The sequence below is a fragment of the Nematolebias whitei genome, chromosome 8 (assembly GCF_014905685.2).
Source record: "Nematolebias whitei isolate Nwh7 chromosome 8, NemWhi1, whole genome shotgun sequence".
NCBI lineage: Eukaryota > Metazoa > Chordata > Actinopteri > Cyprinodontiformes > Rivulidae > Nematolebias > Nematolebias whitei.
In genome coordinates, this window is record NC_056505.1 from 18112056 (window position 1) to 18228322 (window position 116267).

Sequence of the window (116267 nt, forward strand, 5' to 3'; positions counted from 1 at the left end):
ACTCATGTTCATGTTTGTGCTGATGTTCAATGTTTTATGTTATGAGTGCTTAGTGTATATTTAGTTGATGTTTTTCTTAGTTCATATCTTAGATGTTATTACTGTTCTATGTCATATAAGCTTCGCCCTTTAAGGCCTTCGCTTTAGTGGGTTTATCCCGTTATGCAGAGCATAAGCACTGAAAAAAATTAGTCCACGCCCACCCGCTGTGTGGGCCCTACCCGGTCCGTATAAATTACGTTAAGAGCGGGAAATCGGCTCCCATTTTTTCTTCAGCGAGCTAATATAGCACTGTCAGAAGAACAAAGAAGATAAGTTGTGTAAATGACCAACCTTGTGAAGGATGCTGGGCCCGGCAGTCGACCTCCGGTCGTCCGGTGAGTTCTCCTCCCCGAGGAGAAGATGACAGCAGTCTTATTCCAAGGTAAGCGTCGTGGAACATTTCCCAGTGACAGGTCACTACACGCTGGACAACGCCATCTTGTGTTTTTTCCTCTTATCGCCGACCCTCGGGGCGAACCGGATGGTTCCTCCGGGGCAAGGTGTGCTCAGCTGCAGCCCCCGCTGCTCATTCCCTCCCGGGGAGCGTAGTGTAGGTGGAGGGGGGCTGAGTGAATGCTCACCCCATCCCACCTCGTTTTCGCATCGGCGATCACACCGCTCCCGGCCGACAGCGCCCTCAGGGGTTGCCCGGCGGAACCCGGGAGGAGGCTGACATGAAGGGACCCCCTTTTTCTACGTCCCTCGCCTTTTCCCGCCAGTTCGGATGATCGGCGGAAAGGTTATTTTTCACTGACGTGTTTTTCCAGGCAGCCGCAGTTAGCAACAACGTGCGCTGCTAGCATATAGCATGTCCAAGGGACTGAAGGCCGCAGACCTGCCTTGGAGACAAAGAACTCCTTCTGTAAGGCAACTGACGCTATTCCTCGGTTCCCTCCCCTGGAGCCAAGCCTCGCGGAAGCTTCCGGAGCGAAGCTGTCCAGGTCGGAGCAGCGTCCCGTCCCTCCGGAGGAACCAGACGGCGACCAAAGCTCTCCAATCGAGCCCACCGACGTGTTTTCAGGCAACCGCAGTTAGCAACAACATGCGCTGCTAGCATTTAGCATGTCGAAAAGGCTGAGACCTCAGACCTGCCGGAGGAGACTAAGAGCTCCCTGTGTAGATCGGCAGACGCCATCCTCAACATGTGCGCCGCTCCCTCGGGTTGCCTGTCGAGGATTGTAGCATGGATGACGGTAATCCAACGTTCCATCTGGCTCCGTCACTCTCCATTGCTGCCGGAAAAGCTGCACAAAGACCGGATGGAGGGCCCCATCTCATCGGACGCGCTGTTCGGAAGCAGCTTGACGTCCATGCTGACGAATTCGAAGCAGTCGGAGGAGACGTCGGAAGCTGTACGCCATCTCATCTAGCCGCGCGGCTCATTCCGTCCTCCAGCCCGCTGGAGAGATCGTCAAAAGCAGAGGCAGAGACATCGACGCTCCACGGCAGCAGCAGCTTCGTCTCGCCCAGCTCCACCACCAGCCCCGCCCGCCAGAGACCACCCCTCCTCAGTCCGGCAGCCTGCACTTCAGCGTTTTCCCCAGAGATCGCCTGCAGACGGCGCTCGGAGCAAACAAACCGCAGAGCTCACGGGGGAGAAGTTTTAAGAAATGACGGTCTGCGGAGGATGTGTGTATAAATGACACAGGAATTGAATAAATGATTTTTCAAAGATCAAAACGCCTGTTTTTAGCCAGTCTGTAAGCTCGGATGAGCTCACAGCCGCTACACACCCTCCACTCATAAAGAGCCGGTGTCCTTAAATAAAGGTTTTTTAAATCCACCGCCGCTCCCTCACATGCCCAGACGCTCACGTGACACCACGGTAAGCGAAATAACTTGTTGTCAATCAGGCCCGCACGATCACCTCCCAACGGTGTTTACGCGCTCCCGAGCGAGACAAGCAGCCTCCATCCAACGGCACTGTGTCGATGATGCACGCACAGCTGCCCGGCGCTCACCGGCCCACATCGGGATAAATGTGGGACCGCAGGCCGGGTCCGGTGGAGGTCCCTGCTCTCAGCGAAAACAACACACGCCTCTCCTGTATGAACGCGAGTGGCCGTCATCCACCGCGTCCCAGCGATCAGCAGCTCACGGCGGCATAAGCGTGAGACAGCTGAATGAATCCAATGACGGGCCCCGCCCTCAGCGAGAGCGGCGCGCGTCCCTCCAGAGGAAACGTGCGCTCCCGCGAGGCTCACAACCTTCACTTCATCAGCTGACACACGCCTCGCCTCAGCACACACCGCCCCGCCCGGACATGAAGGTTGGTCCGCGATCCAGTCACAGCGCGCGGGCGCGCGCAGAACAGCCCTTTCGAGAAAGCCTCGCCTTGGGTCACGCGGAAAACATTTCCGCGACGCATGACGGCGGTCGAGGCGGAGGTTTGGATGACATCCGTTCAAAACACGGCACATCATTTAAACGCACGTCCACTCCACGAACGTCACGCAGAGTGGTTAAAAACATGCTCACCGGACAGATGGAGGGACAGAGTGTTATGCAAGGGTTACACGCTGCAGTTTGCAACCCGACCCCCTCCGTTCGGAGGAGTTATAGAGACGGTCCTGTCATCACCAGACCAAGTCTCAGCCTTAAATGCAGAAATCCAAGAGCTTCTGATAAAAGGTGTAATCTCAAGAGTTCCCAACGAGGAGGAAAACACAGGGTTTTACTCAAGCTACTTCCTGGTCCCCGAAAGGACCGGAGGGATGAGACCGATTCTGGATCTGTCAGCTTTCATCAAAGCGATCATGAACAGATTTTTTCACATGTTGATGAACAGACAGCTGTTGGACAACATCCAGGAAAACGACTGGTTTGTCTCCATCGTTTTAAAAGATGCCTATTTTCACACACCAATCATCCCAAAACACAGAAAATTTCTGCGTTTCGCCTTTCAAGGGATGAAGTACCAGTACAACAGGTTGCCTTTTTTGGGTACTCCCTCGCGCCTCGTACGTTCTCAAGTGTGTGGAGACAGCCCTGCATCCACTGCACAAGCAGGGATGAGGGTTTTGTTTTTACCTGGACGACCTGCTGCCCCTGTCTCACTCCAGACAGGAAGCATTGATACAGGCTCAGGTGTTAGCATCACACCTGCTAAATCTGGTTTTCGCCATACTGGAAGAAAAGCTCGATTTTCCCGGCCCAGATAATTGTTATCTGGGAGTGGAATTAAACTCAATTACCATGACGGCTCGTTTATCACAAACAAGAATCGACACTCTAAAAACCAATTACGCCACGTAAGACCTGGCAAAGTGGTAACAGCTGTCTCCGTCATGAAGCTGTTGGGAATGACGTCATCAGCTCACACAGTGGTCCCGCTGGGTTTGTTACACATGAGGCGCCTCCAGAGGTGGTTTACGCGTCTGCGTGTGGATCCAGTAAAACAAAAGAGACGGATGATCACTGTCCCTCCCTCCATGGGAGCAGACCTCCGACACTGGGGAAACACCCTGGCTCTGTCAGAGGGAGTCCCCGTCAGCAGATCCACGTCACGTGTCAGTCTTCACGGACGCGTCTCTGTCAGGTTGGGGTGGGGAACATGCCTATCTCAAGCAGTAGGGGCGCTGTGGCCCCACCGCACATCAGCCCACATCAATGTTTTGGAGTGTCGCACAGTGCTGAATGTGATTCAACTTTTTGCTCCCGTGCTACAGAATCAACACGTGTTGATTCACACAGACAACATGGTGACTGCTGCGTACATAAACCGCCAGGGGGGTGTGCGTTCAGCCCAGATGTTACACATTGCGCGGAAGCTACTGAGTTGGGTTCATCAAACCTGCTTTTATTAGAGCAGTTTACATATCCGATGTTCTGAACAGAGGGGCTGATGTGACGTCCAAGGGCGGCCCACGTTATGTGGACCGGATCCTCCATCCGGATCTGATGTTTTTCAGACGCAGCAGAAGTTGGCAAAGCAGCTGTGGACCTGTTTGCGATGCGAGAAGAACGCTCAATGTCAACTACGGTTTTCCCTGAGCCCGCGAGACGATCCATCGCTGGGGGGGGGACGCATTTGCTCACAGTCGGTGGCCCAAAACGCTTTTTACGCGTTTCTTTCCCCCCCACCTCCTCTGTTTTTTACGGTCCATGAACCGAGTTCAAGAGGAGGGATTGACAGCCCTCCTTGGTGGCTCCCGGCGTGTGAACGCACTATGGTTCCCAGGCCTGCAACGTCTGTTGTTGGGTCGCCGTGGAACTGTCATGGAGGAAGGATGCTCTCCTTCAGGCAGGAGGAGCGACCAAGAGTTACCCAGAAATAGGTCAACACCGGTGGGTCTGACCGCTGAGCGGTTCCACTTAGAGGATGGGTCTCCCTCAGGAGATAGTGTGCACAATTCAAGATTCACGTGCTGCATCTACCACAGTTCTGTACACATCAAGGGGACGGCTTTTCAGCGCTGGTGCACAGAGAAGGTTTAGAGACCACCTCATGCCTTTTAAGCGGCGTGTTGTTTTTCTACAACAGCTGATGGATAGGGAGTTGGCTTTCAGTACGCTTTAACGTACGATTGCAGCCATCTCTTCCTGCCACAAAGGGTTTGGAGTCAGAACAGCTTTTATCACCCGCTGATGAAGCGGTTTCTAAAAGGTGTACAGGGATGTAGGCCTGTTTTCACGCCCACTTGTTTTCCACAGTGGGTTTAACGCTGGTCCTGCGAGCCCTGATCAAAGCTTCAATTGAGCCTCTGGATCAGGTTTCATTTAAATTCTTGTCTCTTTTAACAGCCCTGTTGCTGGTTTTAACACCCGCTAAGAGGGTAAGTAATTATCTGCCCTCTCTGTTGCTTCGTCATGCCTTAGAATTAGGCTGACGGGCAGCTCAGCTGATTTAAGACCAACCCAGCTTTTATGCCTAAAACATCACGAGCTCTTTTAAATCAAGAGTGATATCGTTGGAGGGGTTTTTTCCCCCCCACAGATCAGAAGAGGAAGCATCTTTTCATCTTCTCTGCCCGGTGCGGGCGTTTGACGTGTTACATAACGCACACAGCTGCAATGCGTTTCAAACTCAACAATGGTTTGTGCATTATAGAGATGTTTCTACAGGTCGCCGTTATCCATCCAGCGCTTATCACACTGGCTGTGTGAGGCCTTTTCTGAAGCCTACAGAGCATCAGATTTAGAGCCTCCTGTCAACCTCTAAGCACACTCGACCAGGGGTATCGCATCTTCGACTGCTCTGCATAATGGTTTGTCAATGCAGGACATTTGCACTGCGGCTGCATGGTCAACACCCTGCTCATTTATTCGCTTTTACCTACGTGATGTAACGGCTCGTTCCATGACACATTCTGTCCTTAGTGCTCTAACAGAATGAATATTGTTGTTCTCATGGAACTCTGTTTAAGCTCACTTCTGTCTGCATGCATTACAGTGTGAGATGTTGTTATCAGTCACAAGTCGTGTCTGTGATTTTGGTTATATTGTCACTAATCAGTTCATGATTATTGTTACCAATCAGTTCAATTGATTTATAATCAATTTATGGACATTAATCTGTTTATACTGTTCAGCCATGAACCAGTTGGTTCATGCCCCCCCCCCCCCCCTCTTTTCAACTTCTTCTTCCCGTTGAAAGTTTTCCGGGGTATTCATGCTTTGTCAGAACGCATAGCTACACAACATGCGTCTGTGCATGGCACATAATTACGCGATGCGTAGTTATGCACATGGGGAGCTGAGTGACAAGACGTTTTTTGGGCAAGCTTCCGCTTCTTACTGTGTTCGAATGGACCCAGTGAGGCGAGGACCACATCGGCTTCGCCCTTTACCCACTAAAGCGAAGGCCTTAAAGGGCGAAGCTTATATGACATAGAACGTTGGTTACGTACTGTAACCCCAGATTCTATGAATATAAGCGTAGCCCTTTAAGCGTCGGGCCTCACTGGCTCCTAAATGGCTGAAGAAAAAAGCTATTTTGGGAGCCGATTTCCCGCTCTTAACGTAATTTATACGGACCGGGTAGGGCCCACACAGCGGGTGGGCGTGGACTAATTTTTTTCAGTGCTTATGCTCTGCATAACGGGATAAACCCACTAAAGCGAAGGCCTTAAAGGGCTACGCTTATATTCATAGAATCTGGGGTTACAGTACGTAACCAACGTTTTTCTTAGACATTTTATTGTTGGATGTAACTGGGACCCCGTGTACATAATTTCGCTCCACCACATGTACCACATGAGGTGCGAATGACAATAAAGAAACTCTGACTCTGACTCTGTTCAGTGTCAGCCAGGAGGGCTGTAATTAGTTATACATCAGGGAAACTAAACAGCTACTGGCCAAAAGGATGGCCCAGCACAGAAGAGCAACATCATTAGGCCAGGACTCTGCGGCCTACACTCATCTCCAGGCCAGAGGTCACTCTTTCAAGGATGAAGATGTTCACATCCTTGATAGAGAAGAACATTGGTTTGAGAGAGGAGTGAAGGAGGTCATCTTTGTGAAGATAACTTGTACATCTTTAAACGGGAGCGGTGGCCTTTGTGTTCAACCGTCCCCCTCTTACAATGCTGTTATTGTGAATATCACTCAGCCCTCTGTGAATAGTAAGTGGCCATCAGGGCACTAACAGTAGATCATTAGGATGATGGTCCTCCTTTTGCATGTGAACAACTAGTTTTGGCTGTCACCAGCAAACTGGATGATCCACAATGAAAATGTACTGGTTATAAAACCGAGTTTGTTGCAGCTTCTCAGACTGAAGAAGTCTTTTGTTTAAAAGATGAAATGTTTCAACAAAAAAGATTCTGTCCAGAGGACCTGACCCAACCTTGTAAGAGTTAATCATTTATTTTCATTTAAGCAATTGGACTTCACTGATTCAGTAGCTGGTGTTTGGTAATGGGTGTACAAGATAAATAATATGAATAACCTTTTCAGTAAGCTACTTCTTGGGTTTATTTCCATTCAAAAATAAAATAAAAATATTAAAATAAGGGTTACGCGAACACGATGATTATATTTAAAAGAACCAATCAGCTGGTGCACAACTATAAAATAAAAATAGATTGATTTAAACAAAAAGAGGCAAGGTGTGCTAACCTAGACTGCAAAATAGCTAAAATGCTTGTTTGTCGCAGTGTCAGGTTAAAGGTGAAACAGCACAGTAGGTTAGTCATAAACAGGAACATCTTTTAGTTTATAACGGTGTCATGGTTAAAAATTAAATGTTTCCAATGTGACATCATTCGATCAATCCAAGAGTACAATTGAGAACTGTACCAGTACAGATTATTTATAAAAGGTTTGGAAATCTTTAAAAACATCAGGTATTAAACGTTTGACAGCCTGACCAAGATAACTAAACACAACTGACGATTTTTATTTCTCATACTGGAGAGCTAAGCTAACATGCTAGCAACGAACCTTGATTCTAATTAGAAAAGCAACCAAACCATCAACTTACCCGATAACAACAAGACCAAATATGTTCACCTATATAGTCAGATATAGGGAATAACACGTAGCAGTATTTCTGTATAAAAAACAGACCGTATTTCTCACAAAATAAACAACGCGACGGCAAGTTAGCTGATATCCATTACTTCCGTACAACCAGAAGTCTCTGAAGAATGCTACTGGTAGCTAGCGGTTTACACGATTTCTATTCCGGCGCACGTCACTTCGTGCTGAGTAGGCGGAGTCTGTCAAAATATGCCAAAATGCGCCTTTTACATTCAGAAGGCAAGTCCGGTTTTTGTATAATCATGCGTTGACTTAAAAAGGAACGGAGTCAGTGTCTTAAGCAAGCAGGCGATGCATTTGCTTGCTGTACGAAAATTAATGGTTAGATTGAAATTCACCTTTCAAAAAATGTACAAACTCTTACTTTTATCCTTGATTTTTTTTTACAACAGATATATACGTTATAGAATCAATATCAACACGGAAGCAACTTTGGTTGTACATTTAGTTTTTAATCGTCCAATTTGCAGTTTGTGAGCTACAATTGACAAAATAACGTACTCTATAATAGCACAGTAAAGCAGCACAATCAAAGCTTTGGAACTGGATTTTTAATGCACTCAAATTAATTTTAATAAAATACAAATAATTGGATAGTCTTTTATTCACAATGATCTAGCTTCTATTTTACCCTCTTGATTAGTAGCTAGTATTAATGTTAGGAGCAGTGCAGCTACAAAAATTTTCTATATTTGTATTGTTTCAATTTAAACGATAATGAACATGTACACAAATATAAAAACAATTAACAAGTCTTTTCAGATGATTTTTTTAAATAGGAGATGTGTATCTTGTAAACCATCATTCAGTCATTTATAAAGTACAGCAAATATATTTTTGGAAGCAAAAAGAGTACGGTATATAAAATGAAAACAGCTTCTTATGTGCAAGTAGTTTACATTTTACATCATTCAGTATAAACAGGAGATACAGTAAATGCATTTCATTATTTCATTTGTTATAAAATTACACAATATTAAAGAAAATAATTTTTTTTTGATGTTCAACTGATAAAATATAATACAATAAAAATACATCCTCAAAATGAAACAAGTTAAAGGTTTTTACATTGGCTTGAATTTAATGAAGCAGGCACAAAAAGCTTGTAATTAAAAAAGAAATGTATAAATAGCACTTAATGAGTGATAAATTTCTATCCTGTATAAAGTGCAATCTTTCATCTAAAACAAAACCTGCAAGCAAAACAGTTTGGAGATATCTAAAGAAATAAATTGTAAACTACAAAATGGTTGATTATTTCAGACTTTAAGAAATCTTTACTGTTCCTGAGATCTTTATATAATCTAATAACACTTATTTAAAACCTTTTGTTAATCCCTTTGTTTCCACTTTCATCTAATGCAAAAAGAAGATGTAATAAATACTAAATGGTTTTGGTTTGTGTTTCCCTGAAACAATTTGTTGCAGCCAAACCTACTTAAAAAAATAGAAATTCTTAATGATTTGTCTTATTTTGAGTATATATTTTATTTAACGTTCTGCTTTCATATTCTCCGTCTATCAAACATCACCAAAGAGGTTTGTTAGCGAGGGGGACAGTGATCGGTACCGTCCACCAGTGGATCTGTGGAGGCAAACACAGAGTGAGAGTAAATAACAGAGAGACTGCTGGGTGTATCAGGGCTAAACATTTTCTATTTAGTAAAGAGCTTACCTTCTGCTTGATAAACCTTCATCACTGAAGTCGTCTTGCAGTAAACGTGTGTGCTGTTCTTCTGCACTTCCATCTCTTCTGTTGACTGTAATCACAGAAGCAGAGATGAATAAAAACAAAAAGAGACTTTTCAATGAATGCGAACACGAACATTAGAACTTAGAGAGTAAATAACACTTAGAACTTTGTGTAAAGGTAGCAGTATTTTAAATATTCAAACCATCTGTGTGGCTCTCAGGTTTGTTCTGATCCTCCTTCAGTTCTGCATAACCAGCTTTGGTCTGTCCTGTGGCTGCTTGGGTTGCATATCGTTCCCTCCAGGCCTAAAGCAGGAAAACAAAACATACACAAAAAAATCAAACAGAAACAAGAAAACAAATTGAGCCAAAAGATTAGGGGGGGCATGGTGGCTCAGTTGGTAGAGCTGTTGTTTTTCAGCTTCTCAAAACGTTGCTGGATTGAATTCCGGCTGGGGACTTTTCTGGGTGGAGTTTGCATGTTCTCGCCGTGCATGCGTGGGTTTTCTCCGAGTATTCTGGTTTCTTCCCACAAACCAAAAACATGCATGTTAGACTAATGAGTGTAAATGGTTGTTTGTCTCCGTGTGTCCCTGTGATGGACTTGCGACCTGTCCAGGGTGTCCCCTGCCTCTCGCAGTGACTACTGGATTTGGGCACCAGCGACCCGTTGAGGGAATGCGTATATATGCATGCACCATGCTCTATATATCTTATAGTAATATAGACTTTATACTGTTACTGGGAATGATATTAAAGGTTTCCTTGATCTTTCCTCTATATTATAATCAATGTTGATGCATTGTCAGAAAAGAGACAGCGAAGAGGTCATCTTTATTATGGTTAAGGTTTGATTGCTATCAGATTGAGATCAGAATTTTATATTTTTTATCTGATTTCAATCAGTTGATTGAGGTCAGATGACTCTGCGGTCGTCAGGTGTATCAGAGATGGACAAGAAGCTGAGTACAGGGAACTGGTGGACCGCTTTGTGGCATGGTGTGGAAACAATCATCTCATCTTGAATGTGAACAAAACAAAGGAGATGATTGTAGATTTCAGGAGAATCAGGAACAGGTCCAACCCTATTTTCATCATGGGAGAAGAAGTGGAGGTGGTGGAGAAGTATAAATACCTTGGAGTTCACCTGGACAATAGACTGGACTGGACATGCAACAGTGAAGCCGTCTACAAGAAGGGACAGAGCAGACTGTACTTCTTGAGGAAGCTGAAGTCCTTCAATGTTTGCAGCAAGATGCTGCATATCTTCTATAAGTCTGTTGTAGAGAGCGCTATCTCTTCTGCCATCATCTGCTGGGGGAGCAACACCAGAGCAAGTGACTTAAAAAAGATCAACAAGCTCATAAAGAAGGCTGGCTCAGTTCTGGGGACTCCTCTAGAACTTTTGGAGATGATCGTTCAAAGAAGGATTCTTCATAAAATGAAGAACATTATAGAGAACCCTCAGCATCCTCTTCATCAGACTGTCATACAACAGAGTCAGAGGCTTCTTCAGATCTGCTGCAAGACAGACTTCTACAAGAGATCCTTCCTGCCCACAGCCATCAGCATCTACAACAGCTCTTTAAAGAAACCAGGATGATGAGTTACAACAACATGAAATTTCCCTCTGGGATTAATAAAGTAGTTTTGAATTGAATTTGAATACGGTAGACACAGCGATGTGTTCCTAGAGGGCCCTTGTGAGGTTCTTTAGTCTTCCACGACACCACTATGTTTTCTGTGTGCAGCTGCTTTGATAACAGCTTGACGGGGAGTTGGGGGGGGGGGGGGGGGGGGACTGGCACCTAGGAGTTTTTATAAACTAAAATTTACTACAGGAAGCCAGAACGGGTCAGAACCTCAGAGAGGTGAAGGTATTGAGAAGTGTGCACTTGTAAATGCATTGAATTCCTGTGATTGCCAACTCTTCTCCAAAGTTTTGAAATAAATAAGAAGTCTACACCTGATCTCTTTTTTCCACGACAACCCCCATGACACGAAAAGGAATAGGCGAGTAAAGATAATGAATGGATGAATGGAATGCATGCATGAAAGAAAATTCTAACCCATCTTCGATTTTCTCCGTCCTCTGCTCTCTGTCTTTTTCTTCTTTCTACAAAAAGAGCAGATTGTTAAGCAGATGGTTTAAAGTGTGTACAAAAATATTAACATCAAAGCACATCTTACTGCCAGCCATCGATCTGAGATTCTATTTTTAGCTACTGTCTTTTTAATGAGCCTCTTTTCCTGAAAGGCACAGTTCAAGCTGACAGTCTGATGATTGGTCAAAAGTAAAATGGAAAAACATTTGAACCACAAATGAAGCATTTCATACACGAGCGTCTTCTTTGGGAATTAATATTTTGGTTTGGATTTTGGTTTAACATTTTAAATTTGCTTTTTTTTTTTCAGTACATATCTTACAAGCTTAATAAAAAGTAAAAAACATTGAACAAAGTCCTCTTTGCCCTGTTATTGTTGTAAAGACTAATATAATGATCTTGCAGTATATAAATTAGTCAAACTAAAAATGTGCCTATGGTTATTTAATGGTAAATAAAATTTTATATTATGCTAATTTTATTACAAATAGGAGAAATTTATAATCAGTCAAGTTTACATACCATTCTTCATGCTAAGGCCAATCAAATCTAGATTTTCTGAGCATCAATATGAAAACAATATGAGCTCCTAACTTTATGGAAACATCTTTTAACCAAAAACAACCACAGTATGTTAACGAACTTGGACTAAATTTACCTCTTCTGATGAGTTCTTTGCCTTCCTCCACCAGGTCAGAGGTCAAGTCATCATCAGTAATGTACTGATGGAAGCCCAGGAGGTTCAAACAGCGGGAGCCCAGACTACAAAGTAATCCAAAATCACATAAATTACAAACCACTGCAAAGAAAACGATGGTCCTGATGTGCAGTGTAAAAACTAAATTTCAGCCAATAGCATCTTTCTGTCAGTAGCCCAAAGATGTGTCTTTCTTGTTGGGGGAAAAAATAAGTAATAGTTTTTTGTATTTTTTTCTTAACTATATTGTAACAAAAAAAAAAGTAGAACAATATGTTATTTTATGCTTATTTTTCATTAATATTATATTATACTTTAATTATCACAGCCAGGATTTCAGAACTGAATACAGATGTTGCTGTTTGGAAGCTTAACATTTGATAAAAGCATATGTTTTATAACAAATTATTCCACAAACTCTATAATGGTAATCATTTTTAAATTATATCAATAATTTTGGTCAAAGACATTTGCATTGACATACTAACAGCTCATTTTGCAAACCCAAAGTTTGATATAGACAGAACCATGTTTGAATGTAGCCTTCACAATGTATAAATGTTATTGTTGTTTAGTTGTTTACTTGAAAAATGTGGCAATGCAGAGCAGCAGCACCAGCATGGGGTAGTAGATGTAGAACCCATCAGATATGACAGGCAGCAGCCGCATGGAGCCCATAATCTGGCATGGAAACAAAACAAGAGACTGTCTTACTATGTTTAGTTTTAACACAAAGACATATTTTATCAAATATATTCTTTAAAGAAGTTCTGTTTGTTGGTATGTACAGCTGTGTATGTGAACCCACAAAGGTGTAAGATGTCTGGATTCTGTCTTGGTGTGAGATGGCAGAATCCATATGAATCAGGCCAAGGAAGTTTAGACACAGTGGAGGAGTCAGACGACAAAACAGCCTGAATGAAAAAAAAAAGAAACTTAATATGTGAACTGAACACAATGTGAGGATACCAGTATCACATCTGCTTCCTCTTCTGATTTTTATTTCGAACTCTTTTTCCCCAGTAGGATCAAATTTACGGTATATAAACTTAATAAGCTCAAAAAGATGTAAAACTTAACCTAACCACTCTGTACAACATAATGTTTAAACTAAAATAAACATTTTAAATGATTAAACTAGCAGTGCATTTTAAAGCAACATTCCATTTATAATGTGACATTTTTCATTCGATCTGTGTGACGGACATACATGCCACTGAACTGCAGGCTGTAAGCATCGGTCTGGTGGTGTGGCACCAGGTGATAGTAGTTAAAAAATCGTATCCTGAACACTGTGGAGTACACACACACGCACATGAAGAGGATGCTAATGAAGCACACCATCTAGTGGGGAGGAAGAACAACAAAGGGTAAAGCAAAGACAACACAAAAGCTTGATGGAAATTATATCAAAATTCTAAAAAGTTTTCAAAAAGTATGTTTACCTCAATACAAAGGTAATTGTGATGCTGTTCAGCTTTCTGAACAAAGACAGCAAACAGTGAGAGGACAGGGTGTGTGCTGAAGAAGGTGCATTCAGACCAGACAACTGCTGCAGAGAGGAGAGCCAGGAGCACCGACAGAAGCCTACAGATGACCCGTCTGAACACACACTCCCAGTACCACTCTGAGCAGGACAAGCACACACAAACACTGGTGACTCATGAGGTTTCATGCTCCTTTGTTTAAGTTTTAACCTTATTTACAAAAACTGAAAGAGACAGCATTAAAGTGGACTGAACTCACCTACAGTTGGAGTGTAGACAAACCTCCTGATCCAGCCGCTGTGGGCTGAAGGGAAGCTGTGGGTGAAGATTCTGAGTAGGCTGGTCTGGCTTTTTGCTACATCTTCTAGATGAAAGATCTGATCTACCAGGATGGACCATTGAACCTGAGTCTGACTGTGTCTCTGCACTGCAGAGATGACCTAAAACAAACACAAGTACATCTGTTCTCCACATGATTGCAATACGTTACGTTTCTTTTTAAAGATCCTTGTTTAGCAAATCATTACTTTTTTATGAAGTTTAATTAAGCCACTTTTAGTGGGAAGTGAAATGTGTTCACGTTGAGAGCTGTCCACATTTCTCCCCATCTCTTCCTGGTACTTGACAGGACACTGAAAGAAAATTACATATAAACAAAGACTTGTTAATGTAGCATTAAAAATGTAGATGGAAAGTCAGGATGAGCAATAAAGACCAGCATGTTTGTCAACAAATGTCCTTGTGCAGTTCTCACCTTTGTCAAAATGGTGTCTATGTGTTTCTTGAAGATATGGTTGAATCTGACTGACTCGTGGACATCAGCAACTTCCTAAAAAATTGACATATTTCTGTTTAAAGCAAAAACTAAAAGCCATATCAAGCCAAGTTAGGGGTGATACAGCAGTCATTGGTGCATGTATTCTCTGTTCTGTCATGCATTTTCTGCAGAGTACACCTATCTAACATCTCACCTCCATAACATCAGCAAGATTCTCCTCAGCCGATGCCTTCTCAGTTGCCAGTTTTGCTACTTTAAAGTAAGTCTTGGCCAGTAAGAATTCATGGGAAGATGAGAGCCAATAAGAACGTGGTATCTCCACTAGGCCGTATCCTAGCAACAGCACCAAAAGGAACAAACCCCAGGTATTGGCAGCTGTGATACAGATGGTCTGGATCTCTGTCCTGTATGAGTTTTAAAAGATGATCAACACACTGGCACAATTACAGCTTAGAAAACATAACTGCAAAGCTACACATACAGAAATAAACATTTAATCTTTTTTTTAAATATTTCTCATACTCTTGACATACCATCTGAGTTTCCACTTTGGGTGAGCAGCCACATAGATCAGCAGGAAGATGAAGATGAGGAGGTAGGTGCCATAATAAATAGCATTTTCAATGAGAGCTGTTTTAATTTTTCCGACCCTAGAAAAAGCTCCTGACTGCGCGTAAGATTGCATAAATGGCAACAGCAGCCTGGACGTTCACACAGAGAGGAGAGAGGAGTCAACACACCACAACTTTTACTAAAAGTCAACGTACTGCAGCTACGGTAAAAGTTTAAGTGTCACGGCGTGTTCATGAGTTAATGGCATGTGAGGTCCTGACCATGTGAGAAACTGGGAAGTCCAGTAAACTACTCTCCAAAAGATGGGCAGCACATCATCTGGAATATAACTCCAGGGCTTTTCACACGTCTTTGTTGCACTGCAGACACACACAAGACAAAGCTCCATCAAATGGCTCACAGCAGCTTTAAATCCTCCAATTATCATTCACACTGTGTATACATACAGTAAAAAAAAAACGGTTTGTTTTCACATCACTGGATTGCGACATCACAACTTTTACCGCAGCTAAGAAGCAATAACCCACACTCTAAATCAAAGCCATGCCTTTCACAGCTTTGCTTTGAATGACATAATTTAGAGCCATGAAATTTAGATTTTAGTGCTTGAACATTTGTGGCTTAAGGATAACATCCACTGAAAAACACATTTTTACTGTATCAGGGCTACTAATGACTCAATTTTAAGCTGTTGTGAATGGAAACACAAATTGCAGACATCATGGTCAAATAGTAGCATTTAATAAAGCAAGTATATTTTTGAGTCTGCATGGAGGACTCATTCAGTACATACGCAGTAGTTTGGCATCCTCAGTACAATGTTATCCATCAAAAAATATCCTTGCAACAACTTTGCACATTGCTAAGTGTTGTGCTTTGTGCGTCTGCTTCCTGAAATGCCAGTGATCTCCTACACATGAATGAAGTCCTCCACCAAATGGTTAATTCAAACATCTAGACAGCTTATGTGTTTGTAGTTCTTCATGTCCATGTACAACATTAATTACTTCTTGTTCTTTTGGTCATTAATAAAACAATGTAGTCATTTCTAACTCTCAAAAGAATTAAATGTCATTTAATAAACTTATTTAAATTTGATTAATCTCATGTTTAATAGATTATAAGCCCTTCAAGGATAGCTCAGTGGGAAAAAAATAATAATTTTGGCCTGATGATAACACATTCATCCGTCCATTATCTTTACTCGCTTCTTCCTTTCTGGGTCACTGGTGCCCATATCCAGCAGTCACTGTGCGAGAGGTGGGATACACCATGGACAGGTCTCCATTTCATCACAGGAACTCATAGAGACAATCAAGACAAACAACCATTCACTCTCTCACTCACATCTAGAAACAAATTAAAGTTACCAATCAGCCTAACATGCATGTTTTTGATCTGTGGGAGGAAACTGGAGTACCCGGAGAAAACCCATGCATGCAGAGAGAACATGCAAATTCTACCCAGAAGGGCCCCTGGCTGGGATTCGATCCAGCAACCTTCTCGCTGAGAGGCAACAGTTCTACCAACTGAACCACTGTGCCCCCCCTTATACATGTCTAAATAAAAATAATCAGGCCTGTACACATTTATTGTTTTTTGTAATTTATTCATTTTATTTTTGTGTCTAGCCTCCAAAATAATCAACACTGCTACTATAAGTCTCAAATAACAGATAACTGACTGTCTTTAAGCCTAATTTTAGATAAAAGTCCCAACTGGAGATGAAGTTGAACGTAAAAAGAAAACAAGCAACATGTCACCTTCAAATGATAGCTAATAACACACATTCTCATTTACCTTAGTGATGAATGAGACAATGAACTGGTTTTGGGCTGATCAATCTGTCCAGCTTGAGAAAAAGAAGGAGTGTGGTTCGAACTGTCATAAATGCACTGATTGTAAACGGTCTAAGAAGAGAGCAAAGTCAACACCATCAGAAAAACACAATCAGCGACACAAAAAAACCAACGTTAGTTACAGGCCTAATAAACCTGCTGCTTACTCCCATTAACACTTAACTTTACAAACATTCAGAAACTAAGTTCATACCGTGCTGACATCAAGTGGCAGGATGAATACGATGAGGAAGCAGAGGTACCAGGACAGAAGCGTCCCAAACAAAACCATTCGCTGCTGCTTCCACAAATCCCCATAGCGCTGAAGGAGGTACAGGGCCAGGAAGAAAACAACCACCACCACTACAGACAACGCCGCAGCACTCATGGTGATGATCAGGCGTGATGTCAGGAGGTCATGACGCCAACCAGCCTGGAAAAGATAAACACAGAGGAGCTCATTACAGCAGGATGAGGATCAGCAGGACAAAAAAAAGTTGTAAGCTCAACATAGTCTGACCTGAAGGGTTTTGGATCAAGCCTGAAGATGAGGACAGGACTATAAATAATCCAAAAAATATATATATTATACAATTAATTAATGAATGATTGATTAAGGCACTGACCATACAAGGAAAGACTACTTTTACCAACTACCTCAACAACATAAGCGAGCACTGTGGTTCACTTGATGCAAGTCACATGAAATACTAGAAAAAAAAACAGAACAAACGTTGTTTTTTTTTGTATGTTTAACAAATGAGCAAAATTACAATAATACACATTAACTCGATTTTATGCTCAACACAAGTCCATATTTTTATTGTTGGGGATACGTGTTCCAAGGTTCTGCTCACAAGCCACGCCTACTGACGTCACTCTGACTACCGACCGATACTAGCAAAACAGTTACTGTACCCTGTGTTGAGTTGAAGTTTGACTTTTAAAAACATTAGTCAATACAATAAAAAATAGCCAAGAACATTATCAAATTAATAAGTGAACAGAAACGATATTTTACCTCTGGCAGGCTGGAGACGGTTCACAACCAAACTTTCCGATTTCACCGTAGCTTCTGAACTACGCAACCATTGAAACTACGTTACGTAATACGTGTTCAAAGCACGTTACCCGGCGCTCCTAAGAATTGTGGGTATTGTAGGCGGACTTCAGCACGAAGCAAGAAATTAAATAGCTACTAACGGAAGTGCAGCCTTTACACACTTGAATTATTTCTTTTACACTACAATTATTTCTTTTTCACTCAAGGATGGATAAGGTTAAAAGTAACACATTATATGAGAGGGGAAATATTAGGCAACCAAATGTAAAAAGACCTAAAGTAAAACAAACAAACAAAAATAAATAAAAAGAAATGGATGCAGTCTTGGAGCATTTGTAGCAAATCTTGTCAATGTGAAAATATAAAAAACAAGGAAATTCTGAGGAGTCATAGCACAATTTAAATGCCACTTAAGTCCAACTGGCAGCTAGTCCTGTATATCCAGAAGGGTTAGAAGACCAAAAAAAAACAAAAAAACCCACAAGACTCACAAGCTGTTGCAACTTTGATACATTGTGAAGATTTATTGCAGCAAAATATGACATAAAACAATGTTTTATTTCTAGTGCAATCACACACACGTGCACATTCATTCTTGGGAAAAAATAGTGCTTTTAGATACTTTTCATTATTGATCAGGTTTTTTCACCTTGACTCTGATAAGTTGCCATACAATACAATTTTTTAAATATTACTTTATACATTTTAGTTGATTGTGTAAAAGAGTAAGTCAGTAAATTTTACCATGAATGAACAAAGCAATTTCCACAATCAATTCTTGGAGATGTATCACTCATATGACCCTGGTGTTATGAATAATTCACTTTATAGACAAAAGGCTTTAGCGGTAGTAATGTTTAAAAATAGCAGTAAAGAGGAGAAAATGTAAATAAACATCTTCAGTCCATTTCAGGTGTAAAGGAAAAGCCACATGTATGGGTCGTCAGCATATAGTGGACCCAGAAAGTTCAAGTAGACTGCAGGGTGCTCCAGCAAAAAATCCATATGAGCGCACACATCCAGGCACAGATGCTCAACCAGGTTGAGACAAAGAGTCCAGTCATCAAATGCTCTGAGTGCATCCAGTCCATCCATCCAAACGGCCCAAAAATGTCCAGAAATTCTGGCCAGTCTTCTAAAAGGTTGTCCGTTAGCTCCATGCGCTCCATGAAACCCAGTCTTCTGTGTTTCTTTGCTGATTTGTGTCTGTCTTCTTGTAGCTTTGTTGGCCTGATCCGAACAGTTACAGCCCAGATAAAACCAATTGACAGGTGCTTAGTGAAGCCATCTGTCAGCATGCAGCCTATCCACTGTCCTCAGATGGATTAAAGACAGTAGGTGCATGACTACTCAAGTCTACAAACGATGTTCTTGGTGTTCTCCTTTATAAATCTGTCTAAAAGAGACCAATACTTTGTGAATCATCCAAATTCTTTTCCCTTTTTCCTTTTTTTTTTTTTTTTGTATGTTTACACACTACTCACATAGACATAATCCAATTAAATTTCCAACTTAGTGAATCCTTGCTTAAGTTCGTAAACTATTAAAATATCACAAAATTGTGCACTGGCAGCCATTTGTATAATGTTTTTAAAGACCAACAACAACTGCATTTTTTGAGTGTCTTGCAGAGAAAAACATACCAGACTGAAAATAATCTCTTTGTGGTATTATATAGTCAGGTATATGAATTGCATGTAAGGACCGTTTGTAAATATTTTTTTTATTTTTTATTTTCCTGTACATTTTTTGCCAGCAGAGGGAGGTAGTGATTTTGTTTTTAACACATTTTTCACAGTTTATCAAGAAGTCTCATGGCATCAGCGATTATTTTAACTTATTTGTCCACAACTTCAAAAAACTACTGACAAAACTGCTCGGTATTTTTCTATTACTGTAATTTAGAAAAATATTTATATGTTAATATTTGAATTTATTTAGAAAAGCCATCCATCCATCCATTATCTTTACCCGCTTCTTCCATTTTGGGTCACCGGGGTCGCAGGTGCCCATGTCCAGCAATCACAGTGTGAGGGGCGGGGTACACCCTGGACGGGTCGCAAGTCCATCACAGGGACACATAGAGACAAATAACCATTCACTCTCAGCCTAACATGCATGTTTTTGGTCTGTAGGAGGAAACCGGAGTACCTGGAGAAAACCCACCCAGAGGGGCCCCTGGACTGGGGTTTGAGCCAGGGACCTGCTCGCTGAGAGGCAGCGGCTCTACCAGTTGCGCCACCGTGCTGTCCCTATTTAGAAAATATATTACGATAATAAATATAAATACAGTACAGCAAATCAAATTCACAATTCAGATTATTCGCCATTGTATGGAAACATACAGTGCTGACATTGTGATGACATTATTATTATTATTATTATTCAGATCCACAATATATAATCTATAATTGTCATTCATTAGAAAAAAGAGTCCCTACACGAATGCAACAAATGTCCAATAGCCTAAAAGTCAGTTTGGATACATTAAAAACTAGGGAATTCTTTTTGTGTGTGTGTGTTTGTGAGAAAATAAGTAAGCATTGAATAAAATGATGATCCTGTTTATGAGCATGACTTTGCAGAAATATTCAAACAACTGTAATTTAGGCCTAAAAGCATTTGAAACAAGAAACAGGAGTCATAGCATCATCTGGGAGTCAGCCTCCCCACCATCACAGACATCTACACCTCTAGACATAAGAAGAGGTCCACCTGCATCATGAAGGACCCCATTCACCCAGCACAAACTTTTTGCCCCACTCCCCTCAGGAAGGAGGTTGCGGAGCATTAAGTGTAGAACCACTAGACTGAGGAACAGCTTCTACCCTGAAGCTGTTAGACTCATGAGTCTCTAATCAGGATTATCACTGTGAAAAAAATCACTGTAACGCCATTTTGACTGTTATGTGCTGCTGATTATCCATGCTGCTGATCTCATCCTGCTGATTATTTCATGCTGCTGTATTCATTCATTTGTTCTCATCCACCCACAAAGACTTATGTTCGTGCCGCTGTTGTTCGGTGTATTGGATTAGCGTATATCTTAGATCTAGTGTATCGTTTGGCGTTCGTTTAGCATATATCTTAGTTTATATCTTAGATCCTTATGTACTGTTTCCTTTTACAATTCATATGTTTGCTATTGTTGGATGTTACTGGGACCCTGTGTACACAGTTTCATTCCACCACATGTACCACATGTGATGCGAATGACAATAAAGAACCTTGACCTTGATCTCCTGAAGGCAATGAACAATTAGACATTTAAATGGCTGTAACAGGATAAAGTAATCTTCAAAAATGGTGGAAGACAAAATATTAATGCTTATATTTTAAGATGTAGTACATTTTTCAAGCACTTTCTCCATTCAACATTTTCCGTGTTTGACCTGACAGAGATGGTATTATGAACCACGGGTTGTATGATTTGTGAAAACTGATTATGTGTGCCATACCTAAAAGACTGCAGTTGGGGTTGGGTACTTTTTGTATGTAAGGCCTGCACATCCCTGTTAGTTCACTTCATACATAGTCAAAACCCTGACTGAGGTGGCCAAAGATAGAGGAGACCTTCATTGAACCATGTGCTAATCAATTCAATTCAATAAAAAAAAATAAAATAAATAACTTTATCAATCCCAAAGAGAAATTCAATATATTGTCATAGCTCATCGTCCTGCTTCATTCAATAGTTGTTAGATGCTGATAGCTGTGGGTAGGAAGGATCTCTTGCCATCCATAGAATCTGGCCAAAGATACCGATTCGTTCACCTGGATCCAGCTTACTGTGGGTGGGCCTCTCGGTCCTCCTGGGCAGAGGGGCTGCCTGAATGCCTGACAGAATTCCTCCCTGAGCAATGGTCATTCCTCCCAGCAGTCTGTCGAGCTCCTCATCACAACCCGCCAGGTTGACGGGAATTCGTTCACAGCGCCTCCTTTTCAACTCATTTGGGATTTGGGGCTGTAGCTGAGGTATTTGAGCTTTTGAGATGTTAATCAGCAGCTCCTGTTGTTAAAAAAAACAAAACATTGTGTTGCCATGGTAATGCATCATAACAAATGCCCAAATGTAATAAGGTTTCAGTAAAAATCCTTCCAGCTGCACAGCATCCGATACCAGAGGAAATAATAATCTGAAAAAAGTTATTTACATCCAGAAAAAAAGAGGAATTAACGTTTTCAAAAGCTGTAACTCAGAATGAATGTAACAGAGCTACTCCAACATGCAGCCACCCCGAGCGGCGCAATTCTAGAACAATTATCAGTGTGCCAAGCAGAGCCTGAAGATGCTTCAAGAGTTGCTTAGTAACAAAAGCTTGATTCACATTTGTACCTAATCCTGCTCGGTCAGTCAAAAAGACTGAGAATTGTCTTTGCTTGGATAAATCTAGGTGAAATAGAGTTGAGGCCGAAGATGAAGAAATGGTTAGGATGGGTAGGTGAAGCTTTTCTGAAGCACAGAAGCTTATTTCAGAAAAGCGTTCATTATTCGAAATGTGGTTTTTGGCGCCATCTGATGGCTACAAGTATAAAGAGAAGCTTGAAACCATAAAGGATAAAAATAAAAATAAAGCTCAAAAAGCATAAACAACTGATACTATTCTGAAGCTGAAGATGTTTCAAACAGAGAGGCTTTGTCAATTCTTTTTTTTTTCCGTTTTTTATTATTATTATTTTTTGTATATATAAAACCTGTATGGGAATGTAACAGTGGTGGAACAAAGGTTAGAGAAGGTAAACCTGTGATTGGAAGGTCGCTGGTTCAACTCCCTGGACTGACAACTTCAAAATTTGAGTAGGAAAGGTGAAACACCCACACCTGCCTCCAACCTCACTTGATCCACCCTGGACCCTTGAGCAAGCCCCCCAACCGCACCATCTGATCCCTCGGGCACCCTGATTGGCAGCTCTCTGCTCCACACAGGGCTGTGATAGCTTGGTGGTCTGTGGTTACATCAGGAAGGGCATCCGGTGTAAAAACAATTGCCAAATGTCCAGGCAAGTTAGTTTGCTGTGGTGACCCCTGAAGAGGGAGCAGCCAAAAGAAAAAAAAACCTTTTAATTTTATTTTTATAAAGCTTCCTGCATGGATGGGGAGGAAAATGTCTCCAGCTTCAGAATAGAAGTCCAGTTGTTTCTGTTTTTTAACTTTTTTTTTTTTTTTTTTTGATTGATCATGACCTGGATGACTGAGAATGTTCACCAGCAGCACCCAGCATGAATTGAATCTCTTCATCTTGGCTGTCCAGCTGACAGAGCCGACAGCTTTTGTTTAACCTGCAACATTTCTGTCTGATGTCGGGCTGCCATTTGTACGTGCTTTTAACATTTATTATTTGTAGTTGAAATAATAAAGTTATGTCTATCTTGTGAATGAATAATTTCATGAACAAACATGCTAAACATTTGTCATGGCATGATGCTATGGGCACAAAAACTTTTATAATCAGATCTGTTTCACAACATAATAACAGTCTGGAATGATGCTTGTGCTGCAGGTTTCCAGTCTCATGACTTTATGTAATGAACCAGTTTAAGTTTAGATCAGATTGGACGTTACGCACACATGGTGTTTTGCAAAACGTTTTTTTTTTCTTTTCTTTCTTGTGTTAACCGTTCTTATGAACTGTTAAACTAAACACATAAAACACATAAGGCTTGCTGGCTCCATGTCTCACTTAATGTGGCTCTTTGGTTTGTTGCATTTTGCACAAATTGCACCAACACACCACAGATCTGCCCATTACTTCATTAAGCTTTGAATCAAGTACCAGAGAAGTGACTTAACTTCAGCACTTTTGAAGCTTCAGACATCATTGATCATGTGATTTTTGCAAAACGAAGCTCCGTCACAGAGCTCCAGAAACACTTGTTGTGTTTATACATGCCCCACAGCTTCAGCTTCAAATGGCCCATCACTAGTAAATGGCAACAAAAAGTGGCAACACTGGATTAAAATTAAAACTAAACTAGGAAGGTAATAAAAGAGCACATAGTTTGGCTGTAAGATTTTGAAGTATTTTTCAAGCACGTAGTGTGGAATGAATCTGTCCTACTTTACCTGCTCCACATTAACCTGACAGGTAAATTATGCTGGGTGGAATCCAAAATAAATAAATAAATAAATAAAAACAAAGCGTTTCTAGTTTTTTCTTACTATTTAAGTATTCTTTTCTAATTATTAATAACACTTGTTTACACAGAGGTTTTTTTTTCTTCCCATCAAATAAGGTCAATTTCATGTATTGTCCATTTTTTCAGTTTTTGACCTTTTTTCTTTTTTGACCGTTTTTCATGGTTTTTCAAAACCATGACTATGGTCACCAGAGACTGAGATACTGAGTTTATCATGCTCACTTTGATTGAACTGTGTCAAAAGAACAAATGAACGAGCAGTAAACAATAAAACAGAGAGGAAATTAAATATTGTTTTTATTCTTACTTGTACTAAGAGAAACGGTGTCTTTGAGTTTACAGTTTTCACAGTTTGTCCTTGTTCATAGGTGTGAACTCATGGTAAGGCTGCTCCACTGGTGGTGACTTCAGTCTGGCCCATTAATAATTATAAAACAATACTGTATTGGGTAAAATAAAAAATCCATAATGGTAATTTTCAAAAATTCACTGTTATTTTCATTGAGGTGAATGGAGGCTCAACTGGTGAGGTCATTCTCACCATTTTCACATGTACAGAGACACCGTTCATGAGCTGATTCCCATCTATTTTATTGTCCTCCATCACACAGTCTTGCACAATTCTGGTGTGGTTTACTAATTAAACACAAGCAACACTACAGTATGAATGTTGATACGATTTATCCCTTATACATACTTGGAACAACAAACTCTGACTCATGATGTCACATTACAGTCAACAGTCTGGCTACCCAGAATCCTTTGCAGCTCACACAACTCATTATAAGTTTTTGGGAAAATTAATAATGTTTTATTATACAAACTAAATTAGCAGAAATATGAGTCAAAAGGCTGCACACTCTTTCTCTCTCTCTCTCTTTACTACTGGGGGAATGTTGATAATGGTGCACAGCAGCTTTGTAGGTTTAAAAAAATAGTTATAGTCAACAACAGTTGACCACAAATAGGATCCCTTTAGTGAGTTAATTGATCATAGTACATGACACAAAGGAAACTTTCCACACTCATGCGTCATGCTCGGTTCACCCCAGCAGAGTTCTGCTCTGCCTCATGCATATGAGCAGAAGGTGGACGCTTCACCTGTGATTCGTGAACCGTTTCAGGAAGAACTGCTCTGGGAAACAGACAAAACGTTTCAACAAAGAATCCGTCCAGAAGACCTGACTCAAACGTTAGATTTATATACCTGGGATATTGAGCATGCATCAGGACACCCTGAGCATTTTAGTTGAAAAGCCCTGTCATGCACCCCCCACCCCCCGACACACACACACACACACACACACACACACACACACACACACACACTTTATGTTGTGGGAATGTGCCATTAGAGGCTGTAAAGTGTGTGTTTGGAGTCACACCTTTGCATGGAGCTTTGTTTTATACACGTATAAATAAGTTATTTTTTTGTCTATATGAATAAAAATATTTAATCTTTGTTAAACGGATGTAACACACCTGAATACTGTAACCAGTGGACCATAGTGACCTTTTCTTAAAGTCTGCTGCACTTTAAGCTGCAGTAGTACGGGGGCAGTGTTTCACCACATCAAAGCTGCTGACACATCTCCATTAAATCTCTCTGCAGACGAGCTGAATTCAAGTTTAATATTTCAAACACCATTCATAGCACAAGCACCACAAGTCATAGCAAGCATCACATAAATAAGCTTTGCAAATTAGAAAAAGTTCAACGTATGCAACACTTTTTTCGTTGTAAAAAATCAGCAAAAAAAAAAAAAATATAATAATAATAAAGTGCTTTGATCATGTCAGATGCTGGTCACCTTTTCTTTGTGCAGTTGTCTTCTCTTGTATACTATTGTTACTTGAATCTATTATAGAGTTTGGCTTTATCAGTAAGGTGTTTATGTTGGGAAAAAAGGCTATTATATTACAATCTTTCAGAACCTCAAACATATCTTCAAAAAAATCTGGTCAGGTTTCTGGCCACTCCCGTCGGCACCTCATTTAGAGAAACTTAAACCTTGAACACAAGCTTGATGTTTCTAATATAGTGAAAGTGTACCTCTGTTCCTTTGACGGGGGACTCATGTACACTTCTTTCCAGTCAAAAGTCAACAATGCATTATGATACAGTAAATGTCATCATATTTTATCATGTTTTCTGGTTGAATTTTTTTTTCAAGTTATTGCCACTCTTCTGATGGAGTCCTTTTCCAACAAAAAACAAAAACAATAAGCTAAGGAAGATGGGGAGAGTGCAACTGTTGTGGACGCTCACTGTCTGACTGACTCGAACAGCTGTACACTTCACACAAACTTTATTTTTAGTTTTGGCTTGCTTCTCCCTTTGACCACTGACGACATCAAAAGTTTCTTATAATTATCTCATGACAAGGGCAGTTTAGGTTGATTACCTCAATGTCCTGTTATAAAAAAAATATCTATATTAATATTACATTTCACTATTTCATCACAAGTGATGACAAAACAGGGCAACTCCTTTCTGAACAAGCATTATTGCATCTTTTTGAATCAGTAATTTATGATTACAAAGTTAAAGCCACACAACAACATATTTAAACTATAACTATGGTTCTCATCCAGCCTTCAGTAGCCTTTTGCAATAACTTGTCACACAACCTGTGTAGTATATGTTAGTTATGTGCAATAAATATCATGTACATTTAAGCTTATATTACTACTGTGAAATACTTATTCATACAAATTCATTCTGCTTGCAGTGTTAAAATTCAACTTTTTTTTCTGGCCCTGCACCCTTATATCTCTTTGACCTTCTTCGTCCTTGTGCTCCTTCTTGGGCTTTGAGATCATCAGACCAGCTGCTTTTGGTGGTACCAAAAACCAGGTGGAAGCTCAGAGGAGATCACGAGTTTCCAGTTGTGGACCCAAAACTCCAGAACGATCTGCCCATCATCATTCAACAGGACACTTCAGTCTCTGCTTTTAAATCTCTCCTGAAAACACACCTGTATTCATTCACGTTTAACAAAGGGTGATCTGTTTTACTAGTTCATTGTTTCTGATAATGTTTTGTGTTTTTATTCTGTTTGCTGTAATTATATCTTGTTATTTTTTATTTGATGCTGTGATCTTTTTGTTAAGCACTTTGGTTACAGTTTCTGTTTTAAATGTGCTATACAAATAAATTTGACTTTGACTTTTGAATTTGACTTTCTAACCAAAGTTAGTCATAGAGTTCCTCAAGGTTCAGTGCTTGGACCAATACTCTTTACCTTATATATGCTTCCATTATGTAATGCTATTAAACAGCCTGGGATACATTTTCATTGTTATGCTGATGACACACAGTTATATATGTCAATGAAACCCAATGAATCCAGTCAGCTACTTAGACTACAAGCATGTCTTAAAGACATAAAAAACCTGGATGACCCTAAATTTTCTGCTTTTGAATACAGACAAGACTGAGCTTTCAGTTTTTGGACCTGAGCATCTTACAAAAACATTTTTCTGTCTTTCACCCTCCTTGGATGGCATTAATCTGGCCTCCAGCTCTAATGTTAAAAATGGTGTTATTTTTTATCAAGACATGTTTTTTATACCCCACACTAAAAACATTATGAGAACCGCCTTCTTCCACCTGCGTAATATCGCTAAAATTAGAAACATCTAAAAATGATGCAGAAAAACGGGTTTGTCACGTCTAGACTGGACTATTGTAATGGTTTGTTATCTGGGTGTCCAAACACTTATTTAAAAGTCTTCATATCCAAAATGCTGCTGCCAGAGTCTTAACTGGAGTTAGTAGGAGAGATCATATCTCTCCAGTTTTAGCTTCTCTCTACTGGCTCCCTGTCAAGTCCAGAATTTAATCCAAAAACTTACTTCTAACTTATAAAGCCCTCAACAACCTAGCTCCATCTTATATTCGAGGTCTTATTGTTCCATATTTTCTTAACAGAGCACTTCGCTCTCAGACTGCAGGCTTACTCACAGTCCCTAGAGTTTCCAAAAGCAGAATTGGAGGAAGATCTTTCAGTTCTCAGGCTCCTCTCTTGTGGAACCAACTTCCAGTTTCTGTCTGTGAGGCTGACACATTGTTCAGTTTTAAGGCTGGACTTAAGACTTTCCTTTTTGATAAATTTTATAATTAGGGTTGATTTGTCATGCTGCCTTAAGCTTAGACTACTGGAGGACAAATTGACCTCATTTCCTTAAATGATTTGCTAAAATTGAATAGTTTTCATTTGATACTATTTCTATCTTAACATGTGCCACTGTATGGAAACATACAGTGATGACAATGTGATTACATTATTATTATTATTATTATTATTATTATTGGCCTGCCATTGTGTATCTGTTCCTCTCAAACCCAGCCGGTCGAAGCAGATGGTCGCTTGTCCTGAGCCTGGTTCTGCCAAAGGTTTCTTCCTCATGAGGGAGTTTTTTCTTTCCACTGTCGCCTTCATGCTTGTTCAAGATGAGAGTTCTGTGATGGAGTTAAACTCAAAGCAGTCTGCTCCTCAGATAAATAGTATTAAATTATTATTTTTATATATGAATGTTTTTGTTCAGTGCCCTGAGACGACTTCTGTTGTGACTTGGAGCTATATAAAAAAAACCTGAATTTTCTCTTCAGGACCTTGTAAATGCAGTATCATAATTACTTTTTTCACTTTTTGGTACTTTATTTTTGTACCCTTATTGCATGCGTTAGTATTTCTGGTTTGTTTGTTCTTTGTTTTTAGCGAGTCAAATTGGTTCTTCTCATCCTAAGCATTTCATTGTACAGTTAACCTTGTGTTAATTTGGCAAATGACAAATAAACACAACTTGAATGTTCATCACTTTATTACTCAATCTATGCTTAAGCCTAATTAATCATTTAACATTTCAGTTACAAAGAAGATTGGCATCTTTGAACTTTTGCTGATCTTATAGGTTGTAAAAAATAGAAAAGTTGCCGCCTGTACAGGCAGATGAAGTTTGTTTTCTGCTTCCAAATCACAGCTGTACTTATATTACTTAGTGTGTTGATTTTGTCTGGTTGTGTTGTTGTTTACTGACTTTCCCTTTGTAATCCTATTTAAGTGTCTCCTTTCCTACCCACTCCTCATCACCATCATTTCTCTCTGTACTCTCTGTATCCAGACGATGAACCACTTGGATCTCATTCAAATCAGTGAGAAACTGTGTGTGAACGACTTTGTCTCCCATCGTGCTCATAAAGAAGCTATGAGGGCGCTGAGACCTCTGAGTTTGAAGTCTGTAACATTTGATCCATGGGAAACCATTGAGCACAATGATGCTGGGGAACAATGTGGCCCCAGTTCTGTGTGCCCCTGGGGGGCCCTGCAGGCTGCAGATCTTATGACTTGTCCTGGATACATCTCCCCGTTGGGAGTAGACCACTCCCTTCTGAAACTACAGGCTTGGTACAGTAAAGAACCGAGTAGAGTTACACATGCTGAGACTGTGGGCATCGTATGCTTTTTGTGCATGTGTACAAGTGTGTATAAGTGTGTTTGTTTGTTACTTTAGGTCCTATATAGTCAGCAACTTAATGGCTGATGACATAATGTCTCCCTAAGCCACCAAATCGTGAGTTTCTTCAAAAACTCCTGAGAATAAATGTGAAGATCATGTAATTTTATTTAGGGTCATAAATTATTGTTTTGTCTTCAGGGCTAAATACAAATTTTTAATTTGTTTTGGCATTTTATCAGTGCATACATGTAACAACATAAAAAAATTAATAATGAATAAACAAATTGTTTTTTCAGGACTTAGCGCAAAACCGTTTGGTTCCACATTCCACGTGTAATCAGTTTAACTTAAGTGAGACCAGACTTAGAAGCTCTGCACTCACTTACAATTTGGTCCACAGTAAGACTGCTTAGAGGAGCATGATGATAAAGTAAACATCATTTAAAAAATATATATTTTAAACTAAACCATGCTTTTAACGCATCGTGCATAATCAAGGTGATGTGAACTTCACTCAGGCAAAATGTGTCCTGGTCTTTATATCAAACAGATTTTAACCAAAGAAGCTTCACTGCAGAGAAAGAAAATGTGTCGGTGCTGGAGAATTGGTGTAGATGAAACTCATTCCCTTTGGACATACCCAGATGTTTCCCTGTGTTTTACTTCAGTGTCTGAAAATAAGATAAACTACAGAACTAGACCAAGCTAACCAAAGATAGACTGAACTGAAAAAGAAAAAGAAAATTCAAATGAACTAATATGGACTAACTCTTATGGGATGTGATGAAACTTAATAGGGTTCATCCACCTATCCATCTTTTATTCCATCCCTCCATCTGCCTGTCTGTATGTCCATCCACACATATGTACATATATTTTCTGTTTCCCCTTTGTCCTGTTTATGGTTGCAGGTATATAATACAATACAAACACAATCCATTAGTAGTACACAATACACAGTTCAAAAATGTATGTAAATATATGTTGCACAAGAAGAACATGCAATCCTCAAACAAAAAGGCCCCAGCTGAGCCAGGATTGCCTTTTAGTGAGGCAACAGCACCAACCACTGTTGCACCGAACCACCCACTAAAATGTCACGTTTAATGAGTATTTTAGATAGTGCACGATCAGTGTTTACGAATGATTTCACAGTATTCATTCAACCATTATTTATATAGATTAGTCTCATTGAGCCTCGAGGACTCATTTACAAAGAATGATGACAACAGTAGACAATCGTAAAAGAAAGCATACAAACTGGGAAAAATAAATGAAAGAAAATGATGCTATAAAACAAACAAAAAAATATATGTGTAAAGTGTTTGTATAAAGTATTTCAATGTATTATCTCAGGACTCATTCTGCATGTAGCCGAAATATAAAAAAAAATAACAAAACAAAACAAACACTCATATGAGCATGAAACATGTTACCACTGAGCAGCTAATGATGGATGACTTGTACACAAGGCTAAACAAGTTAGCAGTTCAGTAGAATGAATGTGAACTTGTAACAAAATAACTACACAAGCTGTGATACAGGGCTGAACATACAACCATATGTGTTAATTACATATATTAGAAGACATTTCAATAAATAAAACACTGCTGGTCCATCATTGCTTTACTTCACTGGTGTATTTTTCTATCCAAACAAATGTCATAACAGCAAAGATAAACTGGGACCATCAACATTAGATAACCTCAGACAATGGATTCTGTGCATCATGTGATCCAAGTGTTGAAAGAGACCGTTTAGTGTTTCTGAGACCCATCATTGACAAAAAAGAGATAATTTCCACTTGGTTTTGTCTTGGCATTTAAAGACATTATTGCTTTTAGGCATGAACTAATATAGAAAACTACTAAAGAAAAACAATTTCATTAAGGTATTTGCTCCAACGTTTGTGATTCCACACAGCAAATATCTGGTCTGATCTGCATTGTGTGCCGACAAGCTTGTGTCTGGCTGTTAACTATTTGCTAATCTCAGCACACACTCAGATTAGGAATGTCGCTCAGGGTCTGATCCGTAAATGGCTGCTCAAATTCCAAGTTCCACGTCTCTACCATCATCGAACTGTCTGCATGGACTCCCCCCAACACACACTCTTTATGAGACATTCTAAAGGTGTCAAGCATTCACCTAGATCATGTGTCAAACTCAAGGCCCGAGGGCCAAATGTGGCCCTCGTGGACATCTTATCTGGCCCCCAAGATATGTGAAACGTAAAATACTTCTATCTCTTTGATTATGATGTCAAAAGCACAACAGAGAACATCAAATGAGACCAATCAAACTCTTGTTGAGGAACCTGTGACAAAGAAAAAATGTTGGGTATCTGATTTGGGTTCATGAAGATTCTGAAATCGGTCCTTAGTTTGAAAAAGGGTTTGATTTTGGCCCCCTTTTGTAAGTGAGTTTGACACCCCTGACCTAGATTCATTCAACCTTTATTTAGACAGGTAAATCCCATTGAGCCTTGAGGACTCATTTACAAGAGAGACCTGATTTCAACAAAAAATTATGACAACAATGGACAACAGCGACAACAATAAACAGTTATAAAAAGTCATACCGATTTTATTTTATTTTTTTAACAAACAGGATGGCTAAAATAAAAGAAAAGTAAAAAGAAAAGAAAAGAAAAGTAACAAAAAAAACAGCTAGATTCTAAGGCGAATGTAGAAAACTAAAAACAGGAACATGTCTGCATTGGTCCCTGCCAGGAGTCCAACAGATTCTTAAAGCCACTTAGAGAGGTCAAGGTCGAGAGCTTCAGGTCTTTTTGTAAGGTAATCCAGGAAACACAAACAAAGTAGGAGAAGGCCCTTTTGCCAAGTTCGGTCCGCACTGAAGGAACACTGCAGGTAATAATGTCCTGAGAGCGCACGCTGTAGCTGCACTCACGCAGAGACATGAAGGAGGAGATGTATGAAGGCAGCAGACCAAGAAGTGATTTCAAAATGAAAATGTACCAGTGGGAGAGTCTGCGTGAAGTTAATGATGTCCAGTTAACCAGTGAATACAGGGTGCAGTGGTGGGTACGATAAATGAATGTACGATAGATGAATGAATAACAACATTGATTTATGGTGGATTTATATATTAGAGAATTTTAACCAAAATTGGGTTATACGACTCAAATCTGGAGTCAAACCTCTTATCGTCTCTCGTTGATGAAGTGATGAGGAAAAAGACTTAAAGCAACAGTTTCGATGTTTTGAAGTTGGGTTCTGTTGAAATGTTGTAAACAAGTATCTTGCCTGTTGAGTTCACTGCCAACCTCGATCTGGAGAAAGAAAGAAAAAATTTCAAACCAATGATGAGCTAATGGATAGAGTAGTTTATTGCCACAATAAAACAATTCTAATTTTACTAACTTCTTCGCGCTTCATGTGAACTCTATTTTATAAACATTTCTAATGCCTCCAAATTCACATTCCCTGGTTATTCTTATCCAGAATATTTTTGATAGAAGTATTACAGCTTGCCACTGATGCTGCTACTTTTCTCTTTCAAATAATCATAAAATTATTTGCATAATGTTGCAAAAGTTAAAGCTTGGGGCATTCCACCAGTTTTTCACAGGGTGTTGAGGCCTGAACAAATGAAGAGGTCTTAGCATCCTCAAAGCAATTAGGATCCTGTTTAAGAATAAACTCTAAATCTGATGCTTGTAAGTATTTTCAAACATAAACACAAGTGAGGCCACAAGCTTCAGAATAAGTGCTGTCAAATAAAATAATAAAAATATTGTTGAAGTTTTTGTGCCACTGCCTCTGAGTTATGGTTTCTGTACTTTTCTACATTCTGACTCAGTAAACAGACTGATTTTGATCTCAGTGGTTAATTTAGTTTAATTTTAGGTATGGGAGGATGTGATCAAAAACACATGTTCTCATATGACCGCTTGCAAATGAACTTTTTTAAACCGACGTGCACATTTTCTGTGGTAATAGTCCTCCCGTCCTGATTAAAGTTTATATCTGACCACAGAGAAATCAAAGGTTTGCAGCAAACATCGCATCATCATTTAAAACATCAGCTGTCTTTGGATTTATTTAAATACCTCAAACCACATAAACCACATAATAATGTGCTGATCTTGTTGTTGTTGTTATTTCTCTGCAAACCACAGCAAGAAGGAAAACTGTTCACTAATCTGAGTGAACTCTGCTCTACATTTTCACAAGTGTAGCTACCGGTACATGTTCGAAACATTGCAAATGTTATCGTTGATTCCTAGAAATACAAAGAGATGATAAAACAGACTCAGGGTCACATTATGCACAAGACACAGTGTGCAGGTGAGCATTTGTGGATTTAAAGATGGAATTTCTCACAGCATCTCTGCCATAAATGAGACTCTCAATTTCAGACTCATTCACAAACATTTCTTGTAAAAATCATCACACAGGCCAAACTGTGATTTGCTGATCTTTGCAAACAAAACAAATTCCAGCTCATTACGTCCTAACAGCTGTGGCTCCTGTGGCTGAGTCAAGCAGCTGTTGAGCTAAATACTGTCAAACTTTTCAGTCAGCGTCTTTAAAAAAAAAAAAAAAATACTAAAAATAAAAAAAATTAAAAGCATGTGAAATGCAGTGAATGTTTCTTTTATGGAAGGTTAGAACCAGTTGCAAATATTTACCATCGCAGTTACTAAACTCTCCACAGTACAGAAAAGACAGCCAAGTGGACTTTGCTTGGTGCAGATGTAATGAAAGACAGGGGAAAAAAAGCAAATATGGGCTGATTTTATTGTGTTTGTTGGAGAATTGCCAACAATAAAGGTATGAATCAATCCTCTGTGATAGATGAGGCTTGTTTTTCTGTTGTCTGCAGGATCCTGCAGTCAGGCTGAATGTTAAGCATGAAAAAAGCACGTCAAAGGATGGCTGAGAGGAAAGGAAGAAAACAACAAGGTCCTTATTCTTTTTTGAAAAGCTTTTTTCTTCTTCAAGCTCCCCTCAGTCTGAAAAGCAGCCCCTCCTCTACCTTGTTTTACTTGTTGGCCCCCTGCCTTCACTTCCCCACAAACCAACATTGAATATTTTATTATTTATTTTTTCTACTACCGGGGGCCGCCTCTGGTTTCTAACTGGTTCTTTGGTTCCCTCCTTTCCTTTCTCCTCCCCTCATATTTTTTTCTCTCTCCTCTCTTCATTGCTGGTATTGCACCAGTCAGCGCAGAACCAAAGAGACCCCTCGTTACTCCTCACACAGCTCGAGCTTTAAGCCGGATCTTTCCCCTAACATCACTGCAGAGGACGTTGTTGCTCAAGCCTAAAGGTAAAGCAGACTTCTGTCTTAACATTTTCCCTTTTGATGTGTTTGGACATGCATTGAACCAGTGTATGAGAAGCTGAGCTTGTGTGTGGGACTGGATCTGTCAGTTGAGCATGAACTCAGAAGTGTACACGTGGGCTTTAGTTAGTGTACGTGAGCCAAAGCTTCTGACGCTTCTGAAAGAAAAACGTAATCTACTCTCAAAACCAACAAAGTCCATGCTCAATAATCCAGGTATACAATCCAACATTTTTCAGTCGGGTCATCTGGACAGTTTTTTTTTTGTTTTTGTGCTGAAAAAAATTTGAGAGTAAAAAATTTGAGAGTAAAAATTTTGCTCTCAAAACCCCACTTTTCATGTCCTAAATGCTGAAGTATCTGTTGAGTCAGTTCTGTCTTTGATTACAGCACATATAAGTGACAATTTAATTTAAATCACACATTTTTTTCCTCGAACAACAAAAATGAATATTTCACTTATCTGGCAATATTTATTACATCATGTCAATTTCTTATGCAGACAGCTTTAACCAAACAGGAGGATCAGTAGGACAGTCACCAGCACCTTCACTGGTCTTCCTTATATCCAGTGGGTCACAGCTATGACACAAAGCAATGGCGAAAACCCTCAGCGGAACCAGAGTGGTCTTCACCAGATCCGAGCTGGCATCCAAAACCGATCCCTTCAAGCCAAGAAGAGAGTGGAAAACATCACGAAGCGCGACATGAAGAGGTTCTTCTTCAAAAATGCTTTTGTCATTCTAACCGTAGCTGCTGTCATCACAGGTTAGTAACGCTTTGTGATACAATTGTTTTGGCTGTTTGGTTTAACTCATTTACAACCGAGAGCGGATTATGTCTCTCCGTGTTTTCTGTATCACCAATGATTCATTATTCTAACATGAGCAGCTGCTCTGTGACAGCACAGAAGAATGAAACGAGTAGAAACAAAGTCACTGGATGAGTTCTGATGCTTTTAGCAGACTGATCTTTACTGGGGCTGACTTTTGACCTGCCACTTCTAACCTCTGCCTCCTACCTTCAGGAAGTGGGCCAGACCCATCCAAAGCATGCACATGTGTGCTCTGCTAAAAATACATCATGTCATGGTGGATCTGTTTGACTGATTGTCACATTTAGGATATTTCTAAGGTCAGGCTGCTGGTCAGCCACCTTAGCTTTTCTGTAAGTGTTGGACCAAAAGAGAAGACTTCAAGGGCAAAAGAAAAAAAAAATAGCTTAATAGTTAAATAGTTTTAGGGCGGCTGTGGCTGAGTGGTTAGAGCAGTCGTCCTCCAATGCAAGCGTTGGGGTTCGATTCCACCTGCCGAAGTGTCCATGGGCAAGACACGGAACCCCTCATTTCCTCCAATGTGTGTCCCATTGGTGTATGAATGCGATTTAAAGCACTATTAGTCTCTACAGATTCAGACTATCTTTGTAGAGATCTAGTAGAGTGCTGTAGGAATGGGTAACTGAGGGCACAGATTGTAGTGTAAAGAGCTTTGATTATGCTGATAAGATAGAAAGGCGCTATATAAGTACAGTCCCTTTACCATTTAAAACTAACTTAAAGTATCAGTGGAGGTCATTTCAATAGTTTAATAATTGGTACTTTTGACACATTTTAATTTTTCTCAGCACCAGATGAGCTCTTCAGAACTTTATCAACATTTTTTTAAAACCTACTTTCCTTCCTTACCTGTTGCAGGTATAATCCTGGGTTTCGCTGTGCGTCCATATAAAATGTCTTACCGTGAAGTGAAGTACTTCTCTTTCCCTGGAGAGCTGCTGATGAGAATGCTTCAGATGCTGGTGCTGCCGCTGCTGGTCTCCAGTCTTATCACAGGTTTGAACTCCATTGCAAGACACCAGTAGAAACCTTAATTGTGACTTATAAGTGCAAGCTTGTTATTGACCATATCTGTGCCATGAGGCACATCATAATGTTAACTATTATGTCAAGTTTGTACACGAATAAACACCTTCTGTCACCTTACCATCATTACAGTAAATTAAGTGTTACTGTCATCATTTAGTTCAAAAGTAAAGTTACCTCAGATTGTTGAAATCTGCTTTGTAGACACAAAGCTGCTCTTCTTTCTTTCAGCTATTATCTCCAATATTTTCTCTCGCTCACACAGCTGCCTGTGTGACTCCTCAGCATGGCTCCAGTTCACTTCGCATTCTGTAGTCCTTGTTTTGGGATCAATGTCTGGCACAAAGCCTGTGTTTTCTTTGAACAAGAGCAACACCGACTAAGTAGTTTGGCGCCCCGTGGCTTCACTAACCAGCGTGTGTCTCAGAGTGAGCCGTCTGTTTGCTCAGCCGACTGTCTGTTGGTGGACGGGTTTAGGGTGAACCATTGAGCAAGATGGTGACTTGCAGTTCTGCACTGAATCACCTGTATAATAATGAGTTTGATCTGAAAACAACGACACAAAAACTGTGTGAGTTCATTTTGTGGTTTATCTTTCGATTTAGTTCCTCTCTGGTCATTTTTAGGCACATAAATCATGTTTCCAACGACACTACTCAGCTGTAACCTGATGGTTTGTTATATAAACCTGACAGAAGTCCGAATAGTGTCTGCAGTGATTGACAGGGAAAGAGGCCGGTCTCCTGAAGGGACGGATAAGTCACGTTGTCTGACAATAGTCTGCTTTGTGCTAAAGTCGAGAATAACATCAGTGTTCTCTGACATCATGTCACATGACCACAGCTTCAACATGAGGCAATCATAGAATCAGAATCATTATTGATTTCAGCTGGATTTGAAGAATCTGTGTTGGTCAACACAAAATCACATTTAACATTTATGTATTTTTTTTGTTAAATAACACTGTGATCAACCACAATAAGAACATCTTCCAGTAAAATGTTATTCCAGTCATCATACGTTTATAAAAATTCATGTCTATTACAACTCTAAATTCACAAAGTGATATAAAAAAACAACACATATTGTTCTGTTACTGTCAAAGACTCACAATTTCAGGTGAAATTATAATCTGTGGCTTTTACTGTGACACAAGCTGTTAATGAAAGAAGTATTCTGTTTTATGGTTCTAAACACAAAAAGCTGCAACATAATCTGAAAATCTTTATTATCACATATTATTTATACTTTGATATTTACATATATACTTTATAATATTCTTAAATAAATGGGGGAAAAAAAGAGCTAAACACGTTTAAGTGTAAAATAAGCTTTTGTTAGGCCAAATCAATTTATTCTGTTAGGATTTTGAAATCTTCCTGATAAATAAGCATAAACATTTATACTCAAACCTGTTGAAACATAACCAGAGAGCAACAAAAAGCCAACAAGAAATTCAAGAATGTCACTAAAATGTAAATTATATTACAGGGAGTAATATATTATATTATATTATATTATTACTATTATATTGGGGGAGTGGTGGCGCAAAGGTTAGAGAGGTGGGCTTGTGATCCGAACATCGCCGGTTCACGCCCCGGCCCCGACAACATCAAAATTGTGGGTGGGGTAGGTGAAACACCCACACTTGCCCCCACCCTCATTCGCCCCACTCTGGGCCCATGAGCAAGGCCCTTAACCCCCACCATGTGCTCCCTAAAAAACAGGTCTCTCTTGCAAATGAGTTCTCGTGGCTCAAAGAGACTAACCTGGATAAATAAAGGCTAAATGAAAATATTGAATGAAAATTGTGTGCACTCACGCTAAAAAACAAGGTATTGTTTTATAGTTTATTTTTTTCTTTTATCGCTACATCACTTCTCTATATGTTTTTAAGATTTTTGCTGAAAACCACAAAAATGTGCAAAAGTAATACTAGACACTTTTTTTTTTTTTTGATCTTGCAAAGTTAATTTCTCAAACGAAAATCTTTTTGGTTAACTGTGTGTCTTATCTTACCTTTGTGGATTAGAATAATTAAGAACAGCCAGCAGTTTATACCAGCAGAATACCAGAACAGAGTTTCTACAAATATGTGGAAAAATGATGATTCTGAGCCTGAAAGCTTATTTTGTATGAAACGTTGTCCCATGTGAGGACTTGGCTTCTATAGCTGGTCTAAAAGTTAATTTGGACTTGGGGCCCTGTGAGGTTTGAGATGAATTTAGTGAGGCCTCCTAAAGTAAAACAAGAAAGAGAAGAGGGCAAACTTTAGGCTGAATGACCTGGAAAACCATGAATAAATGCTTATAGGAAAGAGGATTCATGTTTCACAGATTAAATTAAAAATAGGAAAATCTAAGATCGGTTACTCAATCACTTTTTTGCCTTTCTGTTATTCTATATCCTATTTTAAACAAAGTTCCTTACTCACACTGACAAGCAACCTTCAACATGCCCTTATAGCTCAACACATAGGTCCTCAGGCTTTACATTGTGAGAGTCCAAATCTGAGTTTTGAAGAAGATGTTGGACAAACAAGACTGAAGAGAGCAGCAATAAGAGAAAATGTAGGAAGACGAAAGAGAAGAAAATGTGCTTGTAAGGTTCAAACTTTTAGAATATTTTCTTACATCCACAGTGGATGTCAAATCGTTTCTGGAAAACTCTCTTACAGTCGCCATGTCCTGTGTTTCACCCCCGCGTTCCTCAAACTCGGATGACTTTTGTGTTTGATGAACGTCCCCTTAAATTACAAAGAAAGTCATTCAACTTGTGCTCCTTCAATCTTGGCTCTTTTGAAAAGATTGAATTGGTAAGGCTGCATCTGTTGTTGCCCTGACAACCAGCTGGAGATCATTGTGCGTACATGTTGGACTGACTTAGTCAACAGGTTTTCCCAGAGCTGTCAGACAAGGGGGCAATAGGAAGGAAGCGAGAGACAGAGGGGGGTTAGATGAGAAGAAAAGAGTGGATAATGAAAAAGAACAGTGGCAATAAGACCAGTAGAAGAGGGATTTGGCTATAGAGATGGAAGTGAGGCAGGCAAGAAACAATGATGGAGGGAAGGGAAAGAGAGGAGGTATAGAAATTTCAGGAGGTTCCAAGCATAAGAGCCTCCTATGATGAGACAAAGTTAAGGCAAGAGATATACGCCACCCAGACATGCTTAGCCTTTGTATGGATACTCTTTGGTGCTAATAATCCATTTGTTAACCCCTCACATTAATCCTTATCCCAAATAAACCACATCCCTACCTTCACTTCATTCGAATCTGAACTCTGAAATCAAGCAGTGACCCTTAAAACACCCTCTTAAGTACCAAAGTGTTTCTCACAATTTCCACAGATGCACATACATTGGTATTAAAGTGCCACATGTCAAAGAAGCACATAAATCAAATAAAGATAAAAGTCACAATAGGAGCTCACATCAGTTTTTAAAGCAGATCCTCTGTCTCTTGTTCTCCAAATGACTTTTTCCGTTCTACTTTTGTCTCGTTAGAATGAGCTTTAACTTCCTCGTGTAAGTGAAAAAATACAAAAGAAGCAACTCACTGCCAGCAACACGTCAGCTAAGTTATGCTCAAAATATTAATTTAAAACTGTTTTTATTTTATCTCCTTCCTGCAGCTTTATGTGAATGTGCAATATGAAGGCAGATTTTTTTCTTACCTTTTTCCCAGGTGTTGTGCAAAAGGTGTTGTTTTTCCCCTCTGTGAAGGTCACAGTCAGATTGGGTTTCTCGCAACTCTTTGTTATAACAGATAGTGATATTCTGATAATCCAGATGGGTGTATTCCACAGATAATTGCTGCAACCTTTTCCCAGGGAAACTGCACATCGGGACTGAAATTAGCCGCACGTCCATTAATTCTCCACAGGATGGATATCCCCCCCAAAATTTGGAAAAAATTCTCATAACTCTAGAAAGAACATCAGTAGGAACATACTGTACTTGAAAAAAAAAGGGTTAAATATGTTGTTTAAAGTTTGTTAATTTATGCTAATTTGTGCTATTTCTCAACATTAGTCTGAAACTTTGACCTGAAAGGTATAAGGCAATTATTTAAAAAACTGCTTTGTCTTTGATTATTTAAAATAAACATAATTAATACTACAATAATACTGATGTGGGTTTAAATTGTTTACTTTTTCTAGGTATTGCTGCTCTGGACAGTCGTGCCTCTGGTAAAATGGGAATGAGGGCGGTGGTCTACTACACCACCACAACCGTCATTGCTGTTTTCATCGGGATTGTCATGGTGCTCATTATTCACCCCGGGAAAGGATCAAAGGACGAGTTCACCAAGCATCAGCAGATAGAGCAGGTCAGCGCTGCTGATGCCTTTCTGGACCTAATCAGGTACCTAATTGTAATAGAATTGCACAAGTGCACTCCAGTGCACTGAGTCTGCAAAGTTTCAAATTAACATTCTTTCTGGATTTCCCCCATTGACACTGATCACTCACATGGAGGTGCTCAAAGTAGGAAAATGATCTTTAAGTTTGAGACTTTCAAAATGTTTTACAAAAATAGGCTTCAGATTGCAAATATGACAAAAGCTGAACAATTTTAGAACATTTTGTTCCAAAAGAGAAGTCCAGTTATACTTACCTGGCCTTTTATTCTTATTTTCCAGAAACATGTTTCCTCCTAACCTCATTGAAGCTTGCACCAAACAGGTACTTTCTCCAGCATCTTTTTTACAGTATAGTCACACAAGTTTTATCCCCATCAGCACCTCACTGTTAAGCTGCTGTTAAAAATCTCTACATGTCTCACTTTTTATGCTAATATAATATTTTATGTTCCTGTGGAGATCTCCAAAGTGAAAATGAATTTCATAGCAGCGCATGTCAAAGAAAACATAAAAATGTTCCAAAAGTTTTCTGAATTGACGTGTCACCTTGAAGAGAAATGATAGTTGCTGAAAAAACAGTTAAATCTTATACTTAAATAAACATTTCATAGTTTTTTTGTTTTTTTTTACTGAACCTGAAATAATCTTCTGATCATATTTTCCTTCTTGTGGATATCCAGTTCAAGACGCATTATGCAACGAGAATAATTCAAGTGACCGTTACGGTGAATGACACAATATTGCTGCAGAATGGAACTCAACAAATAGACAAGGAGGAGATGATCCCTGTGCCGGGGGCAGTAAACGGCATCAACGCACTGGGTTTGGTGGTGTTCTCCATCTGTTTTGGTCTGATCATTGGAAGCATGAGAGAACAGGGAAAACCCCTCAAAGACTTCTTTGACTGCCTTAATGAAGCCATCATGAGGCTGGTTGCCATAATAATGTGGTAAGTATTAAAACTCCTAAATGATTGGACAGATGTCAACAAATTCAATGTTTATAATACAAATTTGTGAACCCTATCATTCCTCAGGTATGCCCCCATTGGTATCTTGTTTCTGATCGCTGGTAAAATTGTAGAAATGGACGATATCTCAACTATGGGAGGCCAACTAGGAATGTACACAGTGACGGTTATTTGTGGCCTGCTCATCCACGCCATCATAGTCCTGCCAACACTTTACTTCGTCATCACCAGAAAGAACCCATTCGTATTCATCGGAGGGCTGCTGCAGGCACTCATAACTGCCCTTGGTACTTCTTCTAGGTAAACGACTGGAGCAATAAAATGTTACACACGGAACACTCCAACGTCATTTAAAATAGCCTCTTGTTGCTTTCTCAGTTCTGCCACGTTGCCCATCACCTTTAAATGCCTGGAGGAGAACAACAACGTGGACAAGCGTGTGACCCGTTTCGTGCTTCCTGTTGGTGCCACCATAAACATGGATGGCACCGCTTTATATGAAGCTCTGGCAGCCATCTTTATTGCCCAGGTCAACGCTTATGACCTCAATTTTGGACAGATTCTCACCATCAGGTATTACACTTGGATTTCAACGTTTGCTTCATTTAGTAATTTGAGTCATTCAAAGGTTTTTGTGTCACTTAAACAAACTCAAATGGAATTCTGTCAGTTGAACCAATACTTGTCTGAAGTGAGGCTCTGTGGAAAAGTTAAGAACCATAATATCATATTTGTTGATAACTTTATAAATGTTTTCAATTTGGAGAAATGGAATATATTTCTGTCCAGACTGATGGGCTAATGGCTATAGTCCAAAAAGGGCCAAGACCAAAGTAGATTACTGTTGTCTTCAAACATCTCTGATCAAAACAAAGGCTATTTCAAAAAGTCAATGCAAAATCACGTAGTTTTCTACAAAAAAAGGTATACGAGTATTTGCAAGTCCAATTAGCAGCAGCTAGCTGTAGCACTTCTGGTACAGCCTGGGACATTTCTGGCAGAATATCATAATATATGTGGCAAAATAACAGTACAGTCCAAAACTGACAGCAACGATTTATTTCAATATTTTTAAAATGCCATACGATTTTCGTTAGATTGGAGTTTCTTTAAGACAGCAGCGATTTACTCTGCTCTTGGCCTTGTTCGGATTAGTTGTTAGCTCATCCATTCAGTCAGGACTAATTTATATTCTTCCAAACCAAGGTTGCATAAAGAGCTATCTACAACAGGTAAGATACTGATTGCTCACAAGCTTTCCCCAGGATCTAAACTATCCTTTTAACTTAGCTTCTTTGTCAAGTTTAAGTTTGTGATGCACAGAAACATATCAGTTTTGACCAAAGTGAAACACCTCAAAGGCACAGAATCACTATTTCACTTTTTTTCTTCTTCCTAACCACCATTCTGCTATTTGACAAGAGATAACTAGTACTGGAGCTAACGGAGTAAATTTAGGTGATCTTCTTAAGTGCTATTATCAATGAATTCTCAGAAAGGTTCAGCAATGGGACGTGCATAATTAAACTATTTTCTTTTCAGTATTACAGCCACAGCAGCGAGTATCGGAGCAGCTGGAATACCTCAAGCTGGACTCGTCACCATGGTGATTGTACTAACATCTGTTGGGCTTCCCACTGATGACATCACCCTGATCATTGCTGTTGACTGGTTCCTGTAAGTATGCATGAAATGGAGAAACTTCACTTTATCAATGAAACACAGTCAAGCTGGGTTTTTTTTCTTGTCCAAATTGTTTCGCTTCACCTTCATGCTTCAACAGCACTTTTTTTTAATTTTTTGAGCAGATTACTAAAGAGCTTCCAGAACCAACAGTTTCATTCTTTGTTTTGTCCACCTAGACTTACAGTCAAATTCTGGCTCATTTTCTATTGTTTAAATTTAATCCTTTTTATCCAATGATTTTTTTTTTTAATGTTCAGACAATAATAATAATAATAAGAGACAATCAACAATGAAACATTGTTTTGGCTTGTGTTTTTCTGCCTTCTCTTTCTGCTCTCTCAGGGATCGGTTGCGCACCACCACCAACGTCCTCGGTGACTCCATCGGAGCTGGTATAGTGGAACATCTGTCTCGCCACGAGTTGCTAAAGAAGGACCCAGAGGTGGGCAACTCTGTGGCGGTGGAGGAAGCAGACAAGAGGCCGTACCAGCTCATTTCCCAGGAGAACGAGTACGAAAACGAGAGGCCCGCGGACAGCGAAACCAAGATGTAAGGGGCGAGATTTGTCGGGTGTATTCCTGTGGGAAGATCACTGCACCGACAAAGACAGACATCCTCTGTTAAGCCTGGTTTCAAATCCCACAAAACTGGAGGATTTAAATGAAATGAAAAATACTGCTAGAACGTATCTCAGCCATATGAGTCCCCCCCTTCCACCCCTACCCCCCCGGCCTTCCACAATGCAGACTTAATACAGTCTGTGGTTGAACTGCTTTTTAAGGGTTTATGCTGTGATGCTTCCTGAGATGCATAGCTGCCATATGGGGGGTGGCAGGGGGGTTGGGGGGAGGGGGGCAGCTGTTTACCATTAGGATTGTGTTACAGGGTCCAGTTGTCTATTTGGCATGCATTCCCCACTCAAACTGTTCTGACCATCATGGGTCGTCCACCAGAGGCCAGTGTTGCTGTGAGTCATCACAGCATCTTGGTTCGCTTTAAGGTTGCTGCTTTGACTTAGTGTTTTATATGAGAAAAAAACAACAACTGTAGTTTACATTAATTTGGAGACTAGTGAAATGTGTCATATACCAAACACAGAAAAACTGACTGACCAAAATCTTTAATGAGATTAAAAAAATACAATTTTGAACCTCTGCACAGACGTCTGGGGCTTTAATTTCTACAGTTTGTTGTACAGATTGAAGGTGAATTAGGAATGATGTGCTTATTTTTCAACATTCATTCTTGTATTCGTTAAAAGTCTGAAGATGTAAATACTAGATAAAGCTGACAGGATGTATTATTCTGCATTTTGTCCTGATGCATGCTCAATAATCCAGGTAGAAACATCTAACAAGGTCCTCTGGATGGTAGGACCTGACTTAACCTTGTTAGATGTTCTGAGTTTTATTTCTAAAACTGATTACACTAATTATCATAGATAATTTAAATCACTCGGTCACTTTGGTTCATGTAAATTTATTTGTTTAAGAATATGACAGATCATAAGGGCAACAAATTTAACAAAAATAATAGATACATATTTTGGACATTTAAATTAATTTTACCCTAAGTCAAATCATTATATTAAAAAAGTACAACTTAAGTTAACTTTGGTGCTGATTTTGAGTTCCATATGTGAGGCCTAAACAAACAAACAAATAAAAAAATGAATAATAAAACAGATTAAATATCTATAGGCATTATGCACTATTTTCTTAGCACACTTAGACCCAGAAATTAGTTTTTAAAATCCTCACTTCTGAAACATTTATAGAAAATTTAAACGTGTCCGCTATCCTGGATATTCCTAAAATAAAAAATAAACAAGTACAAAACAAAGTTGGCACAATTTTTTGCATTCAAATGAAAACGTCATTGTGTTTTAAATTGTGTTAAAAATGATGGGAGAGTCACATTTCGACACACAAAAGAAATTATTGTATGAGAAGGCTGGATAACTTTTAATCTTTATACTGCATCCTTTTTTTCAGTTGTAGTTTTTATCTCACGGTTTAATATGTATAAAGGTATTAGATTTCATTGAGGTTCCATCATTTACTTCAGCTAACTTGCTGTTTTGGACTTAACTAATTCAATGTAAAAAGGGTTTTGTTTTTAAATAGCTCTTGTTTTGTATAAACGATCCATCTGAATATAGAATATAAAAATAACTGTATAGAGAAATGTCGATAGCATTGTATACTAACTGTAGATAAACTAGAAAAGGAAATGTTTTTTGATTGTTGTATAGTTAAAGACAGCTATAATATTACAAAACCTCATGACCAAATATATATATATATATATATATATATATATATATACATAACTTTATGATTTATAGAATTTTGTAAATGGATCGTTCCTTTGTTTACGTTTTTTGGTACATATGTGACACATTCATGTGCACATGAACACCACTGAGCTGTTCTAGTTTTGTCTTGCATGTAAGTTTTTAATTAAAAGATAAAAACCATTGACTGTATGTTTATTGTTTCATTTAACACAAGAAGGGCGGCACGATGGCACAGTTGGTAGAACTGATGCCTCTCAGCGAGATGGTTGCCAGATCAAATCCTGGCCAGGGGCCGTCTTGGGTGGAGTTTGCATGTTCTCTCCGTGCACGTGTGTGTTTTCTCCAGGTACTCTGGTTTCCTCCCACAGATCAAAACATGTTTGACTGATTGGTAACTCTAAATTGTCCCTATGTGTGAGTGAGAGAGTGAATGCTTGTTTGTCTATGTGTCCTTGTGTTGGACTGGAGACCTGTCCAGGGTGTCCCCCGCCTCTCGCACAGTGACTGCTGGATATGGACACCAGCGACCCCTGCAATCTGAAAAGGAAGAAGCAGTTAAAGATAACGGATGGATGGATTTACACAAGAACGAATTATAATAAAAGTCCTGAAGAAAGGGTTAAGATGTTAAAATTCTGCTGCTGGGAACCTACTTCCTTGTATAAATTTTGAATCTTCTTACAAAATGAATTTTCTAATTCTGGTGAGTTATTCATGAGAGAAGCTGCAACTTAATTGAGATAAATAAAGGAGAATTTCAGAGTTTAGTATGGACACTTCTGAGATGCTACCTCTGACACCTTGAGACTACGTGTGATCTCCAAAATTGATGAGATCAGTATAATAAAAATATCAATATTTTTTCTAATAGCATTTAACTTCAGTTTACTTTTTATTTAAAACATTAAAAAAACTAGGAAAACTGCAACAACATGGGTCTTTCACTAACCCTCCCAGATCCTCTGAAATATTTTGTTATAGCTCCTTAAAAACAGGCGTCGATTAATACTGGGTATCATGAATCACAAAGTTTTTTGTGCCAAGATCGGTGTTGAAGCTAAAACTTGTTGTTCTAATCGTAAATCTATAATAAACAATAATCTGTAATATCCTGATGCATGCTCAATAATCTATAATAATATATAATGTAAGCTTGTCCTGAGCCTGGTTCTGCTAAATGTTTCTTCCTCATGAGAGAGTTTTTCCTTTCCACGGTCACCTTAAAAATCTGCAATGGAATTAAATTCCAAGCAGTCTGCTCCTCAGATAAATAGTGTTAACTTATTATTTTTATATATTAATGTTTCTGTTCAGTGCCCTGAGATAACTTCTGTTGTGACTTGGTGCTATATAAATAAACTGAACTGAATTGAAATCTAAAGATTAAGCGTAAAATATATTACAGTTTATTTTGGTTACAAATTATGCAAACATTTTTGTTAAAAGGAGTTTTTACACCAGTTTTTTTTTGTTTGTTTTTTGAATAATCACAATTGTAAGTAAACTAAGCTAAAGTAAACTTTCCTATAATTTTTTTTTTCACTAAACTAGCACCAAAAATAATTACCTTTAAAAAAAAAGTTGACAATATAACTGATCATAATATGCAAATTAATGTTTTTGTCGTAAAAGGGCACACTAATTATTTTTAATTAATAACTAATAAGTAACAACGAAAGCTACTTATGGGACAGATCTGGTTGGCAGGCCGCAGACTGATGAAGTCTTCTGGATGGATGACGAAACTTTTCTCCCTTAAAGAAACTGGTCCAGACGACATGATTCAACTTTTTTGGTTATTTTTAATTAAGTTGTGTTACACCGCCACCTAGCGGCTGGAACCTGTAATGTTGCATGGCATTTTGTTTGGCGCCGATGGAGGGAGTCACTCCTGAGATCTTTGGTCAGTCAGACGACAGAACTTCCGGTCGGCATTTTGTTCTACGAGAGGAGAGCCTCTTGATGATCGCAAAATTCGTCATATTTATCATTTACGCTCGAAATTGACTGCAAAACATTGCTTATGTCGGTACGGACCGGCTGAAACTCCGAAGAACGAATGTTTTCCCACGAATTTACGTTGAAACATTCACCCTTGAGTAACGGAAGAAGAACGAATCAGTCCGACCCGGATTATTGTTGATAGCTATTAGCAGGCTAGCTCATCGGCTAGCAGGGGAGCCTAGTCGAGTTCCTTCTGTAGGAGCTGCGAGAGAGAAGAAAGGGGGAGCTAGAGATACGGACACAAACCAAGCTAAAACATTCCCCTCCCTTTCAGCGCAACATCCTAAGGTAAATATGTTCACGTAGCTGCTTTTTTGTTTATATTTCTCTAAAATTAAAATTATTATAATTATCGCTAATGGGTGTTTTATTGCAAGAACACCTACGGCGTCGTTGATCGTTGACCGGGAGGTAACGGAAGCTAGTGAACTAGCAAGCCAGGCTAGCTCGGTGTGTTTTTGCTCTGCTCGGCCTCAACTGGATGTCATTTGTCGAGCTCGAGGATTGGGCCGTTGCCACGGAATTGAAATCCCCGCAGTTTCTCGTACATGTAGGCTCTCTCAAACCCTCTACTTTTTTGTTGTTGTTGTTGCGAGCCTGTTGTAAATATGTGCTAGCACTATTCATTAACCCCGGTTAGCGCTTCCTTGTGTTATTAGAATAGGCTTCCGTTTATTTGAACTGAGGGACAACGTTAGAAGCCAACTAAAAACAGTTAGAGCTAGTTAGCATAACTAGCTAGCTATTAAAACACGACTATTGTTGTTAGCAAATGTCTGGCTGCTGTTTGGAGTTATTTAGTTGCTCGTTTAGTTTCGGGGGTTAGCTCGAAGCATCCAAGCAGTCGGGAACTTCGCGGCAGATCGTTTTTGAGCTGCGTCTCGGCAGTTCCGCGGAGAAACATGGAAATAGATGCTAAGTAGCTGCTGCACATTAGGATTGTCATGAGCATTTTTTTTTTTTTTACAATTTATCCGAGTGTTTTGATTCCGGAGCTTTTTTCTTTTTGCAAAATGTATTATTTTTCTAAATGTTTTGGCTTAGCGGAGCGTACTTTAGCTTTAGTCACTTTGGCAGCTTGATTTTTGAAGGACGGGTTATTGTTATGAATAGGGATTGTGTAGTTGACGTTGTAGCTACTCTGTTTGCAAGAGGCGTACGGCGGCTGTTTGCTTCTGGAGGATGCAGCCCCCCCACCACCACTGCCGCCACCATCACAGTGCATCTGTTCCTTTGTGCTGCCTCCTGCCTGTCAGTCTCACAGCTGTCAGCCAAGCCCCTGCGTAGAGGAAATCCACACAGGCTAGGCATGCTAACGACACTCGCTGATATACTGTTTACATTTTCCATCTGTTGATCGTCAGTAACAGGATGCGCAGAATAAGTTTCTTTATCAAGTAAACAAGTGCACCGTCAGAAACTGCATGCTAAGCGATTATATGAAGGAACTATTGTCGTTTTCTTTAAGTGGTTACCAAAAGTGGCTGAAGTCTGTTGCAGAAAAGACTTGCACGTGAGAGTGCATGACATGCTACTCTATCTGGGATTGTTATTTACATTTTTTTGCTCTGTGGTGTTCTTGAATGCATCCTACTGCTCCCATAAAGTATGAAAGGCACTTCGATGCTGCAAAGTCTGACACAGAACCATGTTCTCTTTTTAGCAGAGTGGAGGTGTAGGACTTTTTATCTGAAATGTCAGTGAGTCCACCGGAGACTGCACAAAGTTTTTCGAAAAGGTACTGCCATGACGACGTGTGGTTGTTAAAACTGCTGATTGTGAATGGGGTTTACTTTGTGTTGTTACTATTTTTCAGTATAGTACCTAAATAAAAAAAAAAATAGCATTGCTTTTTAAGACTGCTTGAAAGTGTGAGGCATGCTTTTAAGTTTCCCAACGTGCCTTCTGTCTTTTGCATGCTCTTGCTTGACCTCTTGCTTACCTGATAGGTCAAGGGCATCTGTCAAGTAAAAACAATTTAAAAAGTGTGGCAAAGACCCTTCATTTATGCCTATCTGTCAAAGTACTTCATAACCTAAGCATCTTAGAGTTTTAATATTGAATTATGTTTATTACATGTACACAAAGATAAAATGAAATGATTGCCAGTGTTATAAAGGTAATGCCATTGAAAGTGTTGAAAAATGTGACATTCTTTAGGGCAGTATGTGGAATATATTAACAGATTGTGTAGCTTTATCATTTTATTAGGTGAAATAGACTACAGAGGGTTATTCAGAAGAGTACATTATTAAATAGGCACTGTGCACTATTTAAAACACTTTATGTACCTATTATTGCAGATCAGTTCATTTCTTTTGATGAACCTTATTAGCCAGATATTTGCTGTTGTGTTTACACCTGTGAAGCAATACATTATTTATGCTGAGAATGCATATTTTCATGGCAGCCATATATAAAATGCTTGGACAAAATGTATATGTGCTTTAAAGGAAAGATCTTGTTAATCTAAAATGATTTTTAAGTGAGTCGTGATTGCCACTAAAGCTTCAAACTAAATGTTGTTTCAAATGGAAAGGCTCAGAAGAAGCACGCAAATATGCTAATAAAGATCCACATAAGTACTGAGGTGAAATATTATAAATTCTGTCTCAGTTTCCTCTACTTTTTGAACTGGTGATTATTAAGTTAGACATCTTTATAACGTTTGACTGAACAAAAAATTACAAAAGTTTACTAAGAAATTAATACACTTTGAGTACTAACATACAACTGCAAAATAATCTCATAATTTCTACTAAAAAATAAGGCATGAAGGCAATATATTAATAAAATAATTTAGGATATATCTTTTTCCTGTTGTAAGGTTCCCAAAGTTGTTGATAGTAAAAACTTTTCAATTTCTCCCAGTTTTTTTAATTCTACTTTTTCCTCATTTTGAAATCAGTGTTTTTGACTGAAATGCTCCTTTCTGTTTTTGTCTTTTAATGTTCATCACTCGTCTTATTTTTCTTTCCTCACTAATCATGTTTTCTCTAAGGTGCTGGGAGATGTGAGGACGGGTGGCGTTCGACCCCCTGATCTACCTGTGTATCAACACACTCCCCCACCCTCACCTTCAGCATGAATGGGGATATGCCTCATGTTCCCATCACCACTCTTGCTGGGATCGCTAGCCTCACTGACTGTGAGTGTCGCACGGTTGTATTTCAAACATATCTCCTTTTTGCCATCTTCAAAAATATCCAGTTCAAGCAAATGTAAAATTGTTTTGTTTTCATCTTCTTCTTTTTTTTTTTTACTACGTCAAAACTTTTTTCCCCACCTTATTTTTTTTTACTATTTAAATGTGTTATTTTGTAAATTATTTTCTTAGTGTTGAACCAGCTGCCCCTCCCTTCCCCTCTACCTGCCACCACCACTAAAAGCCTCCTGTTCAATGGGAGGATTGCAGAGGATGTTAGCCGTCTGTTGGACTGTCGAGATGAGAATCTGGCCTCCCAGTTAGCCCATGGCCTCAACCAGGTCTCCACAGAGCACATGTAAGTTTAAAATGATGTCTCTTTCTGGCAGAATGGTTCTTGATTGACAGGGTGGCATGTTCATTATGAACACTGTTGTCTTGTAGAGCCTGATGCAAAAATCTCTTAAAAATAATTGTGTCACTGTCACTACAAAACACTTCATAGTTTTTTTTTAATTTACTTTGCATTTAAAAAAAATCTATTTGCATTACTGACCCAGATTTAAAACAATCAATACAACTAATTTAGTTAAAAATCTGTAGCTTCGTACTTTATACTTCTCATGACAAAATGTGTACTGCTAAATCTCTCAACTGGGAATCATAGACATTTATTTTTACAATGATCTTACAATACATGTTTGCACTGATAATAAATTACTGGTTAACATTATTTATTACATTTCTTTTCATAATTCACCTCTCTTTACTCCATTTTTAATTTTTTTTTAATATAACATATCTGTGTTTTTGTGTCTTCAGAGAACTGAAGGACAACCTGGGAAGCGATGAACCTGAAGGCGATGCACCACTGTTGCTGCGGACCATGCTGGCCAGGAACCCTGGCATCTTCAGGGAGAAAAGTATGGACACAAAGTCATGCATTATAATTTGTGTCATTATTAAAGTTTAATAATTATATTATATTTGTTTATTTATATAAAAATTGTCCTCTTTTAAAGATGTTATGCAGCAGTCAATGGTACCATCATTCAAGGTCACCCAAAACTCCATGCATAGTCCTGCCCAGTCAGCAAACTTTCAGCCTTCTGCAATGTCTCCCAATCCATCAAGGTGTGTTTGGCCACATGAATGAGCTCAATGGAAAATTGCTAAAGCTGTAAAAATTAGTATTAATTTGATTGTTGCAGTAGTTATGTCAATTTGCAGTATTTTCTCGCTTACTTAACTTCTCCTTTATTGTTTTTCCTCTAATCTCTTCAGTCGGTTTGTGGCACCGCAGACCGGGTCCGGGGGTCGGTACATGGGCCAACAGAACAGTCCAGTGCCCAGCCCTTACACTCCTCAGAGCCCCGCACCTGGTTACATACAGCAGTATCCCCACCAGCAACCACCCAGTTACAACCAGACCCAACAGATACAAGGTGAGACCCTACATGCATGTGCACGAGGAGAGTGGGCGTGTGCATCTTTGCATAGTACATAGTCTGGGTAAGCCAATGAAAAAGCACATTACAATCAAATTATAGTATAATATGTTTTATGTGTTTATTGTTGCTACATTTTAAGCCCCCTCAAAGTTGTACAACAAAAATCTTGTATATGTGCTCTTGTGAATATCCCTAATCTGCAGAGGTCTGCTCCTAAAAATGTATTCACTCAAATTTTAAACTTTCAATTTTCAGACAGAGCTATTTTTGTTCGTCTTGATAAGATCAGTCTTATTTGTAATTAAATGAGCATTTATACTTGTAATGTCAGGTATGTTAGCATGTTTTAAAGAATTTTGCTTGTTGGTGTTGTACCTTTTAGTTGTATGCATTAAGGTGATGAGATTTTGTAGTGAAGAAATCTTTTTTAGTTCCTAACAATATAAAGTTAATGACTTCAGCTGAAAGCCTACTAACGTTGTTTTTGCCACTTGATTGACCAATTTTGTATTAAAAATTCAGTAGAAGTTTCTTTAACTTTTAAGAATTAAATAATTGAAAATAGCAATAGTAACGGTGTTTCCCTTACCATTATACAAATGGGGCGCCCCGTCAACAGAACTGAGTGCCCCGCGTACCGAACCAAATTGCCTCTGCCCCATAGTTCTAAGCTAGCAGCGCGGCAATACAGTACAGGCACACTAGCTAAAAAAAGCAATAACACTGAGACACACACACACACACAAATTCACGGATGAGATGAGCACCCCGCCATGGCAAGTTATCTAGTGGAAACACTGAATAAAGTGTTAAGAAGAACTATGTTGCATTAGTCAAAATAGTTGAGAACTGGACATTGAAATTATTAAAATGCAAAAATGATAGAATGATAACTATTGAATTCAATAAAATTTATCAATGAGCTGATTTCATGTGTATTTTGTGCTGTCAAAGTCCTTAAAAACAATCATAGCATTTGTTAAAAAACTTTTTGTTTATTTTATTCTTTAGCATCTGTGGCGAGCCCGATGGTGTCTGGCGGCATACGAAATATCCACGAAGACAAAGTTTCTGGGCAGTTGTCCAGTGCTCCCAATCACTACCCAGACAGACTCGGTACTGAGGACTACATGAATATGGTGCAACGTCGGAGCATTGAGGTATGGCTGACAAACTATAAACAAAATTTATAGACTTAAAAAAATAAAATGACTTTTATTTAAATAAAAAAAAAAGATATAATCAAAAGTACAGATTTTTTCCCCCAAATTTTAATATTTTTCCCTCAAAAAAATTTAGACCTTGTTATAGATTGACTAATACAATGTAACACTTACAGGGTTTATAATATCCCTATGATTAGAAAGGAGCCAAAACTTTCAGATCAAGAAAGAAAATAAATAAATTAGTACTAAACAGAGCACGCACCAGATTATAAGTTATTTATTTCATTAGAAAATGTTTGCATCTTCTCAAAGTAATGTGAAAACAAGCTGAAAATCCAGTGTAATTTTTTTTAATCCTCTGTATTGTCCAGGAGGGTGACCCCGCCATGAGGAATCCTTCTTTCCCTCTGAGGTCTCCACAGTCCGGCTGTTCTCCAGCATCAAGTGAAGGAACACCAAAACGTAAGCACACTTGAAGAGTACTTTACTTTGTCTAACTTATCCTCGTCAAGAATGAAGCCACTTCAAGCTTAAACATATCAACATATGGAGAGTTCTGTGTGTTTTCCTCTGTAGTATTGTCAAGAGTCATTGTAGTATCTTATATACACTGCCTTTTCAAAAGACATTTATTTATGTTATAACATTCATTCTCTTCTTTGTGTTGTTTGATAGCGGGTTCTCGCCCACCCCTTATTCTACAGTCCCCACCTCCTTATGCAGCCTCACCCAGAGAAGGAGGCCCTGACACAAAGCAGCATCTCCAGCAAAGGAAGAAAGCTCCTACAGTAAAAGAGGAAAAAGATATGTATGACATCGTTAGCTCTCCAAACAAGGACTCTACAAAACTTACCCTAAAGCTGTCCAGGGTTAAGTCAAATGAATCTGATCCAGCATGTAAGTTTGCTTTTTCTACTTTTTTATATTTTGATAAGCCCAGTTATACCTGAATTCTCAGATAAAAAAAAAAAAAGTATATATATATATTTATTGAAACGGTTTCTGAGCAACTTACTCAATTACCGGAACTAAGACAGATTTGCTTGATGGGAATATTTTAAAGAATATATTGTTCTTTGTAAATAATAGAATGGAAACAATTTTAAGCATTTTGTCTATTTTTCAGGTGATGTTCCTGGTATGGAACAGAACTCAGACCTAATGGAGACAGAGTTGGCCTTTCAGCACGTTCCGGTTCTCCAGCAAAATCTAGCAGCCCGGCATCAACAGCAGCAGGTCTTCCAGCAAGCAGTTGGTGCCAGTGGTCTTCAACCTCCAAGTTCACCTTACGATGAGGCAGAGCTTGATGCTCTTGCTGAAATTGAAAGGATAGAACGAGAGGCAGCTAGTGAGAAGTGTTCCAAGGAGGTGCAAGATAAAGGTTTGCAGAATATCCAGTGTTGTGCACTTTAATAAATACGATAGTGCTCTAAGCGTGAGCAGCAGTTGTAAACTAAAATACTTTAGGACAAACTTTTGTTACTCCAGGCAGAAGAGACTCTTGAATATTTTCTGTAAAGGGCAGGATTGAGCTGTCTAAGTGCACATTTTAAGTCGTGCTGTTGCACATCTGCGTACTTATGTTGTTGTGAGAACCTGATAAGGATAAGTTGTATGGTTTTTTCAGTTGCTTTAAACTTTATAAAATTTGAAAACTTATCCTAATGAGTGGATTTCAGATTACTGTAGAGTTCTTCCTGCATGTCAGCGTTAGGGGTTGTTGGACAGCTGATGCGGTTGAAATTGATTTAACACTGTTTTGCTTTTGAGTCAGCAACAGTGGTAGTTACAGAGCTGAGTTGGCAGGTATGTAGGTGTGGGGGTGGAGCGTGCAGCGCTTCATTGTAGCCAACGGGACAGATGTCAGTACTGATTTTACGTTGCCAGTTTTGTGTGTGGAAATGCATGTTTTGTGCAGAACATGATTAGGTTGATTAATTTGCGTGATGACCAGAAGTGTCTTTAAAAGCTGCCACGTGTTTGATGCCAAATTGTGACATTATAGCGTGAAAGTGCTTTTGTCTTGCACAAATCAAAGTTTTGTTTGATGACAAGAGACCTTAAAATAAAATCAATATTTTCTACATGTGACAGGTATAAAAATACAAGTACACAGAAATTTACATGTACTATTGAATATTTTACTTTCTTTCTTTCTTTTTCAGACAAGCCACTGAAGAAGAGGAAACAGGATTCTTTTCCCCTTGAGCCAGGTGCTGGGGGACCGGGTGGTCCTACTGGTGCCCCAGGCAGTGGATCAACAGGAGGTGGCAATGCTGGCAAACTGACACCACAGGAGGCCACCGCAGCTGGAAATGGTGCCAGTCGCCCTCCCCTCATGGTGAGCATCGATCTCCAGCAGGCAGGCAGAGCTGATGGCCAGCTTGACCCCTGCCTGGCTGCTCCTATTCCTGCCCTTGAGGCCCAACGCTGGCCTGAAGAACCAGCTAGTGGGCCTGCAGCCGTGGAGGGTTCTGACACAGCTTTACGGTTGAAACCAGATGGACGACCCGAAGTCATTAAGAACAGTGTTGATAAACATGATAGCAGGAGAGAAGGCCGGGACTCATCCAAGCACCGACATCATGAAAAGTCATCAGACAGACGCGGAGAGATTCCTAAGTCAACGAGTCGAGGGGATCATGGACGAGATAGAGACCGTGAATCTGAAAGAGATCGGAGGCATCGGAGTGAGACTGGCAGTCGAGATAGACGGTCTCCTGATGCTCGCTCTCGAAATGATCGAGATAGGTCTGGCTTCCAGGCCTCTTCCACCGGAGAGCCTGGTCGGAGCAACAGTAGACAAGATGGATCCAAACTGGCTTCTTCTGCTGCTGGTGCTAAAATTCCAGATTCCTTCCCTGCTCAGCTCCTTGGAGGACATACTGGAGCTCTGAAGAACTTCCAGATCCCTAAGGTGATCTGGACTGATCAAACCAAATGTCTACCCACCTACCAATCATTCAACTGTCATTGCCTGCAAGCTCACAAAACCAAATCACCCTCCTGTTCACTTTTGATTTTGTTCTTCCATTTTAAACCTGTATTTATTCTTGACTTTATTTTAAAATTCTGTTAACACATTAACTTTCACCTAACCATCTGTTGAAGTACCCTAGTTTTTTTGTAGTTGATGTGCAAACAAACAAACACAAACCTTAAAGAAATCTTCCACTGTGTTTTATATACTTTTTTTTTACACCTCGGCTAAATTGTTAAATTTCTGCTTATGTTTAACCTTTTTACCAGTTGTCAACATCAATGTGCTATCCTACAACATGTGCGGTGCATAATGGGCCCCACATTCTAGTGCAGTGACTTTATAATTTTTATTAGATAACTTGTGCTCACTTGCATTCTATTTATTATATTTTTACATGATTTGCATAGACCGTTTTGTTTTTCCATATAAGTTAAATTTTAAAAAGGATAAAAACAAAATCACTATCCTAATAAACCCAAACTGAGGAAAGCTTTTAATACATTTTAAGTTTTACTAGCATTTTACGTTTTATGATGACATTGACGTAGTTTCTAACAGCATTAAGTCAGTTGTGTACACTGGAAACATGTTTTATTCATTTTTTTACTGCAGTATTGCCTTCACTGTCTCCGTTTAGCCACAAAGATGAAAATCATCTTGTCAGTTTCAGCAGTAATAAAACTTTTTTAATTGACACTGCATGTCTGTGGTAGTCAACAGGACAATCTGATATGACAAGTTATTACTACTATTGCCTGGAATTGATCAGATTGAGTCATATTCTGACAAATCAGTGGATTAAGTCACTTGAACAGAATATGATAGACTTTAAACCAGTCTGGTTACTTTACACCCATTATTATCTATAGAAGATAAATTGTTTTTGTAGCTTGTTAGTCAGCTTCAGTGGAAATTTCTTCCAGGCTTTCAATATATTTTTTTAATTAGATTTGTCTATTCTAGCTATTATCAAACTATTCTATAGAACGAAACTGCTCTGTTATTGCTCTTGACATCACTGGCACAACAAATTTGATACATTGAACATAATGCTGTAACTTTATGCTTTACAGATAATCAGTTCTAATCATTTTTACTGTGTCTTGACAACTGCCTGTTAAACGTTTGTATTTTTTTCCTAAACTTCACCTTTTGTTGCAAGATTTTTTTTTCTATCTTTGTGCAGTGTCACTTAAGAAACTGAGGCATTGGAAACACAGTGGAATTTATCTTTATGTCTTTGCTCTTGGGCTCTTGGAAATTGACATCAAAATCATAAATTTTGTCATTTTGAATCATTTTTTTTAATTGCCATTTATTCATTGTATTTTTTGTCTCCAGAGTTCATATTTTCTGCCTAAAATCATGCAAAATTAATTTACATAGATTTTTAAACTTGACTTAACTCTTCTTTTTAATGTATTCTTTCCTGCAGATTAACCGTGACAGGGACATCAGTGGGTCAAGTGAAGGTCAAATGTGGGGGCAGCCAAAGGTTAAACTGGAGAGACTGGGTTTGGTGAAGGATTTTGAGAAGCGGCCCAAGCCAGTGGTGGTTCTAAAAAAGCTCTCAGTTGACCAGATTCAGAGGATAATTCGACACAGCAAAACTGGGAAAAACAGGTTCTCCTCAGGAAGGTCTGGCAAAGGTAAGACTTGCAGATTTTAAATTGCTGCTTTGCTAAAATCTTTCAGTTACTTTAATATTTTCCAACTTATTTTTATACACTCCTCTAATATAAGAAATGGTCACTTCATTAACAGTTTGAACATTTTATTGTCCAATATTTAGGTGAGATGGACCCAGCGATTCTGAAAGAACTCCCCCCAGAGTTGCTGGCGGAGATAGAGTCAACCATGCCTTTGTGCGAAAGGGTCAAGATGAACAAGAGGAAGCGAAGCACTATAAATGAAAAGCCCAAATATGCTGAAGTCAGCTCAGATGAAGACTTTGAGGCAAATGGAGAGTGTGAGTAAATTGATTTACAGCTTGTCTTTAAAAAAAATATTTTTTTTTAAGGATCTCTGACTACTTGCACCTACTTGCACATCTTACTGTCTCTTACTGCTTACTGTCTTTTTATTTCTCCATTCTACTAAAAGTTGTTTGTGATACATGAAAACTCCTAATTAATTAAAAATACAAATGTTCATTACAGTTTTCGGGGGCTGCTGTAGCTTGGTGGTCAGTGTCGCGGTCTTATTATCCTGGGGTTGCAGGGTTGAGCATAGGCTGCATCAGGAAGAGCATCCGGCGTAAAACAAATAGACAAATCTTTCATGCAAGTTTGCTCGCTGTGGTAACCCCTGAAGAATGGAGCAGCCGAAAGAAACTTACTATATGTTCATAAAATTTTTTTAAGGACATCAACATTATTTTACCGGCACAGTGCATTTTGGGGCAATGACATACATACCTGTAGGTTGCTGTGGAGACTAAGACGCAAGGAGACATGGCTTAAAAGATATCGCTGTACAGCTAACTATGGGAGCCGAGATGGTGTAGAGGCAGGGCAGCCGGCTTGGGACCCGAAAGTCCCAGGTTCGATCCCCAGTCACTGCACATCACGTGGCGTCTACTGGGCAGCATGCCTCACCCCCAAAATGCCCCCCGGTTGCCCTCAATAGCTGCCCACTGCACCACCTGGTGGTGGATGGGTTAAATGCAGAGACTAATTTCGCCATTGTATGGAAACATACAGTGTTGACATTGTGATGACATTATTATTATTATTATTATACATAAGCTCTGGATTGGAACAAATGGTATTACCTCTGAAGCTAATTTAAAGATTAAATTTTTTAATCGTGAATAATCTCCAAATATTTTTGAGATTAATCGCATTATTATGCACAAAATTAAGTTATGACTCAAAGACATTTAGAGCATTTTAAGTTACTGTTTTATATAAAAATAAAAGGTTCAGTACATTTAAAAAGGCACTTTTTAACAGCAGCGTTCCCTTAGCTAATAAAGTATTTCTAGTAACATAAACAAGAACATCATATCAAATATGAAACCTAAGCTATTTGCCAGGGCAATAATGTAATTAGTTTATTTTAGAAAGAGAAAAAAGATACCTTCAAAACCATAATCATAACAGATTAACAACAAATTCAAAAACGTGTTATTTCTGAAGAGTTACAAGAAGAAATGTTTTTCAGTCAATGAGCATCATGAACGGTTTATGTCCTGATGCTGCTCAATAATCCAGGTCGAAAAATCTAACAAGGTTAAGTCAGGTCTTCTGAACAGATTCTTCTTTGTTAAAATGTTTCATCTTTTATCCTAAAGACCCTCAGTCTGAGGAGCCGCAAAAAACTCAGTCAAATGGCACCTTCTCACAGTGGACCAACCAGTTGCTGTTGACTGCCAGAACTAGCTATTCACATGTAAAAGGAAGACCATCAACCTAACACTTGATCGTCAGAGCCCTAACAGTAGGTCGTAAGAGCCCTGATGGCTGCTTGCTATTCACTGGGGACTGAGTGATACTCTTAATATTCTTACATACATATTCCTGATGGAGAGGAAAGCTGAATTCAACTATCACACACTTACAATGCTTTTATTGCAAGTGTCACTTAGCCCTCTGTGAATAACAAGCATCCATCAGGGCATTAACGACCAGTTGTTTGGCTGATGGTCCTCCTTTCTATGTTAATGGCTGTTTCTCACCAAATATCAATGGGCAGATTGCTCTCGAGTCTGAGGGCTGCCGCAGCAAAAGCCCAATCCCCTCTGTGTTTTAATTTTGCCCTTGGCTATGCTAAAAGCATCTGACTGGAGGATTTTGTGCCCCTTTTGCACTGCCCCTAATAAGTTCCAACTCTGCTCAGCCCTGCACACCCCTACTCAGCCTGGCTCAGCTCAGCCTGGATTTGCACCTGCACTTTAGGACCGATTCTGGAGGCGTGTCCAGAATCCAAGTCCTGCTAATGAGAGTTCTGCGATGAGTAACTCAAAGCGGTCTGCTCCTCAGATAAATAATATTAAATAATTATTTTTATATATGAATATTTCTGTTCAGTGCCCTGACACGACTTCTGTTGTGACTTGGCGCTGTATAAATAAACTGAACTGAATTAAATCTGATGAACCAGATTCTACAAAAACATTTATATTTAAATCTAAAAAAGTTAAGTCTGGTCCTCTGGACGTTCAAAAAACAAAACAAACAACAAAAAAAGGTAGAAATGTTTTGTCGTTCATCCGAAAGACTTCAGTCTGAGGAGCTGTATTCAGCTCATAGCTATTTATATAAGACTGAGCTGAATACAGCACCTCAGACTGAAGAAGTCTTTTGGATGAAAGAAGAAACATTTCTACTTTTTTTTTTTTTTGTTTGTTTTTTGAATGTCCAGAGGACCAGACTTAACTTTTTTAGATTTTTTTTACCTGGGTTATTGAGCATGCATCAGGATATCGATATTTAAAATTCTATATTTTTCTTCATCATTTGATGTATTTGCACTCATAGTGGTTTTGTTTCTTGTATACAAATTACTATTTCTTGTATACAGATCATTTTTAGCTTTGAATTAAAATTTAGCTTTGATTTAAAGCTTTAATTTAAAGTGTAATGCTTGTTTTGTGATTTGTACATCTGTGGGTTAGAATAATGTTGAACCAAAGGCTGTATCTCTTCTTTAAACATGTTGGAGGGAAATATGAGATTCAATAATTTTGTCTTTTTATAATTTTTCAGTTGAATTAACTTTAATTAACAGATTATTTAATAAAGTCAAAGGAAAACAGGATTTCACGATAAAGCCGGCACCGTTTATTTATTTTTAGTCTTCACTGATAAAAAAAGCTTATATTTTATACGTAAAATGTTAAAAAAAAAAAACGTTTCCACCCCCCGTCCCTCCATCCCAGTCCTCCCGCCTGCCAGGGCTCGAATCCGGCCTTTGTGAGCTGGCGAGGCCAGGGCTCGGGGTTCGGCCTCGCGGGGTTCAACAGCTCGTCAGCTCATATGATCCTCTGCGGTGACACCGCTCGCTCAAATTTTATAGTTGGTCACCAAACACAAAATGCACCTGGACTTCAGAATTAAAAACGGTGTTGTCATTATTGTTTTTAAAATCTTAAAAATAGATCCAGCCGCTGCTCCACATCCAGAGAAATTGCAAATGGCGGCTCAGTGAAAAGTTTCTGAGATTAAGTGACTCCTCCCCCTGACCAATCAGAGTCCTGCATTCACGTTTCGGTCCGGACTCGGCTCGGCTGAGCTCGCTCGGTCCCACCAGCAAAGCAGGGACGAAAAGATGTCCTGAATCAGCCTCAAATCAGCTCAAAATACTAGCTAAAGGGCTGGTGCAAAAGGGTTCTTTATGTGGCGGGCTGCCCAGAATTGGGGCTTATTAGGGGCGGTGCAAAAGGGGCATTAGTGTTTTGTTTGGATTATAAAAATGCAAAAGATCCATTAAGTAACTGGGGGCCAAGCCATTTACAACTTTGAAAGTCAGTAAAATAATCTTAAAATCAATACAAAAAAACAGATAGCCAGTGTAAGTCAGCTACAAGAGGACTGATGTGGTCATGCCTTTTAGGGGCCGTTTACACAACGCGTATTTTGAGTGCATCCGCAGCTTTCTCTCTGCGGTTCTGCTGATTATTAAACGCTCCAGTATACTGCCGCGTACATACGCGTGTACTGTACGCAGAGGGTACAGACATGATACTCCAGCGTACACCCCGATCAGCTGCAGAGCAGCTTCACAGACAAGGGGCGTTTACCTTCGGGACAAATTGAGGTCGCCGATTGGTAATTTGCTGACACGCCTACTGGATTGATTGACAGGTCAGAAAAAAGAAAAAAAGTGAGTGCTGGCAGCCTCAACCTCAGCAGTGTTCTGTGTTTATATGTTGTTAATAAAAAGCTCTAAAAAAATTAAAAAAACAGGGAGAGCTGGCTCTACAGCCCACACATCAGACCAGCCCACCAGGAAATCTCCAGACCCTCCCGCAGCCACGCTGGACCTGAGTTTAATTTGCTCGTGACAAATTCCTTCATTTCTCACCATTTCAGTCATGGCATCAACGGAGGAGGAAGAGATCACTGCCTCTTGGCAAAAAAACAAAAGAAAAGGCCAGATCAGGGATGAAGAAGGAGAATTTAATGCATTGGTGTCGCATACAAAACAGTCCGTCGCTGGGCAGTTTATTGTGCGACACCGCGTACACGTATGCGGTCGTAAAAATTTGAGCTTTGCACAGACATGCCCTGGGGGGTACGCACGTACCTCTGCGTACGTACCTCTGCATATGGATGTACGCGGCAGTATACTGGGGGCTTTACACGACACCAGTGGCCCCCCTCTTTGAATCCGGAGGTTTCTGAATCCACCTTCCAGAGTGGAGGTTTTTCGCTGACCCCCCGCTGATAATGTAAACATCTCACACTGAGGCTTTGTGTTAAACCACATGCGAACACGCACGTGCGGACCGACGCTATATTTATATCAACATGGCGGCGGATACACTGCTTTCTGAACTATGACTGATGGAATATATTTATAATCTCGTAGTTAATTTATGTCAGTTTCCAGGTGCTGTGACCAACATCTGTGTTGGAAGAGACAGTCTGATCCAGTTCTAATGTCGCTGTTTATAGAACGAGGCACGCGCACACGTCGCGCTGCACTATAACATGCTAAATGTGCTAAATAATAACAGTTTAATAATAATAAACAGTGTTTATCTTAAGTTTGAGATATATAATGAAGCTATCTGGACATTACATAATTCAAATTATGTGATTAAAATGATGCTAAACATATCGCAAGTTATTAAAGTTGAAAATGAAGACAGCAGGTTTAATTTTTATTTTATTTATTTATTCAACACCACAAACTGTATGTCACACAAACACTGATAATTTAACTGAACACACTATTAAAAACAAGTTAACTGTAACCTGCATTAATGAACTGGACTCTTGTTTTCATCCTGGAATCTGGTTCCACGTTGTCCATCTGGCTCGTTCAGGAAGTCACTCCTTTGATTAATGCAGCTTAAAACATTAAATGGATTGAATAAAAGAACTGATGGGAATTGATGGGAACACAAGCAAACATTATTAAGAACATTTGATTTACCTGCAGTAAATCAGCTACTGATTATCATGGAGTAAAGTCCGACATCATCGACTCAGTTCTGGTCCACTCAGCGACCGGTGTGGAGCTGTTAGACGAAGCGGTCCCGCTTGGCGTCAAATCCGTCGACTCTTATCCAAAATCCAGCCAAAAACCAGATTTAACTTGTTGTTAAGATATTGTCAGCTGAGCTTTTAGCCCAGAGAAAAAGAGTGTGCCGAGGCAGCACACATGTGCATTAGGTGAAGGTACAAAATTCACAGCGCCATCTAATGACCCGGCATGGTAACTTCAGCGGATTCGGGAGGGCTGGGGGTGGATTCTTGCGGATGCATGTAAACCCAAAATCCGACTGTGTCAACGCAAATCTTTTCCTCTAATTAACATACGAAAAAACCTAAGTTTCCCCCCCATCGTGTCCGTGTAAATAGGGCCTTAGTTCCTGTTAAAAGACGTGCAGCATCGTTCTAGACTAACTGGAGGTGATAGAGAGACGATGATTCTGATCCAACAGAGCCGTTCGCCAAGGGGGACGAAAGGCTCGGTTCGGGTCACCCTTGATTAATTAAAATAAATAATGCTGCTCATGTGGCATGGATTGTTTATTTAAACTATTAAAGTATTTAAATAAAAATTGTATATTTACACAGAGCAGTGTTTCCCCTATATAACCTGCCATGGTGGGATGTGCATCTTGTCCGTGATTGTTGTCGATGGGCGGCAGGGGGACATGTCTGTTGGAACATGTCAGTGAGCTGTTGATGTCAACATACAGTTTTGGGGGGGTGGGGGGAGACGGACGCAGCTGAGCTGCACGCTGTTAGGGCCGACGGTTTTCAAAGCGGGGGTGGGGGTTCAGCGTGAGGGAAGAGGCAGCGTGAGCACTACCTTTCCGTTTTTAGCTAGCATGCCTGTATTGTGTGTCGCTAGCTTAGTCACTACTGACAGGTGGGGAGGTTCGTGCAGTTTGGTTCGGTAAGCGGGCTGCTCGGTTCTGTTGACGGGGTGGGGTGCCCCGCATGTTTAATGGAAGGGGGAAAACTGTAGAAGGAGGGCGACTGGGAGTGACACAGGTGATGAGCACGAGTGTGATTGCAGCGAAGAAATGGGCGTGGCAGGTGGCAAAGAGCGGCGATCATGACATGCTGCAGGAGGGAGGTTCTCTCCACAGGTGCAGCAGGTGCTAAATCATTTACAACAATTTATTTTAAATAAACAATTCATGCCACTCGTGCAGCTCATCCATCAATCAGCCAGTTTTTCATGTCAAATCTTACTTTGAAAAACCACAAAAGAGCAAGTCTGCAAAAGTCAAACCACCAAGTAGGGAGGGACTACTGTCAGACATGGTCCAAAATTAACATTTAAGCTAAATGAAGCTTGGGCTGGAGCAACCTATCTACATCATTTACTCAGAATGCGTTAGGACATATACAAAATGGTGACATCTACGTGTCATTAAAAAAAATAAATAAATAAACAGCCCACAGCATTTTTACTATTTCATTTTTTTAGTTGAAGTAATTGTTTATCAAATAATGTCAATTTTTCCAATTGTTTGAAGGTCCCTGTCATATGAAAACTGCATTACAGTGTTTTAACCTGCATGTCATATACGTTACATGAGTAAAACCTAAATTGACATTACTGGTGTTTGCTGGTTTTTAGCGCTAAGGATCTGATTTTGTTGTTAAATCTTTACAGCGGCAAGGAAGCGTCACAGACGAGACAAAGACAGAACCTGGGAATTTGAAGAAAGAGAGCGACGAGGTTCAGGGGACCACCGGAAAAGTGGGCACCGAGACAGCCGGCGAGGCTCAGGGAGTCGCTACCGCGATTCCTCTGATGAAGACTCACCACCACCCAGCATGAGCGAACGTATGAATTCTACCATTTAAAGTTGTTGTTTTTTTTTTGGTAGTGGTCATGTTTTGGAATTCTACATAAAAATTGTAATATGCTTTCTTTTAAAGCAAATTTATCAGTATTTTGCCGTCAATCAGAAGTCAAGCAACAAATTTAGACCTTTTAATGTGTCACGTAAATAGAACCTTGAGATCTATAATAAAGTATTCTCTCATTCAGTTGCCAGAAAAATGAAGATGAAGGAGAAGCAGAAGAAAAGGAAAGCATATGAGCCCAAACTAACCCAAGAAGAGCTAATGGACTCGTTCACATTCAAGAGGTTCTCAGCAAGCATTGACAACATACTAGAAAATCTGGAGGATGTGGACTTCACTACCATGGGTGATTATCAGAGTTTATAACTTTTAAACTAGCTTTGCATGTACATTTAGGCCTCATTCTATATTTTGCCTAATGCTTTTATGGTTTCCTACAGCAGATGATGATGAGATACCTCAGGAATTGCTGCTCGGTAAACACCAGTTGAATGAGCTGGGCAGTGAGTCAGCCAAAATTAAAGCCATGGGCATCACAAGCAGGGTATAGTTTATTAATGTGATGGTTAAACTTGGTGTGATTATATTTCAGATGTGGGCTTAAATAATATTGTTCTTGTAGATCCCCTCAGACAAGTTAGTGAAGCTCTTGAACATCCTAGAAAAGAACATCCAGGATGGATCCAAGCTCTCTACCTTGATGAATCATGTGAGTTCCTTCTCTGATTCACATAATTCTCCGTTATAAGATGTTAAAAATGGTAACAGCAGATTATTATTAAGTTACACTAAAGATTTTTTGGTGGCAAGGATAAAACTGTCTGTCCTTTAATGTTGTTTTTTTCCCTCTTCTACTTTCTCAGGATCAAGATGCTGAAGATGAGGAAAGACTTTGGAGAGATCTAATAATGGAGAGAGTCACAAAATCAGCAGATGCCTGTCTGACAGCTCTTAATGTCATGACTTCAATGCACATGCCTAAGGCTGTCTACATTGAAGATGTGATTGAGCGGGTTCTACAGTACACCAAGTTCCACCTTCAGAACACCTTGTACCCACAGTATGATCCTGTCTACAGGGTGGACCCACATGGAGGTAATACCATTATTATTATTTTTTCCCATGACTTTTAAACACTCTTAATTTTATTATTACATTTTTAAAACCTTCTGCCCTGACAACTGAATCTCATCTGGCTTTCTGGTGTTGAAATATTGGATTTTTGTGCAGTTTTTGGATGTTGTAGGTTGCAGGATTTTTTTTCCACTATAAATTCAGTTAATGCACAATTGAATTAATTTATGATGTGTAAAGATGGGTGGCACGGTGACTCAGTTGGTAGAGGTGCCACCTCTCATTGGGAAGGTTGATGGATCAAATCCCGGCTGGGGGCCTTTCTGGGGAGAGTTTGCATGTTCTCTCTGTGCATGTGTGGGTTTTCTCCGGGTACTCTGGTTTCCTCCCACAGACCAAAAACATGCATGTTAGGCTGATTGGGAACTCTAAATTGTCCCTAGATGTGAGTGAGGGTGTGAATGGTTGTTTGTCTCTATGTGTCCCTGTGATGGACTGGAGACCTGTCCAGGGTGTCCCCCGCCTGTTGGCACAGTGACTGCTGGGTATGGGCACCAGTGAACCCTGCGCTCCAGAAAGGAAGAAGCGGGTACATATAATGGGTGGATGGATGTGTTAAGATATCAGGCCATAATTTTGAGTTGTTTTCATTGAGCGATCTTTGAAGAGTTTATAATCTATTAAATGTGAGATTAATTAAATTCATTTTAAGTTTGTTAAATAACTTTTAATCCTTGAGAGATGCTATTAACTACAGTCATCCCTCACTATATGGCGGTTCAGTTCTTGAGACTTCACTGTATCACGAGTTATTTAAACCCCGTTTTTATACTGTGTGTATTGTACATGCTGTGCAGTGCTGTACATTCATCTCATCATCACCATCTTCATCGCCAAAGTGTTTAAGAGCACATGAAGTGTTTGTAAGAGAGTAGGAATGTCATGATTCATGACTGTCTGCTCACCACGCCCACCTGCTACGCTGTGAGCAGCATAACTCTTCTCACCTGGTGGTCATAGCATTAAGCACTCCCCTGTTCTCTGTCGGCACCAGATTATTGAAAGCTTTGCACAAATAAATGTCCAGTGATTATCTCATACTCTTCATTGATACCCTCATCCTGACCAAGTTTTGTGTTTTGTGTCTGGGTTCTCCACTAAATTTATTACAAGGAAAGGTTAGTAAGAGAGTCGGAAAGGTTTGTAGGAGTGTGGGAAGGGTTTATAAAGCCTTAAATATATATAAATAATAAAATAAATATAATGCTGCTACTTCGTGGATTTTTGCCTATCGTGGGGTCTCTGGAATGTTACATAGGTGAAAGATCACTGTACATTGTTTTACTCATGACCAAAAGAAGCAAGTAATATTGCTTTTAACTTTGCTATCCTTATTTGTCTAGGTGGCATGTTGAGCTCCAGGGCAAAGCGTGCAAAATGCTCCACACACAAGCAACGTGTCATTGTAATGTTGTACAACAAAATTTGTGACATTGTCAGCAACATTTCAGAGCTCCTAGAAATCCAGCTGCTTACAGACACCACCATCCTCCAGGTAAAAACAAAACACATTTACAAACATTTAGACAATTTAGAATGTCGGAAACAATTTTTTCCTCCTCTTTTTTGAACTTACAGGTTTCTTCTATGGGAATCACTCCGTTTTTTGTGGAGAATGTCAGTGAGCTGCAGTTATGTGCCATTAAACTTGTCACAGCGGTGAGTCCTTTCTGCTCTAAAGACTCTTTATTGAATCAAGCTGTTGGGTCATGGTTTAAACTATTACATTAGTTTTATTGTTAAATTTTCCTTTCCAACTATAAACTAATAGATAATTTCCTGTCCCCTCAGGTTTTCTCACGTTATGAGAAGCATCGGCAGCTTATCTTGGAGGAAATCTTTACCTCTTTGGCAAGATTGCCCACCAGCAAACGCTCTCTTAGGAACTTCAGGTACTTTGTTAAAACATCTGTTTACACTGATTTATGTTTGATGTTTTATGGATAATGTACTTTTTTGAGGCATGTCTACTGTAGAAGACTTCAGTGAGAAAAATATTCATGGTGGGAGGGGGAATTTTTCAGTGTCTTGAGTTTCAAATTACATTTTTTTCCGATGTATTTAGACCGGCAGAATGACCACATGCCCATTATCCTATCCTTTTATGTCTTAAGGCTAAACAGCTCGGACCAGGATGGAGAACCGATGTACATTCAGATGGTAACAGCTCTAGTGCTGCAGTTGATCCAATGTGTGGTCCATCTTCCCAGTGACAAGGATGTTTTTGAAGAGTATGACAAAGTAAGAGGGAGTCTAGTTTGTTCTTTAGTGCATCAGCTTTAGAAACAGTTTTTTTTTAAGGAAATCTTTTCTCTTTTAGGTGGATCAGGACGTCTTGATAACCAACTCTTATGAGACAGCAATGAGAACAGCACAAAATTTCCTCTCAGTCTTCCTCAAAAAGTAATTACTATTTCATCCTATATATTTTTTATATTAACTGTGAAACTTTTGATTATGTTAGTGGGTCATCTAATCAACTTTAGAATTTCTCTACGATAAAGACTCATGAATAATTAAAACTTTTTTGTTAAAGTTTTGAGTGTTTTCTTCATTTTTTATGGCACCCACTTTTTATAAATAATCTAATAAATATTTATTGCCTTTATAATGTTTGGATTTCTTAAACATTTTGTTGAACTGGTTTAATTTTCTCTCAGTTTTTGCCTCTTTGGAGTTTATTATAGTCCCAACAAGGGCATTCTCATCAGACCTTTTTTAAATTTCTATTGTCGTTGTCTCCCTACTCCTCCTGCTTTCTACCACTTTCCTTGCCTTCAGATGTGGCAGCAAACAGGGGGAAGAAGATTATCGGCCGTTGTTTGAGAACTTTGTCCAGGACCTGTTGTCAACAGTAAACAAACCTGAGTGGCCTGCTGCAGAGTTGTTGCTCAGTCTGCTTGGTAGACTACTGGTTAGTACGAATGCTTCCTGTCTTTATACTTGAAGTGTGACCATTTGTGCAGCAATATTTTGTAAGTATTGTTAAGAGTAGTTTGTATCAAGTTGTAACTTAAATGAAACTTGCTGTAAAATAATAGTGCATTTCCTTTTTATCTGTTCATAAAATCCTGTCTATCTTTCTCTCTGTTCTTGCTTCAATTAGGTGCACCAGTTCAGTAATAAACAGACAGAAATGGCTCTGAGAGTAGCATCTCTAGACTACCTTGGCACAGTAGCTGCTCGTCTAAGGAAGGACGCTGTTACAAGCAAGATGGACCAGAGATCCATTGATCGAATCCTAGAAGAGGTGGGGAATGTTCATTTAGCAGATACAATATTCAAACTGATTGTGAAGTGAATTACTCAGAAAATCAAGATAAACTTTTTCTGTAAAAGGTGGGATATTTTGGGCATAAGAGGGGAAAAAACAGTTTATGAAGCATAGACTGCATGACGCTGGTGAATTTCATTCTATCTATGAACACGTGTCTAAAATAAATTATTTATTTATTATGCATTTGCACACCATTTTTTTTCATACAGAAGATGGACTTGTGTGTAATCTATATCTGTGATTATTTAGTCTCAAGGCAGTGATGAGACCCAGCAGCTGCAGAAAGCTTTACTGGACTATATGGAAGAGAACGCCGAGACAGATCCTTCACTTGTGGTGAGTTTATATCAGACTGTGCAAGTGCACAGTCGGTCAGTCAACCCTTCAATTAATTATATTACACTTATTCTGGAGTCGGGTCGCTTGGGCTGCAGCTTAAGTAGGGAGGCCCAGACATATCTTTCCCCAGCCACCTCTTCTGTCTCTTCAGAGAGAATTCCAAGATGTTCCCAGGCCATCCGAGAGACATACTGTAGTCTCTCCAGCTTGTCCTGGGTCTTTCTTGTGGACTCCTCCTAGTCGTTACCAGATGCCTGAACCACCTCAACTGGCTCCTCTTGATGTTGAGGAGCAGTGGCTCTACTTTGAGTCCCTGAACTTCTCACTTTATCTCTAAGGGAGGCCAGCTACCCTGCAGAGAAAACTCATTTCGACCACCTGTATCTACATTCTCATTCTTTTGGTCACTACCCAGAATTCGTGAGGATATGGACACAGGCCTACTGGTAAACAGAAAGTTTTGCCTTGTAGCTCAGCTCCCTCTTCACCACAACAAACCAGCACGGAGTCCACAATACTGCAGAAGCTGCACCGATCTGTCTTGTCGATCTCCCACTCCTTTCTTCCCTCACTCGTGAGCAAAACCCTGAGATACCTGAAGTCCTCCACTTGAGGCAGAACCTCATTCCCACCTGGAGAGGGAAATTACCCTTTTCTGATCATGCCCTCAGGTTTGAAGGTGCTCATCCCATCCTCTTTACATTCATCTGCAAACTGCTGATATGCGAGGGCAGATATCTGAAATTTGTTTGCATGCTGACTATCAAAGAATGGTACCTGTTAGTTCACGTTATATTCGTCTTATTTTTCTCATTTTATCCGGTTTCGTTGATTTCATTATTTGAAGAAAATTTTCACATCACTTACTCTGATATATTTTTTTGTCTTGTAGTTTTCCAGAAAATTTTATGTAGCTCAGTGGTTTCGTGATGCTACAACAGAAGCCGAGAAGTCCATGCGGAACCAGAATCCAAAAGATGAGGACTCGTCAGATGGACCACAGCATGCGAAAGAGATAGAAACTACTGGTGAAATCATGCAGCGTGCAGAGAAACGGAAAAAGTTTCTACGCAACATCATAAAAACTACGCCGACTCATTTTACCACACTCAAGTAAGGATTGTTAGACGTCGTTCTGTTGTACTCCACATGTCAAAGTTTGACTAATCTGTTTTTTGAAATGTTCAGTTTCAACTGTTTAGACACTTTTTATTACAACTTACAGTTTTACTTCATAGACATGTTTTGGCTGAATAGGGTTTCTTTCTAAAAACTCTTAATTTAGAAAATATTTTACACTTTTTTTTTTAATTAGGTGTTTGTTCATGTATGAACATTTCTGTAATTGTCAACATGCCATACCAGGTTACAAACCCTTCTTATTCTCTCGTTGTAGAGTCAAAAAAAAAAGTTATCGTGTTGTTACAATTGAAAAATGTAAGCTTTATGCTCATTCATTTTAAAGGTTTGTGGCATGGACAGAAATCAGATGTAGGAATTTAAAACCTGGGATGTATATTTCACAAACTTCCTGTCCATGTTTCGGCTTTTGACTTTTACAACAAAAGTGTAGAAAACCTTTTTTTAATGTTCATGTGGAAAAAAAACCCAAAAAACGCTTATAGTCCAGAAATTACGGTAATTTGTTCTCCGAACTTTCAGTTTATGATATGGCTAGTTTTAAGATGTAAACTTTACCACATTTTTGCTTTTTTCTTCAGAATGAACTCTGACACTGTGGACTATGATGATTCCTGTCTGATTGTGCGTTATTTGGCCTCTATGAGGCCCTTCGCCCAGAGCTTTGATATTTATTTAACACAGGTAAGTTTTGAATGTTTCTATGTATATTTTTATATTTGCTTGCCAGTCATAAAATAATCTATCAGTTTTTACAAAAATATAATTGGTAAAAACAGTTGAGTGATTTGATCTGAATGATCTGAAGTGTTGAAGTTTGTTTGATCATAGGCAGCTGTATTTAAAAAAAAATGTTTTCATAGATCTTGCGAGTTCTTGGGGAAAGTGCCATTGCTGTAAGGACTAAAGCCATGAAATGTCTGTCTGAGGTTGTGGCTGTGGACCCCAGCATACTGGCAAGGGTAAGTTAGGATTTGTGTTGGTTAAGAATTATACATTTCAGTGATCCATGTTCACAAACTACACAAGGTTAGAGTTTAATATACAAACCGGATTCCAAAAAAGTTGGGACACTAAACAAATTGTGAATAAAAACTGAATGCAATGATGTGGAGGTGGCAACATCTAATATTTTATTCAGAATAGAACACAAATCACAGATCAAAAGTTTAAACAGAGATTGTATCATTTTAAGGGAAAAATCTGTTGTTTCCAAATTTCATGGAGTCAACAAATCCCAAAAAAGTTGGGACAAGTCCATTTTTACCACTGTGTAGCATCCCCCCTTCTTCTTACAACACTCAACAGATGTCTGGGGACAGAGGAGACCAGTTTCTCAAGTTTAGAAATAGGAATGCTCTCCCATTCATGTCTAATACAGGCCTCTAACTGTTCAATCGTCTTGGGCCTTCTTTGTCGCACCTTCCTCTTTATGATGCGCCAAATGTTCTCTATAGGTGAAAGATCTGGACTGCAGGCTGGCCATTTCAGTATCCGGCTCCTTCTCCTACGTAGCCATGATGTTGTGATTGCTGCAGAATGTGGTCTGGCATTATCGTGTTGAAAAATGCAGGGTCTTCCCTGAAAGAGATGACGTCTAGATGGGAGCATATGTTGTTCTAGAACCTGAACATAGTTTTCTGCATTAATGGTGCCTTTCCAGACATGCAAGCTGCCCATGCCACAAGCGCTCGTGCAACCCCATACCATCAGTGATGCAGGCTTCTGAACGGAGCGTTGATAACAACTTGGGCTATCCTTGTCCTCTCTGGTCCGGATGACATGGCATCCCAGTGTTCCATAAAGAACTTCAAATCGTGACTCATCTGACCACAGAACAGTCTTCCATTTTGCCACACTCCAATTTAAATGACCCCTGGCCCAGTGCAAACGTCTGAGCTTGTGGAGCTTGCTTAGAAATGGCTTCCTCTTTGCACTGTAGAGTTTCAGCTGGCAACGGCGGATGGCACGGTGGATTGTGTTCACTGACAATGCTTTCTGGAAGTATTCCTGAGCCCATTCTGTTATTTCCTTGACAGTGGCATTCCTGTTTGAGGTGCAGTGACGTTTAAGGGCCCAGAGATCACGAGCATCCAGTAGAGTTTTATGGCCTTGACCCTTACGCACAGCGATTGTTCCAGATTCTCTGAATCTTTTGATAATGTTATGCACAGTTGATGATGATAACTTACAAGTCTTTGCTATTTTATGCTGGGTAATACCATTCTGGTATTGCTGCACTATCTTTCTGGCAACAATGGTGGAATTGGTGATCCTCTTACCATATTGGCTTCTGAGAGACACTGACACTCTGAGAAGCTCTTTTTATACCCAATCATGTTGTCAATTGACCTAATTAGTGTTAATTGGTCTTCCAGCTGTTCGTTATATGCTCACTTTCTTTTTTCCAGCCACTTATTGCTACTTGTCCCAATTTTGGGGGGATTTGTTGACACTGCAATTTGAATCAACATATTTTTCCTTTAAAATGTTACATTTACTCAGATTAAACTTTTGATCTGTCATCTATGTTATATTACGAATAAATTATTGACATTTGCCATCTCCACATCATTGCATTCAGTTTTTATTCACAATTTGTTTAGTGTCCCAACTTTTTTTGGAATCCGGTTTGTATATGTTTATGTTATATATATATATATATATATATATATATATATATATATATATATATATATTTACATCCTAATTCCACGTTTATATCACATTTGCTGCAGTTATGTCTTTAAGATGTTTTACAGTGTTTATTCTCTGTTTGACACTTACTCTCTGATATTCTCTACTTGTGTAGTCTGACATGCAGCGAGGTGTTCATGGTCGTTTGATGGACAACTCCACCAGTGTGAGAGAGGCAGCTGTGGAGCTGCTGGGCAGGTTTGTGCTCAGCAGACCCCAGCTCACTGAGCAATACTACGACATGCTCATAGAGAGGATTCTGGTAAGGAATCTTTTTACACCTTTATTTGCTCTGATGCTACTGGTCATTAGAATTTTAATTCTTTATCACTAGAGAAGATACTGAAAACTTGTCAAACTATGCATTCATTTTAAATGTTCATTTATCAACAAAAAAAAAGAAGTGAAATTTTACCCTACAAAGACACTGCAAGATTCAAAAGCAAAGCAACTGAATTATTTTATTTTTTAGCTTTTTATGATTTACATCAGTAGTCATCAGTAGTGGTAGTGTTTAAAGGCTGATGTTACAAAAGCTGTCTGTACTGGGTGGTTTTAAAGTATTTTTTATGCTAGCATCTGGTACTTAGTCACATTATTGTTGCTGTTGTCATGGAAATGTGAAGCAGGGTTCATGTGAAGTTCACTCTTCTTTACAGTCTTATGCTGCCATCTATTGGCCATCCAATGCTATTGCTCCTTATCCAGGCAATTAAAAAAAGTGTCTTTTTTTTATTTAAAGCTTCACCGAGCAGTGTATTGTTATGTTTTAAGGTTGATTTGTGATTTTATATTTAGGACACTGGTATAAGTGTGAGAAAGCGTGTGATCAAGATTCTCAGAGATATCTGTCTGGAGCAACCAACCTTCAGTAAGATTACTGAGATGTGCGTGAAGATGATCCGCAGGGTCAATGATGAGGAAGGCATCAAGGTATGGTTCAGATACCTCTCTGTTTTTTTCCCCCCATTATTCTATAAATTTGGTGTGACATTTTAAATAAATATGACTAGTGCAATATTTATTTATATTTACATTTACACACCCTAGAGCTGGAAATGATTATAATTGACTTGTTCCAGAAACTGGTGAATGAGACATTCCAGAAGTTGTGGTTTACTCCAACACCGGCACATGACAAAGAGACCATGACCAGAAAGATTCTCAACATTACTGATGTTGTAAGTTTGGCTGAGTCATACGTTTGTTGTGTATGCCAAATTAAAAAAATATTTAGTGAATAGGCTCTTATTGTTATTAATTAATGATGAACTTTGTCACGCATAGTTTATTCACCTGTCACCTACCTCAGGTTGCAGCATGTCGAGACACTGGTTACGACTGGTTTGAACAACTTCTCCAAAATGTACGTATTTAATTTTGTATTTGAGCATAGTAAGCACAATATCCTTTCAAATCTAAAAAAACCCTAATGTTATTGCTCCTGTTGTAGCTTCTTAAATCCGAAGAGGATGCGTCGTATAAACCAGCTAAAAAGGCATGTGTTCAGCTCGTTGACAATCTGGTGGAGCACATCCTTAAATACGAAGAGTCTCTTGCAGGTAAACGTTTTAAACTGATTTATCTTCATTTACTCACTTTGTTTTGATCTGTTTTTATCCTATAGTAGACTTGATAATATTGTATTGAATACGTGTTTTGCATGTACATAGCAAAGACTGAAAATTTTAATGGTTTTCTCTAATGTTCTTTCTTTATTTTTTTAGAAAGCAAAGGGGTAAACTCAACGCGATTGGTGGCGTGCATCACCACGTTGTACTTGTTCAGCAAGATTAGAGCCCAGCTAATGGTCAAACATGCCATGACCATGCAGCCCTATCTGACCACAAAGTGTAATGTAAGTGTTAATTATGTAGCTTGACTATTTCTGTGTGCTTTACTTATTCTCAGATGGGTGGTAAAAAAGTCACTACTAACAGATTTGAAAGGGAAAAGGAGTTTTGCAAATGACATTTATGCCTGACAACTGAACTTGGTCCACATGAAAGGCCGTATCTAGCAGAAACATAGCTAATCAGATCAAATGCAGGTTTTTGCATTTTCTGCTAAGAAAAAAGTGTTTTCATTTAACAAAAATTGTTGATGAGCCCAGTGTATTCTGGATTTCTGTTGGTAAACCAGTTTAGCTGCATACTTTTTTTTCTTCCATTTAGTAAAGTAATAATCTCACTGTTGTAAGTAAATGCAATTTTAGCTACAATTGGTGTTTAAATATGCATCAGTTATTTTAGCAGCATGCATGAATGCCTGTTGGTGGTTAATTGAAAAAAAAAACTTTTATAAATACACTTAACGCAGCCAGACTTTTAGCAGTTGTTAAGGTTAAATTCATTCTAGTTAGTATCCTCTAAGCATCACTTTGGACAATGTTCAAAATTTGAACTGAAACAACGAATCCAGCAATTTTGGGAAGATGAGTGAAACATTGAGTTTATATTTTTACAATGCATTTTGGACATCACATTGATGTAAAATTCGTTTTGTGTATGTTCTGACAGCTACTTTTTAAAATCCTTTCTATAAATGTGAATATGTTTTTTCTGCTCATTACTTTTGCATTTTGGCTAAGATTTTTTTTAAATAAATAACTAATGCATTGTTGTTTATATGAGTAGTATTTTTCTAGCTGTAAGCCCTTTTTGTTGTTTATTTATGTAAACCTTTAACAAAGTACTATTGTCTTAAGGTTGTATGATGCCTTTTGAAATCACTGTTGATGGTTGTATCGACTGTGGTTCTTCAGTAACGATTGTTCTTTTTCTGCAGACTGCCAATGACTTCATGGTTATTTGTAATGTAGCGAAGATCTTGGAGCTCGTGGTGCCTCTGATGGAGCATCCAAGTGAAACTTTTCTTGCCACCATTGAGGAAGACCTCATGAAGCTCATAATTAAATATGGCATGACGGTACGTGACGGTCATTTTTGTGATTATAAAGTATTTTAATTTATCCTGTGAAATGACCTGTTTTCCTGCTTTTCTTTAGGTGGTTCAGCACTGTGTAAGCTGTCTTGGAGCTGTTGTAAACAAAGTCACACATAACTACAAGTTTGTCTTGGCTTGCTTCAACAAATTTTATGGTGAGAAATATATTTAGGACCTTCATGATATATGAAAATTCAAACAAAACATTTTGACGGACCAACATTTTTTTAATTTCAAAGGTTTGTTTTTATTTTATCCTCAGGTGCACTTAACAAACTTAAGATCCAACATCAAGAGGACCCCAATAGCACAACATTAGCAGCAAACAAGCCTTTTCTTCTGCGATCTCTGTTCACTGTGGGTGCATTGGCTCGACACTTTGACTTTGATCTGGAGGAGTTTAAAGGCCCCAACAAGGTAAAAAAAAAAAAAGAAGCAGATTTGATCATCATTCTAAAATAGACAAAGCTATGCATTGTTGCCATGTTAATTTCTATTAGTATTTTTATGCCAACATTTAACGCAAATGTCTGCATCTCAATTGCTAACCTGACAGTTATGAGGATTTTGTATCTTGCCTGCAGGTTATTATCAAGGAAAAAGTTCTTGAGCTGCTGCTATACTTCACCAAACATGAGGATGAGGAAGTCAAGACCAAAGCCATCATTGGCTTAGGTAAAAGACTAAGAAAGCTGTTCTTACGCCATAAGATAGAATTATATTAATTATTTTTGTTTTCATGTCATAAATTCTTCTATTCTCTTCTTGCAGGTTTCCTTGTCATCATGCATCCCAGCCAGATGTTTGTGCCTGAGGTGAAGTCCTTGTACAATGGGATTTTGGCAGACAGCTTGTCCTCCATCAATCTCAAAATCCAGATCCTTAAAAACCTGCAGACGTACCTTCAAGAAGAGGACACACGAATGCAGGAAGCGGACAGAGAATGTAAGCAGTCTGTGCTACAACAGCTTTTTATTTCTGTACATGCACCGTTACAATCTAGAGCTGCATTTTTCTATTAGTATCAGGACATAAAACAAATATTATACTGTTCTACTGAGTTATTTGGTTAATATTACATAGTGGTACTTTAGTTTAATTGAAGAAAATTTGATTTTATAAGCTGAGTTAACTTTTTTTTGTTGTTACATTTTTAGGGAAGAAACTGTCAAAACAAGAGGATCTGAAAGAGATGGGAGACATTTCTTCAGGGATGAGCAGCTCCATTATGCAGCTTTATCTAAAACAAGTGTTGGAGGCGTTCTTTCACACCCAGTCCAGCGTACGGCACTTTGCTCTCAGCGTCATAGCTCTCACACTCAATCAGGGCCTCATCCATCCTGTACAGGTAAAAAAAGAAAATTGGTAAATCCACAAAAAAATTGCCTGATAAAAAAAGAGTAATGTTCTCTGGTGTCGTGAGAAGACACCGTTTCATACATGGGAGTATCAGCATATGCACGTAAACCAAAATTTTTCCATTTGTCTGTGCAGTGCGTACCCTACCTCATCGCAATGGGAACAGACCCAGAGCCCAGCATGAGGAACAAAGCTGACCAACAGCTGGTGGAGATTGACAAGAAATACACAGGATTCATCCATGTGAGTTTAAGCTCAGTAGTATTAAGATTCAATATTAAAGGTTGTCTTTACTGTGTTTTAAAAGTATTTTAGTGCTTCAGATTTACAGAACATTATTAAGCAGACCTACCTAGAATCATTTAGTTCAGGGGTGCCCACACTTTTTCAGCATGAGACCTACTTTTAAAATGACCAAGTCCAAGTGATCTACCTACTATAAAAATACAAAACGTATACCGGTACTTATTTATAAACATATTAAGTATGCTTTTTATGTTTTATGTTCTTGTTTTACGTTCTTGTTTTACGTTCTTGTTTTTAGTATTTTACCATGTTTTATATGGCACCTTGATTTACTGTTTTATAAAATACTTTTATTTTAATTGCATTTTACTGTACTTTATATGTTGTTTGTCTAAAACAGGTCTGTCTTGTAAATGAGTCCTCGTAACTCACTGAGACTAACCTGGATAAATAAAGCTTGAATGAATGAATACGTCCCAGCTCACTTTGGACGCAACATAAATGACAAAACGCAAAAGTATTGGTAGGTTTAATAAATAAAAGTGAATTTATTTTGTACTGTCCGCGTACAAAATCATAAATAAAACCCAACAATAACTTCTGTTCTCCACACAAAGGAACAGAAAACAACAAGAATAACTTCATGTGTGAAAATAACCTGAGAACTTGAGAACAAAAGTTCAAATTCAGCCCTGACTGTAGGAATGGCTTTTAACTGTAACCATATGTCTTGATACCTGGAGAGCTTTGATGAAGATAATATTTCTGGTTTGTTTTTAAAGTCCCGGAATAACGAGTCAGCTGTTTTAACGAATACCTCTTTTACCATCTCTCCATCTTGAAAAGACTTCTTGCGCTTAACAATTATTAAAGTGACTCACCTGGACTGATGCTTCACTGCTGTGGTCAGCTGTAAGAAAAATGACTGCTGTCCAGATAACTGGGATTTTAGTTCCTTCATCGTTTTCTTTATCAGCTCGCTTTTCAGAAGGAAGGGAAGTCAGTGCCGTAGTATTTATAGTCCAAAAATGCCGCTCCGGTTAAACGCACCTCAAATTGTGAGAAAAAAAAAGTCCTCCCCCCATTCCGTATGAAAATGGTAGATTTTTTTTGCATACTTGGTCCAGCTCCCCAACTCATTTTACACACTTTCATGAGTTTAGATATAAATTGGACGCTATTACGAGTCAACTCGTTTGTTTTTATCGCGGTTTAATGTTTATGTGTGGTGACCTATGCGTCAGAAAAAAATCCGGCCTTTGGCTGCCCTGTGTGTCAATCATGGGCGCCATTGTTTGTGCATGCGTGGTGACCTGTGTGTCAGAAAAGGTCGGTCTCAGATTGGCTAACCTGTATGTCAATCAAGTAACGATTTGCATAGTGAAGATAGATTGATGACTGACGTCTATTACATTTTTTATAGAAATAAAAAAAGGTTTGACATCTATTTTGCTGTGCGATCTACTGATATTATCTTAGACCGCGATCTACTGGTAGATTGCGATCGCTGTATTGGGCACCCCTGATTTAGTCACTCTGCTGCCTCTAAACACCCTGTGATGAAAACTTAAGCGTAAATTAAAGTGTTTACATATTCACACGAGAACTGTCAACAGCTGTTTGAAATGCCAACCTTACATTTCTCTTTCATCACATACACAGATGAAGGCAGTTGCTGGGATGAAGATGTCATACAATTTGCAGCAGGCCATCGTTACGTCTCGCAAATCTGTAATAAGAGGTTTCAGACAAGACGAGACCCACTCGGCGCTCTGTTCCCACCTCTATTCTATGATCCGGGGGAACCGGCACCATCGGCGGGCTTTTCTCATCTCGTTACTAAACCTCTTTGACGACAGCGCCGTAAGTCAACCACAACCATAAGCTTATTCCAGAAAAAACACAGGCCAAGTGAAAATGTCTTTGTGCTATAAATTGGTTTTGTTTTATTTTTATAGGAGTTGTGATCAGTGTTTTTGTTGTTCTTGTAGTTTGTTTTTACCTAGACTAATGCAGTTCTTATAATTTATCCTAATACTGTAGATTTTAAAAGGTTAGCAATGCATTGTGGGTTTTTGCACTGACCGACTTTATCTTGTTCTTCCCTTCTTTTCTGTCTGCAGAAGACAGAAGTAAATATGCTGCTGTTTATCACAGACAACCTGGCTTATTTTCCATACCAGAGCCAGGAAGAGCCTCTCTTCATCATGCACCACATAGACATCACACTGTCTGTTTCTGGCAGCAATCTGTTGCAAACATTCAGAGAGGTATGAGACAGGATATCATTTGAAATCATTCTTATTATGTGCCTCCCAAAAAACAATATTAAGATTTTACGGGAAATTTTCACATATGATGTTTAGTAGGTATAAGCTTGATTGGAATTAATTTATTGACTGTTTCTTCAGCTTCTTCTAAAGGAGCCGAGGCGTAAGGTAAAGAAAGTGAAGGAGTGGAAAAACACGTCTGATGGGGAAGACGAAGAGGAAAAGATGAACTGTTACTCTTCCAGGAGTGATGAAGAAAACAGCAACAGCGAGGACAATGACAACGATGACGAAGATGCTGTGGTACGACGGCCAAAGAAGACAAGAAAACCTGTTCGAAACTCGGACAGCTCGGACTCTGAGTCTGATCTGGATGATTTAGATGTGGAGGACGCAGACAAAGTAATGAGACTTCTTCCAGACAATCCCACAGGGCTCTTGGACTTTGCCAATGCTGTTCAGGGCATCTTACTTCTGCTCGTGCTCAAACAACATCTAAAGAACCAGTATGGATTCTCTGACAGGTGAGATTGCTGTAAACCGCTTTCAAACGACAGTGGTGTCAGATTGTTGAGTTTTTCCATAACTGTGAGCTTCACTTTACTGATCCTAAACTCACTTTGTTCACTTTACACAAGCGGTATTCAGCAGTCACACACTTCACGGCGACTTGACCCCAGCTTATTGACTTATTCATATCACTTACAAGTGTCACACAAGTGTCTTGCTGGTCAATGTTGGGCTTCAGCTCCCCTATAGTAAATCAGTGTTACTGACCTACTTCTTGAAGAGCAGTGCTAGTACTCCTTCTATATACTACAGTACTGAATCATACTGTTTCTGTGATTTAAAACCAAACAAAAATGTCTAATGATATCAGTGTTCAAACAAAACAGTTTGCTCTCTACCATGCCCTAAAACAAGACGTAATTTGTGTTCATATACTGCAGACAATAAGCCCAAATCTCTTTTTTTTTTTTATTTAATTTTGTCGGGGAGGCTTTTTCTGAGTCTTGACAGTTTGATTGTGACAAATCTGATTTATTTATTTCATTCACTCTTGGTCTTTTTGATGTGTGTTACTAAATCCAATACACATCCAATGTTTTCAAAGTGACCTCAGTCTGAAAGGCCATGTTGTATTTATCCACCTTTTATGTCAGTGAGATAATCTAATCAGATCGAATCAAATATGAATAATATTGATACTAATGTCATGCAGTGTAAGTTTGGAACACATGTTTTCAGCTAGAGAATAGAAGACAGTTTGCTTAGTCTTTTTTTATTTGTCATGTCCTGGATGACTGAGAGTCTACTCAACAATGCTGGCGTTAAATCCTATCGATATTAGCATGATGGGATTGATACTTTAGTTTGTTTCAGTTTGTTGCTCCCATTCCAGAAGTGCAATTCTGCATCCGAGTAGCCAGGAACAGGCCATATCAAATGTAAACGGGACCAAACAAGAGTGACAGATAATAATTTTGATGATTCTGATACAGTTCTGAAACACACAAGCATATATAGCATCCGCATTTCCGTAAGCACAGTGTGCTGCGTGTGACGTTATGTCTTGTTCTGGGTATGCGAGTCACTTTAGTTCACACTGGAATCTGATGGCGGTCCCTTTTAAATTATAATGACCACGCAAAAGCCACCACTAAAGACAGAAACACAAGAAACTTGTTTCACTTTTCAAAGTAAAAGAACATTTCATAGGAACCATTAAATATTATGAGTGAGAAACAGGCAACTGGTTGTATGTGGTGTAAAGATAAATGCATCACTGGGCCAACTGCTCGTTGCTCTCTGCAAGAGCAAATGATGTGCTGATGTTAAACATTGTGCCAAGGATAAGATGCAAATCCTGTTGGAGTTTGCATGTATTTCAAATTTGAGATTAGTTTTCATCAAGTGAGAGTGAATTGTGCCGAGACTCCTGAAGAGTTGCATGTTTAGATTTTTTCTAGCAAAGTCCAAACAAGAAAGCATCTCCTTAACCAAGTTCTCCACCATAATTGTATTTCACATTGCCCCCTCCTTGTCCAGTCTCTTACTAGCTTTAGCTCAGTTTGAGTCTTGTAGTTAACAACTCCTCTTCTGTCAACAGTTTTAGAATATAAATCATGCTAGATGTTCTCACTAATTGTATCTTTTACACACTCTCAAACGAGAAATGGTGATTGTTGATCATTCTGCCACTTTGTCTAAATTTAGACTCTGATCTGAAAATTGGGTTCAAACCAAGTAGAGCAAGTCTTAAGTTATTCTCTTCTAAAGTTTATCTGGTGTATTATACATTGATACTTTAAAATCATTTGATTAGTTGAATTTGTAGTTTAATTGAATTGAAATAGTTACGAATTTAACACAGTTGAATCCCAAAAGTCTTGAGTTTATTTTTTTCTTTCTTTCAACAGTAAAATTCAGAAGTACTCTCCAACCGAGTCAGCCAAGGTGTACGATAAGACAGTGAACAGAAAAAGCAATATTCACTTCAACCCTCGACAAACCATGGACTTCATCTCCAACAACTTGGCTAGCGCCACACTGACAGAGGATGTAAAAAGGAGGATAGTCAAACAGTACCTAGATGTAAGTAATAAAGCTTCCTCAGGGCATGTGCAACTATTGTTAGTCAATTTTCAGCACAATTTCTGTAGGTTTTGTTTTTATTATTCATTTGTATTAGTAACTTAACAATTAGATCATTTTCTCTTTTCTAAATTTCCTGCTTTTAATTTGCTAGTTATCCTAACTGTATTTTCTCACATTTTTTTAGGTGTCACTTAACTGCTGTTGTCTCTTTTTTATGACATAGTTTAAGGTCCTGATGGAACATCTGGATCCAGATGAAGAGGATGAGGAGGGAGAAGCATCTGCCAGCGCCAACATCAGAAACAAAGCCATAAACGCTCTGTTAGGAGGCTCCGGCCCCATGTCAGGACCTAGTCCGCGCAATCAGGCGGGACCAGAGACTGACGATGACGACAGTGATAGCGATGAAAGGATTCCAGGGGTGAGATGAATAGATGAAGGCATGGTTTCAAAACTGCAGTTTAAAATGTGAGGAAAATCAACGTTGACTGTGTTTCACTCTTTTTGCCAGTCCTCTCGAAAGTCGAGGAGATCGGGTGATCCAGGCCGCATGAGCGAGACAGTAGAGACGATGGATGTGATCGCCCTCTGCTGCCCCAAATACAAAGACCGGCCGCAGATAGCTCGAGTCATCCAGAAAACTTCCAACGGATACAGCATCCACTGGATGGCAGGCTCCTATTCGGGGCCCTGGGCAGAAGCCAAGAAACGGGATGGACGCAAACAGGTGCCTTGGGTGGACACTATTAAAGAGTCGGACATCATTTACAAGAAGATTGCCTTGACCAGCAACCACAAACTGAGCAACAAAGTTGTACAGACTTTACGCTCACTATATGCAGCGCGGGAAGGAGGGGCTAGCTAATGGCTCCTGTTTTTTTGTTTTGTTTTGTTTTGTTTTTATTTGCTCCATTTCTACTTTATGAAAATCCTCCTCTTCCCTGCTCCTACTCCTCCTTCTCAACCTGTCACCTCCAACAACACAGCCAAACTTCACTGGATTCCTACCTAGCCCCTCTTCCTCATTTTTGTAAGAACACAGAGGGCAAGAATATTTGACACTACATACTTTTACATGAGTTATTCTTGCAAAAACGATACAAAACCCAAGACTTATATTCGAGGGACTGCTGATGTTTTTGTGTACATGTTCAGCGGAAAGAATCCTGAAGGCATTAAAGGAGTAATTCCCCCAAATTATTCTTTAAAAGGCTATCAGAGAAGAGACCTGGAGGGAAATGTTTTGTCAACATTGTTGTGGGAGCTCCTTCGCTGTTGTGCAGCAGATTCTAGTCGCTCATTTCTACTCCCACTGTATTATAGTTTAACATGACAAAAACTAAAATGTTTATATCTCTGAATACAAAAAAAGCTGTAAAAAAAGAATAAAACCTTAAGTGAATGTTGGAAATTAGTCTTTTTGATGTTCTTATTAAAAGTGTTTTTTGGAATTTATTATACTAGCACCCTGATGGATTTTTTTCTTTTAGCTTTTAGATATTTGAGAAACAAAAAAGATTTTTTATTTTTGTTCACGTTTTATTTGTTCATTCTGTAAAATGGCAGAGTCCTCTGAATATAATTTATTCTATTTCAAACTACACATGCAGTATATGTGGCCTATTGCAGGAGGATATTTTGTAAATGTAGATTTTGTTGTATTAGGTCACCCTAGTAATAAGAGGAAAAGGGATTTATACCCTTTTGGTGGAACAAATACTGCAATAAATTTTCTACTTCTCTTTGTCACTTGTCTGCTCCAAGTGTTAATCTGAACTTCTCATTTTTACAAATGGAGAAATAATAAATCAGTAATGACTGAAAATGAAGAATCAGTTCAGGAGAAGGAACAAACAATACTTCTTGTATCATTTCAGATTAAATTCAGAGTATCCATGTTAGAACAAACAAAAATAAGATTATGTGTTAGTAGGTTAACCATAATGGTTCATAATCAACACTCCTTTTTATATTTTGCTTCTAATGTGAAAGGTTTTCAAAAAAAAAATTAGACTGCTTTTTCATTGATTTTCTGTCAAGTTTTTGTTCCTGCCCATGATGGCACAACATGGGTTGTGTGTGCTTAAAATGTATTTAAAAGTGATGCGTGGCGGACGAAAGCAGTGTGAGGTCTGAAGAATTTATCAGCAAAAATGCATGAGATAATATTTCTGAGTCACATTTTGAAGAAATGGAAAGAATCCAGAAAAGGTCTTACGGATGACCTAGTGCTTAAACATTCAATTTAAAATGAGTTATTTGCTAAATTGTTGTCAACGCTGGTTCGTCCTTTGAGTTTTAGAATCTTGATAAGCCTGAGAGATTTACAGGCCGAAATGAAGTGACCTAACAACAAAATATCCTTCTGAAAATTAGTGAAAAAACTGTTAAATTCTAAAGAAAAAAATCAAAGACCTTCAGAAAGCTTGAAACACTGATCAAGTCAAGACCATGAAAAGATCACAAAAGGTCATGTGAGGTACTACAGATCAGCACTTAAGAATTTTATTTTATTTTTATAATTAAAAATCAGATAATACAAAGAAATAAAAATAATCACGATTTAAAATATCCATTTTGAGTCGTTTTGCGTGAGATAACGAACACATTTTCATGGGCAACTTTACGAAAAATATAAATCAAATGTAGACATGCAAATTAATTTGAGCTTTTCATGGTTTTTACTCACGGCGAAGCATTTTTGGACCATGGGGCTCACCGTAGAACGTCGACGTCACGATTACTGTTTAAATTATTTGGGCGGGCCGCGGGCTTGGAGAAGCGCAGTTCGGATCATTTTGTAAACATTTACGGTCACAGAACACGGAATATGGAGCGGTACGTATAGGCACAGTCAGAAAAGCATGTATACTTGTTATTTTTCATAGTAGAGCTAATTTCACCTGCGTTATATGGACTCGATTAGAGCATATTTTACTTGTCTGTTAATTTAGCAAACGCGCTAGCTACAGCAAACGTTTATGTAAATGCACCGTTAACTGTCGCAGCAGGCTGAACATCTATTAAAGTTCATATGGCCTGTTTATTTTCCCACATTTATACAAAGGTGTATTGGTCATGTTGAGTTTTACTCGAATTGTATATAATTGGTAATGATTGTTTGCTGCCAGCTGTAGCCTGTAGCTCACGAACTTAAACCTATCCAGCTTCTTGTATGAAAATGCGCTGTAGGAATAATAGACCAACATTAAAAATAACTTTCTTTTTTTATGTTTGTGTCCAGTGGAAGGTTGAGCCGAGCAGGATGCAGACCAGATCTGCCCATGCGAGTGCAGGACAACAGCAGGGCCAGCAGCTTGTACGCAACACCACAGAGGTCTGTTGTTTAGCAGACACGCGCGCGCACACACACCACATAAGATCTGGTTTTGAGTCATTTGTTGTCAGTAAAATATCATTATCCACTTGACCGATTTTAATTTCTGGAATCAGTTCAAGATGTATGGAAGTCTATTTCCGCCATGAAAGAACAAATAAAAAGCCCAACAGGAAGTCATAATTACGAGAATAAAAGTCATAATTATGAGTTTTAAAGTCATAATTACGAGAATAAAAATCATAATTATGAGTTTTAAAGTCATAACTATGACTTTTATTCTCGTAATTATTACTTTTAAAAGTTGTAATTATGACTTTAAAACTCAATTATGACTTCCTGTTGGGCTTTTATTTCATAGCGGAAATGGGCTTCGATACTAAATGCTATATAAAGTGGCGATGAAAAGATGTCTACATTACATACCTTTTATTTAAAAGAATTGATGTTTGAAGGCAGAGGGACATGCATTGAATGAATGAATCCATGTGCTATGCAGGAAAACTACCAATGTATGACAGGAAGTTGCATCCCTCTAGAGTCATGGTGTCAGGCAAGGGACAAACTTTGAAATTAAATTAGAAAAGTTGCAATTATGATTTTCATCCATCCATCCATTTTCTTTACCCGTTTATTCCATTTTGGTCACGGGGGTCGCTGGTGCCCATGTCCAGCAATCACTGTGCGAGGGGCGGGGTACACCCTGGACGGGTCGCAAGTCCATCACAGGGCCACATAGAGACAAACGAGACAAACAACCATTCACTCTCTCACTCACACCTAGGGACAATTCAGAGTTACCAATCAGCCTAACATGCATGTTTTTGGTCTGTGGGAGGAAACCGGAGTACCCGGAGAAAACCCACGCATGCACGGAGAGAACATGCAAACTCCACCCAGAGGGACCCCCGGACCGGGATTTGAACCAGGGACCTGCTCGCTGAGAGGCAGCAGCTCTACCAGTTGCGCCACCGTGCTGCCCAAATTATGATTTTAAAAGTTGAAATTATGACTTTTATTCTCATAATTATGACTTTAAAGGTCAAAATTTTGACTTCCTGTTGGGCTTTGGAAAATGGGCTTCCATAAAGATGGCTGCTACAGCAAAGTGTCAAAAATTGCACTAACTCAGTGACTTTTACAGATACTGAGCTAAAACGTGATGTGCTATTAATAGTTCTGCATGTGATCATGCATCGTTATTTTCAAGCTTTGAGTAAAACAGCTACAACTCCATCATGATGATCTCGGACTAAACTGGTATGAAAAGCTGGTGGGTGATATGCATTCCTTCAAGTAATTCTAGACCAGGGGTCTGCAACAAGTTACATAAACAGAATTTTATGGGATGTTATACCCACAACAAAAAAATGACTAGTTTTACGAGTTTTCCTGTCATTTTCTTTTCAAATATTCGGATACTAGTACTAATACACAGAGTAAATTATAATCACTTTTACTTTATGCTTTATTTTTTCAAGGATGCTCAATTTCCTCCAAAATTAAAAAAAAAAAAAAAAAAACCATGCCTGCACAGTTTTTTTTTTTTTTTTTTTTTTTTTTTTTTTAATTGGCAAAATAATCTATATTTTTCTTTACAAGAATCCAGTCTTCTGTGATAGACTTGTGACCTGGACATGGGCACCAGTGACCCCCAGCAACCTGAAAAGAAAGAAGCGAGTAAAGAGGATGGATGGATGGAATTCAGTATTTTCTTTTGCCTTAAAATGTAAAAATATCGATAAACGTTAACAATCATTGGATGTTTTTTGTTTTAAAATTTCACGCCTACTGGCCAGAAAAGCTCCCTCTAACAAACTTAAAGTGGCCCATGGGCCACCAGTTGATAATGACAATTGTAGCAGGTTTTGCGGCTCTGGACACATTTAATTTAGCAAACAAAGGGGCAGAATTGAAATAGCTCTTTTGACCCTAAAGGTTGCAGACCACTGTTCTATCTAGACCATAAATTAGATAATTAGATACTTATACTAGACAGCTAATCACAACGTTTCCAATTCCATTTTTGTTTTATTAGATTTTGTGCCATGTCCCACTTTACTTTGCTTTTGAACATTTCAAATTGTTACTTATGTGTTATGGGCTTGTGTGCTAAAATAAATGAACTCTGCTCCGTTAGGATAGCCTGGGCTCAAAGTGATGTGTGGAAAACATGTTTGTTTGTGAATGTTTTAATAGAGCAGCATAAATTTTGATTAGTAGATTAGCAAGTGGAACACATGGGTCTGTTTACAAGTTAGTGTTTTATTTTTTGCAGTAAACTTCCATCTTTTGGAAAGCTCAGCATGTCGAGACCAGCATCTGTGACCTCTGAAAAGCGAACCAGCTTCTTTGGTGCACGGTAAGTGAACAATATTTAGTTACTGACAAAAATAGTAAGGCTTTCATTTTTTTATATGTAGATATTGAACATCAAATGAGCTAAACAACACAAATTAAATCACCCATAGATTGTACACCTTTAAAATGTTTAATACTATAGTATGAGCTTTTTAAACTTTAGTTTCCCACCACTACCACATTTTTTTATATTTGCCGTGCTTGAAAGTATCAGTGCTAAAAATGATAGGTTTGGGAAAATGTAATGATTCATTTCGTTTGTCCTTTTTAATTGTCGAGGGATTCTGAGTTTAACCAAAATCTTTTACCAATTAGCAAAAGTGGATGTATGTTTTGAATTTTAACCACAGAACTAGTGGAGCTGGCATGCCTCGGAGCAGCATCATGGCAGGGTTTGGAGGAACTGAGAAAATCAAAGATGCCCGACCTCTCCACGATAAGGCGTTTGTTCAGCAATGTATCCGACAGCTGCATGAGGTAAGACATTTGATAGAATTTGACGTTTTTTAATGACACAAAAATGAACCATGTGTACATATTTTTTTGGATTATCTCTTGAAATATTTATATCATAAAGTGGATAATTAAAGTTGCAGTTACAACTACCAGTACATGATCTACCAGATGAGCTTTTTCAATATTCTTAACTTAAGTACTACTTTCAGTGGCACAGTTACTGTATTGGCTTGTTTAAATGTACTGTTTTGTGTGCCTTTTCTCTTTTAAATCATCTTTTTTTTTTATTTTTTTTTTTTCAACTTCTTCTGAATAAATGCTAATCTTGCTGCTTTCTCGCCAAGAGTGGGACAAATGTTGCTCGTTTTGTCCAACTTGATTTTGTTTAAATTTATTTTTCAGTTCCTAACTGAACAGGGTTACCCAGGCACTTTGTCACCCAAAACTCTCCAGTCGCCCTCCACTAAGGAATTTGTGAAGATTTTTGAGTTCATTTACCGCCTGTTTGATCGAACCTTTGAGATGCCTAACTCCAAAGTTGAGGAGGAGGTTCCAGCTCTCCTAAAAGACTTAAGGTAAGAAGACTGTTTCTCCCTAAAATAAACTTGTCCAGATGACATGATTTAAACTTGTATGTTTTTATCTACCTGGATGGCTGGCCTAAAACAGCTGATTGTTATGCATGATGTGGTTACATGTAAACTCCAAAACAGTTATGTAAACAAGGATTTTATTTTTTTTTACTTCGACTTAACATCTGAAAAACTCTGCGTTTCCCCAGCTGACCATGTTTGTGTAAAGGGGCCTAAGGGGCCATTTACACTAGGGGTGTAAATCACCAGCTTTACCACAATACAATATTACATTGATTTGTTTGTATGACAATACGGTTTTTCTCGTTATTACAAAGTCTGTCACGATACAATTTCAATTTTATTCCATTCACAAGTCTACGACAGATATTTTGCGATATCAAATGCCCATCTCATTTACATATAAATAAATTTACAACAACAACAATTCAAATAGGATTTAACCATTTTATTTGTTATTACAGGCATTTAAATAAAAATAAAAAATCATTTTTTTCTTAATTAATGACAAAATAAAAATATATGACCTGTTCAGAACAGTCTCATATTTCTCATGTTTAAGTGCATTTTTTAAACCAGTTAACCTGAAAGTGTCCTGATTACCTTTCAGTTATAAATAAACTAAAATAGATATCGAGCTTGCATAACATGGCTATCAATGCTGTGTTTCTTCTGCAGGTGAACGTCCAAATTTGTTGTTTCCCGAGTATTTTAACTCACACCGGCACCTGTTGCACACGACATGAGTTTTATCTGTTGAGCCGTCCTTCTGTTGGAATCAAAAATATTTGTGAATTTCATTTTCTGTGTTTTCTGCCTCGTCTGCCATGTTGTTGAAGCGGCCGCAGAGCGCAGCGGCGCACAGAAATGGTGACACAGACATGCCTTGGGAATTTCAAAATAAAAGCGTATTTTAAAGGTGACGATATGAATCGATATTTTAGTTTTGCCACAATAATCGATATGTCGATTTTAAATTGATGTATTGTTACACCCCTAGTTTACACACTGCATATTTTGAGTGAAACCGCAGCTTTTCCTCTGTGGTTCGGCTGTTCATTTACACAACACCAGCCCCTGCCCTCTCTGAATCTGGAGGTTTTTGAACCCAGGTCTCAGGAGTGGAGATTTTCGGCAAAACCCCCGTTTAGGTGTGGAAGCACATGCGCACTACAAGTGTATATTTCACGCATGTGCGCACCAACGGCATATTTCTATCAACAGCAATGGAGCCAGAGTATAACAATCTGCTTTCTGTGCTACAACTGATGGAATATATTTTGGGTCTCGTAGTTAATCTACGCTGGAATGTAGCTGCTGCGACCGACATCTGTGTTGGAAGAGACGCCAGTCGGACCGGGTTCGAAATTGCTGTGTTGAACGAGCTGTCGAGGCACACGTATATTTCACGCGTCGTGCTGGAGTATAACATACTACATGTGCTAAATAATAACAGTAACAATAAACAGTATTTCTGTTAGTGTTGAGAAATTTAATGAAGCTATCTGAGCTAAATGAAGCTACCTGGACATTATGTGATTCAAGTTATGTGATTTAAACGACGCAAAACATATTGTGTGTTATTAAAGTTGAAAATGAAGACAGCAGGTTAAATTTTTATTTATTTATTCAACACCACAAACTGTTGGTCACAAAAACACTGATAAGAAAACTGAAAACTATTATTATTTTTTTTTATTCTCATCCCCAAAATGTCCCCCGGGCGCTTTCAATAGCTGCCCACTGCACCACCTGGTGGTGGATGGGTTAAATGCAGAGACTAATTTCGCCATTGTATGGAAACATACAGTGCTGACATTGTGATGACATTATTATTATTATTATTATTTAACCAGGCAAATCCCTTTTGAGATCACAGATCTCTTATGCAAGGGAGGCCTGAACCTGACGGCAGTTTAACATGCATGTTTTTGGTCCTCCCAAAACGGGAGTACTGCAGAGGTGTGAAATGCTCCGCAAGTGTGAAGTCGCACATGTGCACTACAGGTGGCTGCAGTCAGTTTTTCTGCACTAACAGTTATAATAAATGGCAGAGAGCAGTGTTTTTTTTTTTTTTTTTTGTGCTACTCACTCTTTTTCATCATGTAGGAACAAAACTACCGTAATAAAATCCAGGGTCCAAAGAGACGTTGGTGTATACGTAACTGTGATCATACAGACACTGTATGTGCGATGAATGCAGCTGAGCCCGGCATCAGGGTAACCAGATCAATTTAAAAAGTCTTATTTACCCCCTCCTTTTTTATGCACGTTCACCGAACACAGCGGACACCTCATCTTACAAGACGCCTTCTCAAAAATCGTTATTTTTACCTTAACTGTTATGTGAGTTAAAGCAACTACTTATTTGGCAACCCGACTGACATGGAAACTGCAGCATTTTCGTGTAAACCCGCTCTTTTTTTGTTTATTATTCTCGATAAACACTGAAAAAACATCAACGAGGTTCTTCTTGTGTAAACAGAGCCTGAGTATGTTTCAGTGTCTCAGACTGAAGAAGACTTTTGGCTATGTTTACATGCGCAAAATTCTTTGACCAAATTGAAATGTTTTCAGATAAAATAATCCAAATGTATCGTTTACATGGACACAATTCATTCACAACGAGTATTTACATGCAGCTGACTTTTATTCATAGAAGTACTGACATGCACAGAGTGGTAAACTCCTTTAAAAAAAAAAAAACACAGAAGAAGTTCTACTTCCGTTTTACTTCTGGGATCATGAACGCACCGGTAAACAAACCTAAGAGCCTAAAATGGACCCACGCCAGGTTTTAATGACGGTGGAGACGTTACTGCACTCCCCGATTGAGCTCCAGGTAATACAGATAATTTTGAACTCTTTCAAAGTTTCTAGTAGAAATGTGTCGCTCACTGACAAGTTTTGCTTCCTCAACATATTAGCATCTAGCCAGGCAGAAATACGTGAGGTTGACAAGTCGCACATGCGCAGCCTGATCAGTTTTCCACGATCTGAAAAAAATGAACAGATTAAGTGTTTACATGCACACCGTTCGGATTATGAATCGGCATAAACCACCCCTCTCATTCAGATTACAAATTCATTCGGATCGAGCTGAATCAACAAAGAATAATCGAGTGGGGTGTTTACATGACTCTTTTTTTATTCCAAATGGCCGTCTGGTTACTTATGTCCATGTAAACCTAGCTAAAGACGAAACGTTTCAACAAAGAAGAATCCGTTCAGAGGACCTGACTTAACCTTGTTAAATAACTTCACGGAGTACATTTTGTTTCTTGTGAGCCTTTGACTGTTTCTCTTCAGTTAAATAGCATTGCTAATTCTTCCCCTCTCCTGTGTCTTATTAAAGGTATCCGTTTGTGCTCTCCAAGTGTTCCATGTATTCTGTTGGAGCTCCTCACACATGGCCTCAGGCCCTTGGTGCGCTCATGTGGCTAATTGATACTTTCAAGGTGAGACGCAGAGAAAATGATCTGAAAGAGGGTAGGATGAATCAAAGTTCATTAAAGTGAATGTTTTCAGTCTAATCGTTAGTCTGACTGTGTTTTAGATATGGAGTTTTTCTAAGCAGGAGCTGCCGTTTTCGGACTCCTGTGAAGATGGCAACAATATTGACGTGCCCGAGTATAGCAAGGTATTCTAAAGTTAAGAGAGAGAGTGTGTGTGTGTGTGTTCCTGAAAGCAAACACAAGGATATCGTCTTGCATAATTACGCTTTGTGTTTCAGTCTATTTCTATTTTAAAACCAATGCCTACAATAGACCTTGTAGTCCCTTTTTATTAAAAATCGATGTTTAGTGTTTTAATTTTTATTTTATATTCAGCTGTTCCTAGAATGCACATATGAGACGTATGCCAAGTTCATGCAGGGGCAGGATACGTTTGAGCAGGACGACGAGGCATTCCTTTCCAAACTGAGTAAGCTTCACATTTTATTCATTTTTATTATTTCTTTTGTTAACGTGTTTTAACCTAAGTTTGCGTTTTGAACTTGTTTCCACAGAGAAGCTGTACAATGTTGACGAGGCCCTGCTGCTGTCCATGGAGGAAAAGAACAGAATCCTCAGTGAAGAGGTCAGTCGTCTGGAAAAAGAGAGTCAGACGGTAAGATGTTTCACTATAAACACATTCCTGTGCACACTTTATTTTCACATGAATATATTTGTGTTAAGGTATACAGCAAGGATTATTTATTCAAGTTATTTGAAAGTGTAAACGTAAACAGCCTAATGTTCAAAATGCGCCTCGTTTAAAAATGAGACATTTATGGACAAAAGATGGAAGATTTTACTGGTTTGAAGCTTAACGTTGCCGAGTTCAGACTTTCTCTCTCTCGCTCCGTCCACAGGACCGTCTAATGACAAAGAGGATGGAGAAGATGAAGCTGCAGTCCGACTTGAAGAAACTTCAGAGTTATCGAAGCAGCCTCGACGCGTTTAAAGCCAACCTGGAGATCAAGGCTTCAAACCTGAACGATGAATTGGGGATGACTGGTAAATATGGACGACCGTTTTTCTTGCGTAGTTGAGTATTTATTTTGTCTTTGAGCACATCCTGAAGTCTGGATCAGCACCTGTGTGGTCCTGTATTACCAACTCAGTGCTGAAGAGTCCACAGCAACTTTTACATCCATTCAATCTCCCGGCTGCAGTAACACAGTCAATTTATCCTTCACTAAAAATGCTTCTGTATCCCATCCTGATTTATTATTTTAATTCAGTCAGTCTTCTGGAATCCCTGAAACGTGAGAAGGATAATCTTCAACAACAACTGGAGAATCAAAAGTTTACTCCAGCTGACGTCGAGAGGATTAACGCTGAGAAACGGGAACTTCAGCAGACCATTGCTGGTCTCAGCAAGTCTCTTGAGGAAGCTGAGCAGCATAAATGGAATGAAGAAATTGCCCTTTCAAGGGTGCAAGAAAAGGTACTTCGTTTGTGGAGTTAAAGCAGGCCAGTATATGAATGGGTTGTTCGCTAAAACTTTGTTGCAAGATTCTTCGGCGTATGTTGAGTATCAAATATTCCCAGCAGTCGTGCACATACAGGACTTTTTTTTTTTTTTTTGTCTTTCCTCTTTGCTCCTCTTTTGCTATTTACCTGTATTTATTTTTACTTTTGTCATTTCCTTTGATTCCAGGCAGAGCTGAAGCTGACAGAGTACCACAAGTTGGCACGAAAACTCAAGCTGATACCTCAGTCTGCAGAAAACGCCTGTGGTCACAATTTTGAGATTAGTTCCTTCAAAGGTGCACCCGGCAGTATCATTCAACATAATGCACAGACACAGGTACTTCCGTCTGATGATCCCCTTCACAGAACCATGATTTGATCTGGGTCAGTTTTAAGAAAACTGAACACCTTCTATGTCATTGATTACTAGTTGTAACGTTGAAGATGAAACTCTGTAGAAATCATATTTTGGATCACTAAAGTTTTTTTGGGTTGTATGTACGTAGATGCTTCTGAGAAAGCTGGTCAGTGACGTAGAGGAGGAGAATAGTCGGTTAGCCAACGTGAAACTCAGCCTGGAGGAGTCCATTGAACAGGTAACGAGATTTTTATTACTCCAGTTTACTTGTTTCAGTACGTACTGCATTTAGCACGAACAGCCGCATCTTTGTTAGATTTTATTGTGGCTCTAAAATGCAATTTTTTGTCTTTCAGGTAACTTCCAACATCACAGAGAAGTCCAATGAACTCGAGCAGCTCAGAGAGCAGATCCGTAAGTTGGATGAACGACTGGAAGCTAACATGCAGGTAAAGTTCATTTGAACTTTTCACTAAATTAAAACGTCTTTAATTTTCTTTTTTTTTTATGTACTTTTGCTGCTAACATCCACCATATGTGTGCCTTTATTTATCTATGCCTTCTTTTAAGATTGTCTACTCTTGTCATCATTCTTCGTTCAAAACAGGTCTCTCTTGTAAACGAGTCCTCGAGGCTCAATGAGACTAACCTGTATAAATAAAGGTTGACTGAATATTTATTTGCACAGGAGCTAGCCCGGGAAGAGCAGAACTGGGCAAAAGAGATGGAGTCAGTGGAAAACCACCGCAAACATCTTGAGGAGAAAGTTAATTATGGTTATCATGAGGCTGTGCGTCAGCTGACGGCAACACAGCAGAAGTAAGTGAATTTATCAGCAACACGTTTGCATAGTGTGCACATTAGAGAGGAGTAAAGGAAGACATATTTGTGAAGAGAACTCATCCATCGTTATACAGGGGCTCCATGTTCCACTATCACCCTCTTAAAATGTGGTTATTACAAGCATCACTCAGCCCTCTGTGAATAACAAGCGGCCGTCAGGGCACTAACGATCAATTGTTAGTCTGATGGTTCTTTTACATGTGAATGTCGCTGTTTTTGTTTCGTTTTTTTTTTACATCATTTCTTTTATTTACTTTTCATTTTATATGCTTTTATGATTGTTGTTGTCTGAACCTCATCTGTGTTCTTTGCTTAAAACAGGTCTCTTGTAAAAGAGTTTTTACATCTCCAGTGAGACTAATCTGTATAAATAAAGGATGAATGAATGAAAAATAGCTAGTTCTGGCTGTTTCAACAAAGAATCCATCCAGAGGACCTGACCTGTTAGATGTTTGCATACAGATTTTCTTGTCCCCCCCGGCTGGTTTCACTCAGAATGTTGACTCGGTGTCTTGAAAGTGCACGGTTTTATCTTAGTCCTGTTCTTTTTTTTTAGTCTTGTTAGGAGTTGGTTTGTGTGTGAACTACCACTGGTTTTATGATTGCCTGATTATTTTTTTAACAAGTCAGGTTAACAAACAAAAAATAGAAACCTTTTCTGAACCTAACGCTCATACTGTGTTAAGTCGCCTGTTGTTTTATTGACATCTTCATATTTTTCTTATTTTTGATTACTCTGGGAGTACAGTTACACACCTTCCTAGTCATGTCCTGATGCATGCTCAATAATCCAGGTAGATGGGCTGCATGGTGGCTCAGTTGGTAGAGCTGTTGCATCTCAGCGAGAAAATCGACAATTCCAATCTCAGCAGGGGGCCTTTCTGGGTGGAGTTTGCATGTTCTCTCTGTGCAGCATCCGTGTTTATTCCAGGTACTCCGGTTTCCTCCTACAGACTAAAAACATGCATGTTAGGCTGATTGGTAACTCTAAATTGTCCCTAGGTGTGAGTGAACGAGTTGTTTGACCCCCATGACCCAAACAGGTAAAGATAATAGATGGATGAATGAATCTAACAAGGTTGAGTCAAGTCTTCTGGATGGATTCTTCTTTCTGAAATGTTTCACCTTTTGTCCAAACGACTTCAGTCCAAGTCGGTTTTCTTCAGTCTTAAAAGACAAAACATTTCAACAAAGAATCCGTCCAGAGGACCTGACTCAACCTCGTTATATTCCTAGTCGTGGTTTATCCTTAATGTTTTTTCTTTATTTTAAGCCTTTTTTAACAGGACAATAAAGAAGCTTTGCACTCTTAATAACTTGTGATTGTCTTCTCTCAAGGTATCATTTGGTGCTGCAAGAGACAATAGAAGAAAAACGAATAGTTGCCAACAATCTCACTTCCATATTTACCACCGCTGCCAACCACCTGTCAGTTACTGAGGTACAGTTCAACAATTTCTTTCCTTGAAGCTAAACCTAACAGAACGAATGAAGGAAAACTGTGGAGCCCCTAAGTGGATATTCAAGAGAAATATTAATTTTTTTTTTTTTTTTTGTGCACACAAGACTTTATTTTCCTCCCTCCAGTTTTTCCTCTGGGCCTCTGTATAAAAGTACACATTTTTCTAAACGCAAATATTGAATTGAACTTGAAAACAAAGACACGGTTTTGTAGATTCAGCATTATTTTAGTTCATGGCTGTTTGCTCACTGTGTCTTGTTGGTTTTGTCTCACAGAAGTGCATGGAGGAGCTGCACAGCAAGGTGCAGCGCATCACCTCCAAGGCTGTGGAGGAGGACAAGGCTGCTGTTCAGCAGCTGAAGGAAACATTGAGGAGCTTCAAGGCAAAAGCAAATATTTTATAGAGGGAAGCAGCAAGATGAAGACCTGCTGGTCTTCAAAACAGTGGATTTTCCTCCAGCTTTTGTTTTTAGATTGTTCTTTTTTTGTTACAATAAATGATTTATTTTACATTGTTGGTATTTACACGTGAAATTAAACTTGTTTTAGAAACATTTTTCCTGCTAAACTGTCTAGTTATTGAACTGCATTATTCAGTTTCTTTTGGGAGCTCTTCCGAACTTCTACAGTGATTAAAACAAACAACCCAGTACCACCTGCTTTATAGCAACAAATGTTAATGTTTCTGTTCATAATTTGCATGTTTTTGTCAGTCGTCTGCATACTTAGTGCTATTTTAGCTATTTTATCAAAACATTCAGCTCATTCAAAACGTACTATTAAAACATCCCAACATTTTTCAGTCAGGTCATCTGGACAATTTCTTCTTTTTTTTTTTCTGAAACGTTTCACCTTCTATCCAGAAGGCTTCATCAGTCAAGGAAACACACAACACAAAACTGATTATTCCCCCAACAGATTACTCCAAAGTGGAACAAATCAGTTATGTTGGTGCTAAGATGGTGTCTTATTTTTTTTTTTGGTTTTGAACCAGTTTGACATGACTGTCGACGAGGAAGAGGGCCAGCACAAGAGGAGTGGGCGTGCCAAAGACACCATCTTAGCACTGTGTTAAAATGTTTTGTCTTTAATCCAAAGGACTAAATCAGTCTAAGGAGCCACAACAAACTGTCCCATAAAGTTGGATTTTTTTACCTGGATTATTGAGAATGAACTTTGATATTTTAAGCCACTTTGGCCATGGCTGCTTCCGACGAGTCAACGGGGGAGAGAGTGGACTCTAGAAACCATCTTATCAAACTGGTGAATGTGAGCATGCTACTTGTGGGACTGAGTTTGTTGTGGCTCTTCGGACTGATGAAGTCCTTTGGATGAAAGATGAAACTGTTTTTAACACAAACCGTCCAAAGGACCTGACTTAACTGTTGGAAACAAGTGTAGACCACATTTGAGATGCCGAACACGTTTAAAGTTTTTCAAGCAGAAGTGTCGTCTAAATTTAAATCCTAAAACTACACATCATCCCAGTACAGTAGCATTGGTCACTTCGAACATTTGCAAAGTGCACTGTGGTTGTAAGAAATGTTTTGGCTGATGTGAGGAGAGGAGGTACATTTTCATCTTTAAATCACTTTTTGGTCTGCTGCCTTCATGCATCTCCTACATGTCTTTGTGAGTGCAGCTACAGCGTGCGCTCTCAGGACATTATTACCTGCAGTGTTCCCTCTGTGAGAACTGAACTAGGCAGAAGGGCCTTCTCCTACTCCGCTCCTGTTTCTTGGAATATCTTACAAAAATATCTGAAGCTCTTGACCTCGAAGTGGTTTCAAACATCTGTTAAGTTCCTGGCAAAACCAATGAAGACGTGTTCCAGTTTTTAGTTTCCTACATCGCTTTATAATTAGCTATTTTTTTTTGTTGCTACTTTTCCTTTTAATCATCCTTTTAATTACCATTTTATTTTCACTTGTTAAAAAAAGCATCCTTTATGATTGTCGTCGTCACTGTTAAAATTCAGGTCTCTTGTAAATGAGTCCCTGAGGCTCAATGGGATTAACCTGTATAAATAAAGATTGAATGAGGTGACCATGAGTAGCTCCACACAGGGGGAATGAAACTGATGGATAACTTCCAACACTGGACTGTGTGGACATGAGGAGAGGCTGCGTTAAGCCACAAGTTAACAGCTTCAGAGACCTAACTCGCCTAAACAGATCAGTGTTTATCAGGTTTAGTAAGCATTTTAAAATGACTGAATGAATATTTGAGTATCTCTTGGAGATGCATAAATGTGCTTCTTTACATTTCATTCTTTTCCTCTGACCCTCGTTCTGTGTGGACCGTTTGCCTCATGGTTTGTTTTTCACAGCGCTCCCATGAATCCTTAACACGCCGTGTGTTCCTGATCTGATGCAGAGGAAGCCAACATGACCTGGCTGAGGAGAAAAGCTTATCTCTTAAAGGGTTTGTGTGTTTCTGTGTCTGATTGAAGAAAGCTGGAAAACGATGATGGCGTGGAGGATCTGAGCACAAGAACTTTAAATCAGAGGCTGTTTTGTTCTGTAACAAGAGACAGACAGACGCAGCAGGTCACCGAGGTGTGGATGTGTTAATCCCATGTATCCACTAAATTCATCAGTTCTACACGTGAAAACATAATGGGTGATGACAAATGGAGACATCTAGCTCCCTTATGGTTTTTCTCGTCACAACACACCATCGTGTTGCAGGAATCTTCCTTAGACTTTCACCCTCACTGGCTCTGGCATTTTGCTTTCTGTTCCAAGCTCTAATTGCCTCCAGATTTGGAAGACAAGTCAACTTCTCTAAATGCTGTGTGGTAAACATACACACAGAGAAATGGTGCAACTCTTGTAAAACTATGCTTTCTGTTTTCTCAACACTAAAAACAGTCACTAAAAAAAAAAAAAAAATCAGAAATTTCAAATTAGTCATCTATGTGCAACATAAAGATATTTGTTTAAGACAATTTGTACAACCCCTATGCCAAAAAAAAAAAAAAGGTTAATGTAATGTAAGAGTAAATAAAAACAATGCAATGATACACAAATCTCATTTTATTCACTATAGAACTAAACACATTAAATATTGACATGATCATTTAGAATTTTCTGGCAGTAAAACGTCTAAAAAACTTGGACACAACCATTTTTATCACTGAAACGTTGCCTTTTCTTTTGACAACCCTCTGTAAACATGAAGAGACCAGTATGAAATGTCTCTTGTCTGGTGTAGCATTCTAGCTCTTCAAGAGTCCTGGGTCTTTGCTGGATTTTTCATTTCATGATGGATAAAATGTTTTCTAATGCTGAGAGGTCTGATCTACAGATAGGCTAGTCTAGCACCCAGACTGTTTTTTTTTTTTTTACTAGGAGGCCATGCTGTTGTATAATGGATTCAGTATGTGGTTAGGATAGTCTTGCCAAATATGCAAGACCTTCCTTAAAAGAAGTTGACAACTGGATGGGAGCTTATGTTGTTCTAAAACCTTCTGCCTTGGCTTTTCCAGATGTGTAAGCTACCCATGCCATCCACTAATGCACCCCTATACTATCAGAGAGGCAGACTTTTGGATGGTGCAATAATTACAGAATGGCTGGAACTTCTTCTCTTTAGTACAAAACAAAAATAAGCATGTCGTTTGAACAGTTTCCACTGTGAGTCAGTTAATTTTAAACAATTTTTGCTCCAGAGAAGATAACATTTCTATATGGTGTTCACATTTGACCTCTTCTTTGCGTGCTACAGCTTTAAGCTGCATTTATGGAAGGCACATCAAATCGTGTTTACAGACAATGATTTGCAGAAGTGTTCCTGAGCCCAAGCAGTGATGTCTATATCAGAATCAGACCTGTTTTTAATGCAGTCCCACCTGAGGGCTCTGACTGGTCAATCACAATAAAGCTAAAATATATTTGGAGAGTGCAAAACATTTTTCTGACAATAATCCCAACAGCAACAAAGGTAAATGTTTATTTCCTGTTCGAAGTGAGATCTAGTGAAAAATGTGCTCTCTTCTCCATGATAAAGATGTTTTGATCTGATGACAAAAGAAAACATGTATTTATCACCTTCTTCTATTTGCAACAAGAAGCTTTTGTCATTATTAATGTCTGTGCTTACAAGCAGATTGCATCTGAATGTTCGTTTTTCTCACAGTTGGATAATGTGTGTGAGTGAAGGGGAGTGCAGGTGATAGTGCTGTATCAGATTTCCCTCAGTTTGTCTCACTTTGTTACGACTGGATCGGGGTTATTAAGGCACCACAAGAGGTCCTGAGAAGGCTGTACTAGAAGACGGAAGGTCATGAAGAGGTTGCAAACTAGCTCTGAGTCAGAGGTTTGAACTGTGACTCATTTTCTGGTTTTGGAGGATTTATTACAGAGTTTGTTCACCTCAAAGAGGAAGCAGATGTTTGTCATGGAATCAAACACTTGTCTGCAAATGTTGGGAATGTTTGGGATTTTACACACTTTATCCAGCGGCAGGCGAGAATAATTAGACACACTGATCTTTTACCCTTTTACAAACCTGCTTTTTTTATTTTGCTAGCTGATGAGCTCTGTAGAGTGAGTGATGTTAAGTGTATTTAGGAAAAAACACACTTAACATGGGTTTGCGCTCAGTAAATGGAGGTCTTTGCTTTTATAAATTAAAGAAAAGTAGAGAAATTGCATTTCCTATGAAAATACAGTGTGAATGCTTATTGCAGAAGAACTTGCTGAAAAACAGCTGAAATGGGCTAAGAAACATGCTGAAACATAGCTGAAAAGGTAGAACAAGTGTAAATCAGCAGGTGTAAGAAAGAACCCAAAAGTTGAAATGAGTGCAAAAAATATGGAATTGGTCGAAAAAGCTAATATTAGCATAAAAACAGCTAATTAGGAGCTGAAATAACTGAAACTAGCTGAAATAAGCTGAAAGGAACAAGCTGAAAGCAGCAGAAATAATTTAATTAGGCTGAAAGTAGCAGAAATTACCATGAAAAACTTGAATTTATCTGAAAACAGCTGAAATGAGCTAAAATATGCTAAAAAAAAAATAAAAAAAAAAAAAGCTAGACAAAAAGGTAGAACAGGCGTAAATTAGCATAAGACGATGGAAAGAACACGTTTGACCAATTAGGCTGAAAGAAGCAGAAATGAGCACAAAAAAGTAGAAATTTCTTGAAAAGAGTTGAAATTTGCATAAAACCAGTTGAGAAGTAGCTAAAAATGCAGAAAAAAGCTTAAATTACCAGAAGGAAGTATAGAGAGAACACATTTTTGCTGAATTGGGCTGAAAAAAGTTTAAATGAGTGCAAAAAAAAGTGGAATTAGCCAAAAAAGCTAAAATAAATAGCATAAAAATTGTTAAATAGTAGCTGAAATAGCAGAAAAAAAGCTTAAACTTGCAGAAATAAACTGAAAGAATCATCACAAGCTGAAATTAGCATTAGAATTACAAAAATTTTGTATTTAGCAGAAAGAATCGGAGAGGAGCGCAAAACCACTGAAAAAACAGCCGAACGTAGCTGAAAAACTGTTTGTTTTCACAAAGAAGCTGAAAGAAGCTGAACCAGAACAAAATGTGAAAGGAGCAGTAAAAGGTTTTAAAAAGATCTAAAGATTTAAAGGATTTGTCTATGAAGAAAAATGGTAGAAAAAGCTAAATATGTCAAAAAGCCAAAGTTGCACCAATATCTATATCAAAGCACCCTTCTCCTGAATGAGCTGAACGTTTTGATATATGATTTGTTGAAATGGCACAAACATTGTGGAAAGATGCTGAAAAACATATGGAAGAAAAATGGATCAGTGTGAATGCTTCATAAACATTCACACTATTAATGTTAAGTCCCCCATGAACTAAGTCTTTTTAAATCAGAGAAATTCTGTTATACTTTCTAGCAATCCATGTTGAAAACATTAATAAGTTTGACAATAAACAGTTATATTCGTTTGTGTTTGATCACACTTTGCTTCACAACAGCTTCTGAGCCACATTGTCACTGACTGAAGAGAAGTTGGTAAATTATGACCCCAAAATATTGCATTTTTAGTCCTCTGATTATTTCAGCTCTGTTCTTCTGTTTTTTCCTCATCAAGTATTTGTTTAAGACAAAAGGTCTTGAATGATGTCTTCTTTAACACATTCTGCTCTCTTGTATCCGCTGAGGGTTAAGGAGTTCAAAGGCCTCACTGTGCATTTTTTACACACCACTGGGGTGTTTATAGAAGGAGCAGGAGGCTCCTCTCTGCAGCACCCAGAAACACATGAACACGAGCGTAATGTGCATTTACAGTCCCAAACACAAGAGATACAGACTTGCCAAGCTGTCTGTTTCTTCTCAGGAAGAGAACGCAGAGTAAGAAAACAGAAGCTGGGAAGACATTAATGTGTGAAGCGACGGGACGACTGGGGGATGTGAGGAAGAGGAGGCAGGGGGTGTAAAGATGGAGGACGGATAGAGCATCAGGGAGGGATAGAGGATAAATAATGGGTTTACTTCCTGGGGTTACCCACACAAACCAGTTCTGTGTTTACAGAGGAGACTGGAGCAGTTCCACTCTGTACCTTAGCAGAGCTTCTTGACAGTGGCACGAGTAAACAACGAGAGATTAAACCCTGGCATGTTGTCGATGTATGCCCTGCACATTTTGTAACACTCGTCACCTTTATAACCCCACAAACAGCTGCAGTGTGATGTCAGAACTGACAAATTCACACTGAAATAAAACTGCTATACAACGGTACATAAGTGGAAAAAAGTCATTAAAGTTCAGATTTTTTTTTATTTCAGCCGACAATGTAGCTGTTGCACAACTTTGCACTAGTGTTTAATGTTTAACGTTTTTCTGATTTAAAGTCTTTAGTTTAACCAAAGCAACATCCGAGTCAGATTTATACACGTTTTTCTCTCTGTCCACAATTCTACAAATTTTCCAGAAAAACCAAATTGCAGTCAAACACATTAAAACTAAATGTTAATACTTTAAGAAACAATTTGCATAAAGGCTACTGAGGATTTCAACAAAACAAAACAAAAAAGCAGAGACTATTTAAATGCTGCTTTGCCTGGTTCCTCGTTCCAGTTGTCTGTTGGTTCAGAGATTTTGAAGTGGGGTTCTGTAAAAAAGATGTAAATATCTTACCTGTTGTAGATAGCCCTTTGTTTGCTTTAATTCTAGCTGGATCAGCAAGGTCATGGCTAGTTGAGACCAAGGTTGGATACAGGTAATGTAACATGTTTGTGTTCATACTGGGGAGTTTCTTTGATGATGTCATTCAGGATCAGTCATCTCAGCAGCTTGTGTTTAACGTGCTGTCTCCATAAAGTGGACGGTTTGAGCAGAAGAAGCACAGTTTGCTCTGTCTGTGTCTTGACATCACACTTTAACAGTGACAGAAACAAACAAGAAATACCGCCTTCAATCAGTCTGTCAGTATTAAGCTGCTCCTTTGCGTGGAGTACCGGTAGTTTTTTTTTTTAGAAGAATCAAAGATTGTTCAGATCTCCTATAGACACTTCTGACAAAACTGAACTGCCAAGGTTAAAATATTAACAATATGTTTTGAACGCTATTTAACTACCGGTAATAGGAACACTGATGTTCAATAAATTGTGTCAGACGTAGTAAGTACTCAAATTTCATCACAAATTTAAAGTTTATTGCCTTATTTTCATTGCTATAAAGAGCAAGCAAACATGAATAAAACCATGCAGGTGTAAATTACAGAGCCTGCAGACGTTCCTCTTAAATGAAAAGACAACAATGCAGCGCAGGCGTGATGCAGAGCCACAATGATGCAAAGCCTGTTCTCTTGTTTCACATGAATATTTGAACCACCTGACACCTTTCACACAGCAACATGCTGCTGATAATGTCATGGTCACGCCTGCAACTAGTTGGGTTAAATAAATTACAAACTATGGTTAGTTTAATCAAAGCATAATAGATGTTGGAGAGATAGAAAGTTGTGCTGTCTCCTGTCTAAATCATATTCCATCTGTAGTCAGGTTGTTAGTCTAATATTGTGTTTTTTGTGGTAATAGGGATGAGTGGGGAGCCTCCAGTCAATGGTCCAGACTCAGACTTTAGTGAAGGTATCAGTTGATGATCAGCAGGGTGTTTACAGGGTCGTAGTAATCCCTCCTGGTTCTGCTGTGTTGCAGAAAATGTTTTTCTGCACAGGCCAGGCCTCTGTTTTTGGGTCGATGCTGTATGAATCTTTAGTCAAGGAGCAAATTTCATCAGCTCTGATTTGAAGATGTTAGCACTTGGAGCTTCTTTTGATCTGTAAACAAGATAAGACTGGGTTTATATTGGGCCCTTATTGAACTTTTTTCGTCTTTGATGTCTTTTTTCACCTTCTTCAGATGTCTCTGCAACTCTTCTTCTTCTGTAGCTTCAATAAGTTGCCTGCAAATTCCTCACGAAGACACAAATTTGTATTTGAGTTTCTATTATTGTTCTTTCCAACACAACACAAGAATTGTGCCGCTCAAGGTGGCTGCATTTTGGAGTAGCTCTCTTACATTCATTCTGAGATTTTGCTTATGAAAACTTTAATTACTCATTTTTCTGGATGTAAATCATTTTTTTTCCAATGATTACTTCCTCTGGTATCAGATGTTCAGCCGGTGGAAGAATTTTTACTGAAACCTTTTTACTTTTAGACAATTGTTATGATGCGTAACCATAATAACAAGGTGGTTTTCTACAACTGGGAGCAGCTGATTAACATCTAAAAAGCTCAAGTAAGGCCTCAACTACAGCCCCAAATCCCAAATGAGTTGAAAAGGAGGTGCCATGGATGCATTCCCGTCTTCCTGGAGGCTGTGTTAAAGTGCCTGACTGCCAAGATCTTGGAGGTAGCGGAAAACACGGCTCGTGACAGCAGGAAGACTGAGATCGTCCCCCGGCACCTGCAGTTAAGTCTGCGGCTACGAGAGGCTCGGCAGCCCCTGGGAGAAATGGCCATTGCTCGGGGAGGAGTTCTGCCCGGCATTCAGGCAGTCCTGCTGCTCAAGAGGACCAAGAGGTCTGCTGGGTCTGAGTGGACTGATCAGCATCTGCATCCACTTTCTTCAGATCTGCTGTGGGATGGACTGCTACAAGAGATCCTTATTGCCCAAAGCCATCAGCATCTAGAACAACGCTAATGAAACCAGGATGAGCTACAACAACAAGTAATTTCCCTTTGGGATTAATAAAGTATTTCTGAAATTGAATTTGAATTGAAGCTGGCAGAAATTTTCAACTTTATTGGGATTACTGACTATTGATATCTTACCTGTTGTAGATTAGCAGTTTTTTGAATGACCTGAGTTGATTTCTGTCTAGATTAGTGAGTTTACATAAGTTTTCTAGCACAAATATGATATTCTTACAGGAAGTGTCCTGGGCTGAACCAGAAGTGCTATGGCTAGCTGCTGTTGCTGCTGTTTGTGCAAACAGCCTTTTAATGTTTATAAAACCATATTGTTTTTAAAATTGGATTTGAGTAGTTGTAGAAAAGCTGAACTTCACTTTAATCTTGGCCCCATCTGAACTAGCTGTCAACTCATCAGTTTATCAGATTTAAACTCTATTTCTCCAAACTTGGCCGTTCAAAGAACTATCTACAACAGGTAAGATAATTATTGTTCGTGCCCTTACACAAAACCCCAGTTCAAACAAATCTGAGCTGTTTTTTTAAGGGCCTCATAATTTTTCCTTTGTTAACATAAAAAAGAAAGCAATGCAGGACAAATTATGACAGTTATTATTGGATAAGAACAAATGAAAAATCCGATCAAAGATTTCTAAAGAGCTAATGATTATGTAATGATTACTTAATTATTTCTGCGTACAGCACACAGAGCCTGATGATAAATCCACTTAAAGTGTGTCTGTCTGGGTCCGGACCGGTGACAGAGACGATAATTATGATTCTGTTCTTCAGGGCAACTCATCTCTTAAAAAACATAAATGTGTCGACAGCTTTCCCAGCACCAGTTTGAGCACCACCACAGAAACCACTAACACTTGTGTTGAATTACACCTCAGAGGAACAATATCCTTCATTACAAGCTCGTCTGTCACACCTAACAAAGGAACAGAAAACAACACTGTCTTTAGGCTGACGGTCAGCTCTAATGGCTTCCTCTGTTGTCCACATGCTACAGCTGACAGCCTTGTGATTTACATTGTCTAAAATAGCCCAGGTAATAGTTAATTAGGCTTTTGCCTGCTCATAGTTTCATTTTTGTGAAGTGTTTAGGAAAGCACAAAGTGGTTGTTTTACTTTTATCTAATAATCTGACTCTGGTTCTGCAGTATACCTGCCGTCTGACATTTCTAACCCAAAGCACCACAGTTTGAGCTGTTTCCAGTTAACAAAGGTTCTGGAGACCGTCCTCTCCAGCTACATATCTTGTTAGAAAACAGCTGCGACATTGCTGGATGAGTCTTTTCTGACGCCTTCTTGATTTCCACTCGCTAAAGCTACTTGTACATGTGGTATTCTTGGCGATCTGTAAAGGAAACACAGCTATTTCCACACCATACGTTTTGCATCATGTACTGCCTGCCCTTGTATTTCACGCTGTTAGAGCACATTTCCTGTAGATAATCGCTCGCTGTGAAGTTACTATGTGAACAACTGGAAAATAACCACATTTTCAGCACAATCTCCTAAGCATCTTCAGTTCTCATGAAGGACCTAAATGCAACAGAGCAAAGTTCAAACTGGCTTGTTTCAATTCCTCTCCTGCTTGTTTAAGAAATTCACAGACTTTACACAAATCATCAGAATAATTCGATTCAGGTGAATCGCTTCAGATATAATTATTAAAATATCAAGTACATGGTAGTAGAGCTGTCATTTCTAACTCGGGCCCGAAGCCCGGCCCGAATTTGGGCCGGGCTTCGGGCCATACAATGCGCTGGAAGGGCAGGCTGGGTCGGTGTCCGGCTTTTCATTGTGTAAGCGGATCAGCTGCGATCCATTTATATGGCAACATGGCTCGCCATACAATTCAATAAATGACAACATGGCTTGCCAAACAATCACCAGCTGCACACGGCCATTTGACCGCGAGCTGACCGGCCTTGAAAGAAGTAAAATAAAGGTCAGTGAAGCTTCGGATGGGACTACCGGTACTGCCAGGACGCGATCCATCGCCCGAATGGACATTCATTCAGCTGCTGAACTCAGCAGACGCGCGCGGCCGATGACCCAAACAGGTGAGATCCCAAAGCAGACATGTCAGAGCAGGGTCCATGTCTGAATAATGCAGAATGCACGCAGAAGCAGGGATTTAATGCACTTTGACAGCCATGAAAGGACAAACACCCCCTCAGCTCCGATCTTCTGCCCCATTAGCCCCGCCCGTCCGCCGACCATTAATAATAATATAAGCAGTCAAAGCTTAATTAAAAATGTCAGGGTCTTTTTCGGGTTTGAAGCTGTAATTACTGTTAATTCATCGGGTCTGGTGGGGTTCAGAAGTGATGGCTACGGGCTGGGGCCGGGTCTGGTCAGATTTTTGGGCCCGAATGCAACTCTACATGGAAGTACACTTCTTTGTAACTTCATGTTTTGAACCGTCCCTGAAGCAGAAACACAAGCGCCAATAAAATCTAAAAAAAAATCAGACTCCATCAGTGTGATCCTATTATTGTCCTTTTCAAATAAAATGTATCAAAGAATCACTCTTAAAATGGAAAAGGTATGAGTGGAAAAGTACTAGTTAAACCTGTGCCTGCGGTTGTTAAAGGAGGATGACGTGAGTCAAAGTTGAGGAGTCAGCAGAGTGAAACGTGAGCAAACGGCAGAGGGTCAGATTTCGACCATTAGTTAAGTAAGACACGGCCTCTTCTGCAGGCTCCAGTTCAGACATCTTTGCCTTTTGTCTGCTCTGGATTTTTTTTTTTTTTTTGCCTCTTTTTAATCACTCCACCTTTTCTTTGCCTTCCCCTTTCTCTTCCAACATCAGCTTTTAACTTCATCGCTCATTCATGGGCGTAGTTTTCTTTGTGCTGTAAGACGCTCTGACTCTCACCTTTCATCCTTTTTCCATTCACACCAGCCTCGCCTTCTCCACACAACGCTGTCGGTATTGATCTTAGTCTTTTCTGGATCAAATGCTTCTTCCTGTCATTCAGTAACATCAAAGTTTGTTTATGATTCCTCTAAATTGTTAAGGAACAGCATGAAAGCTCTGTTGTTACACAAATATGCTGTTTTTTTTCTGTTTTACACTGAAAGGCTCATCATTCATCTTACCATATTTAAATATTATTATTACTTTTTTTTAAGAAAACAGAAGTAGACTTCTTTGAGGCTGCAGTGATTACTAGGTTTATTTGAAGCAATAGTTCAGGCCATTTGCAGTGGGGCTTTGTGGGATGTTTTTGAACAATAAATATCTTACCTGTCATAGATAACAGCTAATTTGAATGATGCCCAGACCAAAGTTAATTGTTGCCATCTTAAAACAACTGCAGTCTCAAAATGTTACACTCTGAGATGAATATATGAATTAATCTTTAAATAAAAGTGAAAATTTCCAATTAAAACAGGAAAATGTAAAGTAAAAATGTCCAACATTGTAATTTTTTTGTATAAATTATGATAAAAATCCTCTAACGAAACACAAGACAGTGTTTCTTTTTGGCTCAACGGATGGCAGCAACCAAGCAGCAAAAACAAAACGAAGACGGCACATTTAAGATCATAAATTAATAAATAAGAGCTGCAATAAAGTGTTGTTTTCACTTTGTGACTATGCATCTGTCCACAGCAAACTGAGGGTCTTGAACACAAATACTACAGTGTTACTAGTGGGAGTTTGAGTACTTTGTTGTGCTTGTACTTCCACTTCTTCCACAGTTTTATTGACAGTCCTGACAGCCAAATCAAGCTATTTAAAGTTGGCTATTTTCTAGGAGCCTCTCAGTCATTACTTATTGAAAATTCCCTGCTGTAAAACACAATACTCGGCAAGAAACCAGCAATAGTTGAAAATGCAGCAATGAAATCCAACGTGCATGGAAGAATAATCTGAGCACGGTCATGGTTTTGGTTTAAACACATTTTTAAAGGACATGTTGCTAATAGCTGCTATTTTACTCATTAATCTTAATGCTTTTTGCATGAGGTAACACAAATGTAAGCTGCAGGATGTTGTCATACACATTTCCAGAAATTTAATCTCTTTAAAAAACACATAGTGAGCACATCTTGCTGACTGACACGTGATGTGTTGTGGTGTGAAACATCGAATGCCCACTTGACTGTCACAACATAAAATGTGCTAATGTGTAACACTTTATGTGAAAATAAATCTGTTATTGAAACACTTGTCAGGTTCTTAGATAACACAGCAATAAATTACTTTTATTTATCTTATAAAACAAAATAAATATGAATAAGTTACAATATTCTACATTTAATAAATACATTTTATATTTGAAGACAGTGGACAAACTGAGCTGTTGGGTTATCGGTCACACGAGCTCAACCGAGTTCCTCTTTTTTGGAGGTGAGTATCTGGAAAAATCAGGTTAAATTATATGAAAAAATAAAAAAGTGTTTGTCATTTGTAGATTGTAAAGAAAACAAGCTGGAGATGAGAAAGTAAATCATGAGATTTCTTTAAGAGAAATCATTTGCAGGTAGACTCAAGTCTTAATTACTTGAGACTCAAATCACCACATCCTGCTACACACAGCCACATTTCCGGGCGGAGTGCTTCCTGACCGTGTGGTAAATGAGGCTGTCGTCCAGAAACGAGAGGTCATCGTCAAAGGCCGTGGGCCGACAGCAGGCCTGCAGGGTCGTGTCTTTGTGAGGAAGCTTCCTCTTCTGAACCAGGTTAAAGAGGATTTTATCATAGTTGGTCTCGGACTTCCTGCAGGGCCCCGAACAGTACCTGAATATCATTTCCTCACTGGAGCGGTAGCCGAGGCCGAGGTCCGACACGTTCAGGTGGATCTGTTTGAGAGCGCAGCCCTGTCCTCGCCCACCACCTCCTCTTCTCCTCTTCCTGCTCGTTTCCTCTCCTCCGAGTTCTCCTGCTTTCTTTTTGCCACCCTTCTTCTTCTTAGTCTCGCTTTTGTGACGAGTCCTGAAGTTCAGGTTTTCTCTAGTGGAGGAAAGAGAGTAGAAGGAGGTGGACGAAGACTCTGCTGATGAGGAGGAGCGACGCACTCGACTGATCATTGCCTTGATGAACTCCACTATTTCTTCATCATCTGGGAGGCGCCTCTTTAAAGAGTCTGAAACACGTTAAGAAAAAAGACATTCTCACAAAACGCTCCACATCACACTGATTAATGTCTTTTAAAGACAGTTCTGTTGGTCCTGGACTCAACCACCACCAGGCCAAACTTTAGCTCAGTACTGGTAAATCTGAGTGTTAGTGCCATTTTTGTTTTGGCTAAGCTGTGGTGGCCATTGTGAATTTGGTTGCCTCCAAAATTTATTCAGTTATAAATGTAAAACTAATAATTACTTTCTGAGAGGTTCAGTGAAATCTGTCAAATGGTTTGTGTAGGCGGCACGATGGAGCTGTGGTTAGACACATTAATAAGGATGCAGGTTCACAACCTGGTTAGGCCCTTTCTGCATGGAACTGAAGGTTCAGTTTCAATGATATGATGCTTCTCCGGGTTCAGGTTTGGTTTATTTGTCATATGCAAAAATCAACACAAGGTCAACAATACAATGAAATGCTGAGGACGAGAAGAACCGTCTCGACTCGCCACAAAAAGAAACAACAAGAAATACCAAAGCATGCAGCAAAAATACCAAAAACAAGGCGCCAAAAGTGAGAAAGAAATACATCTGCATGTGGTTCGGTCAGCAGTGAGGTTCTTTCAGCAGCATGGTTCTGTTCTGTTAGCGGCATGGTCTTGTTAGCAGGTCCCGTTAGCAGCTTGATGGTAATAACGACAGCAGCAGCTGCCCTCACCGACTGCCTTCCAGAACTGGGTACAGCAGACAGAGAACATCCAAGGTTTTCCCCGCGGAGTTGAACAGATCCGTAGAGTTCGGTCCGTGCAGGCAGGTGGAGGATCATGGAGACGGCCGCCATGACAGACCGGAGCCTGAGCTCAAAGCTGGAGGGGTGCCAGGAACTGAACCACGATGGCAAGACGTCATGATGTCATGATGGCAAGGCAGCAACACAGAAAACTCCAAAAGTGTGTTGTGGTCTTACCCGCATAGTGGAGGTGCAAAACAGTTAAAACAAAAACAACAGGAACAAAATAGATTGAGTTGAAGCAAAGCTCCTGTCAATACGGTCATACTGCGGCGCTCATGATGTCACACGATATTCCAGGTTCCTCCCACCAACTAAAAACATGTGAGGTTAATAAGTTGTCACTGGATGTGAGTGTGCATGGTTGCCTGTCTTGTTTGTCTCTGTGTCCTGCGATGGACTTGACAGCTGGAAATAGGCACCAGCTCCTGCAACTCTGCACAAGACAGCAGGTAAAAAATAAAACAGGCAACAACTATACTGCATTCGGCAGTGGCAATAATGAAAAAGTATAGGTTCAGGGGTGGCACCGACCTTGTATCAAGAAATCAACAAAGTTAAGTCAGGTCCTCTGCACGGTTTCATTTTGATGAAATGTTACGTCTTTCATCCAAAAGACTTCATCAGTCTATGGAGCTGCAACAAAAGTTTGATGTTTTGAACAACTTTGGCCATGGCTGCCTCAGACAAGTCGACCGGGGAGAGGGCGGACTCCAGAAACCATCTTATCACCATCAAACTGGTTGACCCACTATGTTGTGGCTCCTCGGACTGATGAAGTTCTTTGGATGAAAGACGAAACGTTTCAACAAAAAGAAACTGTCCAGAAGACCTCACTTAATTTTGTTGGATTAAAAAGCTCTCCAGTTCGAGTCTTGGATGTATGCAAGTTTTTGTATGTCAGTGTGGGTTTTCAAGGGTATTTGTTGCAATAATTTTGTCTGTGAGCTTGTGTCTGTAATCAAAATATCTCAGAAACCTATGGAACGGATTTCAATGAAACTTTCAGAAAGTATTCACTGGATGTAGATCTACAACGGATTACCTTTTGGAGTCATTTCAATTCAAGATGGTCAGAAAGTCTAACAACCTTCGATATAGCTAAAATAACTAAACAACTCAGCCAGTTTGACAAAAATTGAGCTAAGCATGGGTTTTTCAGCTGCTGAGCGTAATCTGCAACACATACTGTGAGCACTGACTGACTGCACAAAATTTATTTTTGAACTTTACCATTACCTACTTGAGTCAACTCTCTCTGTCAGCAAAATAAATCACTGGGCAGATCACAATGAAACTCTTGAAAAATGATTGGACATTCAGAAGCTATCAAATTCAAGATGGCTGCCACTGCCAAATAAATACAAAAACCACAAAAAATGACCTGAGTTCAGTTAATTTTAGAGACATTGAACTAAGACTTGGTGTGATAGTAGCTGAGAGTCATCCCCAAAACTTGCTTCAAGCCTTAAGAGATCATGTGAAATAATTCAGATTAAAAACTCTGGAATAAAGAGTGGAGGGTGATTTCCTTTAAAGAAAGCCTGACCTTTAATTTGACATGATAAACTGAAAATCTCTGAGAAGTCATACATTTTATGTGACCGTTTAAATAAAACTTTAAATCTTAAAATGACGTGAACCATATCCAACCAAGTTCAGCTTTAAAAAAAGTGTTTGTTTTTTTCACTGTGATCTAATGTTTGAAAGGACATCATGAAACACTTTCAACAAGTTTAGATTTTGTGAGCCATTCATGTCAAAACCACATTTAATGTTTGACGATTTTAAGTAGTTTCTTCAGAGAAAAGTCCCTCATCCTCTTTTTACCGCACAGAAACCAGAACTTCTTACACTTCTCGCCCCTCTCCAGCCTGCTCCCCCTGTCCTCTGAGTCCTCCTGGTTTATTCTGGGGGAGGCAGCAACCAGACGCATGTGGACCGGCGGGACCTCCAGGGGACTCTCCGCGGCTGGGGCTCCCCTCTTTTGGCTCCGCAGCGAGCTGACCCGCACTGCGCTGAGCAGAACCAAATAAGTGCTCAGGCTATCCCATAACCTCATTGTCCATCTCAGTCCGACAGGAGGACATGGTCCACAATTAGATGGTATTTAAGTCCGGGAGAGGAAAAAGATGATGAGCTCAGGTGATCAACCTGTTGGACTCTGCGCAAAATAACCCATTTTACGCACAAGATGCAGTTTGGCGCATCAAGGCGCAAAATGTCGCAAAACATTAACAGGGTTTCCTTCCTTTAATCCTTCTGAGTCCACATCCCACTGAGCTGAAATGAGGCAACAGAACTGTGGGGAGGTGCTGACGTTCAGCGGTCCACCCTCTGCTCCTGCTGTCTCCTCCCCTGCACGCTGATCCCAAACTGATCCAGAGATCCAGAACCGGAGTGGCAGAATAATGTTTTGAGAAAGTTTCAGTCTGTGTACTCAGATGGCCGACAGGGAGAGAGAGGTTTCACTCTGCAGACTCCCCCGTCCTGCCCTGGAGTTGGGCAATATTCTGAAACATGGTTCTAATTATCCCGTGAAAACACAGAAATGTATTTATTGAACCTCCAGCTGATGCTCAGATTATTTTTAACTCTCATCTGACTTTATGTATACTTCTGAAAACCTTTGACAAAAAAAAAACAAAAAAATATAAATATATATATATATATATATATATATATAATAAAAAGTGTTATGATCAATTTTGAAATAATTCATGTTAAAATAGTACATAAACAAACAAAATGTAAAATTATTTTACATCTACGAGCACTGCAAAAAGATTTGCTGTTTTAAGTTGACTAAAAATTAATAGTCTTTTTTTGTTCAAAGGGATAGTTCAGATTTGTTGACGTGAACTCTATGAACAATTTTCATTTAGAAAAACAGTTTACGTTCACGGCTCGTCAGTGTGAGGTCAAGACCAAAGAGAAATATTGTCATTTGTTAAAATAACTCCAATCTGAAGAAGGTCTGGACATCAGCTTCATGAGCCCGTTTGATCATGTTCAGATAAAAACAGCTCTAATAAACATTCATGCTCACTCTGACGCCTATAGTTGTAGTTTAACCTAACATGTTGAAAACTGGAGGTCTCAGAGATAACCACTCATGCAAAGAGGAGTTCATGGTTGAGAGAATCAGAGATGCAGGCAATTTACAAAAGTGTTTATTTGAAAGAAAAAAAATCATACAGGAAAGACAGAACAAACATCTCAGATGGATGCATAACAAGAATCTTACATCCATCCATCCATCCATCCATCCATCCATCCATCCATCCATCCAT

The 116267-nt window shown here is 39.2% G+C and overlaps 5 protein-coding genes across 5 annotated transcripts; 3 read left to right on the plus strand and 2 right to left on the minus strand.

The window, feature by feature from the left end:
* Window positions 1–8987: 8987 nt before the first annotated feature.
* lmbrd2a (LMBR1 domain containing 2a) lies at window positions 8988–17085 on the minus strand. Its single transcript, XM_037680364.1, has 17 exons — window positions 16912–17085; window positions 16660–16769; window positions 15120–15218; window positions 14820–14987; window positions 14480–14690; window positions 14263–14337; window positions 14036–14140; window positions 13768–13948; window positions 13467–13648; window positions 13232–13365; window positions 12830–12935; window positions 12605–12702; window positions 11983–12086; window positions 11289–11335; window positions 9423–9525; window positions 9203–9287; window positions 8988–9112 (listed from the first exon to the last, which is right to left on the minus strand). The coding sequence occupies exons 1-17, from the start codon at window positions 17083–17085 to the stop codon at window positions 9049–9051; spliced, it is 2046 nt and encodes a 681-aa protein (XP_037536292.1). The 3' UTR covers window positions 8988–9048.
* Window positions 17086–34560: 17475 nt separating this feature from the next.
* On the plus strand, window positions 34561–44409 carry slc1a3a (solute carrier family 1 member 3a). The gene is made up of 10 exons (XM_037681014.1): window positions 34561–34659; window positions 35177–35442; window positions 36368–36505; window positions 40697–40901; window positions 41179–41221; window positions 41580–41848; window positions 41936–42169; window positions 42248–42442; window positions 43412–43546; window positions 43898–44409. Exons 2-10 carry the CDS (start codon window positions 35259–35261, stop codon window positions 44106–44108), a joined length of 1614 nt encoding a protein of 537 aa, XP_037536942.1. The 5' UTR covers window positions 34561–34659; window positions 35177–35258; the 3' UTR covers window positions 44109–44409.
* Window positions 44410–47766: 3357 nt separating this feature from the next.
* Window positions 47767–85118, plus strand: nipbla (NIPBL cohesin loading factor a). The gene is made up of 49 exons (XM_037681015.1): window positions 47767–48146; window positions 49522–49596; window positions 50860–51006; window positions 51196–51361; window positions 51826–51926; window positions 52026–52137; window positions 52288–52448; window positions 53466–53614; window positions 53992–54082; window positions 54296–54517; window positions 54747–55001; window positions 55786–56537; window positions 58039–58252; window positions 58396–58572; window positions 65409–65582; window positions 65790–65951; window positions 66046–66149; window positions 66228–66314; window positions 66469–66700; window positions 68083–68234; window positions 68318–68398; window positions 68531–68631; window positions 68854–68980; window positions 69060–69142; window positions 69521–69653; window positions 69846–69989; window positions 70266–70352; window positions 71248–71468; window positions 72077–72179; window positions 72359–72457; window positions 74308–74454; window positions 74991–75125; window positions 75275–75373; window positions 75505–75558; window positions 75646–75754; window positions 75920–76050; window positions 76980–77120; window positions 77200–77293; window positions 77401–77555; window positions 77723–77813; window positions 77910–78083; window positions 78296–78486; window positions 78633–78740; window positions 80406–80606; window positions 80867–81013; window positions 81155–81537; window positions 83434–83608; window positions 83835–84032; window positions 84123–85118. The coding sequence occupies exons 3-49, from the start codon at window positions 50943–50945 to the stop codon at window positions 84474–84476; spliced, it is 7641 nt and encodes a 2546-aa protein (XP_037536943.1). The 5' UTR covers window positions 47767–48146; window positions 49522–49596; window positions 50860–50942; the 3' UTR covers window positions 84477–85118.
* A 1723-nt stretch (window positions 85119–86841) lies between these two features.
* Window positions 86842–98383, plus strand: ndc80 (NDC80 kinetochore complex component). The gene is made up of 16 exons (XM_037680071.1): window positions 86842–86948; window positions 89227–89310; window positions 89660–89786; window positions 90168–90340; window positions 93714–93816; window positions 93915–93998; window positions 94189–94282; window positions 94368–94468; window positions 94713–94857; window positions 95085–95290; window positions 95504–95653; window positions 95823–95912; window positions 96031–96123; window positions 96363–96493; window positions 97856–97958; window positions 98255–98383. The coding sequence occupies exons 1-16, from the start codon at window positions 86842–86844 to the stop codon at window positions 98381–98383; spliced, it is 1920 nt and encodes a 639-aa protein (XP_037535999.1).
* Window positions 98384–111650: 13267 nt separating this feature from the next.
* Window positions 111651–115036, minus strand: LOC119413323 (glial cell line-derived neurotrophic factor-like). Its single transcript, XM_037680365.1, has 2 exons — window positions 114829–115036; window positions 111651–112207 (listed from the first exon to the last, which is right to left on the minus strand). The coding sequence occupies exons 1-2, from the start codon at window positions 115034–115036 to the stop codon at window positions 111651–111653; spliced, it is 765 nt and encodes a 254-aa protein (XP_037536293.1).
* Window positions 115037–116267: the final 1231 nt, after the last annotated feature.

Coding starts and splice junctions, on each gene's coding strand:
- nipbla (XM_037681015.1), top strand. CDS start 50,943: ATGAATGGGGATATGCCTCATGTTCCCATCACCACTCTTGCTGGGATC. Junction 68,399..68,530: donor CCATTAAACTTGTCACAGCG/GTGAGTCCTTTC, acceptor CTGTCCCCTCAG/GTTTTCTCACGTTATGAGAA. Junction 77,814..77,909: donor CAAAGCCATCATTGGCTTAG/GTAAAAGACTAA, acceptor CTCTTCTTGCAG/GTTTCCTTGTCATCATGCAT.
- slc1a3a (XM_037681014.1), top strand. CDS start 35,259: ATGACACAAAGCAATGGCGAAAACCCTCAGCGGAACCAGAGTGGTCTT. Junction 41,222..41,579: donor TTGAAGCTTGCACCAAACAG/GTACTTTCTCCA, acceptor GTGGATATCCAG/TTCAAGACGCATTATGCAAC. Junction 42,443..43,411: donor GGACAGATTCTCACCATCAG/GTATTACACTTG, acceptor TTTTCTTTTCAG/TATTACAGCCACAGCAGCGA.
- LOC119413323 (XM_037680365.1), bottom strand. CDS start 115,036: ATGAGGTTATGGGATAGCCTGAGCACTTATTTGGTTCTGCTCAGCGCA. Junction 112,208..114,828: donor GCTGGAGAGGGGCGAGAAGT/GTAAGAAGTTCT, acceptor AACGTGTTTCAG/ACTCTTTAAAGAGGCGCCTC.
- ndc80 (XM_037680071.1), top strand. CDS start 86,842: ATGTTTGTGTCCAGTGGAAGGTTGAGCCGAGCAGGATGCAGACCAGAT. Junction 86,949..89,226: donor TTGTACGCAACACCACAGAG/GTCTGTTGTTTA, acceptor TATTTTTTGCAG/TAAACTTCCATCTTTTGGAA. Junction 96,494..97,855: donor CTGACGGCAACACAGCAGAA/GTAAGTGAATTT, acceptor TCTTCTCTCAAG/GTATCATTTGGTGCTGCAAG.
- lmbrd2a (XM_037680364.1), bottom strand. CDS start 17,085: ATGAGTGCTGCGGCGTTGTCTGTAGTGGTGGTGGTTGTTTTCTTCCTG. Junction 12,936..13,231: donor AGCCTGCAGTTCAGTGGCAT/GTATGTCCGTCA, acceptor TTTTTCATTCAG/GCTGTTTTGTCGTCTGACTC. Junction 12,703..12,829: donor TCCAGACATCTTACACCTTT/GTGGGTTCACAT, acceptor TTTCCATGCCAG/ATTATGGGCTCCATGCGGCT.